We start from the raw sequence: 140,259 nt of genomic DNA on the forward strand, positions 1-140,259 counted from the left end.
GAATATTTTAAAGTTGTATTATATAAATATACCCAATATAGATTTTGGTATATTTTTAGTATTTTGTGGTATAATAATTTGGTATATTTTAAAATTAGTATCGCTCTGTTTCGCTTTCATTAAAAAATGGGAGGCAGGTATATTTTAGTGGGTATAGGATTTTGGTATATTTTTAGGATTTTTTGGTATATTAATTCAGTATATCGAGAGAGTCGAGAACACTTGACTGTAGCTTTCCGACTTATTATTATGTGTAAAAATTGTTTGTTTTTCAACTCCAATACGGGTTTAGTATTAAATTTGGTATTTTAATATTATTTGGTATATTTTGCACTCTGCGGTATATTTCATTGTAGTATTATATGTGGTATATTTTACTGTAGTATTATTTCAATATACCTAATATAGATTTTGGTAATTTTTTTTAGAGTTTTTGCGGTAAATTAATTTGGTATATTTCGGACTTAGTTTTTCCACTCCAAATTTTGACAATGAAAATGAGCTATTGTGACTAAGCCACGCTCTTGTGCTTATTATTATGATGAGAAATAGTTTATTTACGAATTGAATTTTTAGCCGTGGAAATGTACATTTAACTATTGTGATCACGCCACGCTCTGTCTGCTCAAATAGTATTTTATTTTTGGTGCTCATTTTTTAGTACACTTAGCACAGCTGTGCTTTTATTTATTTGCTTAAAATGTCTCGTTGCTAGGTCCAAAATAAATACGAGACTTAGTAACATATCGAATGATAATAGTATCATGTTCTTAAAATAGACTGTACTTGGTAAATAGTATTTAAAAATAAAAAGAAATTACAATAGGCGTTTCTTTAATAAATCTATTTTTAATCTGTTCATTTTTAGTAAACATATTCTGCAAATAAATTCCTCGCGGTTATTCTAATGATATCAAATCCCACTTGTTCTGCGTACTTATTGTTTTCAGCAACATGCCAAGTGGCATGCCTTTTGAGGAGTATCAGTGGCCAAAGTCAGCGGAAGCGGAAGCTGTAAACGATTGTTGTTGTTGCTGGCCAGATTTCTATACTGCCTGCACACACATACATATATACATATTGTGATATTGTTTTCCATTTGATTGAATCACAAACATTATTAGCATGTTCGCCAATATTCCACAGACACAGCTCGCAGTAACAAAGAGAGGCAGGACATACATACATCAATAACCCTATACTCGCATCTTGTAATGCACTTGTCGCACCAGCCGCGCGCTTGCTCAAGAGTCCTTCACACAAACACACACAGATACACAAAGAAAGAGAGAGAGAGAGAGAGAGAGAGAGAGATACACGGAGGCACTCGGATAACAAGACACAATGCCAGCTGGTACAATATGTTGACGCCAACTCTGCTGCTGAGTTGAGCTGAGATCTGAGAGCTGAGAGCATTGTTGTAGTTGGCATAATGTTGCCACAACATATTCGTAATATAATATTAGGTAGCTGAGGGCATTATTTGGTCTCCATGCTCATGGAACAACAACAACAGCAGCAGCCGTAAGTAGCGAGGTGCAGAAGCTAAGTCCCACATAAATCCCACTCACATGCCTGAATATCTTCTACTTACCGATGCCCAAACAACTGAAACGCATAATTATAATATTTGAAAGCCATCGAGTATGTCTTTCAGATGCTCCACTTACATCTACGTGTGTATTCTATTCCATTCTATTCGCATCGCATCGCATCGCATCGCATATTTGAATGGCTTTCAAGAGTGTCTGGCCGGAGGACGCGCAGCTCATCAACAATTTGTGTGCTAATGGTAATTTGATGCAACTAATTTGATAACAAATTCAATTTCAAAGTGCCAAAACTGTAAATGCTGGGCAAATGCATTTTCATTACCTGGCAGGACATGGTTACGGTTCAGGTTCTGGATTTGCACAGCAACAACGACAGCAGCTGCATCTCAGATTGGGTCACATTAGCACATACAAACATTAAGATATACTATACAGACTCCGGTAGTGAGCAACGACAACAACAACAACAACGAGTGCATCGTAAACAGGACAACGGCATCCTGTGGCAGGACTCATGTAATTTGCAAAAGTTCAAAGTTTAACAAACTACTATGGGAAATGCAAATGGCCATCCTGCTAAATATACTCAACTGCGCTGTTAGCAGTCTATCTCCCTTTTGCCCTCTCTCTCTCTGTCTCTTTCCCTACTGCCATCTCTTTCACTCTGTGCCAGGGGCATGGCCAGTCGCTTGAAACAAACAAAACGCAATTTAATTGACAGCAACAAGAACAACAGCAATCAAACGCGCTCTACACCTGCGATCCAATTTCGGCTTTCAATCAGCAGATTACGTATACGCAGCGTGCGCCATTGCAGCTCAAGTTACACTGAAAATAGCAATTAAGTCGGGCAAATCTTGAATTTGCCATATCAAAATACTGATTTAATTGTACATCAAACTCAACGCTGAGCTGAGTTGTCGGTAACATGTATCAATTATTTACTTTCCACAACTTTTTAATATGCTTTTTGGAAACGTCAGCTAAAGTAATATAAAAACGTTCGCTCAAGTGGCAAGTGGCAGATGCATGCGTAGAAACAATGTAATGACATTGCACTCGAAAATCGAGCAAAGCGAAGCCATCAACTTAATTTCCTGCTCAAGTCAATTCAACTTTTGTGCCATTTGCCTTGCAAAAAACTTGAGAACTTTGATTGCCATTGAGACAAATAAAACAAGTGCACACACGTATGTGTATGTATGTGTGTGTTCCCTCTCCCTGCACTTTGTGTTACGGATACCGAAACGGATTTCTTACAACGTTTTTTTTTTAGGGCCAAAAGCGTTACAGCCGACTCACAATAATAAACGTCTTGGCACCTATGCCAAAAGTTTTGGAGCCTTTGAAGCCTTTTGATGCATTTTATGGATTTCCTATTCACAGCAGCAATGCCTGCGCATAAGAAGCGTCAAACTGATGATGGAATTCGAAATACCCCTTAATTGAGAGTGTAACGTTGAAAGTGCTACGAACTCGTTTAGTTCAAGTTCCCTTTGTGCAACTCTTTAAGTGGGTATGCAAATAGTGAGCAAGTGAGTTTTGCACCTGCACTTCGTTTACATTTTGCTCTTTCTTGGCGTTTGCCCCGAGGGCCAAGTCTCCTCTTTCGGTTGAACGGCAAAGTGTATTTCATGCAGCTCTGCGTTTAATTGAATTTGCCAGCAATGGGATAGAGTTAGGAGCACTATAAGGAGAGCTGTCTGTCAGTCAGTCAGTCTGTCAGAATTACTCGTTTCGGCCACAGCAGGCGTTCGAAAAGACTTTTTGGAGACTGCTGGTCAAAGGCAAAAAGGTAAATGAAATACGATTTTTGATGGCAATTCTGATGGCATAGGAAAAATATGCGACTGCGAAGACAGGTGTCAAAAGCAGAGCCTTGCCAATAAACTTACACTCGCGCTGAGCTGCGCTGTCATCTTTTGTGATTGCATTCGTGGAAAGAACAAAAAAGGAAGGCCGAATGTGATGCAACCACGACAAAGCATGCTTCATCCACCTCTTTTTTTATTTACACCTGCGTGTGTGTGTGTGTGTACACCTTAATCAAATACGCATGCTCATTAAACTTTTTCAATTTGAAGCCTTTGGCTGCCAAGTTTTGTGGTCTCGTGCGACGACTCATTAAAGTTGCATGGCAACAAAGTTGCCCACAACTTTTACTTTTACTCGTTCTCATTCTCATTCCTATTCTCGTTTCTCGTCTTGTTGAGCACACACACACACTTGTAACTCACACCCGAATAAGTTGTCATAAATTCGTAGCCTCTGCATGAAAATGAAAACGAATTCTTGGCAACGACAATTTCATACTTATTTAATATGCAAATTAAATTATTGACTCACAGCAGCAATGGCAATGAATTAAAAGTTCAGCTACGTCTTTCATTGATTCACACACTCACGTTTCTCGGCGTAAAACATTTGCACACTTTTCTTAAGTAAATGCAATGCAATCCGCTCTTAAATAAGCTCAGCTGCAAACTTAACAAATTATGCTGTTAAATAAGATGGAAATCGAAAGTAAGACTAGCAAATACCTCAAAGTGAACTAGGCGTATACTTAATATGAGTTATAGATATTAAATTAATAAGAGTTTGTTTACTATGCGTATACTTAATATGCAGTAATACAAGCAAAACTTGTCTCAGCAAGTTGAGCATACTTTATACACCAAAAATGTAAAGTAAGTTTACTATGCGTATACTTAATATGCAGTTATATACACAAAACATGTCCAAACAAGTCGTATACACTCTGCACTGAAATTTCACTTTTACAGGGTATAAAAGTAGAGCAAATGATGGCGCACAAATCCGCTTGGCAGCGGCAGTTGTTCAGTCTGACATCTTGTCATCGCACTTGGGCATTTTAACCGTAATGAAAGCGCGCACATATGCTCGATGTGTGTGTCTGTGTGTATAAATAGGCGTGGTTGGGCGTTATAACCTGTCCCACACACACAGACACACACTCGCACACGTGCTGTTTGAGTTTGAGTTTCATCAGAGTTTTATGTGAGTTTGGGTCAGGTGCGAGAGCCGCAGTCAGAGCCGAAAACCAAGTCAAAACTATCACGCACATCCACATATTTAGGCCAGGTCGAGTGTGCTCGCTCTCATGTTGATGCTGGGGTTTGAGGTGGACAGCTGGATGGGATCCGGAGTCAGAGTCAGAGAGAGACTCATTTTGCCTGGCTGTGATAAGAAAGTGTCAACACAAACGTGACAAAGCTACAAATGTTTAATTTTTATAACTCTCCGCCTCGGTCTAGAGTGTGTGTGTGTGGGTGTTCGTTACTGCGGCGTGCCTTGCCACTTAACTTAACTTATTTGCGGTTTGGTGAAGGGTTCTTCTTCTCGTACGTCCTTGGCCAGGCCACATTTGGTCAGCATCAGAGCTCTGCTTTTTTGGGCGAAAATCACGTTTTTACCGTAAACATGTTGCAAAGTTCGCGGCCGTTTTATCTTTTGCCTTACTTGCGGCAGCCAGCAAAAACCAAACTGAAACCAAACCAAACAACAAAACGAGCAGGCCAAAAACGTCAAAGACGTGTCGCGTTGCCTCCCAGCACAACGCTTGCTAAAATATTTAAATCTAGTTCTTAAACAAAGTAAAATAAAATAAAATGAAATGAAATGAAACGAAACCAAAATAAACAAAACAACAAACACACAACAGTCATGCAACTTTGGTTTCTCTCGTTTAAATGTTAAACAAAAATATAAAAAAAAAGAAAATGACTCAAATTGAATAAACTCGACAGACAGATACGCTGACTGAAATAAATCAATTGTGACTGCAGTTTCTGCTTGCAAGCACTTCAACAGCAGAAAAACACTTTAATTAATTATTATATATTTTAATATTCTATAAAATTTGCAACTCCAAATGACTGGCAACAAAAATTTGCTTCTCTGCACTCTGACATAGATTTGCATGGGAGATAGAAATGTGTGTGGTCTTTGTTTTGGCTAGCAAATAATTTAAGTCAAATCCAAATAGGAAACGAATATATTTGAAAGTGATGGACCTTAAGATATTCCATGTTTCTTTTAATTCTTAATCAATTGGAGAATTATAAAATTGTAAAATAAAAATGAAATAACTTAATTTAAATCTAAATAGGAAATGAATATATTTGAAAGTGATAGACTAAAGGATATTTCACGTTTCTCTTAATTGTTAATCAATTAGAGAATGAATAGTAAAATAAAAATGATATAACGTAAGTCAAATCTTAATTGGAAATAAATGTATTTCAAAGCGATGGACTTTAGAATAATTCACGTTACTTTTGAATTCTTAACAAATAAGAAAATTATATAGTAAGTTTAAAGTTCACTAAATATCTCTATTGGGTATTATATTCCATAAAATAAGTAGAAAATAAATATATTCATTCCATTTTCTAATTCTAAAATTATGAACTAAGTTTTCAGTTAACTCAACAGCTCTGAACTCTTTTTCACTTACAATAAAAATGAAATAATTTCATATTATTTTTAAGAAAGTGTTTCCAAAGAGTTGTCTTACTCAATTTAATATACCCTTCGTTACTTTTCCAAGAGTATAATAAGCGTCAGCAGTCCAAATAGCTGCGAGACATGCGGAAAAACATTTCATTTCGTTTTCGAGCATTTTTCCTCTTGGCTAACTTAATTTCTATGCAAGTTTTTAGCTGTAAGGGGTGGAGGTGGCTTTATGTTTTCGGCTAAAATTTTAATGCACACACACACGCGCGTAGCTTGAGAGAGAGAGAGTGCAGACACACATGCAAACATACATAGAGAAAGAGAGAGTGAGAGAGGAAGAGAGAGAGAGGAACATACATTTGGGCATAATGAATGTGCAGCAACATTTTTGATGGTGCCCACTGACAACAATAAATTACTTTTGGCTTTAAACGAAAGCCATTAGCATAAAACTTGGCATCATCAGCGCAGCGCAGAGTTGAGAAAAGAAGAGAGAGAAGAGAGAGAAGTAGAGAAAAGAGAATCCTCTGCTAGATCCGTGCATCATCAGGAACAAAACAAACTACGCCTGTAGGCAGCAGTCAGTCAGTCAGTAGGCTTCCTTTTAACACAGACGCGTAGTGATGTTAGTGCTGTTACACTGGGCGTATGCGCAATATTTATCTGGCTCTAATTTTAGCCAACAATTTGCCAGCACTTACATGATTAAACTACGTCGAGCTGCTGTTGGGGGGCGTTAAAGTTGGCAAACTTTTCAAATATGTGAGCCTTTTAATTAACTTGCCAGCACTTTGAGAGAGCGCTCTTTTTTAATATACGCATCCTAGATGGCAGACAAACGCACACAAACACTCTCAAACACACACACACATACATATATTATGCGGATTTGCTTGCTCTTTGGACGGCTTTTTTATTAAGCGTTTCATAATTTCATACAATAAACTTGCTAATTGCAAGCGCGTTGGCCTTTTTGCTCTCCTCTTTTCTTGGCACTCGCTGCCGCCCTTTCACTTTGCGCCAAGTGGACAGCGGCAGCAAAGTCTTGAGCTTACCACAAAAGCTGCCAAAATGGCCAACACACAGAAAAAAAAGAGAGAAGAAAGCAAGACAGCAGCGCGCCAAGTGCCAGGGAATTAGTTGCCCCAAAGTGTTTTCCCGTTTTTAATATTTCCTAGAACTTGGGCAAAAAGTTTATGCTCGGCCACTTGGCCACTTGGCCAACCGGACACTCTCCACTTAGCCTCAGTTTCAGTTCCAGTTACACACTTCCAGTCTCATTCCAGCTTCAGCTGCAGACTCACTCTTCGCTTCGGTCACTTGCTCAATTTCCGCATTTTCCGTTTTTAATTAAATGAGCCATTAGATTGAGGCTGCAATGTATTGCAGAACCCAATGCATGCTTTCAACATTCACATGTGCTGCACTCTCAAGCACTGTGGGGAAAGGAGTAATTACTAATAATACTTATAAAGGAATACGATTTATTACGACACTATTTGTAATAAAATAAATAAACAATATATACAAAGAGACTAAATCACAGGCATATTTTTCATCTCTGTTGTTGGACCATTCTAAATATAATTGATGTTGATATTCCGAATAAAATGAAACAATATAGACATAGAATAAATAGCATAAATATTTATTTTAATAAGCAAAGAAATCATTTGAAATTGTAAGTCATTATTCACAGCATAGAAAACAACTTTTACATTAACTAAATTTTATAGCACAACTTATATTAAGGACTTATTTCAAAATAAATAAACAATACATGCAAAGAGTCTAAATCAAAGGAATATTTTTCATCTCAGTTGTGGGACCAATCTAAATATATTTGATGATGACATTTTGAATTAAATTAATTAACAACATAATCATAGAATCAATAGCATAAAGATTTATTTTAATAAACAAAGAAATCATTTGAAATTGTAAGTCATTATTCACAGCATAAATAACAACTTGTACATTAACTAATTTATATTGTAGAACTTATATTAAGGACTTATTCCATAGTGCACTATACTAAACCCTCACCCACTCCTCTCTCTGTCTCGCTCTTATATTTATTTGTTGCTGCTGTTCGTCTGCTAAATTGCGCGTAAAGCCGGCGGCAACCAGTTTTTAAAGTTTAAAATTAATTTTTAGCCTGCTTTTGCATGGCTGCTCAGTGTTTTAATAGCTGTTAATATTTATGAACCGAAACTGTGCAAAAGTGCCAACAAACAAACAAAACAAACAACGCCAGCTGACACACATACACTTAACACACACACAGTCGATGGCGGCCCAACAATTGGCACGTCGAGCTTTTGGCGCAATGACCAGCTGCCAATATTTAATAATCGATTTCGATGCTGGTCGTTGTGCTCAGCTCTCGTTGCTCGTGTTGTTCGTTGTTTGGGCCACGCGAGGCGTAAAGTGGCTTATAATTAATGCACGAGTGTGTGTGTGTAACAAATGCAGCAACAAAGCTGCCAAAACACCGCCAACTAATGTGGCGTATACGTAATATACAGACTGAGCTCAACCATGTGAGTTGAACAACTTATTTACAGCTAATTTGAAAAGAATAATATGGGGTTTTGTTCGTTTAAATATCTATCTTATTATTGACTTTCGCTGGCACCAGTAAATAATGCAATGACATGCAAACGAGCAGCAGGAAATCAATCACAAACGCCCCAATTACCAATGTTCTCTGAAATTTCTGTTCGCGTATTATTTCCAAATCTGTGAAGGAATAAAATGATCATTAAACATTGCTAAATAGATATTCTTTTACAAACTTACATAGAATACGCTTCTCGCTGAGAAGTTCTTGAATTTCGAGTAACTTTCTGGAATTCCATTGCATGGTCTTAACCAATTCAGAGTCCATGAGGGAAGCGAGTGCTGACTCCACATCCGACACAGGCGCAGCCTAAAAGATGCTCAATACATTCACTACATTCAATACAATTTCCATTCCAAAAAAACTCACCTGCATTGGACTTGAGAAATGCAACATCACGATCACAGCAAAAACCGTTGAGAACCTTAGCAATTCCATTTTAATTGTAGACTGGCTAAATAAAAAGCAACTACTAAATGAGAAACAGATGTGGCAACTGATTAAATATGCCAACATAGGTGCGCTTCTTTAATGAGTAACAAAGCGTATTTGTTTACAAATTACCCCTTAAGCAAACAGCTTAGTAGACTAGGAAATGGCGAAATTTTTATGAAAGAATGAAAGTTGGTTAAACAACGAATGCGACTGTCTGATCAAATCTGAAAGCAAACAAGTTTCTCTATTTGTTTGTACCCATTATATAGCACAATTACGGTGGGAAGACTGAAAATACTTTATTTGAACAACCTGCAGTAACATCTCGATGATATTTTGTATTGTTTTCTAGTTGTAGTTGTTTTTTATTCTAAATATAAATTTGACGCTCGCATCTTTACCTCTTTAATTGAATTCCCAAGCCAAGTGTTTGACTCGATTTTTCTTTACTGCAGCCGCAGGTTAATGAAATCTACACTGTACTTTTATTAAGCTGCACTCCAAGGGCAGAAGTCTGCATAAGTCTTTATGCCTCTTGAGCCATTGCTTTGGCTCTTTTTGCACAACAGGATATGCCCGATAGCTAGTACATTTGCTGCATTTTTCATGGCTAAATCCTTCCTGTTTGCAGGCTCTGCTTTGCCTTTGTTTTCCTTGGATTATCTTATTTAGTTAGCAGAAAAAAAAACTGTGAGAGTTTGCAAGAGGGCTTGTGATACAATTTTTCATTTATGAAGTATCACTTTAAAATATAGCTTAAAGGAGAAAAACTTGCTTATAGCTGTAATATGTTCATTTTACCTTAAACGTGATTCTAATTTACATTTACATTAAAAGAAAAGAATCTTTATTTAATTGAAGTTGTTTTAAATACTGTTAAAAGTTTCACTATTTACTTGAATACTTCACTTCAATCTAAATTTAATGAATATCAAATGAATATCAGCTAAAAGTATCTTCAAAGCATAAGTAAAGCTTTAATAGCAAATCAGAGTTGCTGTATTATACATCAGATGAAGATATTCTAAGTACTGGTGAATTTTGTCACATATCTTTGGATTTGTTATTATTATTTTACACTTTATTTAACTACTTATTGTTATTGTTATTATTTTTATTTAAATTTTGATTGAAAACCCTTTAATGAAATGTTTTAATTTTAAAATCTATCAAAGTTTTCGTATTTCACTCACAATAAATTTCTTTCAACTATTGCCAAAACATTTATCGCTTGTTCAATTTTGTAAACTATTTTGAAATTATTAACCTATTAGAGTTGTCGAATTCTTTTTAAAATGAAAATAATTTTAATGAAGTTAGATGCTTTCAATATTTATGAAGCTTTTTGGCCAATTTATGGTTATTTTTAGGAGTGCAAAGTAAACACACCCTTGAGCTATTTCAAATAAAGAAAATATTTATATTTTATATTATTTGTGGCATATTTTTCAACTAATTGTTTTATTAGTTTATTTTTTCATTTTATTTCTTTTCTTAGTATTCATTGAAACAGGTTCAAAGCACAGTTAAATTTTTATTAAACAAAGAAATCGCTTAGTCTAGTAATAATTGTATATAAATAATAATAAGTTTTGACAAATTTTCACATTTCATTGAACAGCTGAAAAACAGCTCAAAACATAAGCGTAAACTATTTTATTTACTTAAACTTAAAATACTCCAATCCACAGCGTTAATAACTCCCAAATGTTTATTTATATTTTAACAAATGTGTTGGCCTTGACTTCGCAATAACAATTCTCCTCGTGAGTTCCCTTTGCGTAGAAGTAAAGACAAATCAGAATGACAATATCCAAGACCAACATAATCCGCATCATGTTGAACTGCAGCAGCTCCATCAGCACAACTTTCACCTCTGCAGAGAGAAGAAATAATTATAAAATACACATGAGTATAAATTAAATACTCACCTGCTTCATCTAGCTTAGTTTGCAGCTGCTGCAGCTCCTCGCTATCGACCAAAGCATAACGAAAGCCAGGCAAACCTTTGGGCAATACAATGCGATCGATGCCTACAACAGATACATCTAAAGGTGCAGACTGAGTTCGTATTAGTTGCAGATTATTCAATACAAATCAATCTCACTTACCTGCAATTGGGTAACGCAGAGAGTTGTTAAAATTAATGCCAAGTTAAAGCAAGAGCTCATGATGCCTTTTGAAAGAATGGCAATAAACTGTTTTAGAATTTCATGATGAATATTCCCAGAGAGAATGACAACAGTTGGGTAAATATTTAAGCGCGATGTTAAGTCGCATTTTTGTTGGTTGCAGCCAAATAATTTACTCAAGTATAAACACATGTGTCGGAATTTGAGGTACTACGTTTAAAAGGTAAATTGATCTTCCCAGTTTATGGCAGCGATGTGCTCGAGGGCTTTGCTGCAACGCTGTTGATTACGCTTGATGATGATGTTGATGATGACACGGGCTTTGTTGTGGTTGTCTGCTTTGCAACCGGCTTCAATTGCAGCAAATTACTAGTTGAGGCAACCGTTGGCTTAGACGTCGTCGTCGTCGTCGTTGTCGTCGACGTCGTTGTTGTCTTCACATCATCATCGATGCTCATGAGATTATTCAGCCCCTGCGAATGTACATATTGTTCACTCTTATGTGCTGGCAAAAAAGGCTCGCTTCATATTACCTTTCGGAATTGTTGCCACAACTCATCCAAAGAGTCTGTTGCCTGCTCCAGCGATACTTCCAATTCATTGCTAACTGCTGGCTTCGTGGTTGTACTTGAATTGACAGGCTTTGTACTGCCTCCGCCTCCAAAGAATTGAGTCAGCTCTTCAAAGAATAGTCCATTTACGCTCTGGCCGATGAGACACAAGAGAAACGTCCACACAAACAGTTTCATCTTAAAGCTAATGCTAAACTCAGATGCTGCTACCACAAGTTAATTGCTGCAAATGTCTAATGCTTGTGCGACACGCTAGAGTTTTGTTCTATCCAAGTTAAATGGCAATGACACTAATTTCGAAACAGCTGTGCAATCACTTTGGCTAATCAGAGTGCACTTGAATTTGGATCTATGAAGGTGCCACAAACAGGTGACGCTTGGCCACATAATGAGTGTCATTTCAACTGAAGAGATAGAGAGAGAGTGAGTGAGAGAGAGGAGAGCGTATTTTCATTTAATTGAAACTGACCTTACGCAAAGCTAATGCTAATGTTAAGTGCAAAATATATTTATCTTTTTTTCTCATTATATCCGCTTATTATACAGGCAGAAGGAGGCAACTCTAACACTATAGTATATTTAGAATGTAGTACTATATCAATATATGTGTAGTATTTTGCGGTATATTATTTGATGAACATAGTTTAAGAATAATATTACTTTTATTAAAAATGGGTAGCGGGAACCTCTTCTTTAAATTGTTTAGTATTTTTGCAGTATATTATATGCTATATTTTTTTAAAAATAATACCGCACTGTTTCACTTGTATTAAAAATGGGAAGCGAGTATCTCTTTCTTTTTTGTTTGGTATTTTTGCGGTATGTTATTTGGTATATTTTTAGAATAATACAGTTCTGTTTTGCTTTTTTAATAAAAGGGCAGCGGGAATCTCTTTTTAACTTGTTTAGTATTTTTGCAATATATTGCATGGTATATTTTTAAAATAATACCGCACTGCTTTACTTTTATTAAAAATAGGAAGCGAGTATCTCTTTCTCATTTGTTTGCTATTTTTGCGGTATATTATTCGGTATATTTTTATAATAATACAGTTCTGTTTTGCTTTTATTCAATATGGGTAGCGGACATATCACAGGCAAGCACACTCGAATGCAGCATTCTTAGTCGTTTAGTATGTATGGGGTATATAATTTGGTATATTTTTAGTATAATACCCCACAGTTTAGCTTTTATTAGTATTTGTTTCTTACTTCTCTAGTATTTTTGCAGCATAATAATTTGGTATATTTCATTTAAAATGAATAGCGGGTATATTCTTCTTAATTGTTTACTATTTTTGCGGCATATTGATTTGGTATATTTAAAAATTAATACCGCACTATTTTCCTTTTATTTAAAATGTTAAGCAGGTATCACACAGTCGAGCACACGCGCTTTCTTACATGTTTAGCACTTATTAAAACATATTCTAAAATTAAAATGAAGCTAATCTCAAGCAGAGGTAATCTACAGCCAACTAATTGCCTTGACAGCGCATAATGGCTTTGATCTGGCGCAGACATATGCAAAAGATAATGCCAAATAACGACAGAGGGTGTTCAAAAGGGAGCTCGAGTGCATCGAATTGTGAGCATGAGAAAAGCATTCAGAAAGGCATTCATTAGAATGTGAGCGAGTGTGTGCAGCGAAACGTTTTAATTTAGTCAGAATACTCGTAAAGAGCGGCAAGTGGCAAGTGGCAAGTGGTAAATGGCAAGTGGCAAGTGTCCGTGGGGGGCGAGCGGAGTAATTGATGTGATGCTGGCTGCGATGCAGTGAAAACGCGGATTTCAAGTGCATGCCAACCCCTGAAACCTAAAGCTGATGTATGAGTGAGTTTCAATTAATATGCAATTGCATTTTGAGCATCTCAAGTGCAAACGTCAGCACTGCGAAGCTCTAACAAAAGAGAAGCTTGTGTGTGTGTATTTGAGTTACGTTTAATTAAATGATTAGAGCATAACACCAGTGTCGCATGTCTGTGACATTGTACATAACAATGAAGACAGCTTATTGAACCTGATAGCTTTTGATGGAATTTGCTGAAGCAAATCAACAGCTCATAAGCTGCTCGCAAATATCTAATAAAAGCCAATATAACAGGGCCATCATAGTGATATCATGATATGGCCCGCAGCTCAGCTCAGCTCGCTGATCTATGATGGTGCTGCAAGTGTCACATAAATTACAAGCGGAAGCATCAAAATGCTGTCAAGAGAGAGGAGACTCGACTCGACTCGACTCGACTCGAACTCGAACTAGACGAGAGACTCGTCTCGACTCGACTCTGAGTTGAGTTGAAAAGGATTTTCATTGCTGGCTGCTGCATTGTAGCAAAGTCAGGTCCCAGAGTGTCGGCTTGGCGTTTAGTTTTTCGCATTGGCACTTTGTCTTCATCAGCGTTGGAGTGAAGAAGGTGGTTGAAAAGGGGGGAAGGTATGGGAAAGAGGGGAAGGAGTCTCAACTTGGTGGTCGCAACAAGCTCATCATCGCCGTCGAAGGCGGGCATCAGCTAGCTCGTCGTTGTCATCATCGTACATTGCTATAAACATCAATTTAGCACCGAAAATTGGTTTTTTGATAGCTACACACACACACACAAAACACACACAAAGTCTTCACAGCTTCATAGCGGAGAGAAAAATTGTTTTTCACGTTAAGTGACAAGCGGCAAAAGCAAAAGCAAAACCAACAGCTTCGTCTTCTACACTTGGCTAGTAAATTCTGTCATGTTAAAGCATTCGTGTGGAAAATAATGACAGAGAAAAAGAAAAGGAATAAAGCACACAGCTAACTATCTAGGCACTTTATAAACCAGATAGGATTCATATTTATAAGCAATTAAATTTCTTTTTTTTGTGATTTTCAAATAAATAAATTGACCCTGATGCATGACGAATCGATTGAGGGAAGCGATGCTAAGACAACTTGACAGCTTTAATACCCAGTTGACTATCATCAAGTCGCATCCCTTCGGGCAGTCATCATCGTCATCCTCGTCATGTGGTGAGCACTAACCGCAAATAAAAGCCAGATATACACACAGAGAAAAAGCAAAGTTGTAAAAGCGAATGCAAAGAGTGGAAATTATTTAAATTTATGCACTCGACGAAATAAAAGCAAAGCAAAGCAAAGACGAATACTGCCAAAGTGCATACCTGCGGGCTCTCTGTATGTGTGTGTGTGTGTGTGTGTGTATGTGTGTCAAGTGAAATTCGCTCAAATTTAATGCAAACCCCCAGCAAATTGTCATTAAAAGCGGGCACACATAAACAAGCAAGCAAACATACACCTAGAGAGATGGGGAGAACAGGAATAGGGACTAAGCCATGAACAGCGACGCCATTTGCCCGGCCATATTTATGACGTGAACGACAAGACAAAATGGACTTCCGGGCGAGGACGCAGACGAGGCGAGGAGATGGTTGAAGGTTTTTGCATTTTAATAGACTGACCCAAACGCTGTTAAAACCGCATGCAAAACGCGAAAAATACTACAGCAAACGAGTCAAACTACCATATGAGTGTGTGTGTGTGTGTGTGCGAGTGTGTGTGTGTGTGGCATTTGCAATGCAAATTTTTCGCAAAGTTTAAAAATTTATGCCGCTTTTATGGCACCTAGCGGCAACTGGCGACCTGCAACCAGCAACCAGCGACCTGCGACGAGACCCCAAAGCAGACCTCGGACCAGACAAACAGCCAAAGCCAAAGCCAAAGCCAAAAGCAGAAGCAGAAGCAGCCACCGCAACGCCAACAGCAATAGAGAGAACGAACGCTGAGGAGACCAGGAAATTATATACTAAATAGCAAAATAATTTTTGGCATTTGCTATCCTCATTTTGGGGCCATTTCATTCTCAGCTCAGCATTAAATGCAAATTTATGCCTATTTGCAGTAAGCGAAACGAAACTGTAACGGAACTTGTTGTTGTTGTTGTTGCAATTGTTGTTTTGCCTGCTTGTTAAAATGGCATAAATTTTTCGGCCAAGCACTTTACTTCGTTGAATTCGTTGCCTTCTACTACTGACAGTAAACGGCGTTGACTCTTCGACAGCCTTATCAAAAGCAGGCCAGCGAGAGAGGAGGACAACAGGGCGCATGGGTAATGCCAAAAGTATTTCAAAACTATCGACTATTGCATTGTGTGTTCAGTGGAGCAAGTTGCAACTGCAAAGAACTTGCAACTTATTGTTGTTATCGCGCTTTGCACTTCTTTTGGCATTTCTTTTTGCTTCTTCGCTTTGGCAGACAGTGCACAAAAAGTTCAGCTAAGTTAAATTTATGACCGCATTTCTTTGCCAATTCGCAAAAGTGTAAAATGAAATGTCTCGTGGAATGCGCAGCAGCCTGTGCCTGTGCCATCGAAAAACGAAACTGAAACTCGCACAAATAATTAGGCAACAAACAAGAATTGGCCCATTGCCTACTCTCTAACTGACTCTGACTCTGACTGACTGTTCTGTGTCTCTCTCTTTCGACCACACGCTCAGCTGACACGCTCAATGAAACGATTTATGTGCCGGACCATAAAGTTTGAGTCGAAACTTTTGTTGCACAAAATTTGCTTTTTTTGTTGGCGCTTACCACTGCGTTTATTAGTTTGAGCAGTTTATTTGTACAACGTTGTCTTAAGTCGCAATTTGTGGTTTGTCGTTGGCGCACATAAATCCAGCAGCAGCAGCAGCCGCTGCTCTCGCTTTCCGGTTGCAAGTTTTGGTCACAAACTCGCAAACTGGCAAATAAACGGCTGAGCCATAAATCCTAGTCGGCAATATAATAAAACCATAAGTGCAACATAGCTAAACATGACGTGCAACATGCACATAGATTGCACAAAAACTCACTTCTAATGTGCCACAACCCAACCCGAAAAAGAACAAAAAAAAACTACTACGACAATTGCCATATCGGCGACGAGGCGACGTGACATGGGCGTCGAGATAGAGGCGTGGCTAATGCAAATCACGTCGGAAGCAGCTGTGCAAATGTTGCGGAAATTGCTTGGTCCGTGGCACACATCCCGCCCACCTCCTTCCTTTTTCCCCATTGCTTCTCCTCCTTCTACTCGTCCATCAATCCTTTGCAGCATTTGTTGACTCCCTCTTTCCCTCCCTCTGACAAGTTTTTGTGCACTTGGCCCATGCATATTTTATCATTTATTTGCGCTCATTATGACATTAACAGGCCACTGCAACAAATAAATGAATAATTGAAACGTTTTCGTCAGCGCAGCTAATGAAATTCACAAATTAAATTACAAAAAATTATTATTAAATCATTCAAAATCAAACGCTTTATTATTAAGCTTTTATGTGCTCATTCCAAATGAAGTAGAAGCTTTTATATAAGAATAAATATAACTATGGAGAAAGTAACTATGGAGCAAGTAAAGAAGTTAGTCAAATAATAGCTGGGTCATACTTCATGCTACAATCACTTTTTTCTTACAACAATTTTATTATTTTTTGCCTCTAACACAGCTAATCAGCTATACAATTTTAACATATACTTAACATTTTGATCGGCTACGCAATTTTAGAATATACTTAACATTTTAAGTAGTAGAAATCTATATATGAAAATATTCTTATTAATAAAAATGCGTTCAATCATCTTATAACGTCAATTAGAGACTAAACAATGCAAAGGAGCTGTTTTTTCTAATATCAACAACAAAGAATAAACACTCTGAAATGCTGAGTACTCTATGATATATTTTGAATACAGTAACATATATAATATACCAAATTAAGCCTTCAGTATTTACTTATATATTTAAATAAAATGGTTTTATTGGAGATAAGTAACAGGTATCTCACAGTCGAGTACACTCCACAGTATTTCTTTTACTAGTTATTAAAAACATTTAACAAAAATTAAAAAAAACTCAACAAACAAGTATTTATACATTAATAAATATGCATATATTTAAAAAGTCCAATTTGTCAATGGCAAGCAGAGTTTTCAATAAAGAACTACGTCTTATTATTTCTATGTAAATACAAACAACAAAAAACACAAATAAGTACAACAGAAAATTATTTATATCTTGCAATTTTTAATACCATAAATGTTTCATACATAAATACCAAGAGTTTTGTTTATTGTTATTATACAAACGAAATTATATACAAAATAAATAGAACAGCAACAAATTAACATATTTATATTATAAAATAATACATTATGTTAAATATACTTTCATTAAGTCGAATTTTTTAATAGCAAACAAAGTTTTGCATTGAGTTAATGTTTCTGGTTAATCTTGAGTATTCGTTTTCATTGCACGTTTGGATAAGTTTCGTGCAAACATCACAATTTCTGGGCTCGGGCTAATGTGTAATTGCTTTGTCATCGTTGAGTAAATCAGATTTAAAATCGACCAACGAGTCGTATGAGTAATTACACGGATTGTGAGTTATTTTTACTGCAGGTTGGCAGCAGGCAGCAGGCAACAGCCGCAAAAACTGAACGCTGCCATCAACCGTCAGCGTTCGATTTGTGGCATTTGTGACAATGTGTGTGTGTGCGGGCAGCCCTAAATGGGGCAAGCGTAAGCCGCAGACCCGAACTCTGCCGCCCCCTTCAGCCCCTCCCCTTCTCCCGCAGAAGCAGCAGCACATCATTGCGGGCGCAACTCGCTTGTCATGCGTGACAAAAATCGAACACCGATGTCGGCGACAGGCGCAATTTTGGTTCTGCAATTGTAATTGCGTTAGGCCACAACAGCTGTATGTGTGTGTGTTCGGGTGTGTGTGTGTGAGTTAATTGCTATGTTCGTTCACGTTCACGTTCACATCACGACCATGTCAAATTATGTAAAATGGCAAATGTCCAATGGCGAAGAAGTCGAAGCGTTTTCAACGCACAATGAACTTATCGCCGGCGTGGACTTAATCAAATTTTGTAGCATAAAATGGCAACGAGGCAGCTTCAGCTTCAACTTCAGCTTCAGCACGTTTTACAGAAATCGCAACATACTTTAGCGCACGCTTCATTTAGCCGAGCGCAGAGTTTGGAGTCAACGTTGACACACTTATTTAGTTCGAGGGAGGCGAATGTTGTGCGCTCTGGCTTGCCTTGGACTTGCCTTGGCTTGTTGCACGCTTCGCATAAATCAATGGCAACGATCTTTACGTGCTTGCAGCTGCAACTCTGCAACTGACCCTGGATGGCTGCTGTCAGTCCAGCCCACGCCTTGCAATCTTTATGGCGCATTGTGGCGTGTGTGTGTGTGTGGCATTAAAATGCATTTCGCTTTCAATTTGCCCGCACATTCGCGTAATAGTTTCATTAAGTGTTTTCCACTCTTTTTTGCAAACATTTCTCGACCACGTGCCACTTGCTTCGACCCTAATGCTTCGACTAATGCCGACAGACAGACACATTCGACTGCAAATTATTAATATTATATGAAATGGCTTTCTCTCTTGGCAGTTGATTGGGCCACAGCTTATACTCTATATACATACATATGTGTGCAACACAATTGCTAATTAATAAGCAATTAATTACGTATACGCAAGGTGGCAATGTTGTGGCACTTTCGGACACTAATTGGCCACACAAGCAAAAATTAGCAGAGCATATGAATTAATCGCAATGTTTGCAATATCTGCAATCAATTAACTAACATGCCACTTGACAAGCTCTCTTTCTCTCTCTCTTGCTTTGTCTTTAATTCTTTTGTGTCTTTGCTTAGTGGATTTGTCTTGTGTGATTCACTCGCATACATTGTGTGCAAATTGGAGTTGTTAGAAGAGTTCAACACCAAATCGATTCCAGTTTTTATGATAACTGTCAATAACGCCATAACGATGAGCGTTGAAAGAATGCAGAACGCAGTTGTCCATAAAAACTTTTGGAAAATCTTTGCTCATACGCACAAAATTCATTTATTTTATCGTTCTGTCCGCATCATATTAAGGATGCTTCAAAAAACAATCCACACACACACTATTACATACACACACATACACAAAGAGAAAGAGAAAGAGAAAGAGAGAAAGACACATCATGCACACACTCATCATGCAATGCGAACAAATTCATTAATTTCAACAATGGGCGAATGCCCCAAAACAATAAAAACAACAACAACAACAAGAAAAAACACGACAACAACGCGACCAACAACAAATCGGTGTTTCGGCGAATAAAAAACTGCAAAAACAAAAGCAACAGCAACAACAACAATAACAAATGCATTTACGAGTGTCATGCAAAGTATAAGATACAAAAAATTGCACACTACATGCAAATGACACTAGGACGATGGAATACTCTAACTTGCACTAGAAAAGCACTTAAAATACTTTTAGTGAAATATGAAATTAGTAAAATTAACAATGCAAATAGTATTGGTAAAGTGAAGAGTTGTTTGTTGTTGTGGAAATATTATCCAATAATATAAATTTCAAAAAATATACGCTTTATAGTTTTGAACTGCCAGTAAAATCTTGGCATTAACAAAATTAATTAAATTAAAAAATGAATATATCTTATCCATGCTTAATGTAATAGAAATATTATTCAAATTTCATTCCCAAATTAATTCGTTTTATTTTCCATTAAGACTTAATACTTAATACTTTAAGTGGTCATTACGCTCAGTTATTCCTAGTCATAAATATATCTAATCAAAAAAGTAAAATTAACAATACAAATGAATAGAAGTCAATTAATGATATGACAGAGTATAATCTGCAGCTAGTAATGTTAGCATTATAAATGAATAATTCTTGTTCAATTCTTGCTTTATTCTTCTTCATATGGTGGCTATATTATTCAAATATTATATCATTAATATGATTTGACTTCCAGTAAATTTTTCAACTAGTCTAAGATTAGTTAATGCAACACAAGTGCATATTTCTTGATTAAGAAAGTACTAACTTAAAGTGGTCATAATATGAGGAAATTTTACAATTTGAGTTGTACTTTATTAGGTTGAGTTATTGCCAGTAAAAGTTTTTAATAAAATTTGTCATTTCCAATTAAATTTATCATTCATTCATATTAAAATATTTATGTTATATCATGCCACATAAGGTTCTATGAGTTCTTGTAAGTTCTTAATGAAAATATCTGTCTTTAGCAATTCTAGCATAACTCTTGATAAAAGTCTCTTAACAGCAATTTCTTATTGAAAATATCTGCCTTTAACAATTCTAGCATAACTTTCGATAAAAATCTCGTAATAATAATATAAAGAAACGCATAAGATACTTATTGCCATGCTAAATGTCAGTCTCTTATTTCATTTACATATGCATGTAACAAAATTATTGCTTACAAGCCTTTGAATTGATTGCCAATTGAAGCATCTGCATTGACCTTCGGAAGTTAAAAAGTTTTTCAATTGCATCAACGCATTCTAACAGTCTGGACTTAGCCCTTCCACTCGCTGCAACTTATTGAAGTGTGCGCACAGTGCGCATACTTAATGGCTGGAGTATTATGCTCGTCAGAAGAGCATTACAAAATGGAGCGTGCATTTGTGTAGCAAGCACACACACACACACACACACACACATACGTACGTACGATTGCGACTACTCTCGTAGAGTTGGTTGTTTGCTGGTGGCAGCACCCAACGGAACCGAACCGAAACATGTGTATGGTTGACGCTTCGGGTGGCAAAAGCAAAGTGTCCCCCACTCCCCCATCCCTACTCCCGCACTCCACTTCAGCGTCAGCTTCAGCCTCATTCTCATGCCCAGGCTTTTTTCGCCCAACGAGCATGCAATGCAGCAAATGCGCTTGTCACTGCTGATCCTTTCAGCTGTTGAATTGCAAATTGTTTGTGTATGGCGTCAGTCATTTTGTTTTTGTTTTACGTTTTTTTTGGTTTTTTGCTTTTTTTGGTTTTTTGCGTTCATTTCCATTCTTTTGTTTTTCTTCATAGTTTCTAGCACTCACTCGCTCTCTCTCTCTGTCTCTTCTACACTCTCTTTCTCTCTCACTCACTGACAAAATGTCCACCCATCTGTCACTACAACAGCAGCTCCCAATTTGTTCCTCTTCATTTTGCAGTTACATGCAACAAATTTGTATGGTTTTTTATGTTTTTTTTTGTGTTTGTGTTTGTACTCCATGTTGTTCGTTTTGTTTTTTGTGTTCTTTTAAATTGTATTTGACATGTTCTACAAATTTGTGCAACGAATTCACACGTTGTGCAAATGGTAAATGAGCTGCATCATTTGCCAATACAAATCATTTAATGCAAATCTTATCGAGAACACAACACGAACTCTCTGAGGGATGACAGAAGAGATTTTTACAGCTGTGATGTTCCGGAGATGTAATTGGAATGGTTTTTTGATACTTTATAGATTGAGGAGGGAATTTATATGATTAAATATGTGAGAAGTGGAAGTTGTAGTATAAAAATAAGAATTTAAACACATTATTAGTTAGATAGTTTATTATAAAATAAATATTCACTACATAAAATGCCTGAAGATTATTGGTAAATATATTAAATTCTTTCTTCTTAATATATTTGTCATAAGCCAAGAATTTGTACCACATTAATATAGTTTTTCTGTATACAAACTTTGAGATAAGACTAAATTTTAGTTACATCCGAAATCACTTAAGAAGAGTGTATTATTTTTAGCTTTATTTCTTTGTCTCTTCTTTCCATCCGTTCTGAGTATTTTGTTGCTCTATAAACTAAGTAGTTGCTGGCATTTTTTTTGTAGCTAATTTTTGCACACCAAGCGAGACTATCGCTGGTCATTTGCATTTACATATGCGCATTGCCCGCAGCAGATTGCATTTAATTAAATTTGTGTGTAATGCCAAACTAGCCGGAAAATGCAGTTAGAAAGTAACTGAAGCAATATTTTAGATAGGAGGAGAGAGAGGAAATCGGGGGAAAAAGGGTCAAGTGAAATATGCAATTCATATAATTTGTATAAATTTTACGAAATTACTATCGTATGACAGACAGCGGCAAATAATGAAATGCAAAGCACATTAATTTATTGGCACGTTTATCTGTTGCAGCTGCTGCAACTGCAACTGCAACATTATAAAAATTGAAAATCTGCATAAATATTGTGCACTCACACAGACACTCAAACACACTCAATTGCAGTGGTGTTATGTGTCACGTATTCGAAGGGCAAAACTATGGCAAATACACGATAAGCGAGTGCCACTCTTGGCATTTGTTTTGAAACATTATTTTGTTGAAGGGTGCTGCAATAAAATCAAATTGCTAATATTCTCATTTGTTTATCTCCCGCTCGCATAATGAACGACAATCCCCGTTGTTTGCAAGGTGCAAATGCGAAAGTCTTTTGCGAAAGACTTGCTTTCCCTACAAAATGGCTGCATTAAAATTAATGCGCCGAAAAGTAGACTATTAAAAATGCAAAGCAAACTTTATTAGTGCACACAGCCGCACATTCCAAGTCGTGCTGTTAGTGTTTATGTGAGTTGATTTCATAAACAGCCAGCACTCGCTTTCTTCCTCTCCCTTCTCTCTCTCTCTCGGTCTTTCTTAACCTGCACAGAGACGTAGTTTGCAAAGGGAAAACATAGGCAAGTAAAAAAGTTACAGTCGAGTGTCGACTGGGAGATACTCGCTACCGATTCTCAATATAAGCAATACAATGCGGTATTATCATTTAAGCATACCAAAATAATATACTGAAAAAATACCAAAATATACTGAAATGAATTTTTTGGTATATTGTTTCAAGAAAACAATTAAATAAACTAAAATATTATACCGAAAATATACTAAAATGTATTTTTAGTATATTGATACAATCAAATAGTACTATCATTTAAAAATACCGAAATAATATACTGAAAAAATATAAAAATGTTTATCTGGTATATTGATATAGCAAAATACTATACCAAAAAACACCAAAATATACTGAAATGTATTTTAGATATAGTTTTACAGCAAAAAATTAAAGATACTAAAGTAATATACCGAAAATATACTGAAATACATTTTTAGTATATTGATACAACAAAAAATTAAAACAGTATTCTCTTTTAAGCATACCGAAATAGTATACTGAAAAAATACTAAAATGTATATTTAGTATATTGATACGGCTAAACCAAACAGTCAGGTAATAGTGATACTACATCATTTATATGACGAAATATACTAAAATAATATTCTGAAAATATACTGAACTGTATATCTGGTATATTTATACAAAAATTTAGTATATTGATATAACTAAACCAAACAGTCAGGTAATAATGATAATTCATTATTTCTATGAAGAAATATACTGAAATTATATTCCGAAAATATACTGAAATGTATATCTGGTATTTTGATACAAAAAACAAAAGCTAAACAGTATTAACATTTAAATTTAACAAAATAATATACCGAATATATACTGTAATATACTGAAATGTATTTCTGGTATATCGATACAAAAACTTTTAACTCTTACAGTCTATGAGATATAAGAGATCCTTCGGACAGACTATATCGTCTCGGCTGGAGTCAGAGATGCCTTCTTCTGCCTGTTACAAGCATTTTCTATAGGCACCAATACCCTTCCAACCTATGGGTACCGGGTATACAAAGTGTTTAGTAGCATCCCTTAATGTTGTTAAGGCGCCACTGACAAGGACAATTACTAATACACACACACACACACACACACACAGAGAAAGAGAGTGGAGTTACAGTTACAGATGCACGCTAAACTAACACATTAGATGGCATTTCCTTTGCCAAAGGACGCGGCATAAAAGTTGCTTGACTTCATTTTGGGTCGTTGACGTTGCCGACGACAACATCAACATCAACAACAACATTAACAACAACAACAACAACAAAACGAGCAAACGAACGAGCTAGCTGGCTAGCTAGCAAGTGAGCGAACGAACGAACAAACAAACAAACAAATAAACTGACAGACACTCGTTTCCGTTTTCAAACAAAACAGACGCCATATTTAAAATTCCAAACGGCACACAACAACAACAAGAAGAACAACAAGAAGAGCAACAACAACTATCACAACAAAATAAGCAAACGAAATAACAACGAATTTGCCGTTTGCAAAAAACAAACTTTTCACGCTACATTTTAGAATATCTCTTTCTCTTTCTCCCTCTTTTTGTCTGGCTGAGAATTGAATTTTGTTGGTCGCGCTTTGATTTTGGAGAAAAAGTTTTTGCAGCAGCCTCATTGAACGCGCTCGACTAATGCGAATCAATGTTGCGCCTCGCATGGCGGCTAATTGCTGAATTATGCCGAAAAACGAGAAGAAACAAGAAAAAATTCGTAGCATGCTTCACGGCGCACAACAATGAATACACACACACACACAGACAGAAATATAGAATGCCCCAAGCGACTGTTGAGCTGGAATGGTAATGGAAACAGCAGCAGCAGCCACAGCAATCGTCTCGCCCCTCGTCTAACACACACACAAAACTGAATCAACATTCGGCATCAGCAGTTGCCAGTTGGCCTTTAGCATTTGGCATTTGCCACCACACACACACCAACACACACGCAGCTAAATTTATAACGAATACGGTAGCAAAATTCAGCTGACCGAACGCCTGTGCCGTGATTTTCGTGAACCAGAAATGAAAGATTTATTTGAGATTTGCATGATGAGATACGAATGGAAGTCAGAAGTGGAGTTGGAGTTGCAGAAGTCAGTGTCTTGCCCCGTTCCGGGCTGAATCCACACAAAGGACGACACGTAGGCAAATAAAAGTGCCTCCGGTGTTTGTTTAGCTTTACAGTTTAGCTTGTATATTAAAATGATTTATATCTGCGAGTTCTCTGCTATCCACAGTCGGCGGCCCTAACACGGACTTAACCTTCCATAATTTCATCAAATATGCAATCCAAATATAAACTGTATAAATTAATAATGTATTTATCTAGATGCGCTTACATGCTTATTTATCCTATGAGTTTCAATCACTGAAGATTTCACATCAATCTCGCACGAAATAAAAATACTCTAAGAGTCTGAGTATTCTACTTTATTGACATAGATAAATACATAAAAAATTTCAATACGTTATAATATAATACTCTATTTATAATCACTGAAGATTTCTTATCAAACTTATACGAAGTAAAAATACTCTAAGAGTGTCAAGAAAAGTTTGAGTATCCTACTTTATTGACACATATAAAGAATTAAGCATACAAAATTACATTTCCTAAGATAATACCTTATTTATAATCACTGAAGATTTCTTATCAATCTTGCACGAAATAAAAATAATCTTAGAGAATATCAAGTTAGGTCAGAGTATATTACTTTATTGACATAGACATTAAATTAAACATAAGGAATAATATTTTAAATACTATTTAATACAACTTTAGTGTCAAAGACTTCTTTCTTATAAATATAAATATAATATATAAGACAAAATAGTGAGAAAATATTGAAGATAAATAATATAAGCTTTCCAAAATAAATCAATAAATGTAATATTATTTAAATCCAAATTAAAAGTGAAGAGAGTGTAAGAATTGTACCTTAACATTATTTATCAAACCACAATTTGAGTCGTAAAAAACTTACTTAAAAAATAAATAAAAATAAAGCATAAACACAGATCGTCAAGAGTTACAATAGCTGCACATAGTCGTGTGGCGAATTGGACTCGTAAGTTATCATATCGAAAGTGGAGGGGCGTTTAAAAAAATCTATAAAATAAATTGACCGACAGCGACGAACGGCAGCCACACCCACACTCACACACACATGCCAATAAAATATTTTATCAGACGTACGTGTTGCTATTAGACGTTAAAACATCGACACCAATTCCCTTACCTCGTCAACCTACCTTCGCATCCTCCTCTGCCCCTCTCTCGTTCTCTTTGCACCAGCACGTCACGCACGCATATCAAATGACGGCGTTGGAGTGTTGAAAGCTCTGACGAGTGCGATGTGCTAGCTATGTGTGTGTGTATGTGTGTGTTTGGCTATTGAGGAGCAGGAGTTGCTAACCCTTTTTTACGGCTGGTCAGCGCTGGTTCTGGTCTCTGATTATGCGTCGTGTGGCCATAAATTTATATTGAAAGACGTGCGCTGTTAATCAAATTAAAGTGTTTGATTAAATTTTAAATAAATAAAAAAAAACAAAAATACTCACGTTGACTGCTGTAAAAAGATGAAATTAATTTGCGCGTCGCCTCGCGTCGCACGTGGCGTATGCACAATATTCAATTAATTTATGCAAGCAACACTTGCTTGCAGCTTTCGCTGTGTTTTGCACTAGAAAATTTGGAAAACGTGTCGCAAAGTGCGTGGTTATTTAAGCCCAAAGCATGGCTCAAGTGTTGCACACTTTAAAGCGCTTAACGGCCAACTGAAGTTAAATAACAATTTCACTGCTCATTAACCCTAATTTGTATGTAAATTTTAAGGCAGCCCTAGTTGAGCCTCCCCTTTCGCTGCGTCGCTTTGCCTTCTTGCCCTAGGGGCTGCCTGGCTGAAAGTTGCGTCCCCGCCATTTTTAAAGGATTTGAGCAACCGTTTTGTTTTAGTATTTTATTTTCAACTAACAACGCACATGACAGCGGCCCTATGGGTCACATTTGGGCACAAGGTTCACAGGCTGGAGTTCAGTTAGTTGTCTTTAAATTGCGCTGCTCAACTGCAGCTAACAATCAGGGCGGGCTCTAAGTCGAATAATGACAGGCAGCTGATCCAACTGAAATGCTAATGATAACTAAAGGTAACTAGAAAGGAAGTAAAGAAGCTGCAATCGAACTCGACTATGAGTTACCCGCTAAAAGTTCTCAGTCAAAGCATAACTGCACGGAATTTGCTTTTAAATATACCAATTTAATGTACCTAAAATATACTTAAATATACCAAAGTGATTATTTGGTATATCTACATTCTGCTAGATTGAAAATATACCACTGTTAGGTATTATTAATAAGTATGTCAAATAAATATACCAAAAAATACTAAAATATACCAAAGTATATATTCGGTATATCGATATACTACTAAATTTAACATATTCTACAGTGCGGTATTATAATTATAAATATACCGAATTAATATACCTAAAAAATACTGCAATATACCGAGATGTATATTTGGTATATCGATACACTACTACATTGAAAATATACCACTGGTATTATAACTAATTATATCAAATAAATATACCAAAAAATACTAAAATATATCAAATACTAAAATATACCAAATTGGTATATCTATATACTCTTAAATTTAACATGTGTCATAGTGCGGTATTATAATTTTGAATATACCAAATAAATATAGCTAAAAAATATTGAAATATACTGAAATGAATATTTGGTACATCGATATACTACTCCATTCAGCATATACCACATTGCGGTAATAAATATACCAAATAAATATACCGCAGAGTACTAAAATATACCAAAAGTTATATTTGGTATATACCACACAGTGCAAAACATACCAGACTATCAACCCTTTTACCTTTATGGGTAGTAGGTATAAAAACTGCACATTTTCCTCTACCTATTCTAGTTGAAAAGTATTTAAATTAAAGCATGACTGACACGTGGAAGGAATATTCTAAGCAATGACAGACATGTGTGTCACATAAATGAAATACCAAAAAATACCAAAAATTCAACTACTCTCTACAACTAAAGTTGCACCTCAGCTTCAATTTGATCTGCCTTATGCTTGCTGGCTTCTTTTTAAGCGACCTCATTTGCTTGAAATACAACAGAAGTGAATACGATGTGTGTATGGCTGTCTGCGATATTTGTTTGCTGAATGTTGGGGTATTCTTCGTGCAACGGCAGCAGCAGCATCTTCCATTAATTCATCCGCCGACAAATAAACAAAAGGCCGCACAACGAAATGGACTTGCGGCAGTCATTATTGGGTTGTTATTGCTGTTGTTGCTGTTGCGCCCATGAAACAAAGAGCGAGCATTAAGCCAAACAATAACCAACAAACAGACAACGAGAACGAGAGCGAGAGATAGATAGAGAGAGAGAGAGAAAGAGAGAAAAAGAGTGGAAATGGCAACGTTCTTGGCGCGCCATGCAAATTCAATAAATTAAGGCAACGGCCATTAATTATATTTTAAATTACAATGCACACACACACACGCAACTTTCCTTTTTTTGTGTTGTTGTTGCCGCTGGCTGACAGAGAGAAAGTTGCACTCATTCAGCAGGCAAATTGTCGCAGTTTATCGCCATGCACCCAACCAACGCAGCAGCAACAACAGAGTAAACAACAAAGTGACAGCCCATTGTTGCCAGTGGAAACCACTTGGGCAGCAGCGTCAGCCAGCAAAACAATAAACAAAAACAAGAAGAAAAAAAAGGAGAATGTTGTAGGGAAAATAAATGAAAAATAAGAAAAACTTTAACAGCAACTTCAACTTCAGCTGCAGCTGCAGCTGCCACGCGTTGCAGTTGCAAGGACTCCCGAGCTGAGCTGAACTGGGCCCATTAGCGAGGCGTAAACAATGGCCCAGGCACTGTTGACAATGGGCCCGGGTTGTCATTAAGACTGACGTAGGCCGCTGACCGCTGACGTGTTAACTGCAACGAGTCAACTTTTTAATTGGTTTTAAGTCGCAACTTGATTTCCATAAGGCAAAAGACATAAGGCAGACAGCAAACTCGCCATTTATTTCACTCTCTCTCTCTTTACTTTTTGGGCTTGCCTCGCTTGCCGCGCTTTGGCTTCTTCTTGAACGGACCAAGGCCACGTCGCACCATCGTGCCACGCCACCAAGCTTGCAACTTGATGGCGCACTGAATGCGATGCAACTGCAGATCGAGCAACCGCTGTTCCTCCTCCTTCTTGGCGCGATACTCATTCACAAACACCACATGCTGAGCATTCTCCTCGCGATGCCTTGCCAGCGACTTGGTCAGCTCCAGTATGCGCAACTCCCACGCCTCGCTCTCCCGCTCCACTCTCCTCAGTTCGCTTGCATAACGCTGCTGCCAATCCGCAATGCGTTGCTCGAGATCAGCACGCTCTCGACTCCGAAAAGCACTCAGCTCCTGGCTGACTCGCTGCTCCCGGGAGAGACGCTGCTTAAAGTCGAGTATGTCCCGCAGATAAGCACGCTCCGCATTCTCGCCCCAGATCTCCGCTTGCCCCACACGCGCCGCCTCCCAACGTTCCACCAGACTGAACTCTAGATCGTTGACGCGCGACACGCAGCGCAAATTGTACTTGGCATCGGCGATACGTTCGTCGTAATCCTGCAACTTGGCCACGCCATCGATCTTCACCTGTTCGAGCTGCGCTTGAAGTTGCTTCAGATCCTCCTTCGATTGCAGCAGCTCCTTGGCTGCCACCGATTCCTCAGTGTTGTTGCCACTCAGAGCACCAATTGCCAGCTCTAAGCGACTTGGCTTCTCCCTTTGTCGCTCCTCTTTAGTCATATAAAGTTGCTGATTGGCTGCCTCGAAGAAGGCACGCAATGCATCCATATCACGCTCGTACTTTAAAGCATTCAACACGCATTCATCCAATTGATCCGCATCCTCTTCCGCCTCGCCCAGCAGCGATTGCAGTCGCGGCAGCTTCTTGCCTGTGAGCAAAATGCGCTCCGGCATTGCCTTTTGGCCTATGGAAGAGCTACGCAAGCGACGCAGTGAAGCAGGTAAAGGCGGCAGCGGTTTCTGCATGTTCAAGCGATGAGAACGCTGCTGCAAAGCGAGTCTATCGCTGGCCTCCTTGAAGGCAACGGCCAGCATCAAACGCTGCAGCTCAGAAGGTTCGTCATCATCATCAACTTGATTGGTAGCTTGATCTCCAGTCTGTTCTCCAGCTTCTTCTCCAGTCTGTTCTCTAGCTTCATCTTCAGGCTGTTCTCTAGCTTCATCTTCAGGCTGTGCTCCACTCTGATCTTCTGTCTGCTCGCCAGTGCAACCTGACACCGTGGACTCTGCCATTGCACTAAGCGTTAAGCGGCATGATTTGTATCTGCCTCAGTGAAATGTTTGATGTTGACACGGCAACTGTTCCCTTGGCACAGAAAAGGGTGTTGCACTCATTCGCTCTCTGTCTCTTTGCTCTCTTTGTCTCCGTCTCTGTCTTTATCGCTGTCTGTGCAGTTTGGCCAAGCGCCAATAAGTGTGCTACGCATTTGCTTTTGCCTTTTGTCCTCGTTTCTCAACGTTTACGTGCAAAAATGCCAAACTGCTGTTGCTGCTGTTGGCGTTGCTGTGGCGCCTTCGGGCGAGGACAGTAAGCAGCTGGAACTGGAGCTGGAGCTGAAGCTACTGGCGGAGCAGCAGGAGACGTCGCTGAATTTATTTGCCAGCTCCTTTATTGCATCCTTTGCTGCGGCTGCTTCTCGCCGGGTTCATTCACTTCTTGGCCAGCCAACTGGCAATGGAACACTCGCCTCTGACTGTGGCATGTGTGCGTCTCCTCTGTCTGCACTTACCACAATACATTCCCCTCCACTTTGACTCTCTCTCTCTCTCTCTCTCTCTCTCTCTCTCTCGCCCTTTAGGCCATCTTTCTTTTTCGCCTTTGGCTTATATGTTTAACCCAATAAATGCTGCGCTGATTGCAAGTTAAATTATTGGCACCCCAGACGCCAGACCCGCATTACAATTAAATTATCGCATTAACCACAAAAACCAGAGCACCGCTGAGCAGCTCTCAGTAGCCGGGCCAGTTCTTTCTTACTGCTTTTGTATAGTACTATAAGTGCATTCAGTACATGACTGCGTAATACTCTTTGAGTGGTAGAAAAGGTACCGAGACTTATACATTATAACTTAAAGATGTGAACATGGTTCACAAATTAAAAGAGAATACTTTTAAAGTCAAGTTACAATGGAGCATAATACAAACAACTTGAGTATGTATTGAAGTATTCCTTAAGACTAGTTAATACCTTATGAAATATGTAAAACTTCCTTTAATCTCAACAAATTATGAAGTTAAAACACAATGTGTAAATTGAAAAATAAATGATTAAAAACATAACAGCAAAATATATTTTCATTTATTGTTATGTATTTAATGTAAATGAAAGATGTATTTACCTTTGTTTTTAATAGAAATAATACAGTAGGATTATTTTAAGTGATTGTAAATATTAAAAAATGGTATCAGTTGAATGACAACAGCAAAGTTTTAGTAATGCAATCGGGTATTAGCTGCTTTGGCTGACAATCTGGTATATTTTCACCTCTATGGTGTATTTTAAATGTAGTATTATATAAATATACCAGCCTTTGGTATATTTTTAGTACTTGTGAGGTATATTAATTTGTTATTCTTTGAATAGAGTAATATTATATGTCATCTTACCATTTATATATCTTGGTATATTTTTAATAATTTTGCCGTTTATTAATTTGGTATATTTAAAAATAATTCTACACTGTTTTGCTCATTCTACGTTTTGTATATTTTTAGTATTTTTGTGGTATATTATTTAGTATTTTTTAAGAATAATACGGCACTGTTGATGACTGCAGCTTTCCTACTTCTATAGGAAAATTTAAATACAAAAAACTGAAATAAATAAATATTTTATTTAAATAGAAAATTATTTCAAATTAATTAATATTTTATTTAAAAAGAAAATTACTTGTATTTCATCTTAGAAATATTAATCGCTGGAGTGACTTAAAAATATATGGTAACTTTTGTCTGTTTTATAATATGTGTTTTTAGGTTATGAAAATAAAGTATTATATGTTAGACTGCCGCTTATTGAATACTCTATTATTCTGCACAGCCCATAAATCGAGCGTCAGTAGAGCGATGAGTGGTAAAAATAAACTGCCCAGCAGATAGAGTACAGTCTGCACTTCTTTGTGCGACACGAGAGCAATGTCTGCACACTTGAAATATTTTTCAACTATTTGCTTTACGACTTTTTATTTTGTAGTTGAAGTCAGTTATCAGCTTGGAGCAAAGGGTGTCCGCACTTTTACCCACAGGTCGAAGGCGACACAAAGGGACAAAGCGAGGCTGAGGTCTATGAATGGAGCGCTATGAGAAATTGCCCCAATAGCCCACACACACACACATCCATATATATTAATTTAATGCCCGACACACACACACACATACGAAGTAAGAGACTGCATGTGGCGCGTTTTCGCACTTGGCGAGTGGTTTCGCTGTCAGCGGCCATTATTTTTAATAGACTGCAAAGAAAAAGTTTTCAGTTTTCCACTTCATTGACTGCGAATCGGGGCAAGAAAAAGGCGCAGCAGCAGCAGTCGAAGAGTTCGCCACATTTTCCCCTCCCCTCCTCACTCGGTTCCACTTTTGGCAGCTGAAATTAAGTGCGCCAAAAAGTATGCTGTGCAGCGACTGATAAGCAGCACTCTCACACACATACACACACACTGACACACTCAGAGTGTGGCATAAAGTCATACACATAAATTCCCATTGACCAAAAATTTGCTGCAGCTTTTCGCTCTCTGTTCTCTGCTTGCAGAATTCGCGATGCAAATTTTTGTCGCTCTGCGCGACAAACTCATGAATTATCAAATTCAAAGCGCATTCAATGCATAGCAGCGTGCAAATAACTTTTCTATCCAACTGCTTTTATCGCAAATTATAAATAAATATTGCGCGACAAGCCAAAACTTTCCCTGATCACAGTTTGAGAGAGTTTTCCCTATGCTAGCATGGGACACTCGCTTTATAATCGACTAAAAATCAATCAGTCACTTGCCTGATATTCGCTTGCATATGAATATCTGACATTTGTCTACCGTTTTTATCGTTTGCCGTTGTCAGCGACATTTGGCCAAATCAAATATTCAGCTTTAGTATTTTGGCAGCTATTCGTGAGGCGCGTGGGTGTAGCGTGTGGCATGTGGCATGTGGCATGCTGTCTGTTGTTCGTTGTGTGCTGTCTTCTGTGCGCTGGGGCAGGTTCAGTTACTTCTGTTGCCCCGGCAACAGCTTCATTTCGCCAGCTGCTGACCTCAACAATCGCCAGGGAAGTTGTGCCAAAAAGGGGACACTGAACAAGCACAAATGTTGGCATGTGAAATTGCCTTCTGTTCTTTCTGCTCTTTCTTCAATTCTCCGAGTCGTTAGTTTCTTTAAAACTGTTTTCCCATATATTTTGAGAGCTAGACCTCTTCTGCACAGTATCTTTTTGTAGTTTATTTGCATATTTCTTTGCTACTCTCTTCTTGTTTTCTAGTCTTCCAAATAAAGTCTAATATTTAACATATTTAGTACCATTTACTTCCATTATCCTCTTTGCTTCTAGTGTACTTTTGTGATGTTATATTGCTCTACATTTTAGTCTAAGAATTTTCTTTACTTTCATCTAATTAGACACATAAATCATCTAATATACATTTCTTGAGGTTTGATAAACCAACTGAAGGTATTGCATAGTATTAAATTTTTATACTTTCTTTTAGAAATACTTTTGTATGGTGAAACACGCTTTATATTTTGCACTCTATGGTATATATTTATATACCGAAAAACATATTAACACAAAAATAACCTTTTGTATATTTCAGTATTTTTGAGTGATATTAATTCAGTATATTTTTGGAATAATACTGCACTCTTTTGCTTTTACTTGAAATGCATGTGGGTATCTCCCATTCAAGAACACTCGACTGTAGCTTTCTTTATTATTTAGTATTTTTGCGGTATATTATTTGGTATATTTTTAGAATAATACCGCACTGTTTTGAATTTATAAAAAAAAAATAGTTAGCGAGTATCTTTATCTTACGTTTTTAGTATTTTTTCAGTATATTATTTGGTATATTTTAGGATTAATACTGCAATGATTCTTCTCGCGCGTATCTCGCAGTGAAGCACATTCTATTGTAGCTTCCTTAAACTATTCTAGGTTCTACATCGACAATTTCCTCTCATTCAGCTGAATTTTTATTCTTTCTCTATTGTATTTCTATTTCTATTCTATATTCATTTTATCTAATTGCTGATAACAACGCATAATATCAGACTTACTTCAGTTAAATTCCCGTTGGGTACAATTTATTTTAATCACATTTTTTTTTGGCTTGCCTCTTTTTTTATTTATTACCAACACCTTTCAAATTGAACCTAATATATTCCAACACTTTACACTCAACCCTCTCTTTATGAGTTCTCACCTACCTTGGACGACATTTATCATAGACCTTTTTGTCTTTGCCTACAGGGTATATAAATAACATGTTTAGCGCTCTCCATAAATATCAGTTGTAAAAGCAAAAAACCCCCGCCAGTTGCGCCCATGCATCAAACACACTCACACACACACACCCAGACACCCTCACACACACACACTCAGAGTAACATTTTGCATATTTGGAACATAACCAGCCGCACTTATGTTGCATGCTTCACTTTGACCAGTGTAAATAACCAAAAATTTTATATTGCGACCCGTAACCACGACACCGTGACGACAGACGGCATCTGCCAAAGCAGCGACCAAAGAGCTGTGTAGAGAGGGGAGAGAGGGGAAACGAGAAGGTAGAAGGTAGAGGGAAGGCTGTGGCAAGCTATGTTAAGGGTAGGTGCCAAAAGCCTGGCAGCCTGGCAGAAGGACTCGGGTATCCACTAACCGACGATGTCGCGGCGCAGCGCATGATGTTGACGGCGTTGGTGACTGTGTCAGTGTGTAAGTGTGTGTAAGAGTATATGTGTGTGTGTGTGCGTGTGAATATGTCAGTGTGTTGTTGTCTGTGGCCGGCGAGTGATAGACGCTACCATTAATTCACATTCAGGTGCCGCACGCTTGGCTGCCCAACTTTGCTCCAGCAAAATATATACCTAAGGGTGAGTGTGTGTGTGTGTGTGTATATAGGTGTGTGTGTGTGGCAACGACATGTGTTCTCACACATAGCAAAGGCAAGGGAATGGAGAGGGAGAAGCTGCGGTCGCTCGTGCAGGCAAATCTCGTGCAATGCATGACAAATGTTGCCCCCTAAAAAAAAAAGGAAAAAAGAAGAAAGAACTTTTTTAAACAACGTCGACCCAGTTTGGCGATGGGGTCGTGTAATTAGTGTGGCTCCTTCTTGGACATGGATAATTCATGATGCGCAAAATCGAAAGTTAGTCGAGCACAGCTCGCAATGCCAACAACATTGTGAGTGGCCAAAAGCAAAATCAATAAAGGCAGGTCGCAAAGTTCGACTCTCGACTGTCGCCACGGGGCCAATGCCAAGCAACCACTAAATATCAAAAAACAGAGCTAAGAAATAAGGTAGCCATGACAACGCGACTCAATAAACAAATGGTAAATACACTCGCACACACGTGGTAACACACACAGACGCACACACACAGTCGCATTTAATGCGGCTATTCAAATAAAATTGCTTTAAAAATAGCTCACATTGTCGCATTCGCATTTATTGTATTCGGTGCTCGGCTGTTCGCTGGCACACGCAAACTGTGTCAATACAAAAGTACACCACCAACTGCAGTTGACTACTGACAGTTGCTGCACGAGCACCACACACAGGACAAACAGGAAAAAGGACTCTGCCTGCCTGCAGGACTAAACAAGGACTCACTGGAGAGAGTGTGTGTGCCATAAAAGTTGCCGCCACACTTGCAGAGATGTTTCCACAGGCCGAGCTGGAGAACTACAAGCTGCAGGTGGAGCTGCTGCAGGAGAAATTGCAACGCAGGTTAGTCCAATTATTCAGCTAATTAAACTGGGTAAATACTTAAATGAATTAGGAGCAGTGAACTTAGGCGACTAACAGTTACTCTTTAGTTAGGTAGAGTATTAGAAAATTTATTTAGAGTAGCCAAATTTTGCATTTAATGCTATAGTTAGTACAGTAAATATGTTGAATTTTTTTTAAATTACTTTTTTTTATAGACTAGCAGATACCCTGTACTTAGTTTAAGCATTGTAAACTCAAATACTATTTGATTTGTTCTTTCGTAAATATTTATTTAGTTTGTACAAAAGTAATTAGTATTAGTTCATTCAAATTTCTTGAAAATACTAAATAAATACTATAAGTAATATAATATGTATATATATTTTCTATGTATGATTTACTTTGTTGCTAAATAAATATTTATTTATTTGATACAAAAGTAACTAGTATTGTTCCATCCAAATTACCTGAAAATACTAAAATAATACTAAATAAATACCATAAGTAGTATATAATACTGTGCTTGCTATCATATTTTCTTAATATTATAAATATTTATTTATTTGGTAAAAGAGTAACTGGTATAGTTTCATTCACATTACATTAAAATACTAAAAAATTACTACAAAATACTTAAAATATCAAAAAATACTAAATTAATACTTAAATTAAAGTGTTTTACTGTGCTTTCTATCTTATTATGTTATATTATATTATTATTTTATATTATATGCCTTAACTATATTTAAATTTAGATTTGCTGTAATCTCAACCTTTATTGTATAACGCCTATTTATAGTAATTCCCTCTAAATGCAACCTTAAGTGCATGTACATAAATATTTGAATTAGGTAGTAAAATACTATTTGAATAATGCGGCAGCAAATTGAGTAATCACTATACTAGAGAAAGCTACTTACGTGGATGACAAATACTTCCGCATGCATGTAAATATAAATACACATTTATAAGCAAGCAATCAACCACGAAAAGGCCAATAATAGTCACTGTAATTGCCATCAATCGATTGAGTGGAGGTAAGAAACCCTCACCATGTAAAAGACTATTATAATATAGACTAAAGTAACTTGCATTAGAGGAACATTAGCGTAATAACATATAATAGAATAAAATGTTAAGGTTTGAGAAGTACAGACTGCGCTTTTGACTATTGCATAATTCAAAATGAAATGAATGACAATGTCTGGTATTATTTTAATAGTCTTTGCATTAATAATTAAAGTTTATAAGTGCACTTAAATATTATTAATTTTGAGTAAGTGTGCGGAAGGAAATTGCTCATCTTATTAAAGTGTCTTTTACCTGTCTGCGTTTTTCTTCTTATGGCACAATGTCTCTCTCTCACTCTCTCACTCTCTTTCTCTCCCTTCCCTCTTCTGAACAGCGAGGACAATCGCCAGCAGCTGGAGCACAAGCTGGATAAAGTCTTACAAAAGCGCAGCGAGTTGTAAGTAGCTTTTACTTTTGCGTAAGGCAAGCATTCATCTCTCCCAACTCTCTCACATCCATTGAACCATGCTTTTCATCCATCCATCTGGTATCCCTAAGTGATAAGTGCGTGCGGCAAAAGAGCAGACAGAAGTACCAAGAATTTCTGGAGGAGCAGGCGAAACGCAATGAGCGCAACAAAAAGCTAGTTCAGATGCTGGAGCGCATTGATGAGCAGACGGCAGCGATGTCGCAGCGCAGCGAGCGACTCAAAATGATGAAGGTGAGACGCAACTCAACCATCTTTAATCAATGTCGATGATGTCGAGCTCTTCTTTCTAGTTGCAATACCAAATGTACTTTGCTAAATTGGTGCAGCATCAAACGCTGCGCAGCATTCAACAGACAACAGCAGCAACAACAGCAATGCCAGTTATGTTGCAACCACAAGCAGCAGCAATATCGAATCCAACAGCAACAACTGCTGCTGGAGTTGCGACTTCAGCTGGTCAATTGCTAAATCCAAATCCAACGCAGCAGCAATGGGCGTATCCAGCACAGGCTGGCATGTTATTAGCGCCACAGTTTACGCCTCAGCCAATGTATATGCCGATGCCAGTGCCAGATCTTTATGGAGGCATGAGTTTGGGCGGTGGCCAGGCATTGGGCACATCCAATCTGTTCGATCTGCGCGCCACGTTGCGTGCCCTGGACAATGAGAATGCCGATTTGCCGGAGCGCATGACACGCTCAGCAGCAGCAGCAGCAGGTGAATATCAAGGAGACAGAGGAGCAACACCAGCAACATCCACAACGACGACGCCTTGTTCGCCGACAAGAGACAAAAGCGTCGCCAGAGAGCTGAGCAGCACATCGTCAACATCGCTGGCAACATCCTCGTTGACATTTGATAAATTGCCAAAGACGGCAACGCTGACTGAGTTGACTGAGACGCCAGCAGCAGCAGCAGCATCATCGGTAGTTGCAGATGTTGCCGATGACGTTGGGCGACCACAAATGGCAGGGCTACGCAGGGGCAGCCAACAACAACAGCAGCAGCAGCAACAGCAGCAAATGGAGCAACATCAGGATGCTTGGCCAAATTCACGCGTGACTAAAGTCGAGCATGAAAAATCGCCAAGTGTCGCTGGCCATAATGAGCCGGGCCAACAACAACAGCAGCAACACAATTTCGAAGCATACTTTGGTGAGCTGAAAATCGATGAGCCCTGGCAGCAGCTACCATCCACAACAACAACAGCAGCAACAACGAGACCGAGAGAAGACAAACTGGAGCTGAACGTGCGTGCAACTGGCAACGGAGGTGGCAATGGGAACGGTGTTGGTGTTGGCTTGGTTGGTGGCATCAGCAACGATTTGCTAGACGAAGTCAAAGCCAGCCGTGCAGCTCTGCAGAAGGCAGCGGCTGCGGTTGATGAGCAGCTCGCAAGAGGTAATCAATTGTCGCCAACGGCAACGAGTAACATCAGCAACATCAGCAACATCGGCAATGAGGCAGCCGCTAAGCCCAGAGTGTCGATTGAGAATATTGAAAATGCCATTTACGGGGAACGTTTGACAGGCTCAGCCACAGCCACAACAGCAGCAGCCACAGCAGCAGCAGCAACAGCAGCAGCGACAGCAGCAGCAACTTCGGCATCAGCAGCAGCAGTCGTGGCAACACCAACGCTGGGATTATTCGAGAATGCAGAGCAAGAGTTGGATGTGGACAACGCAACACACGATGCGGCTCAGATCGATTACGGACAGTATGATGCCATTAGTTATGGAGAGACAGGTGAGCCCAGCTACGCCAGCATCGAACAGCAGCAGCAGCAACAGTTGCCGTCGAGCGGAGCCGGAGAGCCGCTTTACAGTGAAATCGGAAATCCCACAGACTATCAGCCATATGCAGCGGATGCAGCGAACGGAGCAGCAACAACTCAGGAGTTGAGCCCAGCAGATGGAGCTGAAGGAGCAGCAGCAACTGCGGGAGGGGAAGCGGAGACGCAGCAGCAACAGGAGTACTCCAATATGGATTACAGCAACTACGATGCGGCGCAGTATGCAGCTGGCTATGATCCCAATGCCTATCCGGGCTACATATACGACGAGACAACCGGTCAGTATATAGCCGATCCCAATGCTGCGCAGTATGCCCCAGATGGCAGCTATGCCACACAGGACTATGATGCCGGCACAGCCAACTATGATTACTATGGCGAGCAGCCACAACAGGAGCAACAGGAACAACAGCAGCAGGAACAGCAACAACAACAACAGCAGCAGGAAGTCGCGTATCCAATGTCCGAGAATAACAGCGAGGCAGGCGAGTTGCTGTTGCCACAGGAAGTGGAGCAGGCAGCAGCAACCACCGCCACAGCAGCATCGTTGACCCCTGCTGATGGCGTTGATGCAAAAAGCGAAGCCACTCCCGCACCTTCAGCATCGAAACCTGTCAAACCCACATCGATTCTTGCGACGACAGACAAACAAGCGGCGCCTAATGATGCGCATCAGCAGCAGTCACAGCAGCAACCACAGCAACAGCAGCAGCCAAAGAAGAAGAAGCGCGTTAATTTCGTTGACAGCAGCGAAACGGATGACAGCTCAAGCGCGAAACCAGTCCAGCAGGAGACAACGACAACGACAAACTCCAACAGCAACAACAGCAACCATCCACAAGCTGCAACAACTTCTCATCCTCCGGGTGGCAGCGAGAGTGACTTCGATTTTTCAACGGGCAGCGAGGCGAAGAATTAGAACAAGCTGCAAAACACTTGAGCTCTAATTTGCTGCCATTTGAGTTAACCAAATCGTTTTCAACAATCCACTGACCATTCACTGTGACCGCATTCAATTTATGGCCACTGCATTTCCTTTCCCTAATTCAATGCGCAATTCGCAATTCGCCATTTTCAGTGTGTGTGCATAACATATTCAAGCGCAACTTATTAAATTGTCAACTGTTGAACTCGAATTGCGAAGTGAGAGACAGTTTTAGATATGTTACTAATAAAGCATAACTTGGTATTAAATAGAGTTTAAATTAGTCGCTTTGTTTAATGCACTTTAATTGCTACTAAAAAAATAATAAGTATTTCAAGTAAGCAAATGTTTCGTCAAATTTATTTAAAAACAAAGTGTAAGCTCTATCAGACACAACTTTAAGAATGTGTAATGAGATTGTAATGATTAACAAAGTTGAAAAATGGAAAATAAAAGTTATTAATTCTGTACAAATATTTGTTTTTCTAAATTTATTACAGATTCTTGAGAATTATTGATTATGAAATATAATTCTTCTATTATTCTTCTATACAGATTCAATAAAAAAAGGGTTAAGTATTGTTTTAAGTTAACTAGTCGCATATTTATTTACTTCCAACCTTTGCAAACCTTTTTAGCTTAGAATAAAATATTTCAACTATGAAAATATATTTGTCGAATTTAGATAGAAAGTTAAAGTTTAGAAGATAAATATTTAGTTAATAAAAGTTATCACGTATCTACGATTATTTATTATTACAATATTATTATTGTCATACGAATTCTTGAGAAGTACTCAGGATGCAATATCCTTATATACAGTATCAATATTAAGAAGCTATTTATAGTATGTTTCTTACCTAAACTCTCCTAGTGACTCCTTTTATCTGATGTTAAAATATTTCAAATAGGAAAATGAATTTCAGATATATGATTAGAAAGTTCAAATTAGATAAGTCAAATATTTGAAATGAGGAAAGTATGAAGGATAAATAGTTAGGTAATGGTTAATGAAAGTTATTTCTAATGTGCAAATATTTAGTTTAATAATTTTTATACACTCAAGAAGAGAAAAATTGATGGTGCAATAACTTAACTCTTCTTCTGAACAGCATCATTAACATATATAGCAAGTATTTATTGTACTTACCTAGTCTTATATTTATTTAAGTCATTGCTGCCCATTTTAGGTCCTCAAAATGTGCTATTTTTATTTTCCTAACTTTAATACTCTTCAGAAATATTGAACATGCCATAATATTATACTATATTAATGTATTTCTATAAAGAAGCATTATAAAATGAAAGTACTTTGATAAGCTTTCCTATTTATTGAACTCTTTTGCGACTCCTTTATATGGAATAAAAGCTACTTGCCAGCTTCAATAGCAACTTGATATTTGCAATGTTCCATTATTTGCCATCTCAGAGAAAAACAAGCACTTGTCTGCGCATAAAATGGAAAGTTGAAATGTTTTCATTTCGAATCGTTCGCCATGCTTCGATTACAATCAAAAATTACAATTTGCAGTGCCAACATGTAATATTGTTAATACTTGACTTTAACAATTGGCCGCTCACTCTCTCAGGAATATAATATATGCATATATACTTACATACATATTTATCGTATGTGCACAACGTATTGAATTTTCTGGCTCAATAATAAGGTTTTGCCAGCTGGCAGGCTGTAAATTGTCAAAAGTGCAATTGTCAGTAAAATGGGTTGATTGTCTGTCACACACAGAAAGTCGACTCGTTGACCAACATTTTCCCGCTGGCAATGATGCTAATTAAGTCCGGCGGTTGCTCCACATACTCCTCATATATATACCATATATAATATATAGTACGTATCTGTGTCTCTGATAGATCCGCTGCTGGACTGCGACTGTTGCCATTGCCGTTTGCCGTTGGCCAATACAGTTGGCCAGGTAAGGTCAACAAAAGCCAACTTAATTGAAATTTTCGCTACTATTAACAATTAAGAATGTGCGTGATGGGATTTCACATAGCACAAGATTATGTATATAAATGGGATTTATGCACATGTGGAATATTTCATTATGATATTAAAGCTAGGAATTTTTCTTAGAAATAAATTAACTTATCAACTCTTTAATATAAATTGAAATTACAAAAATGTTCGCTGCCAAGATTGTAATTAGTTTCACATTGAAATTGCTGCAATTGAAATTTTCTTTTTAGTCAGCCAACACTGTAGTTAAGTGCAGAAAAAGAATATGGAACAATGCATCGACGCTACCCGTTATTATTATTTTCACTTTTCGATTAACTTGGGCAACTGTTGCTGACATTTTTGCCATCAATTTAAATGCGGATGAAAAATTGACATTGTTCATGATGAATCATCATCATCATCAGTAGCAGGAACAAACAGCAACAACAAATTTCAGCTCATCATTAAAGTTGCGTTGAATGTTTTGCTTGTGCTGTGTGAGTATATTTATTTATTTTAAATTGAACGCAGTTCTCTGTGTGTGTTATGGTTTGTTTTTAATTACTCTTGAAGTGCAATTTAAATGCACTCTGCATCCATTTGCTAATTTATATTAATTTTTATGCGAACGATCAAAATATAATTAGCATACCCAATTATTCTCAGCCTCAATGTCAGTGTTCGCTGACATTTCATTAGCGGCATCAAATGTCCATCAATTCTCGTGGTTTCGCACATCAAATATTCAAATGCCAATAATATCCATTAATAAAAGACATTAAAAAGGCAAATAACGACAGACAATCCTTCTGCAAATCAAATGTATATTCAATTTTAATTTATTTGTATACGTTATGGGAATTTCCTTTTTTTCCCTGCTATCTATGGAAACATCTTCAACGGTTGCTGTTGTAATAGGATCAATTAAATTCACAAGTCCAATAATTTCCGACTGCGACGTCGGGTGAATAAACTGAACTCAACTTTATCATCATTTCGCTTCTTAATGAGCTAAACATTTGAGACCATACAAGAGGATGGAGAAAAAAAAAACGGAAAAAGAACACGGTTCGAGGGCAACTTTTTGGAACAGAAATTTTCAATTAAATGTTACACCAGAAACCTCAAAGGCAAATTGCGAAATAAAAATGAAATGGGCCACAATTAAATGGCCTCAGTCAAACGCAAACGCACAAAATGCAGACAAATTCTCAGCGTCGTTTCACATCAAATGAAATGAATTTCCATCGAGCCCTCAAACTCGAAACTTTTTACCGATTGCCATACTTCGTGATGAGATGGAGACTGAGGACAGGGGCCAAAGGTTTGTAATTCAAGCTAAAGACAACAACAAAAGAAATTTTTTGGTTTATTTTGCGCTCAATTTACAGCAATAAGTATCGCATCAGACACTTTTTGAAGTTTAATCCGAATCCGAGCTTGAGAGTAGAAATTGATGCGCGACAAATATTAGCACAAACATAAAGCTTATAAGGCGTTTATCAAAGTCCATATGTTGTGCCTAGTTGCTGATGTGTTTCGGCAATAAATTGCAAAAGCCAAATCAAATCGGCACGTCGCAGGTTGTCGTAGAAGGATAAAGGATTACGAGTATATAGCTTCAGCCACAACACGAATAATTGAGTGCCGCTTTGCTTATTTATTCACCCCGGGCAAAGCAAATGAAAGATACTCTCGAGAAACAGAGAGAGAGAAGGAAAAGAGAGAAGGAAAAGAGAGAATCGAATACAGCAATGTGAATACCCACGGGAATGAATACATATTCGTACTCGCACTCACGAATATATATACATAATCAGTGCTGAAATTCAATTTTGAAATAGAACGCAAATCGAGTAGCGAAATTTCACTTCACTTTTTTCCGCCAGCACGTGCAAAGGGACAAAAATTGGAATGGAAGAAAGAGAGGGGGAGAGGAAGAGAGAAGTACACCTCTCTCTACTCTCTACATTGTATATGGCGTCGTATGTTTTTGGTGTACTTTGTTACACGGAGACTTTAGGCAGACAAAGTCAACAACATTGTGGTACACGCGGCGTATGATTGACATTTATGCAAATGACTCTTTGGAGGGAAGAGCGAGAGTGCGCGTAGTTCGAGTATGACAATATTTATAAAGCAGCAACTGCATAAATACATACAACCCTTTATACATTCCATTACCCATTTACATACATAAAATACCAAAATAGCTGAAATCTATTCCCAACACCAACTTCACTTTAAGCCGCTTCACTTCAATTATGCCATTTTCTTGGTCGTTTAAATTGAGGGTTTCTTTTCGCACAAAACTTTCGCATGCCTTTTGGCTTTCTCTGTATTTATTTTGCTGACTTCAAGCTTCTTGGAATTCTATTTCTGTCATCTTGAATTCACTTGAATTTTCTTATTTATTTCAATTGCTTAAACATACTTTTCCTTTAATATATTTCGTTGTAAAATATCTCATTAAGTTAATCGTTATTTGTGACCAGTTTCAAGTTGATTTAATTGTTCTATGTTCATTCTACCCCTTATGTTTGCTTCAAGCATATTGTTTTACCACCTCTCCGAACCCAAATCGATAGCTATCGATCGGATCCAATAATTATCTGTCTGAGCCGCCCCCGAAGTTCATATACAATTTCAATTTAGTCCCAACTTGTACGAGTTGCCGTGACATTAACGCTAATTGAAAAGATGAAATGCGATATATCGCATAGCAGCAGCATAGACAAACATCCCTTGTACTTCTACTACACACATGTCACACTCGGCGTATACGTATTCCAGCCAGTCTACGATTAGTGCACGTTCAGTTCAGTTCAGTTCCCACTCCAATTTTGTGCCATTTTCATGGTGAAAAGATAACAAAAGTTTTCGCCATTTTGCCGCGCGACAACACAAGAGTTTTCCTGCGTTTTTCCGCCAACTTATTATTGTTTAAATATTTACACTACAAATGGTTGAGTGAGGGGCAAGTGGAGACCCAGAAGAGGGGCAGAGAGGGAAGTTTGGAGGTAGTATATAGAACAACACCGTTGTGTCTTGCTGTCTTGGCAACATATGCGCGACAAGTTTCAGTGCAAAGGGAGAGAGGGGAGAACAAAAGTTAACGTGGCACTCCTTGGGCTTGGCATTGTCACGTAGTTGTTGCCTGGGCACTCGGGTGACTTTAAGTGCTGCTGCCAGGGATATGCATATGAATGCGAAAGCGGTTCACAGCCAACAACACAACACAACGACAGCTGCTGTCGCCGACGACGTCGCTTTTGCTTTTGCTTTCGCTTCTGCTGTTGTCAAACGCACACACAACTCCGATCTGAAGCTTATTGCTTAGTTTGCTATTAGTCCATTTGCCTTTTGCCTTTCACCAGCTTTCCCCCACTCTCTCTCTCTCTCTCTCTCTCTCTCTCTCTCTCACTCTCAAAATTATGTTGATGATGTCGATGGATGCTGTATGAGTATTCGACATAAACATCACGTCTGTCACGTTTCGCGTTTGTCCGCTGCACCAAGCACAGCACAGCTTTATACCCTAGCACTCATAAAATTCCCATAAAGGGTATGCAGCGAGTGTCTTCTGGATGCCTGCTTGGCACTTGAGTCACACTCTATTTAGCATATTTTATTTGATTGTCCCCGCATCAAGTTTATCGACTCGAATCTATGCGAAAATTGCACTAAGCATGGTTTAATAAACACAGCAATTGCTGAAGAAATTATGAGAGGTAGAAAAAAAGAGTGACAGAAAGAGAAAGAGAATAGAAATAAATAATAGAAGCAAATAAGACAACTTTTCAGATTAAAGGAATTGAAGACATTAAGCATTAAGTTCAATTAATTACTGTTTATATACAACTATATAATAAAACAATAAGGTTAATAATAATAATAGTATACATTTAGGATGTTTGATTTAAAATGAATAGAATTATGAATTTATGATTTAAAATTAATAGTATTATGAAGGTATGACGTATGATATTTAAAAACATTATGGAAATTGATCGTATGACTAATAAACTAATAAAAAAAAGTAATTTAACTTAAATTTAACTAACGCTGATTCCCAACGGAGAATTAACTTTAACTTAAGCTTAAACAAATCACATTTGTAGCGAGCACAAAATTGGGAACTGTTCTTTTCATTTTTCGAGTTATGAACAAAATTGAATAAATAAAATGAGTAGTTAAAACTACAACTAGAAAGGTATCTTCGGCAGATCGAAACGCGAATAGGATTGAAAGGCATTTTCTTAAAGCATATACTATTAAAAAGCTTTTCACAACAAACATCTTTTCATAAGTATCGAGTCGTATACGTAATTAGTTAGTATGTAAGATTGTTGTTTAATTTAAATACAAAGATTTGCAATACTTATTCAATTTAGTGCAAAATATATGAACAGAAGCGAAACAGAAATTTAAAAAATATTTAAACAAATTAGGAAAAATACATAAAAGTGTCAAAATTTGATTGGATTAAGTATTAGTTCATTTTGTTAGCCAAGTTGCAGAGAAGTTGACTAATGATTGGTTAGTTTGCACTTCGAGTAGGAAATTCGTAGCCTTTCTCATTCTTTTGATTTATATGCCCTTTAAAACCTTTTTTTAACATTTCACTTTGAAGATATTATTATACTATAGTTGATGATAAAATGAAGATATTTTGAACTAAATTTTGAACTTTCTAGGCACTCCTTCCGCGACACAATTATAGACCACTTATTTGTTATAAAATATTCATAAATCCTTTATATATTTATCACAGTAACTTCCAGGTCAACCTGTTAGTCAATCACTTGCAACTCTTCAACTGTTGCTTGTTTAACTTTTAGTTGTTTTTTTTTTTTGTTTAACTGCCACAAATGTTGGCAACTGCAGGCGGAACACGTATGACAGTTTTACTACGGCAGCAAACATGGCTAATAATAATGATCACATTCGAGTACGAATACGAATACGAATACGAGTTCGCATTCACATTCGCAATGTTGCTGGTGCAAATATTTGGCAAGACCATTAACATAAATCAGTTGCAGCTTAAAAGCAACAGCAGCAGAGAAGAGGAACATTTACTGCCAGCTGCATACGTTTGTGACAATCAGACGAAACTAATTTTGCTAATAAGCCGCAGGGCAGAGAAAGTGCACTAGATACAACAAGGATAATCACTAACTCATTCCAAACACACACAAACAGAGAGAACAAACAAAACAAAGTATAAAATACTGTTGTGCAGCTGCCACTTGAAGAGAGAGAGAGGAAAGGAAATTGATTTCGATTTGGGATTTCCAAATCAATACTCGAAACGTATGTTTCGACTGACAGGCAACATATTCATATTCATATGCAGAACGTGCTTGTCTTCTTCTTCTGCTGTGCCACTTGAAAATCCCCTGAACCATTGTTGAAATGGGTGCTGCTGCCTTGGCATCGAACTCGCTCTCGAACTCGGAACTCGAACTCGAGCCTAACTGAATCTTGTTATTCATTTAAATCAAAGCCAAAGTGGTTGGACAGAAAGAAGGAAAGACAGACAGAGAGAGAGAGACATTGTGCTGAGCCCAATCTAAGGCAGCTAATCTGCATTGTCTTGTTGTAACATTGAAGAGAGACACATGTCGCATTGTCTTGAGCCTGCCAACCGCAAATGTAACTCGTCCATCTAAGGACAGGGACAGGGACAAGGACAAGGACAGACAACTTGGGTTTGGGGCTCTGCTATTGATAATATGCTTAACCACATCATGCGAAGAGTACGTCTGGGCTTTTGCGGAATTTTCACTTTTTATTGTTTAAGCTTTCAGCACAGATTGTACGGCGCATTATTGAAATCCTTTTTCGTGCGCCTTAAGGATAACCAGCGAACACACATCTATACAATTACTCCACCACACACTCCACACTCCACACTCTTCACTTAAGCTGCCATTGTTTTGCTTCCTCGGCTTGGGATTGAGATTGCCATGCTGCGGTGGCGTTTTCCGCACTTGAATTGTACAAAACAAAAGCCGTGTCGAGTATTGCAAAGTTATTTGAAAGCATTGATTACATATCGATGCCGCGCAGCTGAAATGTCTAGCCAGACGCTCAGCTCTCAACTCTCAACTCAACTCTCGCTAATACCACACACACACACATAGCAAACGTTGGTTGCCAGCATGACAATTGATATTTCCTACAATTTTCAAGGAAAATTCTGCCGGTATGTTGTAACATAGGCAGCAGCTTTTCCCGCGATAACGCAATGTTTATGGATTTCTTTTTCGATTTCTTTTCGGCTTTTCGCTTTGCCTTCTTTCCATTTCCGCTGCTTATCTGATGCTGTTGGCAACAACAATTTGTTACACTTATCAATTAGAGGTGCAGGACCTACTCTATTTTACTCAATTTCGATTTGCCAAGGATTACAATTAAATTAAGTATACGCACTGGATGCAAAGCAAAGCAAAGCGAGACAGATCTGAAGTTACGATAATGTTGGTGATTTTATTTGTGAACATAAAAGCGAGATAACCAAACAAAGCTGCCAGTTGAATCGAATGATGATGAGTTGACAAAGCATGTGACTATGAGGGAAAAAGCATATTAAGTATACGCATGGCAACGTCGCAAATTCAAAGGAGTGATTGAAGTGCGACTTTGAATGGAGTTTAAAAATGTAAATCAATTGTGTTCTTTCGCGACTATTTCGTGCAGTGTATGAAACGAATTTCAACGTGACAAAGCATGTGACTATGAGGAAAAAAGCATATTAAGTATACGCATGGCAACGTCGCAAATTCAAAGGAGTGACTGAAGTGCAACTTTGAATGGAGTTTAAAAATGTAAATCAATTGTGTTCTTTCCCGACTATTTCGTGCAGTGTATGAAATGAATTTCAACGTGAAATTCATTTACCATTCACAGCTCATTGGGTCAAGTCTTTAAGCAGATTTTGCAGCTCAGAGATTCAGCTCAGCGTGTCAGAATGAAAAATCGTGGAAATTTCATTAAGCTACGCGTAATTTTCGTTAATTTGTGCGTTAATTTAATAACATGTGAGTGCAACAGCAGCCGCCGCCCTTTTGGCATATGTAGACGCAGCAATGCATATTAAAGTCGCCCATAAGCAGAAAGGATGCAGAGATAGGAGAGCGAAAGAGAGAGGTGCAAGTAAGCGGAAGGAGAGCGGGATGCATTGCAATTTAACGCGCAATGTCCACGGATATCCGTTTAATGGCCATGAATACATAAATAATAAAAATGTATTTGTTTATTACACGCACACAAACTCAGCCTGAAGTCAGCTTACATGCCTTTATGCGAATTTATTTACCTTTGCAAATAAAATATATTGGCTATTTTTCTGGTGTTGTTCCATTCTTTTTTTCCTTTTTTTGTGTTGTACAGAATGCAATTTAAACAATACCCAAGTGTATTTATAATAAGCACAACAAAAGGCCATTAAAAAAACTATCAGCACGCGATGTGAAGCCATCGGCTTTTGTGTCAGCTTTGTCTCCTCCCGTTTCCCCTTTCTCTCTATCTCTCTTTTTTGGTCTGCGTGCACTTCCGTTTTCCTGTGGCTTGTTAAAAATTATTTAATTTTATTATATTTCAATAATTGTTTGCTGAATGAGAGCAGAGCACAATGCAGACCTGATTCTCTTGCAATCTCATTCCCTTTCCCCTTTTCAAAGTCTAATCTCGAGTTTGGTAAATTAAAAATGCCATCGGGTTAGAGTTGGAGTTGGGGCTGTTAACAAGTGACATCTGCATGTGCTCCATTTACACAAAGTGCTTAATCAAGCTGAAAAGAAAAGGACTTGAAAGCGAACATCATCATGGCTGCCTCGTTCGTTCGTTCGTTCGTTGGAGTGGACTTAGAGCAAGACTAAAGTGAAGTAGTTTAAAATTAAAAAGGACACATGATCCTGCCGATGGGCTGCCGGATGTCCGCGTATGTCCGAGTGCACTCGAGATTAGCAAGCGGCGGAGTATGCACTGGAAAAAAGACCAATTTCTGAAATCAAGAACATCCGATTCAAAAATTGTGTTCTTCAAAGAAATATGACTTTAATAACAATTTCTTATAACTAAGAACATTAGCCTGAAAAATGGCAAATTGACAAAATAGCACCAAAAAACTAGATTTAGATTAAAAAATTCTGTATTGAATAAAATTCCTTTAAAGATTTAGTCAAGCTTTGAGTGTTTTAGTTCATAGACCAGTTAGTCGAGCTGTTGCGAACCATTCTTTATCTTAGTCTAAGAAAGGAGGTACCGCATTTAAAAGCTGCGCAAATCGATGATAAGTATTTCGTAAGTAAATAAATAGTAGCAAGAAATAGTATAATGTAATACTTTTTTCATCTTATAATAAGATTTTTGGTCTTAAAACTATGAGATTTTGTTCTCTTACTAATAATCACTTGAGTTTTATATTCAATGTTCTTAAAATGATGATTTGTTTTCTATCATTAAGATTTTCATGTTCTTGAACCATTATCTTGATTTTATCACTTTTCTTTCAGTGTAGGAGGGACAGGAGAGTGTTTTCATTTGATTTGGCTTGTCCAAGTTCTCATGCATGCAGCAAACACTCACACACACATACATACACCTACAAGTGCTGTCTGCTGTCTATGTTGCCATTGCACAAACGACTAAATGAAGAAAGGAAGTGGAATAATTGCTATGCAGAAACGAGTGCAGCAGCAGCAGAAGCAGCAGCACATTAATGGAAACCGAACAGAAACCAATTGCCAGCGATGAACATTTTCTATGCGCTGCAATTGTTACAATATGACAATTGGCCATACAGAAAAGTTAAGCATCTTTTTATACGCTCAACTGAGCTGAGTATCTAAACAATTAATCGCACAGAACTATGCGGTCAGGTGGCGTATACGTAATATACGTTCTATTGATTGGCTCAGTCTCGCCATGGAGGGTCAACTGCTGGCAACATCGCGTCCCTATCTGCAGCTCTTCGCGCTGCTCACGTTGACACCGCCGCCCAGCAGCTTTGGCATGAGTTCACGGAGCTGGCAACGGAAGTTCTTGCTGTCGATCTTCTCACTTTACAGCTGCTGCATTCTGCTGCTCTCAGTCTGGGTTACATTCATCAATGTGGTTATACTTGCGATTGAGGTGCAAACCTTGGAGGTGACGGACTTTACAAACGCTTTGGGTTTGGTGCAGAAACTCTTTTACACGCTGCTGATGGCCACCAACTATGTTTATATGTTCATCCACTACGGCAGATTGGGAGACATCTACAGAGAAATAGCAGCACTCGAGAAAGACATCGATGGCACCTTTCAATCCTTTGGCAGTAAGTGCAAGCAGCCCAATTTCCGCATCTATATGTTTAAACGCATCGGACTGTGGGCCATATTTATTGTGCTCGTCTTACCACGTCTCACAATTCCTGTGCTCACGGACTTTATGAGTTGGCGCGATAGAATTCTCACCGAGTTCATCATAATTGTGCTGGAATTCAAGAGTATTGAGTACACGTTGTATGTGTTCTTAATAAGGGAATTGCTTCGCAGACTGCGGCATAAATTGCTGCAACTTCAACGGGAGCTGAGCAACTGCGAACAGCGTGCTTTGCTCCAGGCGCTGTGCCTGGCCATGAGACGCAACAAGCAGCTGTTGGGACGCATCTGGCTGCTTGTGGGACAACTCGAGGGTTACTTTCTACTCCCTATGCTGCTGATCTTTCTTTATAATGGAGTTTGCGTGCTGCACATTGTCAACTGGGCCTACATACAGGCGCTCAATCCCAACGATTGCTGTCGCTTCTGTAAGTGAAGAGTAACTCATTAATGATATATTAAGCACGCTAGCCATAGGTTACAACTTTGTGCCTCCAAGAAGTGTGTGTAACAGGCAAAAGGAGACTTTTCTGCTGTCTGTCCGTATGCAACACTGGATCTCTGATCGTCTACTGCAGATCGGGCTTCAGTTGCTTTGGCTAATATATTTTGCACTCTATGGTATATTTTGAAGTAGTGATATATCAAAATACCAAAGATAGCATTCGGCATATTTTAAATATTTTTATATATTTTGAATGTAGTACTATATTAATATACCATAGATAGCATTCGGTATATTTTCAGTATTCATATATCAATATACCAAAGATAGCATGTAGTACTAAATTAATATACCAAAGATAGCATTCGGTATAATTTTAGTATTTATATATTAATATACCAAATATAGCTTTCAGTATTTTTCAGTATTTATATATATTAAATCGAGTACTATATCAACACATCAAAGATACCGTTCGGTATATTTTTAGTATTTATATATCAATATACCCATGATAGCATTTCGGTATAATTTTAGTATTTTTGTGGTATATCATTTTCCTATATTTCAAAATTAATACCCCACTGTTTTGCTTTTATTCACAATATATATCAATATACCAAATAACGCAATTGGTATATTTTTAGTATTTTGTGGTATATTAATTCGAGTTGTCTTCAAATTAATACCGCACTGTTTTACTCTTATTCACAATATATATCAATATACTAAATATATCATTCGGTATATTTGTGGTATATTTTTTGGTATATTTTGAAATTAAGATCCCACTGTTTTGCTTTTATTCACAATATATATCAATATAACAAATATAGCATTCAGTATATTTGTGGTATAATTATTTGGTATATTTTGAAATGATAACCCCACTATTTTGCTTTTATTCTAAATGGGCAGCGGGTATCTCACAGTCGAGCTCACTCAACTTTACCATTTTTACTTGTATTAATCGTGAATTTATTGTAGATCGCGTTTTCTACTTGTTGATACTGCTGACGAATCTGCTGATACCCTGCTATGTCAGCCACAACTGCATCAGCTTGGCAAGTCACAGTTTATTTTACATACTGAACTCGCATTCTAATTGCAATTTGCACACAGTATAATAGTTTCGGTCGCATTCTGCATAATATACGCTGTGGTTGCGGTCGCATTACGCCGCAAGAGCTCAGCATGGTGGTCATGGAATATGCGCTGCAGCTGGAGCATTTAAAATTGCGCTTCACCTGCGGCGGTTTCTTCGACATCAATCTAAAATACTTTGGCGGCGTAAGTTTAATATGTGATTAATTAAAGGCACACTCTTCGAGTCTCATCGACTTTCGCTTCCAGATGGTTGTCACCATCATCAGTTTCACCATCATTTTAATACAGTTCAAGCTGCAAGCGTTGCTCGACACCAAACAGGCGGCTACGCAACGTAACGGCTAAAGCTTAGAGCTGAGAAAGCTTTAAGCTCTGCACTTAACATTACGGTTAACAGTTGCTGTTAAGAATAAATTTCTGTGGTTTTAAATTTCGTATTAAATTAGTTTATTCAAACATTTAAACTATTATTGTTTCAATGCTATTCAATGTCAGTTTCAACGATCAATTGTCATAGAGCTAAGTGCTTAACCTAATCATTTATATTAGACTTATTAAACATTTCATGTTTTTGTTGCGGTTGCATTACATTTGCGGTTGCAATTGCGGTCAGTTGTACTCATAATTAGTGAAGTGTACTTATTTGTTTGTTTGTAATTGCGACGTTCGGCTTATTGCTAAGTGCTCGATGCTTAGATGCTAAAATATTGCTTATCGCCTACTGCTAAATGTCTGCCTACCCAAAACCCACATCAGTGTTTTAATAGCTCTTTAGCTCGCTTACAACAACTAATCAAAATTTAGTACATGCTTTTTAATTGAAATGTTGAGTTTCGTACTTTTTTGTTTTGGATTTGAAGTTCTTCATTCAATTGATAATCACAGACTGAATAACTGGAATAACTTATGCTTACGTATATGTTGTATATATATTTAACTAGTTCAAAAATTAGCTATTTAAAAGTTTGCAAACAAACAAACGAACAAACCAACTGAGCATTTTCATAGTTGGAATCTCAACTGTTTTAACTGTGTGGAAGTTATAACCGCATTGTATAAAGTTTACAGTATAATTATATAAAGATACATGTTAATGCCGTTGGCAGTTAGATTTACAATTAGTTTAAGGCTTCATACACTGATTGGTTGGTTGCTTGATTGGTTGATGGATTACACGCAGAGATTGCACAGCGATAGGTGTGAGTACGGGTATAAGATTATATATTCAAATAGTGGTATAAAAATAATAACATACTCGTATTTTGGAAGGACACTGGTGGTCTTACACATAGTACATGGTACATGGTACATACAAGGTCTTACAGTCTACCGATTACCGTTTTACAGATTATCGATTCTCGATTACGGATTTCACTTGTCAAAACAGGTGCATTTGCTCGCCGATATAGCTGAGCAGATAGTACAAATAGATACATAGACACACTGTAGGCAGGAGATAATTCAGCAGTAGGTTAACTATTATCCCGTCCCATGCTTTCCGTTCTCGAACAGGCCTTTCTTGAAAAAAGACGACAGCTGTACGAGGGAGGCACGCGTCAGGCCCGGCCCACCGGGTCCCTCATAGATCGGACACTGCGGTATCTTCGAGCAGACGACGAAGAGCCGACGCAGATACAGCTCGAGCAAACGGCGACGATGCTTGGCCACCGGCTCGCTGTTCGAGGCGAAGAGTTCGCGACGTGGAAATGGTAAAGCAGAGATCTGCAAGGAAAAGAAGGCAAAGATTACAATTGAGAAATTATTGAAGTATTAAAGCAGACTTACCTTGGCCCCATAGCAGTGCTTCATGCAGAGATGCAGCTCACGAAAGCGACTGTAGCGACGCAGAATGTTGAGCTTACCATCTGGCAGCGCAATGCGCACCTCATACTCATAATGCGTCTGCTTGCCAGCTCCACGCATCACAAATGTGGGTATGGTAATAAAGTGTTCGCCCTCAGCTGTAAGAAAAGAATGAACTAAATGAGTTAAACTTCACTAACAAGCATCTAAGTATTGACTTACTGCACTCCCTTAACATGGACGGACACGATCTGGTCATGCTTGGCGAGTAGCCTTGCGAGTTGGAATCCTCCATGCTGGTGGGGCTCATCACACTCGAGCGCATTATTGAGCTGGCCATGTGACCGGCACGCTCCTCCGCACAGCATAAAGCATGCGCTTCTAGATCTTGCACAGACTGCAGCAGCTCCTGCTCCAATTGTATGTAGCTACGCTGCAAATCCTGCAAATCGGCAATCTGCTCATCCAACTCCGTCTTGTTCACATCCGATTCGAGGTTCTTCATAATCAACGCCTTTTGGGCCGCAATCTTGCGACGCTTCGCATGCAGCGGACAATAAGCTCTTGTTAGTCCCGGATAGCGTCCGATTTCGCAGGACGAACACGAACCAGTCTCCTCATCACTGGTGCGCATTTGATGTCGATGATTGGCTGCGACGCCATTCTGCAACAGAGCCTGATTACGACTATCCAAGCAGACGCCACTGTCGCTCATGACGGCCTGCGAGCTGGGCGCACTTCCGCTGCTTGGACCCGCCGTGCAGGTGCGTGAAGTGTCCTCGCTGCTGCCGGAGAAGTCGTCCTTGCGCGTATCCTCCGCCTCATCACCTGCATCGCAGGAGCAATTGCTCAGTGGCGACTGCTGACCCTCGGTGATAGTGGGCGAGAAGTCCGAGGGGAAAGTATCACATGTTTTATACGTGTCCGACTTGGACACATCGTCCATCTCATTGGAGCTCTGCACTTGCAGTTGCATGCTCTGCTTCTTGGTCTTGATGCTCTGCGCTTCCTTCTCCCCCTCAATGCGCTCCAGTCGCAAGCGATCCAATTGCGCCTGAATCTCCAGCATAGTTTCGTCTACTTTAGCTATTTTGCTGGTGCTGGCATTGAGTATGCGCTCCTTTTCAGCTATCTGTTCGTCCAATCGTCGTATTTCCTCGTTCTGTAAGTTATTTAGAGTGAGTAAAGAAAGTCTGTCTTTCATATGTTGAACAAACTTACATTTCTTCGCACTGTGTCCTTGATAAACTGCGCGGCAAACAAGTCCAGCGAGTCGGACACTTGCAACAACAACTCATCGTTGAGCGGCGTTCCCTCCTCGATCTTCATGCCCATCTGCAAAGTGGTTGCAATTGTTAGAAAACCAAACATTGAAGTAGCTTAGCAAGCATTAAACGAAATGTATTTAAAAATATAAGAATGTGTAATTAAATAAAAAGGAACGGCGCACAAACCTCGTCAAGTTTGCCACAATCATGCAGTTCCTGCAATTCTTTGGCTACATACTCAGAGAAATCGCGTTTCTTAGAGTCGAGCTGTGTTTGAAACGCAGTAATTTGTCTACACACAATGTCGATCTAAAACGAAAATGAAACGAACAAAAATAAACGCATAAGGAAACGAAAGGCCAAGACATACAAATTAAATCATAATTTAAGCACTCGAAAACAAGCTTAACAATTTCAAATTGAATTCATGCCGTAGAATAATTGGAAGGCTAAACGCACCTGAACCTTCTCGTTGTTCTTCTCCCATAGGAGCATGTCCTTGCGAGCAAGCAGCTCCTGTTCACGGCAATTCAACAGCTGCATGCCATCCATTTTCTCCAGTTCCAAACGCTTCAGCTCTGCTGTCAGTTTGTGCACCTTTGTCTTGTACTGATCGTGCATCTGAACACGTTCCTGAAAGTGATGAAAATGTGATTAAATGAGAACTTTTGATACTTTCAGTTTACTTACCACATTCAGCTGCTTGAGCGCATTCTCAATGGTGTCTAAAATCTTGCGATTCTCGTCCTGCAGCTCGGGATCATCGCGTGACATTGGACGCTGTGGATAATACTGGCGATCAGAGCGTTTGTAAGGCGATGAAGTGCTGCCCGTCATCGAGTCCTCATCCAAATTCACGCTGCAAGACAGCAAATTCTCCCTCGAAGAGGTTATCAACGATAAACGCGACATGTCCAGCTGCGAACGATTCAAATCCTTGCGCAGTTTCTCCGCCTCACTGGGATTATTGAAGCGAAAGATGTTGGTGCGCCCGAGCAGTATAATGTCGCCCTGCGATATCTGCTTGGGCTCGTCAATAAGATGCGCATTCACCCAGCACTGCGCTTGCGGACATGGATGCAATGTGGCCACGCCTCCTTTCAACACAATGCTGCAGTGCTGCGGTCTTATGCCATCGCCCACAAGTTCAATGTGCGGCGCCAGCTCGGCATCCTCGGTGCCAATGCATGTCTCGCCTTCTTTCAGGCTGTAAAGCGTCACTCCGGTTGTCACATCATTGTGTATGCCAATCAAATGGGGAATCTCCGAGTCGAGTACAACTCCCACGCCTGATTTACGCAAGCCAAGACTCTTCTGCTCCTGCAATATGGATTGTGCCACCTTCCACTTCTCCGTCCATTCCTCGGTGAGCACTTTCTCCTGCGCCTCCTTCTTTTGCAGATCAGCCAACACCTTAAGCGAAGGCTGCAGCGAGTGCTAAAAGAGAAAAGCAACAAATTAATAAGGAACTAAGTAATTCAATTTTAATTTACTTACAATATCTCCTGTCAGCATCGACTTGAGCTTGTTGATCTCCTCTCTGAGCTCGCGTATCAGCTTCACATTGGCATCTTCGTTTACAGTTGGCTTGTTGATGATGTTCTTGGCTCGATTTGCATAGCGCAACGTGCTCAACGTTTCGCTGTAATTGCAATCCGCTGGCGACAAAGCAGCTATCATAATGGTCTTGCTGTTGCCACCCAAACTGTCCTTGAGCAACCAAGTGAGAATGGAGTCGCGATAGGGAATGTATAGCACACGCTTTGTGCCACTGTTTGGCGTCGTTGCCAGCGAGGTAGAGTTGTGCATGTGAGCGGCGCTCGTCTGTTCCGCCAGCGCCGAGATGACGCTGCCCAGCGTCACCAGAGATTTGTTAATGTGGGCGCCCTCCTTCAGTCGCTGTCCCGTCGCTCCCGTGGCATTGGCGCGCTCACTAGAAGAAAGTAAAATGTATAAGTTAGTGATTGAACTTATAATCAGAGCTGTCAATTCTAGCTTCAAATTTAATCTGGTATTTTATGTTGATCGATTGCAGGATAACAACTGTGGACTACAAAGACGGTAATGTTGTTGACATAAATACAAATTGCGTCGCTAACTTTCATTTCTTAATCTGAACATATTTAACGGATTCATAATTAATATCACTCTTTTACAAATGGAACGATTTCGATTAAACAAATACATTTTGCTGTTGCTAATCGTGTTAAAGTAAAAGTGTTGCACAAATTGAAGTGTAAGCGTTTTAAATAATGCAATTTCTACTCAAATTTAATGAAGAAATACGTCTTGCTGTAGCCATTCAAATCTGGTTAGCATTAAAGTAAAAGCATTGCGCAAATTGCGGGTAAAGAATGATTTTCTCACTCTACACGAATTCAACAAAATTATCGTTTAAATTCATCAATTCAGTTATATAATTAATACACAAATTAAACGAAATTTTTGCCTATCTTGCTGTTAGTGTTTAAGTGTCGTTATCATTGATTCCTACTCTAAACGTGTTTAACAAAATTGTCATTTGAATTTATAAATTCATTAATCTAATTTCTACACGAATTGTACAAACTTATTGCCTAATTAAATGCAACATTCGCAGCTATTTAAATCCTATATTACACTACTTTTTTGTTGTCTACTTTTTGTAAATTGTTGAACTTTTTGTTAGCCCATCGCAAACATATAGTTTTGTCTTTTCAAAAGTTGCCAAAGTTACTCCCCGCTCTTCGTAACAATGGCAATAATTTCATGCTCCGCTTACGCACCTGCCAGCCAAGTCGACCAAATGGATCTTGGAGACTGTCTCGCTTGGCATGTCATTCATGAAGACGGCCTGCACAAATGTGATCGTGAAGATGGCGTGACTGCGACTGCTCGTATCATTCATATTCGTGCTCGCCGTGGTGCGATGTGCATTGCCCCTCGCAATGCATTCCTAATGCCAAAGAAGGAATTTCAATTAATAAACGAAATAAATTGTTACAAATTTCCATTTACTTCACTCACCTGTATCTCCTCAAAGTCGGACACTGCGTGCTGCGACAGATTCTCAACATAAGGCCCCAGGCTGCGATGTTCACGCACTCGCAACGCATGTCCTGTGCTCTGTGCTGCGAGCAGATCCTTGACACGCTCGTTGTAGATCTCCAGGTAACTTGCGTGTGTGCGATATCCGGTTCCCGACTCCTGGCCCACTTTCATGCGTGCAAAGAGCTCCTCGCAGATGCGCGGTATCAATCCAGGATTATTCGGGGTGCCCATCATGGTGAACGTCTTGCCAGAACCTGTTTGGCCATAGGCAAACACACAGGCATTGTAACCTGTCGAGGAAAACACAAATCACAAAAGGTCAGAGGTGGCATATCTAATGTTAATGTGAGGCAGTCATTGCATGCAACACGCTTGCAACAGATGGTGTGGTAGTTTAATTTTATGAGCCTAGGATTTAAGCTCGTTTTGCACGTAATTATTTCTCTCCGACGAGCAGTCGCAAATTTCAAAGGACAAGGTTAGACTGTCTGTCTCATAAAAGCAAAGATTGCAAGCGAGCTATCGAATTGTGCTCGAGGGCGCTCGAAAAGTCTTTAAAGTATTTTAATTATTTTTAAATTGAGTTGTGCAAATGCTTGAGTAAAAAGCAATTCCCCAGACAAAGTAAATGCTCTCCAATTACTGCAGCAAATTAACTAAGCGAAGAGAGTTGAATTAAGACCCCAAAATGCGTCTGTTCACAATAACAATAATTGCAGTTATTTTTTGGGGAAAACATTTTCAAGTCTAGACAAATTATTTTGCCATTTACTTGCATAATGAATGCGCATTTCTAAAATAAACCTCAGCAAAATATATGTCAAGATAACAAAATAGAAATCTGTCTGTCAAACTGAACAATAGAATTTCTTAAAGAGGTAATAAAGTTGAACTAATAAGCATGTCAAAACAATTGTAAAAAATGCGCTTTACATGAATAGAAAATGTACGGAAAATATTTCATTTAAAAACACGTAAAAATCCCTTGTTATTCATATTTAAATCTATGATTAATGTATTCTAAATATATTGAAAAACTATTTAACTATGGGATGACAAATAATGAAACGAAATTAAGCATTATTTATATGTTTGTGGTTGACAAATAATGCAATCTATATATATTTATTATATGAAAATAAAATATTCTCTTACATAATTATGTTTAATGAATGATTGGAATATAATTCTATCATTATATAGTTATATATTTAATAAATTTTAAGGAACTTTCTTATAAATTATTGAGGAATATTTCAATCTATATATAGTTGAATATATTTAAGGAAATATTTCTTTTTATACATATGGTAACGTACATACTTAATAAGTGGATGATAGAAACTCTTTCTATACTTATTTAATCTTATTCAAATTCATGGTTGAGAGAGAATCAATCATCTTCAAAATTCATTATTAACATTACTCTGCAGACAAAATCAATTAATTTTCTTCATTTCTCATGCTCAAGTTGCATTTTTTTTTATCAAAACTCAATGCCAAATCAAAGTTGGAGTGTTTAATCACACTCCTAGCTAATTGCGAACATAAAGATTTGACGTTAGCACAATGTATATACGTTCTTTAATTCCTATTTCAATATGACGTAGTGATTACGCAATTTTACGGATCGATTGTAAAACCTCTAATATGGTTATATTGAGAACAAACGTATAAAGAAATTAGCTAAATGTTGACTCACAACGTTAAGCGCATGATGAATTGTTGGTTTAAAGAGAGGCAGGTGTTGAATGTGATGATGAGGATGAATGCTGTGAGATGACGCGACGTTGCAAATAAAAACAATGTAAGAAAACTACAGTCGAGTGTGCTCGACTGTGAGATACCCGAGATGTGGTATTATTCTTAAAATATACCAAATAATATACTGCAAAAATACTAAACAAGTTAGAAAGAGATATCAGCTACCCATGTTTAATCAAAGCAAAACAGCGCATTATTCATTTTAAAATATACCAAAATAATATACCGCAAAAATACTTGAAATATACCAGATGCTATATATTGTACATACTGTGAATAAAAGCAAAACAGAGCGGTAATAAGTTAAAAATATACCAAATTAATATATCACAAAAATACTTCAAATATACCAAAGGCTACATGAAAACAAAATAGTGCGGTATTAATTTTAAGTTATGTCAAAAGCAATATACCACAAAATACTAAAAATATACCGAATACTATATTTGGTATATTGAATAGTACTACATGGAAAATATAACAGAGTACAAAATATACCAGAATGCCAGTCAAAGCTACTAACATTGATTTTAATCATCTCATCATCATCTCGGTTGATGGCTCTGATCAAGAATATATAGTATATCTTTTATAGGGTTGGAGTTGTGTACTTTTTCCTGTTACATACATTTCCTTGGGGCACGATGTTATGATACCCTGCTACCCTATGGGTAGAGGGTATAAACACTTTTACTGTAATTGCAGCTCAAGTGTCAGACTGCAGACAGTCAGATAGACAGTCCAAGAGACAGATGAGATGAGTCGCAACCAATGGGCGTTTAAGCACCTCAACAGCTTGCTTATTGTGCAGGGGACGACTCAGAGATTGCCTCTCGGGCCAAAACAACGTCATCCGAGACCGCACAAGTGGCGCAACAACAACAACAACAACAGCCAGCAGCATCAACGGCAGCGACAGCTACAATTGCTTAGCCAAGTTACTGCCGCATTTGGCCAGTCAGCAGCATGGCTCGAAAATGTGTGTGTGTGTGTGTGTGTGTGTGTGTGTGTGTGTGTGTGTGTGTGTGGACATCACTTGCAGTTTTGTTTTGTTTTCGTTGTGTTGTGTTGTCATTCCCACTCGACCAATCTTGGCTCGGGTAATTTGATATTGAAAGCGTGCCAACAACAACAACAACAAAAACAAAAAACAGCTGTTCCATTTCGCTTGGCATTTTATTCAGTCGTAGGCGAAAGTTAGTTTTGGTTTTTCGGCATAGTTTTTCGCCAGCAACAGCAATAGCAACAACAATAATAGAAATTCAGCTGTTACAGTTTACAGTTTTCTGCTGGTGGATTTTCCTCTCGAGGCACGAGTGAAAGCGCATAAAATATTACGCACTAGTGGAAATCTTCGCCAGGCACGTGACAGTCGTCAGTCGTGTCGACAATCAATCAACGCTAATCTCCTCTATTCCAACTCCAACTACAGCTGATAGTAAAACAGCCACAACTACATAGACTTTGCCCATATTACGTAGCCGCAGTGTTAGGCGGAAATTTGCATGATTATTGAGGCATAGACGAGCACGCCAAAAACGAGCAGCGTGTTTTTGCTCTTTATACCCGCTACTTCTAGGGTAGAAGGCTATTCTAATTTGTGCCCCATTTGGTATATTTGGTATAATCTAAATGAATATACTAATAATAACAATATAATATACTATATGAATATACTAAATATGGCCTTTGGTATATATTTAGTATTTTTGGCTAATATTAATTTAGTAGAACGCCAAAAGCGAGCAGCAAGTAGCGCTTTTTTTCTTGTTATACTCGCTATCCAAAGAGTAGAAGGGTATTATAACTTTGTGCCTCCTTTGGTATATTTTGCATTCTCTGGTATATTTTTAATGTAGTCGTATATGAATATACTAAATATAGTCTTTGGTATATATTTAGTATTTTTGTGATACATTGATTTGGTATATTTTAACATTAATACCACACTGAGCACGTCAAAAGCTAGCAGCGTATACTGTTTTTTTCTTGGTATATTTTGCACTCTATGGTATATTATTATATGTGGTCCTATATGAATATACTAAATAAGTATATTTGTATACTAAATTAATAGTAAGTAGCACAACAAAAGCGTTTTGCGTGTAGTCTTTTTTCTTGGTAAATTTCGAATAAAATACTATATCCATATACCAAATAAAGCCTTTGGTATATTTTCAGTATTTTACGGTACTTTATGAATATATGAAATACATCATTCTGTATATTTCTAGTATTTTTGGTATTTTGAATATTCGAAATTTGGTATATTTTCAGTATTTTTGATGTTTATTAATTTGGTATATTTTGAAATCAATAGAAATATATCATTCTGTATATTTGTAGGATTTTTGGTATTTCAAATTTTCGTAATTTGGTATATTTTTAGTATTTTTGATGTGTATTCATTTAGTATATTTTAAATTCAATACCACATTATTTAGCATTTATTCACAATGAATATCGGGTATCTCAGAGTCAAGCACACTCAACTCTATCTTTCTTTCTTGTTATTTTTAGACACGCAGCGAAAATTCGGGAAACATCAAAGAGCGCAAAAGCAAAAAGCAAAAGAAATGTAAACAAAACAGCGACTGACTGACTGACTGATTGTTCGACCGACTTGTCTCTTGTCTTGTCAATCTGTCAAAGTCAGGGGCAAATTGTTTGGGCTGAGTCATCTCAGTTGAGTTGAGTTGAACTCACCTTCGTAGGCACAATCGACGACATCGTTGCCCAGATCGCTGTACACTTGCTCTTGGGTGGCAAAGTGTGAATCCTCCGCATCGAATGACCAATACGAATAGTCAAATGTGAAGTCATGATGCGCTTCTCTTCCAGCATCGCGAATGGATTGCAAACGAGGCTTCACTAGTCGCGTCTTCTTGTTCTCCATCTCCACAATAAGCTGGGCGTCCATGTCATTTTCACTGCAAGAAATAGAAGAGAGAGAGAGGATGATTTGAGAGTGACATTAAAATACCCTGTAAACGACCTTGGACCCAAAAAATTAACAAGCAAAAAAGGAGAAGTATGGGAGAAACCAGCTTGTTGTCGTTTGTTAGCTAGCGTTCTCTAGGGCCCCATTAACTTGGCTCGCAACGACCTGGCCATAATAAATAGCGCTATTTATAAGCATTTTGCATGATCTGGAAAAATGCTAAATGACGCGCGATGTCGAGAATCCATAGGAGGTAGCAAATAACAACACAACAGAGAGAAAAAAAAAAAAGCTTTTCACGCGGTCACATGACTTTTCCAGGCAGCACACACAACAAAAGAAATTCCGGTTTTTGCTCAGCAAATCGTTAAATGAAAAACTTGATTGCTAGCACATAAAAGAAAATAGAGAGAAAAACAAGCAAAGGCAAATACGAGAGACTTTTCTGGTTGCCTCTGCGGTCAGCTAGAATATGTTTTATATTTTAGGGGAACCGGTCGGTATACTTGTACGACTTTTTTTGATATTGAGTTCATCGTGCAACACCCACCGCACGGTTGCATGTGCCACGCGGTTGCATGTGCCACCCAATTCGAGACAAACTTGCCGCCAGTTTGACTCTGTCAATGGCCCCCGAACACAACAACAACAACTCAGTATCATTTTATTACTAATTCTTGGCATTTCTACTTTTTATCTGCCTTCTGCGCTTCTTGCCCCCATTTGTGGCAACAATTTTAGGTCATTCCTCTTGCTGCTTGCTGCTCATAGACTGAATGCGCATCGCAGAGCATCGCATCGCATCGTCAGCTCAAACACACTCGTCGTATTCTCTCCACTCATTGCCTGCGAGTGGTTTTAATTTTTAATCTGTTTGTTTGCTTTGGCTTTGCTTTGACTCAGTTTATTGCGCACATTTCCCTCCCCTCCCCTCCCCTCGCTTTAGTTTGTTATCTCAATCTGTGGCGCTGATTTGTGCCTTCATTCCAACAAACCTCACACCACGAAACCCCAAACTATAAACACACACCAAACAGCGCCTTCAATTATGACCAAATTTGTGAGTCAGCAGCAAATGAATGAATCGCTTGCTGGCAAAACTTCACAATGAATATGGAAGTTGCTTGCAAATTGTTATTCGCGTGCATAAAATACTCATAATACACAGCTTACAATAATATATTTTTATACTACATCTTTTCCATATTCGCGTATGTGTAGAAATCGCAGCGAAAATTCGAGTTGAACTCTACATACTGCGCATCCGTATATTCAATTGTAATTATACTTATTTTGCTACGATTTTTTGCGAGCAACGTGCGCTCTTCCATGACTACACTGGGAGAAAAGAAGTGGCACAGTTTGGAAAGACATACTTTTTATGCAACATATGTGAATATATAATTTTAAGAGTGGTTTAAGATTGAGCTTTAAGTAAGATTTATACAACTATTTGTAAACTTCAATTGTAGGTGATAGGACTTTCCTTTATTATTTTTATAGTTCAATTCTTGTATAAAAATAATTCCTGAATCGGGAATACAAACTATAGTTTTAGATAGTTACTATTTTAAAATAAATTCTCTTTTAAGTTTTAGAAAAAAATCCCATTTTTAATTAAAATTACCATTGAATTGTAAAAAAAATACTTAAGGTACTTAAGGTATACTGGCATCAAATAAAAAATACCAACATATATGCTTTCTCTTAAAAATACTATTTCATAGTTAAGGTATTCTGGCATGAAATAAATAATACCAACATTTATGCCTTTACTTATGGAAATATATTTCAAAACTCGAGCTATTCGTAGTATACATCTTAATGTTTAATTATTCAAAATATTCAAAATTGTATCAAAATATTCCAGTGATAGATGTAAAGATATTTTATACACATTTTAGTATACATTCTAACCTGCAGTATTTTAATATCAAAATATACCTCACATAATTTTACTAAACTTTAGCATATCAAATAAAAATATCAATATATCTTAATGATATATGTCAAGATATTTTACACACATTTTAGTATACATTCTAACCTGCAGTATTTTAATATCAAAATATACCTCACATAATTTTACTAAACTTTAGCATATCAAATAAAAATATCAATATATCTTAATGATATATGTAAAGATATTTTATACACATTTTAGTATACATTCCAACCTGCAGTATTTTAATATCCAAATATACCTCACATAATTTTCCTAAACTTTAGCATATCAAATAAAAATCTCGCAGTGTATTTTATGTGTGACTTTGCGTTTGTAAAATCGATTAGATAGTAAGTGCTATCAGAGGCAACTACTCGAATATTTGAACCATACATCATAGAAACAAAAAAACACAATTAGCTATTAAAAACTATGCAAGCAATATTTAAAAAGCTTTTATTATTTCCTGTTTCCCGACAGACAACACAAGAGATAAAGTATTTTCTTGCAGTGCACAGCCTTTGCAAACAAAACAGCAAAAATGCTTAATAATATGTATTTGCATACAAGCATGGCTTCGTTAAGCATACGAGTGTGTGTGTGTGTGTGAGTCTGTTTGCATGTGTGTGTGTGCAGTACTAAGCTGAGCCACATTTGTGAACTGCTTTACATAGCAGCAAGCAGATGACCGATGACGTCATCAGCACTGCATGCACATTAGAGAACGTACGCAAATTGGGAGGAAGTGTGCGAGAGGGAGATAGATAGAGAGAGTGATATTCGCACCTGTAATCACAATTAACACAAAATGAGAGGCCATTAAAAGAAGCTAAATTTGTGTGTATATTGAATGTCGTTTTTTTTTTGTGTTTGCCACAATCGAATGAGATGAATGACATCATAAGAGAAGTGCTTCATCTTTTGTTGCCTTTGTTCGCCTGCTTTGTATGCGGGTTTAAGCCAAACAACAGCAGAAAAAAAAGAGCTGAAAAGTAACTGTGCCAAAAGCAACGACATGATAAACATACAAAAAAAAAGCGCTTGCTAGACGAGCGTCATAAACAACCGTAAGATTTTTCGGTTTAATGCGGCTTTCAAAGAGGGGCCAAAAACCAAAAAAAAAAAAAAACACACGCTGACTGCTTGCTCAACAAATTGTTGGCCAACAAAAATACAAGAAACAAGAACTTGGCAACGTCAGCAGCGTAACTGATTTTTTGGTGAATGGCCGCAGACTTTTTAATTTTGATTTTTTTATTTTATATTTTTCTGGGTATTTTACATTTGCGTAGTGTGTACTTTTTTTTAATTGGAAATGCGCAACAGTTGCTTACGAGGGGCGTTTTTTTTGCCGCCTTATCTAAGTGGAAACACTCGCCGCCCAATCCCAATTGGACTGTATATTGAAATTCTAATTCCTATACAAGCAGTTCACTCACCGTGAGTTAAAGGGGCGAACCCTCACAGCAACCTTGAGCGACGACATTTTGGGTGGTTGTTTGGCTCTGCTTCTAGTTGGTGTCGCTGTTGTTGTTGTTGTTGTTTGGCTCTGCTTCTTCCACTGCTTCTATTTCGTGTTGTTGATATTCCTTTTTCTGCAGCGCTATGTGGATTGTGGATAGGATGAGGGGGTGGGAGGCAGACGGTGTGTACAGTACGGCGACGTAATTTTGGTTTTTGTTTTTGTTATTTGCACACAACACAACACAGAAAACACACCTCGTTACGATATTTCTCGTTTTCTTGCTTTTTGTTTCTATGTATCTTGTATGCAGTATTTGCGCGTTATTATTTTTGTTGTTGTTGCTGTTGCTGTTGGCCTTGTTATTAGTTTGTTTTTCTTTTCGTTGTCTTGTGCATCGTTGTTTCATCGTCCGTCACACTTAGAGCAACAGCAACGAGCCAAGCACATAATAATAATAATAATGATTGTACACAATTTGATTCACTTGCACCTTTCATTGTTTATTGTTGCCCACAACAGCAACAGCAGCAGCAGCCACAGCTGCAGTCGACGTCGCTGCCAACGTCGCAGTCAAGCAGAGTCCAGCACTCACAAACACACACACACACACACACGAGCCCTCGAGATGTGAGTTCTGTGTGTGTCCCGCATATGTGTTTGTGTATTGATGTCAATTAAGATGTAATTTGCCTTTTGTATGTAATGTGTATTATAAAAAACCACTATAACTCAAAAGAAAGGGCCACTTAATTAGCACAATTGCGCCAGTTTGCGCATTACGAACGAATTTTGAAATTTTATGCACAATTTTTTACTGCATTTTGTGCGCGTTCCGATATACCTCATCACAAAATCTTCTTCTTACTGCTCAAAGTCCAGCGTGACCGCAAGACAGAATTTCAGTATGGGCTATTTTACACACAACCAAATGGTCACACTGACTAAGAAAACAGTGCTGCAAAATGAGCTCAAATAAGCAAAAACTGTTATACTAGAAAATGATTGTGATATTATTAGCATACAAAAATATAAATTTTTAGTAAACAAAATATTAATAATTTATTGAATAACATTTTTTAAATAAATATGCCACACCTTATTTCCTAATTAACGGCAACAATTCAAATACATGTATTTAACGTGAAGTGTAATGAACAGAAAAGGTTCAACGTAGCAGTTTACCGCTTGCACTGCTTCCCGACCGTTACACTGCTTGCTGGGTGCGCCTTCTAAATTTTAAATTATTATCCAACATATTTTGAGTAACAATTAGAACATCGAAAATAAATCGATCTCTAATATAAGAATGGTGTTATTGCATTAAAATTTTTATTTGTTTTTATTATATATTCTTCGAACTTTATAAATCAGTCTAAGTCTAGTCGGAATATCGAAAAGTATTCCAAATATAATACAAAAAAAGTTCCGTTTGAATCTTGAATGAAATTTGTTTCGTTTCTAACATTTTGTAGACTTTGCTTCCCGTTAGCTTCCTCTAATTAAGTTCAACTTCTATCCAAATAACTGCTGAGAAGTGCAACGCAAATATTTTCTAAATCAATTAGACTTAATTATTTATTAAACTGTTTTTCTTTTACTCACAACGCTGTTCGTTGACCGCACGCACACACTTAAGCAACTCCTACCATAAAGATGCAAGTGAGTAGACTCAAGCGTATACCCTGTAAAAGCGGCATGTGTAAAAGAGGTGTAATTAAAGCACAGATTAATTGTTTATTTCAACTGTTGAGCCTAACATTTCCGATTGCTGTCTGCAAATAATTAAATTTGTGATTTAAAATAATTCTGTGACATTGAATTGAAACTGAAAACTAAAAAAAAGAAGCAATTTCCTTGATGAAACGTGATTAAATTCACATGTCCGCTTTTTGTGTGTTCTAACAATCGGATAATAAACACGCTATATATTTAAGTATAGGTTGGATTGAAAGAGCTGTTGAGATAGAGAGATAAAACGATGTAGATACAAATGTATCTTATAGATACACTGTTTTATAGGGTATCTGCTAGTTGATCTGTGTCTACTTTTGCTTTGTGTGCGCAACAAAAGGCCGGAAATTTTCAATTCTGTCGCATGCGTAGCAAATACACAAAAAACAACGACAACAAATCTGAAATCTTGTGTAAAGCGTGTAAAACGACGAAGCTCAAAACCGGCTCAGTCGCTTTTCAACAACAACAAATCGTATAAAAAAATAAATAGTGAGCTTCATTGAGTCAGTTTGTCAAATTCTCATTTAAAGCCGATTTCGTTTTCGCTTTCAATTTTCAGTTTCAGTTTTCAGTTGCATTTCAAACCGTGCTCAGAGCAGTCGACGCCTTTGAACAGAACTCGATCAAAATGTGAGTAACTTTTGCAGTTTAGTTTAGTTTTCATCGAGATTTGTGCTAAGCCAACTTTCTATATGTAAATTCCGTGAGATCTTTATTGATCGGCTGATTGAATCGCATTTCAAATCCAACTCACGATCCCACTCAATTCAATTCAACTTCCTGACTGCGTGGCTCTTTATTGCTAAAAAGTGTGTAAATTGAGCTTCTGCTCAGAGTTCAACTACAAATCATTTTAATCTTTAACTAAACGCACATGTGCTGCATAATAATTGCGATCAGTTTCGTTATTTACCGACTGTTTAATGTAATTGAGTAATTCTCTTTGTTTACAATGGATATTCTAGAGAATTAAACACTCTTTACTTACAGTGAATACTCCCAAAAGAGAATTGAATACGAGAAGAACTTTTGTTTAATTAGTCAACTAATATTTTGTCACTCTGCAAAGCTCAATTTTCTTCTTTAAATTTGTTGAAATTTCTAAAAATCAGTTGACTTTACTGAATGCTAATTTATATTTTACTTACTTATAAAATAACATAATATGCCAACAATTTTGTGCGCATTCATTAAAGTTATGCAAAAAAAATAATTGAATTAAATTTTAAAAAGCAAACTTAATATTTATATTATTTTATAACATATCCAACATATTTCATTATTATTTAAGTAATTACTTATTAAACAAACATAAAAGTATATCAAAAAGCATTCGTAAAAATCATAAGAAAAGAATTCAGTGTAGTTTTTTTGAGCAGACTTTTTCATTTATATTATTAATGTTTTCATAAGTATATCTAATAATTTTCATTATGCAATTAAGTAAATGAATAAGCAAACCTATTTATTTATGTTATTCAATTAATATGCTGGCTTATTAAAATTTGATTGAATTCTATTCTGTTTGTCATTTTGTGTCATAGTTAAAAGTTTTGTGTGCATTTATAACAAATTGCTAGAAATTTAATTCAATGAATAATTGAATAATATATTTAAAAATTGCAGTATTTATTTATGAAATAACATAGCAAATAACAAAAGCAAATCCAACCACAAATTGTTTTTGACTACTTTGAATAAAAGATTCAATTGATCTTTACCATTTCATAGATTCGTTTTGCTTAAACTTTATTAAAAAAGTTGCTAATACTATTCATATTTACTATGCAAATGCACAATAAAGACACACCTTTAATAAGAAGTGTATTTCTATAGCCTTCAAAAAACCAAAAATAAATATATTTTATGACACTATTTGCACATACTTGCAAAATAAAAACAAACATTAGCAATAACAAATTTTGTAGACAGCAAACAGTCAAGAGAACTACAAATCGCACATATTCATAGTATATACCATATATACTATAATATACTATATATACATGACATATCTATAAGCATAGATACTATAGATACACAAATTTAGCTTCGTTTTGTTTTGAATGCAATTTGCACTGAAAGCGTCTGTCTATCTATAAAAAGATGATTGATCACTTGTCAGCGAATAATTGTGCTGACAACGATCTCAGTTTGCATGAGAGATCTATGAGGTAAAGTTTAGAAAGAAAAACGAGTAAGTGTGAGACAATGTTGCGGGATAATTAGAAGAGGGCAGATAATTAATGAGCAGATCAATGAGGCAAAAAAGAAATGAGAAATTTAAAATATTTAATTGAGAAGGAAAATAATTAAGGAGCAGATCAAAAAGGTTAAAATTAGATGAGAGATTTCAAATATTTAATAGGAACTTATAGAAATGTAGCATACACAATTATGCTTCTAAATTAATATAGATATTCAAATTATCCTTTCGAGAAATAAAAAATTCTTTTATGGATTCTAGAAAGAAAGTAATCATTAAATAAATAAGAAATGGAATATCTTTACGACTTGAAATATATAATTAAACGTATATGAAATATTTGTATGTCTTCTATAAAAAAACTATAAAGTAATAGAAAATATTTGTATGCCTTCTATAATATAATTATAAAGTAAGAGATAACATTTTATTGTCTTTTATAAAACAATAAGTATTCTATATCTTTTTCTTTTGAATAATTTTATAATAAACTTAAAGATTTTAATACTTACTTGTGTAATAAAAAAACAAACAAACCTATCTGCAGGTTGATCAAAAAACTTCTCTGCTTTAATTACCATAAAATATCGATTGTTCTTCAATCATACAAAATTTCGTGTTTCTTAAACTTTTTTTAAAAAAAGTTGCTTATATTGTTCATTTTTACTATGCAAATGACTATTATAAAATAATATTAAAAATTTTGAAAATATATATGTTGTTTTGAAATATGTTGAACAGATTTATCTCACACTAATGTAAATCTCAGAGATGCATCTATAATTGAGTATCTTTTTAGCGTCCAACGTTTTATTTTTCAATTACCTACCCAAAATCTGAGACTCGAACTTGACCTTGATCAGTCATTAGCACTTCCCATACTTCCATACTTCCAAATCTTCCCATTGTACTCGAAGCCCAAATCGGCTTTAGGGAAGTACGAAAACATGACTTGCACAGTTATGTTGACTGTATCTGAGCATTTGCTTTCGATATTTGCACAGCGTCAACAGCTGATGAACGCATCTAACAAATAAACAGCAAGTGAATAGAGTACAGTGAAGACACGCTAAGCGAATCAGAACTTTACTCTTGACAACGTCACGGATGCGTCCAATTGAAGAGACAATTCACAATTGCCATCGCTTTAGTATAGCTATAGATATAGATAGTTATAAATATAGATAATTGTATGCCACACGCATACGAAACTGCCAAAGAAATCGGTTAGCTTGATTAGTCAGCGATCTCAGAGCTAGTCTTATATGTAGACGAGTATCTACTTTGAGTGTCGAGTCTTTTCAGTCTCCATTCAGTTGCGAGTCGCTCGAGTTGTGTTTTGTAATCGCGTTGAAGCCAAAAGTGAAGTAAGATACAAAGTAAATTGTAAGCTACACTTTTATAGTGTTTGCTGCTGCGCAATTTGCAGCCAAAGATCGCCAAAAAGTTCAACTAGACTTTAGACTCTCGCGAGATGCGCTGAGTATCTTTGAGATACTTTGCCTGCCGTTCACATTGCAATTTGGTTACACAAAAACAAAAACTGAGTCAAGGCCGATCTTTCGCTTGAACCGGTTTTCTTAATTTTAAGCGGTTTTAAAGTGTTTTTGTTTGTTTTATGTAATTTTGAATTTATTGCAGCTAAAAAATGAGGAACTTTACTGCACTGTTGTTGATTGGCGCCGCGCTGCTGAGCTTGGCTCAGGCAACAGATGTCAAGCCGTGCCCCAAATGTAAGTTGACACTATATAGTACATTAAATAGTATTTAGTATATACTATATAACTGTATTTGGTATATGGTATATGTATGTATGGTATATAGTCACCATATAGTATATTGCATAGTATTTTGTATATACTATATAGTATATTATGTAGTATTTAGTATATAGTATATTGAATAGTATTTAATATATACTATATAACTGTATTTGGTATCTAGTACTATAGTCCACAGTCACAGTATAGTATATTGTATAATATTTATTATATACTATATACCGTATGTGGTATCTGGTATATGTATAGTGAGTGTATAGTCAGTATATAGTATATTGTATAGTATTTAGTTTTTACTATTTAGTAAAGTAGAATATAGTATATAGTATATCAATATACTAACACCTTATTGTGTACTATATATATACTATGTACTAAATATGGTATATTAATATACTAACTCCTTTCATCATTCGATTTTCCAGTATAGCTTAGTATATACTACATTATATGCTACATATGGTACATTAATATACCAACTACTTTCTCGTCTCGCTCTCTCAACTATTGTATAGTATAGTTACTCTCTAATATACTATATACTATATATGGTATATTAATATACTAACTCCTTTCTCCTATCAATCTCTCAGCTTTAGTATAGTGTAGAATATACTACACTACTATATACTACATATGGTATGTCAATATACTAATTCCTTTCTCCTATATTTCTCAGCTTTTGTATAGTATACTATATAATATATAGACGTACTATATACTATACTATGTACTTTTTATGGTTTATTAGTATACTAACTAGCCGACTATATACTATAAATTACACTATATACCATATATGGTACATTAATATACCAACTCCTTTCTCGTCTCGCACTCTCAACTATAGTATAGTATAGTTACTCTCTAATATACTATATACTATATATGGTATATTAATAAACTTACTCCTTTCTCCTAGTTAGTATACTACATAATATATAAATATACTATATACTTTGTACTATATATGGTATATTAATATACTAACTCCATTCTCCTTTCACTCTCCCAGGTACACTATAGTATGCTATTTATTCCTTATATGGTATATTAATATACTAACTCCTTTCACCTCTCGCTTTCCCAGCTATACATAGTATAGTATAGTATAGTATAGTATAGTATAGTATAGTATAGTATAGAATAGTATAGTATAGTATAGTATAGTATAGTATATACTACGGCATATACTATATATGGTATATTAATATACTAACTCATTTCTGGTCTTGCTGTCCCAGCTATAGTATAGTATACTTACTCTCTAATAACACCTTTCTCCTATATCTCTCTTCTATAGTATAGTATACTATATAATATATAGATATATACTATACTATATACTTTTGGTATTTTAATATACTTACTCCCTTTTCCTTTCGCTCTCCCAGCTAAATCACGCGCTCTGACTGCTGAGGAGGTGACCATCTCGAACTGCCCGAAGAACAAGTGCATACTGAAGCGCAACTCGGAGGCGAGCATCACAATGAAGCTGCGACCCGAACGCGACTTTACCGAACTCAACTCGGATATACAGGGTATCATCTTGGACGTTCCTTTGCCCTTCCCTGGCTACTATGGCACGAGTGCTTGTCCGCACATTTACGATGCGGCGGGCGAGAAGAAAGTCGGTTGTCCTCTGAAGGCAGGCGAAACTTATACGTACAAGAATAGCTTTAAGATACTGCCCGTGTATCCGACCGTGAGTCTGGAGATACATTGGGGACTTGGGGATAAGCAGGGCGATGCTGCCTGCTTCCAGATACCCGCCAAAATCAAGGCTTAGAATTCTTTTTGGATTTGCGAGTCGAGTCAAGTTATAAGAATTTTATTAGAGTAACGCTTTTTTAGAGTTTAAGTTAAAGAGTGAAAAAATGTTCAATATTGCGGCATCCAGCCAATGACGCAATATTGTATGTGAATAATGTGTGTTTTTTTTTGTTTTTTGTTTCTTTGTTTTACACAATTGAACATTAAACATTAAATACAATATATGTATATGCATAATTAAAGAATAAGTGAGAAAAGAATAAAGAAAAAATGTATAAGAAACGAAAGCCAAGTGTAACTACTTATTTAAAATTTATTTGGTATACTCGTATATATGGTATATTTTTTGCAGTATGCAAATTTTAATTTTTAGTTGCATCGTTTGCCAAAGCCAAAAAAACAACGTTGCGTATGCGCAACTTTTGTGCTTCTCATTTAATGGGGGCCACAGTGCAGATCACTCGCATGATGGCATAAATATCGTTTAATTGTTCGCGTTTCGTTGTGTGCGTGTATATGGTGTAAGTGTGTGTGTGTATTGATGTGTGTTTGCGTGTCTGTTTAACATTTGCCGGTCAAAGTTCACTTCGCGAGTTCAAAGAAATCGCCAATTGGCAGCTGCTCAAGTTGTCGTTGTTGTTGTTGTTGCTGCTGCTGCTGTTGTTGTTGTTGTTGTTGCTCTGCCTCGGCCATCGCTTGTTGCAACTTGCGCCAACTCTCAGCCGCATCTGCAGCATCGAATTGTCGCTGCAGCTGCCGCAGTTTGTATCGATGCTGACGCAGCAGCTGCGTCCATTTGCCATCGTTCACAACGTCACGCAACGCATTCCCCTCAACTGCTCCCTCGCCCACTGCCACGCCCCGCTCGCTGGGCAGTGACAAGGCCGATGCAGTCAGCGGCAAATCGTTCAGCTTATTATTGTTCACATTGTTGTTATTATTGTTGCTCTCATCATCATTGCTGCTCATCAATTGCTCAGCCAAGTTGTCGGCATAGGGAGGAGCCTAAAGTTTGAAAGTAGAACAAACAAATTGATCAGCAAAGATAACAAATTAAAGAGAAAGTTATGAGGAAGGAATGCTAAAGATATCTAAAAAGAATAAATTCATCATCCAAGATAACTAATTGAAGAAAATTTGATTGATAACCAATCGTAGGGAAATTCATAGTGAAGGAATGTTAAAGATATTTTGAAATTGATCATAGGTATTTTGAGATAATCAAGATGTGGGAAGGAAATGCTAAAGATACTTGAAAGAATTTGTTGATCATCCAAGATAACTAATTGTAGGGAAATTACGGAGAGGGAATTCTGAATATATTTTAATGCATTAAATTGATCAGCAAATTGTAGAGAAAGATAAGCAAGAAGATATTTTGATACAACAAATCAGCAAAGATAACTAAATTCATATTTATGAATGAGAACAAAATGCTGAAGATGTTTTGAAACTCTCAAAAAGAAACTATTAAAAACCATGTGCTAAATTGATTTCCAATATTTTCAAACAAACTTTACGCTGCAAAACTATTTTTAGATGGATTAGGCCTGGATTAGTAATGAAGATGAATTATAAATAAATTACGTTGTGGATAAAAATAAATTCAGTAGACATTCGCAAATTAAATCCATTCTATCTATATCCCTCTAAGAAATTAAAATTTTTGCTGACTAAGAATTTGTTATTTAATAAAAATTCAAAAAAGAAAATAAATATTTTTTTAAAATAATTTATTTAAGTGAAACTTGTTATTTAAATTCAAATTATATTATTATACAAATTTGGGTTGAAACTTAAATTCCTATCCAGAAATCTAAAAAAGGTTAATAAACCTGATTGTCTTAATGCAAGTCACATAAAGACAACTGAGTTATGGGCATTGTGAGTCTTGTTGCTCAACGAGCAACATTTAGTTAACAAATATTAAGCACATTATTGGCCCGGAAATGTGGCATTTAAATGCATTATTAAGATTAGCACAACTGGGCAATAAACGCTTCCTTAAACATTTGCTTAGTCAGCAGCATAAATTATACACACACACGGCGAAAACGGCGCAATTTCATTTAATTTGGTTAAACCATTGATTTAGTTGTACACACAGAAATATTCATTCGAATACGCTCTTGGATAAGATTAGCTTAATCGTAATGATTTATGCTGGGGATCGATGATATTTGTGTAATTGATTACTCACCTGCTTAATTGCAATTGGCGGTCTGTTGCCCGAACGTTTGCCATGTGCTGCAAAAGTGGGGAAATTTGGAAGGTAAAACAATTAAGAAAGGTACAGTCGAGTGTGCTCGACTGTGAGATACCCGCTAACCATTTTTAATGAAATCCAAGCAGTATTATACATAAAGTAGTATTATACTTAAAATATACTACAATATTGTACCTCAAAAAAACTAAAAATATACCAAAGGCTATATTTGGTATATTGATATACTACATTTAAGCAAGTAAGAAAGCTACAGTCGAGTGTGCTCGACTACGAGATACCCGCCTCACATTTTGAGTAAAAGTATAAAAATATCAAAATAATATACCGCAAAAGTACTAAAAATATACCAAAGGCTATATTTGGCATATTCACAAAGTACTAAACTTAAGCAACTGTGAGATACCCGCTGCCCATTGGGAGGAAAAGTATAAATATACCAAAATAATATACCGCAAAAATACTAAAAATATACCAAAGAATATATTTGGTATATTAACATAGTACTACGTTTAAGCAACTCTGAGTTACCCGCTACCCATTGTGAATATAACCGTGTCAGTTATTTTTAAATGTACCCAATTAATATACCGCAAAAATACTAAAAATATTCCAAATGCTATTTTTTGTATATTGATTTAGTACTACGTTTAAGCAACATTGTGCGGAATTAATTTTAAAATATACCATATTAATATACCACAAAATACTAAAAATATACCAAAGGCTATATATGGTATATTGATTAGGTACTACATATATATTATACCATGGTATTTCATTGGTATATTTATATAGTACTACATTGAAAATATACCATAGGCTATATTTGGTATATTTATATACACATACATGTAAAATTTACTATTGTATATTAAAATATACCATTTCTGGCTTCCAAAATACGCTCGTTACTCGATTTATATCTTTTTTGGGGGTGAAAGTGGGCGTGGCAAAATTTTGATACAAAATTGATTAAGTCTCTATCTCATAAAGTCTCTGAGATGGAGTTTTTCACATGAACTGACAGACAGACAGATGGACAGACGGACATGGCGAAATTGTCTCGTATGTTGACGCTGATCAAAATATATATACTTTATGGGATGCGAGATGCCTCCTTCTGCCTGTAGAATGCCCTTTAACTCTATGAGTAGCGGGTATAATTAGCTGCAAAAAAAAAAAAATACAGATAAAGTCAAACTTACCACCCCAGCAAGAATGTCCATATTCCAAGCAGGAGCCTGCAAAATAGATTATATATAATTTAGCATAAATCATCATCAAATTTATGATCGTTAAATAGCTGAGGAATGGGAATTTATGTGGCAAGCAATGAGCCACATGCTGAGCTGCAGCGAAAGGGGCGAAAAAGGGCTTAAAAAGTCAAAGCAGCGGGGCAAATGTCTTGGCTTCAAAAGTTAAAGGTTGCCGCTGTTGGCTGTTGTTATATTGTTATTATTTGCTGTTGCTGTTGCTGTTGTTGCTGTTGTGTCGTCACCTTTGATATATGGCGAACATTACAGAGATTCGTATAGAGGTATAATAATAATGTGTGTTGAAAGCAGCACTCAGCACTCAGAACTCAGCTGCGTGAGGATAAGAGAGAGAGAGAGCAGCTATTATGCAATGTCCTTGATGCAGCATCGCATTGTGCGGCCAGAGAAACTAATCGTCCAAATGGACGTCAACACAAAAGGCTTTTGCATGGCTCACATGTCAGAGCGAGGCGTCAAAAAAGTCACCATAAGAGCAGCTGGGGACATTCGTTGAACGCTTTACGCAACTCTCATCTCCTAAGCAACAAAAAAAAAGCGGAGGAGAGACCAAAGACCAGCAGCTGCTGCACTAGAGACAAACAGAGAGAGAGAGAGAGAGAGACCTTTGCATAAGCCCATAAATAAAAATAAATGTTCTATCACGTTGACTCTATCTATGACTCCTCTTCAACTATTGTTGTTGTTGTTGTTGCTAGCCATATGTGTTGAACGTGTAATCATTTGTCAATTACTTAAACCGTGGATTAATTGCGTTGACTGGCAGCCCAGACCAAACAGAGACGCCCATTCGAACCATCAGCGATAACCGCATTCGATAGAATCAACTGCGGTTCGCTTTGCTGTCATTAAAATGGCGAGCAAAGGAGCCAAAGGACTTTCTCTCGAGAGCCTCTAATTAACATGCTCATCCAGTTTAATGGGCCACAGTCCAGACCCGTGTCGTTGTGTGCTCCATTTGTGTGTTGGCGTTGACCCTCTTCTTCTTCTTTTGTTGTCTTGTGTTGACTTTACTTTTTTTTAATGGCTTGTCAAAGTTGAAACTGTTGCGCCATCGGGCTATAAACCGATTTTTAATTGTCTCTAAAAATATCTCAGCTTGAATCCGACGTTGATTTAACATTTATTTTCTTTTTGGGGAAATCACACTTGAAAGTGATTCAACAACTTTAATATTTTATTTTAACCAATTCGCATTCTCTCATTGTTAACATAAAGAGCATCTGTCTTTAAACTTTTCATGCTTGTGAAACTTAATTTTTAATTAGATGGCTTAATAAAAAAACGCGATTCTAGATAATTAGTGAAGCATGTGCATAATTAATCTACACATTTTAAACTAGCTTCTCACATTAACTTTTAAGAATCTAACAAACAACTATATGAGAAAATTGAGTTAGTTAGTACAAACTTTGAAGCTATAATAATAAGTTAATATTATAATTAATATCAAATTTATTCTCTTGATTTAGCACCCAAGAAAATATTAAAATATAAGCTAATAAACCCAGTTTAAGTATTTTTTTTTTTAAACTGCAATCATTTTTTTAATAATAAATAAAATTATTTAAAATACTATAGAAGAAAGTATATATTGTAGATTAATTATTTAATATTTATGAAGCAAAACAAATATATAAAATAAATATATATTTGCATTGTATTGAACGATGTTCAAAATAATGTTTCTGATATAAAAGATGAAATTATTAAATAATAAATATTTAATAATATAAAAAAAATAAATTAATTAAAAAAATAAAAATAAAATAAATTAAAAATATATTCCTAAACTAAAGAAAAAATAATAAATATTATTAAAAGTGTAATTTAAAAGTTCGCAATGTTTTTTCAATATTAATAACATTATTATAAAAATTTATATAATTTAAATTTAAGGTGTTGTCTAATAAATAATAATAATAATTCCTAAATTGATTTTTTTAATATTAATGAAGCTTAAAAAAAAGAATGAAAGTCAAATGATATTGTGATGTTGCCTAATGTAAAAAGAATATATTTCGGTATTTAAATTTAAATCAATATTTAATTAGTTAACTTGTTTTATCTTTCTATTTATTTAAATTGAAATTTAAACCAATATTTAATTAGTTAACTTATTTTTAAATATGAAATTAGACTTTCTGAACAATTTCTATAAGCCTACTATTCATAGTTAGTTAGTTAGCTAACTTATTTTCTTCTATTTATTTAAATTTAAATTTAAACCAATATTTAATTAGATAACTTTTTTTCTCTTTCGACTTTCATATACTATATTGAGTATTATTCATCCACTCCCTCCCCAGCCCCCCCTCTGTTGCTTATCTGTTCGACAACCTGAACCTAACCCAACCGAGCGATCTATGACTTATCAACAATGCGCTTCAAAGGCAAACGCCGCCAATAATTACAATCTTAACTGGAACAATAGGTTGTGCTCGTTGCCTCCTGCTATCGCCTAATACCATGAGTATCGCTGTTGTTAGTTGCTGGTTGTTGGTTGTCGGCTGTTGGTTGTCGAGGATAAGCATAACCCGAACTAAGCCTCAACCACAAAACCCGCCCACAACACGAGTTGAACAAGCGCAATTGCAGCGGTGTCGATTTGACGCCTGCAGGCGGCACAGCTTGAGTTTTTCACACGTTTTTCCGCTGTGTCACCAAATGCTCTTATTGTTGTTGTTTTAGTTGTTGCTGTTGGCAAAGTCCCTTTAGTTGTTGTTGTTGCTTGGCACGCAGTTTGGATTAATTTACGACTGCAATTAAAATCATTGGGGCATTTGCAAGCATTTTCGTCTGACAATCGAGCCAGGTGACAACACGTAACGTAACCAAATTAGGCGGGCGCGAAGGCGGACGTGGGCGTGGCACAACTTATTAGGTGGGCGAGACCAAAGAGCAACAGGAAAATGTGCATAAAATAGATAATGCGCATTACAATTTGTAATAACAATACATATTATTAAGGTAGTTGGCCAGTTTATGGCCTACATTGATACGGCAAACGGGATACGGATACGTGGCCGATATCGCGGGGAATTCTAAGCAGGAATTTCAATGACGCATACAAAAATTCGCAATTTACACAAAATATTGCAGCATACTTTTAGGCAGCGTATGGAAATATTCCCCAAGCGGGAAGACTTGGGGATCGCTGCTTATAACTTAATATCTGTGAGTTTATACAAATTGTTCAGAAACAAAAAATATATTTTTTAAATTTTAAAATATATATGTTGTAAATTTAATATTTTAGATTGAAAACAACAAAATACAATTAATAAGAATATCTTGTCATTCTATAATATTTTATGCAGCATACTTTTAGGGCGTGGGCAGAAATAGTTTGCATATAAGAAAATTTTTCGATCGCTGATTATAACTATGAATTGTAAGTTTATAGAAATTGTTCAGAAAGTCTAATTTCATATTTAAAATAAAAAATAACTTACTTGCCATATTATTTTTCCATGTTGTATTAAAAATACAAATAAAAAGTTTATGCAGTCATTGTGTAAAATTTAATGTTGCATACTTTTCGGCTGACTAATAAATTTGCCTTGGCTCTCAGTTTAACTTCCATTCAAATTTTTAAATTATATAATATTTAGAGTAATTAACTTGTCAACAAGGTTTTTATATTTTCCTAGAAGGAAGTCACAATTCTTAAAAAATGAACTCACTGTGACTCACGCATTGAATACTGAATGAATCGAATAAAAAACGCAGCGCAAAGCAAAGCTTGCTTAATTAAATTAGCGAATTGAATCTCAAGTTTCATTCATTGAATTTTTCACACCATGTTTAATTTAGAAATTAATACAATTTTTCTACAAATTACCTGTCACTAGAGTGAAGAGCACCAGAAATACCAAAATAGTCCAGTTGAATTTGTTGTACCACATTTTGAACAAGATCTTTTCGACTTTACTACTTTCGACGGCGATGCACACACACAAAACTTTTGACACAATTTTCGACTATCCCAATTGAATCTGATAGGTTTTCTTTTTAAACGGAGTTTGCAACTTTCTCTAATGCACTTGCCGAAGTAAGAAAAGTTTCGTGTGTTGTGTTTTGTTCGTTGGTATCAACTACTGCGTATGGGTTAGAAACACTTTTCGAATTGCCAACAAAGTGCGGTAGACTAGCGGCTTTTATAGCTAGACACCAGAGGCAGCAGTGTGTTACCGTTACCGTTTGAACTAGAGATAACGACAACCAATGCGAACGCAAACGAAGAACGATACGAGGACGCCAACGCACGAAGCAAGAGCCGCCAATGAGAGTTGCGAATGTGGCAGCAACAGGCTGACGTATGAAAATGGGAGGCAGAGAGTGGGTGGAGAGAATGTTGGAATGTTATCAGCAATTGCTAACAACTTGTTGCAACTGCCACACATGCTGCATGCCGCATGTTGCAAGTCAACAAAAACACCTCTTCAATTCATGCTTTCAAACGCAAAAGGGAACAATTGTTTATTATTCGTGTACTTAATAACTAAATGTTTATAATTGTATTGAATATTGTAATATTGGAATTGTCGCCGTTTCGTGTTTAGCTACCAAATACAACATTTCATCAATCATTTAGTTTCGAACGCAGCTGTCTTTTTAACCTCTTTTGTGTGTAGTTGTGGAGATGCATTTAGATTCTTTTCTCTTGTGTCTAGCTGTGTTTAGTGTATGGCGGCCTCAAACTCGAATATCGCTTGACAAACTTTTACTCTAGCTTTGCCAGAATATCTCCCTCGCGGAACAAGACGTATTCACGCTTGTCATCCATGTCCACCTTGGTGCCTCCGTATTTGGGCAGGAGAACGCGATCTCCCTCCTTCACGGCCACTGGGAGATGACCAGCTCCGGCTGGATTGCGAGCACCGGGTCCCACGGCAACAACCACGCCCTCCATCTCCTTGGGAACGGACTCCTCTGGAAGAAGAATGCCACCCGCTGTGGTTGTCTTCACCTCAGCGCGCATGATCAGAATGCGATCCAGCATCGGAATAACTTTCTTAATAACGCTTGACATGGCTGCACAATAAAGTTTATAAAGGACAGTAAAAATAATAAACAATAAAACAAAACAAATGTAGAAAATTAAATATAAACAAACTTTAAATTTGCAAAAAATTTAAAAAAAAAATTCTTTGTAAAAATCGAAAAGTATAGAATAGAAAGTTAAATTTAGAAAAGCAAAAAAAATTTGGTTGCTCTATTGAATAATACAAAAAAAATTAAAATAAAAATTTAAAAGGCAAAATAAAAAATGTGACTTTAATATTGGACCTAAATGAAATAATTGTATTTTAAATATTAAGCAACAAACAACAAAAAACTAAAAGAAATCATCAAAAAAATTAAAAAATCGAAAACAACGAGGCAAAACTATCTTAGAAAATTTAATATAAAAAAAAATTAAATGCAAAATATGTAAAATTGACAAAAATTTACAGAATAAATGTTTAAAAATCTGGCAAAATTTTTTAAATAAAAAGAAAAAAATAATAAAATAAAGTATAGAATGGAATTTCCATTCAACTTAGAATAGCTAAGACTTTTGCTTAATTGAATATTATTGCACAGTATTTGTTTGACATTGATTTTTCTATTATCTCTTTCTTCCTTTTCGAATACACAAATTTGCAATTGAAAAGTACAAGTTTAATAAAATAAATAAAAAAAATGAACAAGGAGGAAAATAATCCGTATGGAAACTTCGTGTAAAATTGATCACAAAAAAGCTTGGAAGTTAAATAAAGTAATATTTTCTAAATAAATCAAAAATATTGTAAAAATCGACACAAATCTACATATTAAACAATTTAAAATCGTTCAATTTTTCAAATATAAAATTTGTATAAATCGACAACAATTTAAGTATTGAAAAAACTAAAACAATTCTTATTTTATGATCACTTTTAAAGCACTTAAAAAAAAAACATAAAAAAAAACTCAGAAAAGTAGATTCCTCACTTTTTGCTTACTTTAAAAAAATCTTTCACTCACCAAATTATTTTTGATTTTCTTATTTTTAGTTTTTTTTTTAATTTTAGGACCTTTCAGCTCTAACACCCAAAGCAGAATGAGCGTAAAAGCTTCTGTTGTTTAGTAAATTACAAATTTGCTGGCCTACTTGATTTACAACATTTTGATTTACTTTTTTATTCATATTTCATCAACTCCAAAGTCAACTGTGATTTGGGTTCACTCTAAAGTTGTCATGCCAAACAAAGTGTTTACATTCTTGTGGCAATTGCGTTTAAAGCAGCTTATTAAAAATGAATTTGTGTAAGTGGGAGTTTGTGTGTGTGTGTGTATGTGTGTGTGTGTTTGTGAGAGTGGGTGTGTGTGTGTGTGTGTAGCTTTGAGCGTGTTAGAAATAAGTTACTTGGCATTTACGCTTCTGTTCTGCTGAAATTCCCACGCTGCAAACGTCAGCGCCACCTGTTGGCACTACCGCGTACTAACTACTGTATGCGTGTGTCTGCGGTTTCATATAAGCATGTGTGCGTGTGTGTGTGTGTTTCCTGTTTGGCTTCTTGCAGGCAGAGTTAATTCCCTCGCAATTTTTTCGCCCGCATTTTTTTTTTGCTTGCCATTTTTGTTGTTTATTTATTCTGTTATTGCTGCTGCTGCTTTGCTGGTTGTTTCTTTTGCTGTGTTGCTATTTCCCGACTCGCTCGTAAATCAAAATATTTCACACTTTCTACGTCATTTTGCGGGCGGCTTCTCTGTCAGTGGGTGTGTCTGTATGACAGTCTCTCACTCTCTCAGAGTGTGTGCTTGTGTGTGTTAGTGGATCATTTCATTTTGCTTCTTTTTTGTGTATTATTCCATTGGCTTTTTGGTTTTTGTCCGTTGTACATTGTACGTGACGTACATGGAAACTTTTTATATACCCTAAGCGTAGCGTATATAATTACGATACCCTGTAAAAGTAAAGGTCACAACTACTGTCTACAACTTAACTTTACTTACCATCAAGGCTGAGCATTTTGTAGCTGCTAAAGCCTTTTTCTCTCTTTACTAGCTTTGAAAAAAGTTTCTTCTTTTTCTCTCTCTTTTTTCTATCATTTTCCAAAAACAAACTCTTATCACATCAATAGCAGACGTAATACATTTATGATTGAATTCGACGAATCAACAGAAACGTGCTCAAACACAGCAAAGCAATCACAGCGTTTGTTTCTCAATTCACACTAAAACGTTGCATACTTTCAGGGGCAAGTATAACCAGTTGTCATATTACGTATACGCACTGAGTGTTGGCAACTTGATAATGTTTCGCAATAAAATACAAATTTGAAACTCCATTTTATTATAATTAGTTAGTTTTTTACCATGAAATATAAAAATATACATAATATAAATATTTAAATTCCTTTCTCCAGGGTATTTTGTAGCCTCTAATTCGCTTTAAACGCTGCCACATCTGCTTGGTACCAGTTTTTTGGACTTTATGGTGTTTATGGCATGCTGCGCTTTGGATTCCACATATCAAAATGACGCATTTTGTGTTGAATTTATGAGCACAGCGAGGAAGTACGCAAACACTCACACGCAGACGTAGCAAACGCTGTGAAAAAGGGATGCAGTAGCTGAGGGTGTGAACCCAATCACACTTGCAAAACAAAACAACAACAAATAAAAAGGGTAAGCGTGTGGACTTTGTCTTGGGCAATCAGTCCATTTGTTTGATTGCATTTTCATACCAAATGCACTGCTTGGCACACATTACTCATACGTCGCGTTGGCAGTCCTTGGGCGATGATCAGGCACAATGATTAGACGTCTGGGGAGCAGCAGAAGGAGGCGTGAACCGTGTGCATCATTATCATATTATTTATGCATGCAGTTGGCACTCACAGTTCCACAAATGCAAATCGATAAAAAAGATTGTTTTTGTTTATGCGCATTTCTTTGAATTCAAATCCGAATTTGCACTTTAATTGCGCTGACATCTTAAAGAGCCAAAAATAGTCAACTTGCCTTTGAAGCCTTAGCAATGCAATAACCAAATTACATTCTCTATTTATACAAGAATTTTATTTTGTTGTTCTTTTATTTGTTTACAAACATTTGACTTTACAGCAGACAGAAGCACTTTAAGCGACCCGCTCCAACTTTTTCTTAGCCAGAGTCAGTTTTAGCTTTCCGCTCAATTTCCAACATCAATCAATCAATCATTTCTCTACTTTGTTTGTCGAACAAACTTGAAAGCTAAACTTGGTTAAAGCTATTTTAAAACTACAATAATTATTATTGTTACAGTTTGTTCAAAGTGTTATACTTATGTTATTTTAAAAGAGAGCATAAAATGAAATCACAGTTCTGATTAACACATGTTTCAATTATCGAGTGGCTACTGTAAATGGAAACTGTGCGAAAATAATTCAAAGTGGAACCTGTCAATTATTTAGATAAATATAATTATCTAGATAGCTTTAATTGAATGCCTTCAGTAATTAATTATATTAGTTAAAAAATATTTCATATTTTAATTTAAGAAATACACCGTAAAATAATTATACTGAGATGCGATAGACTAGCTCAAAAGAATTCAATACGGAACGGAGGGAAAATTATGAATATTAAATGCTTGATAATTGCAGTGCCTCAAATAAGTATAAATAATAATATATGTAAACGCTTTGGTAGCAGCAAACAACAAAACAAATAATAACAACAAAAGTCAACAACAAGAACTAAGTGGAAAACAATGCGGCTAATGTGTGTTATAAACAAATGATAAATTAAAATAAATTAACACTAGGAAGCAGAAAACTGCACAAATACGATTCATAAATATCGATACGACGAGAGTTGCTCGCAAAATATAAATCAACTGCAATTAGTTTGCAATTGTTCAAATTACGAAACTAGTTGTGACTTGGCTTGAAGCAGCCGTTCGTTGAGAGCCGTCTACAAAAAGAGAGAGAATGAGTGAGTGAATGGAATATTACTCATACGCCGGGTGTCTGGCACTTACCTGCATGATCGTCGGCTTCGACTCGCTGGATTCACGTTGCGTATGCGTGGATGAATTAAGCGTAGCTGTGCGACGCAAGCGTCGCGATTCAAGTTGTCGCGAGTTCAGCGAGCCCTTCGAATACTTTTTGCCCAGCAGCACAGCCTAGAAATAAAAGAGAGAGAATGGGAATGAAAGTGAAATAAACAGAGAAAAGTTCTAACTCACCTTGAAGGCCTCGCGAAACTTGTTGCTCATCAGGTTGTAGAGCAGCGGATTGATGCAGGTGGAGAGATAGTAGAGCACACCAGAGACATATGTCATCACCGTGTAGAGGAATTCATGCTGATCATGCAGCTGGGCGCCACGGGCGGGCGCATAAATGGCAATCAGTCGCTGGGCGTGGAAGGGGGCCCAGCACAAAAAGAAGCAGATGACAACGGCAACTGTCAAATACACACAGAAAACACAAAACAATTGCAAATACTCTCATGAACTCAATGCGATGTCTGTCTGTCTGTCTTTTATTTCGGCACACACGCGCCTCATATATAAATGATACGACGAGGCGATAAATTGGCCAGTGAATGGCTGATTAAACGTGTCTGCTGCGGCCACTTGCTGTGCCCGCAGATAAATGCGGACACTTTGGGACACAGCCGGGTGGCCATTTGGCACATTTATGCATAATTTGTAAGCCTTTTTGTACCCGCTACCCAATAGGGTAGAAGGGTATTATAGCTTTGTGCAGTATTTATGATTCATGAAAATTTGGATGCGATCCGACTAAAGTTGGCGGAGTTATTCAAGAAATTCTTCTGGTGTTATTTTCTTTGTATGACAATCCAGTATATTTTGCACTCTACATCAATATACCAAACATATCCATTATTATAATTTTAGTATTGTTGCGGTATAATAATTTGGTATATTTTGTAAGCTCTGGTATGTTTTGAATGTAGTACTATATCCATATGGCAAAAATATTCTTTGGTATATTTTTAGTATTTGGGGTATAATAATTTGGTATATTTTGCACGCTTTGTTATGTTTTCAATGTAGTACGTTATCAATATACCAAATATCTTCTTTGGTATATTTGTAGTATTTTTGCAATATACTAATTCGGTATATTTTATACCCTATGGTATATTTTAAATGAAGTACTATATCCAAATACCAAATATAGCTTTCGGTATATTTTTGGTATTGTATGGTATATTAATTTAGTATAATTGTTGTATTTTGTGGTATATTTTATACGTTATGGTATATTTTGAATAAAGTACTATATCCAAATACCAAATACATCTTTCGGTATACTTTTAGTATTTTTGTGATATATCAATTTAGTATAATTTTGGTATGTTGTGGTATATTTTATACGTTATGGTATATTTTGAATAAAGTACGATATCCAAATACCAAATATAGTTTTCGGTATATTTTTAGTATTTTTATGGTATATTAATTTAGTACAATTGTGGTATTTTGTGGTATTTTTATACGCTATGGTATATTTTAAGTGAAGTACTATGTCAAAATACCAAATATAGCCTTCGGTATATTTTTAGTATTTTTTGGTAATTTAGTATTATTTTGGTATTTTGTAGTATATTAAATTGGTATATTTTAAGAAGTATGTCATACTGAATTTCTGTATGTTTTAAGTATTTTTGTGGTATATACTGGTATATATTGGTATATTTTAACAAATATACCACACTGTATTGCTTTTACTCAAAATAGCTAGCGGGTATCCCATAGTCGAGCACATTTGACTGTTGCTTGGTTTGATAACTCACCCAGCATCCTCAGCACTCGACGCGTGCCATAATGATTGAGGCGTCCACGCACCGAGCTCAACTGCGGCCCAGTTCCCGAGTAACGATAGAGTATGGTATCACTTTGCACCGCTTTAAGTGGCTGGGGACGTCGCTGAGTGCCAACTGCGCCTCCGCCGCCAATGACATTCGAGCGATAGAGATGCAAACCGATGAACAGATACAGCACCAAGATAATTGACATCGGAGCAAAGAAGAAGATGAAGGTGGACAGCTGAAAGGAGTGTTGGATGATCACACGCACCACGACACACTTGTCCACACCCGCGTAATTGTTGATGCCAAATTGTGCAGCCTGAGGAATGGCCGTGAGCACGGCCAGCAGCCAGATGAGCACAATGATGCGAATGGCGCGACTTAGTTTGCTCATTGCCTGACCGAGAAACGGATGACAGATGGCCATGTAACGCTCCACGGTGAAGGCGGTGATGGTGAGCACTGTGGCATTCGCTGAGGTCTCGGCGAGAAGTCCACGGCCGATGCAAAAGTATTCCCCAAAGACATACGGATACTTGGACCAGATGAAGTACATCTCTTGGGGCACACCGGAGAGTAGGAGCATGAAATCAGAGATGGCCAGCGAGAAGAGATAATAATTGGTTGCTGTGTGCATGGAGCGATTCTTTTTGATGACAATGCAGGTGCTGATGTTGCCGACGACGCCGGTGAAGAAGATCAGGCAATAGACAACGGTCACGGGTATCACAATGCCAAGCGAATCACGTTGGGGGCCAAGCAGCTGGGCGATGGCAGCGTCGCTGAGATTGCTCGCAGATGGCGTCGTCGGAGGAGGAGGCGGAGGCGGCATGTTGACTGTCTGTTTGGAATTTCTCGTTTAGCGCTTTGTTTATATTTTTTCAAAATTTCCACTTGCTAGAATTCCGATATTGGATTTTGATTTGCCGTTTAAAACGTTGGGCAATGTCTCCACTGCCTCCTCTATGCTAATTATTATAATTTGATGTCACGACCGACGAAAAATAAAACAGCAGCGATAGCGATAGCAGTGGCGCATTCCCAGAGACCGTTTCGCGTCTCTCCACACGCAACATATATCTCCAACCGTACCGTACACGGAGTAGAACCCCGCTCCAGACAGACTAACGAACTAACTGTCTGCTGTGTGGTTTCACTTGATTACGAGTATAACCGCAAAAACTCAACACGTATTCAACATGTTCAAGATGGAAAGTTGAAAAGTTCAGGTAACCGCGAGTGTGTGTTTTTTTGTCCCGTGTTTATATATATGTAGGTTATAAATCTTATATCCGTACCGCAATCCGAACCGTACGCCAGCTCGCTCTGAACCTGTCTGATAAGCAGCGCGCGACAATTCCATTCAGATTTCTATCTCTGCTGCTGTTGCTGTCGCTGCTGCTGCCTCAGCTGGCGTCGCTGCTGGTTGACATGTGCATGCTCATAAGTATTTCGCTCTCAGCTTGATTTTGTTAGTGACATTTTCATTTTTTCTGTTTTTGTTGCTTTGGCAGCCCCCCAGCCAAGAAAAACAACGGCAAGTAGCGAACGACGAACAGAAACCCCAAAAAAATTGAGGAAAATTAAACGGCGAAATAAGTTTTGGCGAATGCGTTTTCACATTTCCACATTTCCACTTCCTCTCTCGTGACAGTTTTGTGGCTGATGAGTGACATTTTCCCTTGCCCCCGTCATATATTCATTCATTTATTTTATTTCGTTTAGCGCCACACACACACACACACACACACACACACACACACACACACACACACACACACACACACACACTAACTAACTAGCTCCTCAGTGTCTTTTCCAACTACCTTCTCCTCTTCTCAATTGCTGTTGTCAAAGTGCGTGCGTTGCCTTCGAAATAGTCAAACACACACATGAACACACACCCACACACTCACACCCATTTGGTGTGTGTTCTTCCCCGTTTGAAAAGCTTTGAACTAACTTTGGCAAAGTGCTTGCACGCGTGCTTTTTTATAAAGCTCTGTTTAACTAAGTGCAACCGGGCCTCTTTTTTTCATCTTAGTTGCTTAGTTGCCTTCTCAGATTTATAAAACGCAACTTGAAATATCTTGAATGCTCTACAGCTCTCAGGTAGCTAAGGCGACACTTATATTTGTGTGGACACACACTTCGTTCATGCGATGAAATACGTGCTGACATTGTAAGTGAATTGCACTCTAAGCATTTCAAATGCCTTTACAGTACTTAGCTTAAGAAAGCGGTTGCAATCGTGTGCAGTCAGTTTATGGAATGAAATTAACGATAATGAGAACTAAGTGAATTAATTAACTTGATTTAAGGCAACCAGATACCTACGTAAATTATTACTAAGCTTGGTTGATAAAGCAGTGCATGATAAGTAATAGAGTTATAACACTAAGATTCCATTTGAGTTGTGTGTTTATAGTGCTAAAGAATTCATGGATCATGTTAAATAGCATATAAAATATCTAGCTTATCCTTTTCGTATTGCTTTTTGATTCATAAAGTTTCAAAATTCGACAGGTTTAGAGATCTATGAATGTTAAACACAATGATATATAGTATTTGTATTTGTATTTATATTCTAATACTCAATTCAAAAAAAAAATACTATTGAAATAATTCTTAAGCTGATCAATTTTACTAGTATCTCAATCGAAGAAAGCTTATGCTAAGAAATCAAATACTACTAATCGGTATGAGAATTGTGTTTCCCATTGTAAAGAAATTATGGATCTTATTAAATGTCATGTAACATAATTCATAAAGTTATCAAATTCTACAGATCTTACTAAAAGCTAATGATTAAAGATCTACCAATGCTTAACCGTTCAAATATTTATATTGTAGTGAATAAATAACTATATTTAATTCAAATTCTCGATTACTAATATAAAATACTATTCAATAAATAAAAAGCTAATCAATTTACTAAATTGAAACAAATTTTTAGTGATGAAATATAATATATTATTAAATTTATCTTTCATTCTCCAACTGCAAATGCTACTATTCCATTTGCTTTTATAATGTCAAAGCATATACAGATCTGATATGAAAATACTATCGAATAGTTAAAAAGCTGAACAACTCTTCCACTCTGTAAATTTGAAAAAATTGATGCTATGAAATATCCAATTAAGTCAATTCCTTCTCAACCGCTTTTAAATAAAATACAGATTTTTTGTGCGACATAAATTTTATTATATTGTATACTATATTATATTAGTTGTATATCATATTAGTTGGTAAAACCATTTGTAGGATTAAGGACAACTTAGAACAGATAAAATCATCTTTTTTAACACATGTAAAAACATATTGCAAAGACTACAATTTGAATATATACGTGTATACATTATTTTTTATATATAACTTGGTAAAATTAAGTAAATATATATCATTAAAACACTGGACACGTATTCAACCAGCTATCCCCGGTGACTGAAACCGGAACTTATCATTTTATGGATTCATTCTTACCAAAGTTGAAAATATTTCCATTTAATTTTGGTAAAGATCAATAATATAATATTAGAGAAATCTCCAACGCTCTACAGTATTAATTAGATACGCTATTACAATACTTATTAATGAATATCTGTGTGTGCCTTATATGTAAATACTTTGTTGTAATGAGATTATGCAATATAAAAATAAAGAAAATGAGATTCTTATCCTACCAGCCTCCTTCGGAAATCAAATTTGATTCGATTTATAAACCTCTTTCTGTAGATTAAGTTAGATTAATGATTATATTGATTAAACAGGCGTGATTTCCCAATCCGACGCACATTTTATATTGGCATACTTTTTGGCGCAGTTTCAGAGTGTTTGTGGAATTGAGAATCGACCTTTTATATGTAAATATTATAGCCAAAACTTGGGCAATTACAATACGGAAATGTGTAATATGGCATTGTATATAACTATTTCTAGATTGATATCTGTTTCTTCTCAGCTTTCATCGACAGATCTTGAGTAAACTCGTATAGACATTGAACACTCAATTAGTTTAGCAATGGCCGGCAATATAGTGATGATATCTGTTATATATCTGAGTATGTATATATGTTATATAATCGTATATTGTATGTGTAAATACTTGTAAGTGTTTCAGAGTAGCTATCAAATGTCTATTTTAAAACGTTTCAAACTCACAAAGTCTTAGTCAAGCTCGTTAAGTTGTCTAGTGTTTTCTTTTTTTCTATTTCAGATTCTACGTTAATCACATTAAAAGAGATTATCAATTGTAAATCTATTCGATATTAAGTAAATACTCGTAATGCATAGCTGCTTGGTGTTTTTGTTAAGGAATCTCTGAATAGGTTGCTTGAAATATGTTTAGTTCCATTTTGAATTAGGAGGTAATTGAAGTACATTTCATTTTTTTTTTAGCTTGTATTTTGTATTATTGTTTAAGTTGAAAACCTTAAGTCGACTTAACATAGTTACAAATTATAGTTACATTAGGTCTAAAAATAATTCTATGATTTTTCACCTCGTTATAACAAGAGTTTCTCTCACATTTTGAACTTTTATAGCAATAAATAAAACATAGTTAACACAAATAATACGCTAGATGTATGGCTACGCTTCGTTAAATTATAAATAGATTCAATCATATTGCACTGCTCCTGCTCCTTCTTTTGATCCTGCACCTGATCTGGCATCCGTTCGATAACTTTTCCTTCTTTCTTTATGTTCCTTAGGTATCTTCTTTCTCTGTCCAATATCTTTCCCATTTTTCCAAATGCTTCTTAGGCTTCTTCTTCATCCCTCCAATAACTTTTCCTTCTTTCTAGAAGCTACTCCTCATTTTCTCTTTATGTATTCCTTCTTACTTTTTCGCTCTTTACATTAATAATTTCATTCTGTTCCTCTGATCTCGATCCTCCTTATTTTGATCCTCTGACGATGCTTCACTTTCTTTTCTTCCTTACTTGCTTTTTTTCCTTACCAATTCATATTTTACTTCTTCATCTCCTTGCTTCACTTTCCTTACTTCCTTCTTTCCTTACTAATTCATCTTTTACTCAACTCAGCTCAACTTCTTAGCTTCAACCTTCTCATTTTCATCCTCCACTTTTGGCGCTTTTCTTCTTGTTTAATTCTTCGCTGCTTTTCATGTATCACTTTCAACTTCTCTTCTAGCTTCTCTCATTGAATTAAGTTCACCTTCTTCTTTAATTATTGGCTGCTTTTCTCGAATCGTTCTCAACTTCTTTTCTCTTCTAGCTTCTCACATTCAATTCCCTTCACATTCTTATTTAATTCTTAGCTGTTTTATCGAGTCGTCTTCAACTTCTCTTCTAGCTTCTCTTATTCATTTCCCTTCTCCCTCTTCTCCTATTCCTTCTGCTCCTTGAACATCTTGCCACTCATACCACAACCTCTATAATCTCCGGTTCGTCCTCGTCGTCGGTGCCCCAGCCTGCGTGCGGATTGTTGTCGTCTAGTCAGTGGACAAGCCTCTCCTGCTATAGCATCACCTGCTTCAGTTCTGGCAGCTCCTTGGCGAGCATCTTCTGCGCTGCCTCGTGATCCAGGCCATCGATGCTGCACGCCACCAAATCCCGCAGATTGCGCGCCTCCTTGGCGATGTGCTGGAATGCGCGAAGCGTCAACAACGAACAATTGCTTATGTTGAGAATTCGCAGACGCTTTAGATTGCTGACAGCCAGATGCACAGCTTCATCATCGAGCAACGAGCAGCTGGCCAAGGAAATCATTTGCAATGCAGGACAATTGACGCTGACTGCAGCAATTCCTTTCGTCTCCAGCCGATTGCAATAATCTAGAGTGAGGCTGAGCATCTCGGGCATTTGCAGAGCCTTCTTCAGCATGCGATCCGTGATGTTGCGACAACCGCGAATGCTCAACTTCCGCAAGCCACGAAGTCTAGAAATGGGATACGGTTGCTTGCCAAAGCCAATGAAGCCATTGTCGGTGATCTTGACGCAATAATCAATTCGCAGCACACGCAGCAGCGTTTGATGTTGGAAGATGGTGGCCAAAGTTTGATCGGTGGTTGCCTGTCGACAGTTGTCCAGGCTAAGCTTGCGCAAATTGGGCAACCGCTTGAGCATGGTGCACATGGAAGCCTCGTCGATGAAGCACACATCCTCCAGATACAGTTCCTGAAGCATATAATTCGTTTGCGACGTCAATCCTTCCACCAATCCCCGTCCAGTCAGCGCACGACAATAAGCCATAGTCAACGATTGCAGGCAGCCGCTGAGTTGCCTCAAAGCTTGAACGCAACGCACGTCGAGTTGCACGCAGAACATGAGATCGAGGGAACGAAGAGTATTGTGCCATTTGCTGGCCACACGCAAAAGCATTTCGTTGGTCAGCGAGAGCATGCCAGTGAGATCGAGTTGCTGCAACTGCGCCGTCTCTGGAATGGAATCGAGTATATCATCGAGCAGCACCAGGTGACAATTGCCCGAAAGCTTTAACGTGCGCAGTCGATTCATCTGCTCAAAGGCGAGGCACCAATCGGTGGTATCTATGCCCGGCGAGCAGCTGAAGAAGATGTCAACGCACTCCAAGGTGGCAGCATGATCGTACAACACTTGCAGCAAAGCGCTCTCGTTATTCCGTCGATACTCGAACTGCAGATGACGCAGTCGCACTTTGTTCTCCATGCGACGCAGCTGCATCAGCATCAGCAGCTTGAGCGAAGAGTCGAGACTAACGCCATCACATTCGAAGCCATTGAGATGCAAGAACTGCTTCATATTGATGCCATCGATGCTGACACTCGTGTCCTCCAAGAAACTCGTTGTGGCAATGCGAAGTATTTTCAGGTTGGGCAACTTTCCATCCATATTGCGAAAAACCGGCGAATGTCGCACTTGCATGTCCTTCACCTCTGGTCCCACCATGCGAAGGAATTGCTCCAAGTCTTTACTCTGACTCAAGTTGCGCAACTCGAGATACTCGAAACTCAGATAGGAAATTCCGCGCTCCACATGCGACTTCATTTCCTTCAGATTCTCTTTCGTTACAATCACTTTCGCTTTGTTGAGAAAGTAACGACGATTGACCAAATCGCGACAGCGCCAAGAAACCAAACGCAACTGCTGCAGATCCAAGTAGGATAAGTAAGACATGATCTCGATCCACAGATCATTCGGCAACTGTTCGATGTGTGTGCCAGTCACTTCGGTTTCCCCTTCGCCCGCAGCTGCAGCTGTCGACGCCATCTCAAGCTCCCCTTTTGAAGCCTGCAATTAAAGAAAACTATTTAGTTGATGTGGCAGGGAACTAGAATGATGTGATAACAAACTATTTGCGATCCCTGAGATCTCTTGGGGGAAATGGAAGATGGGACGTGTGCTGACGTTCTACTAACTTATGCAAAACCACAAGGTTGATTTAAAGGAAAGGGTAGTTTAAGGCAATTTAACAGGTCACTGTTTGTCAGCTTCTCATGCTGTAAATCTGGGTATAAGAAATGAAACGAGTCGGGAGTTAAGGAAACACTTGAGCATCTTCTCCATCTTTTCTCTATTTAGCGTTACCCGACTCCGGCTGAAATACCTTAAATCGCTGTGTCTAAACGATATTCGTGACGTTTCACAGCTACCTCCTAGGATGCTCATGACTTTAGCCAAAGATGCATCCATCCTGTGCGGCTTCTGAGAGGAAGCCAACATATACCGGTATAGCTACGCACCTTTATTGGCTTTATTGTCGGTTATACCTAAACCCAAACCTAGCCTATTTGAGCCAATCCCATAAAAAGCTGAGACACTTATAAATTGCCTTTTTGCCATTAAAAATTAAATCGTATCAAGACAAGTTATTGATTAGGTGTCAACCGAGCTGCAATGATTGCATTTCAAATCAACTGCACTTGTCGTTTTAGACACACATTTAGACAGTTTCCCTCTGCCTCTTGCTCCCTTCCCTAGACAACCGCCCTCAAACATATGTATTTATGTGTGTGCGGTCTAAAATTAGACACCGAGACACAGCTGCCACAGTTCAGGGAATTCGGTTGCCAGGCAGCAGCATTAATAGAGTCCGGAATTTCCTGCAACTACCACGCAATACGAAGTGAGTGGAGTGCTCTAAAATGCAATTTAACCCACGCAACTCCCACTCGAGTGGGTGCACTTAGTAATTCATCCTGCCAGACGTGTTAGAGAGCTGCCCACATAAAACCCACTTAGCTATTAAGCCATAGGGAGCTCTTCAAACAGAATTAGAATATGTAAGTATGTAGAGTCATACTTATTTACAGAAAACTTTTCATGGAAGGAACTCTTAATGAGAAGTGTAATTGAAAAAATTATATTATTCGTTATTCAGAAACAGTTTTACTTCATGGAAGGAAAAACTCTTTATGAGAAGTGTAATTAAGGAAAAATATATTCTTCGTTATTCAAAAATAGTTTCACTTTGTAGAGGTCTGCTTATGAAATTTCATAAAAGTGTGAAAGAGAAGCACCTGTCTTTTAAAATCAGGGAAATACCGAATACTGAATAGTTTTTATTGAATTGTTATTTATTTATATGAAATGAAGTGATCTATTAAAATCAGAAATAATGTCAAATACTTCCTAATGAAGTTTAATACACTTGATGTAAGTTTGATAAAGAATTTTCGTTTGAATGTTGTGAAATGCACTATTAAAAGCTAAACTAATATTGAATACTCTTCAATAAAGTTTAGGACTATTTATAAAAATTGGAACATAAAATACTAAAATAAGTTTCATAGAAGAAATTAAAGTTTGCTTATATAATTCAATAAAAATTAATAATGTGAAATACTAAACACAAATCTAAGTGAAATATCCAATATCTTCAATAGAGTTGAATACACTTTAACATAAAATCAGCTTTAGTTTGTATAACTTTGCTATTCAAATTTAATAAAATTCGAAGAAAATACCGAAAATATTTCCTTCAGTATCAAATATTGTAAACTAATAGTATAGAATTTAATGTTGTCTCAGATTGTTCTTAAATTATATAAGATATCTTTTATTATAGCAAATTGATTGCAGAGCCAAAGTATTTCAGCCAACTCAAGGAGGTTCAGTTAAAGAAAATGTTGTCAGGTAGCTATTACCTGATATCATTCGTCCTACACAAAACACTATTGGTTAATGGCCAATTAATGTTAGGGTGTTTTCGACCACTGAGCACCGCAAAAGGGTTAAATGTCAGGCGGCTGCCGCTGTTACCCGAAATACAGGTGATAAAAAGCTGCAGCACTTGGGCAGCAATGCAAACGACGGCAACGCTCACGCAGACGCCGAGTCAGGTTTTGTTTACTACTCTGCACTCTTACACGTAGAACACATATTCATGCACTTTGACCCGCACAACACCCACACAGATGCAATGTTAGATGAGAGCTCGCTCGCTCACATGTAGTTGTTGATTGCCATCAGACCGTGTCAATGAGATTTTCACTTACCTGGGACTCGATGCTCCTGTCAAAGAATACGATTCTGCCCCGGTCGATCCGTACAATTCCGTTTGTCGTTAAATTATTTCCCATGCAGACAATCAAACGCGTCTCATTTGTCGATTAATGCATGAATTTCGTTTATCTAATTTGCAGCACCCTCAAAATGCGCACTTTTCGTCCGCTTTTCCGCACAATTTCCTCCGATTTATTGCGCGTTATTAACTCGCTCGATAACGTTTCTTGAATTTCACAAATATTTGTTTGGTTTTCAGTTATGATTTAATTCTAATTCGACAGCAACCTGCTCGCAGCTCGAGTTTCAATTTCCAAATAACAATGACACGGCCACGCACAGGGCACCAGACAGCAGCAACACACAACACACAGCTAACACAGCTGTGTATCTAATAATGAAAATCAAACTGTCAGATACATTTGTGCAACTCCTCAGATAAATGCTTCCCTAGCAACGCATGCTCTCTTCTCTCTCTGTCACTCATGCGTTTCTTACGCTCTCGAAACGCGCGCTCTCTCGCCCGTTGCGCTCTCTCCCTCGCCCTATCCCGCTCTCGCTCGTACACACACAATACGCGCTCTCTCGCTTTGTTTATGTTTTGTTGTTGGCTTGACCCACTTCCCAAATTCTGTTGCCGGCAGTGACCTTAACGTTGTTGTTGCTGCGTTGCGTAGGAAGTGCTCACGGTGCAAACCTTTTGCAGCCCTCGTTCAATGCGTGAAGGGCTGGCAAACATCAAATACAACTGCGTAAATGCGTTTGTGAGTGTGTATGTTCGCATTCGTTTTGATGTGGCAATGAATTCGATTATGTTACGCACAATTAGTTGAGTAAAAGCTGCCTTATCTTTGTTGCCATTGCCGAAATACGCCATAAATTGTTAAGATATTGCTTCTCATTTGAAATCACAAAGTAAACAGTGTACTTCAACTATGATTACACATTCGTCAATTGTAATTGACTGAATATGTATGTATATATATTTATATCACACTCACTTTATTTGTTGCTATATTTATTTCCATTCAGCTGAATTAATTATTTCACAAATGTTTGCTTTTTGATGGCGCATTTTCGTTAGACTGCTCTGCAAGTAACGGTTAATGTGCTAGAGGTGGTTGAAAATCGATTGCACATATCGATAACATACAATCAAGTTGCAGAGGGTTGCCAGATTGTTCGAATCAGCAGTTGCGTTGCTAACATTAAGGGCATGCCGCTAATCTTTTGAATTTGATTGCCTGAAATTTGAAGTAACTAAAAGGGAGTCACCGTATTATTGTAATAAAACACATTTCAATTTTGCAGTTCCGTTCAGCCATGCATTTATTAAAGATATGTACTCGAAATGTAGATATTTAAGTGTAATCATAATTATTGTTAATGAGCATTTGTCTAATTGTGCCGCCCCTCTACTTATGTACGTACTCCTAGCCTAATCTTTTACAAACTATACCTGAGCAACTCGAGCAGAGTTGGCGCTGCCGCCTCTAAGGATGCGTCTGTTTGCCCAGACGCAGCGAGGGGCGCCGCAAGCCGGTGGCAGCCACTGCCGTGGACAGACGTGGCAGTCGCGCATTGACTGGCGGACCCATTAGGCGATCTGGTCCCTCGGCAATCACATGCTCGGCATGGCCCTCGATGGCTGGCAAAGGCGAGGCTGGCGACCATTCCGAGCTGGAGCTAGAACCAGGTGAGTCCGAACTGCAAAATTTTGTGTGTGTGTGGAGAGTTGAGGTTGATAAGCTGTCTTGGGATATGCGGGGGATTCGGGGTAGCTAACCTACCCGGCTGTGTAGATGGGCGGCAGCTTCTTGTCGTAGTTGCTGGTGCTGGGCGTGACAACCCCAGCGTGTATCTCTTGCTGGTAGAGGCCGTAGAGTTCACGCAGCTCATCCGGCAGCTCCACGTTGCCCTCTTCGATGAGGCGTCGTTGTGAGCTGATAATGTCCTCACACAAGCGACGCTGTCTTTCCGCTCTCAGCAACTGCAGATCGCGTCGTCGCAACTCCGCTTGGCGCGCCAATCTTTCCGCCTGCAGCGAGACTTTGTCCGCTTCCAGCTCGTGCACGCGGCAAAGCAGGGCGAGCAGCTCACGCTCCTCATCGCTGGTGATGCGTTCCGGAAGCTCCTGTAAAGAGGAAAGAATGTTTAGAATGCTCTTAGTAGTATGGGAATCTGAATCCTACATCTTCTAGCTTAACACCCTTTTGGCGGCACAGCTCCAGCTCGTGCTCGGTGTTCTCGCGTATCTCCTTGTAGCGTCGCGTCTCCTTCTCAATGGCCGCTAGCTCGCCCCAGGCGTTCTTTAGTGCCACAGAACCTTCCGACTCTAGATCTGCAAGGTATTAATAGTGTTTTTTATCGAAGATTCAATTCAGTTCGGAAGGTTTGAACCAAGATCGTGAACTCAAAGACTGTTCACCAAACCGAACCTCACCATAGACATGAACCGGTTTTCATATTCGACATCCTAACCTCACAGGTCAATGTACTTACCATCATCTCCTGGAGCATCGTATAGCTTGCCAATGCGTCCCTGCCAATGCGAGATGATCATGTGCTGTCGCTCCGCATCCAGTTCCAAGCCTAGGAGATGACTCTCTGCCTCCAGCAACTTCCTGCGTAGCTTCATCTGCTGTTTGAAGGTCAAGACAATCTGTTCCCGAAGATACCGCAGCTCCGTCTTACGCTGCTCATTCAACTCCTCACTAGGCGGTTGTTGCGTAGTCTGTGCTGCTGCAGCTGCGGCGGCAGCTGCTCCGCTGCGAGGACGTTCGGTGAGCATCTTGGTGCGCAATCGCGTCACTTCGTCGCGCAGCTCGGAGACCAGACTCTGATAGTGCTTGGTGGGAAAGTTCTTAAACTCATCGATGTAGACAGAACTCTGCAGCTTGGTCGTGATGCTGTTGGCACGATCCGCATAGACCAGCGTGTTCTTGGTCTCATCGCGATGCTTGCTCTCCGGTGCCACGTGGGCAATCATCACGGTCTTGCAGCGTCCACTAAGAGCTTCCTTAAGTAGCCTAGTCAGTTTTGAATCTCGATAGTTGACATAGCGAGCTCCTCCGGACAAGGCATTGATGCAATTGCCCAGTGCCAAAAGACTTCGATTGATGTGCGCGCCTTCCTGCAAACGCTTGCCGCGATTCTTGGTCTTCTTGGCGCGCTCCGAACCAGCCAGATCGGTGAGGAAGAGTCTGCCCTGCTTGGTGCCCAGCGGTGTGCGCATTTGTACCGTGATGCTGAGCAGCGCGTGACTGCGCGAAGAAGTTTGATTAGCGGCTGTGGGTTCCATAGTGCGCGCCTTGTTGCCCTTGAGCAGCAGACTGACGACTTCCTTGCGACTGGACGTTGTGATCTCGGAGAGTCCTGCCACAGTGATGCGCTGTCCACGATGATCCTCGCGCAGCTCCAACGGACCGCCAGGATTGAGAAGATCCCTGATGAGTTCGTTGTAGATCTCCAAGTAGGAGATGGACACTTTGCAAGCACTCTCCGGTCCAGCTGCCTCAATATAACCGAAGATATCCTCGATGGCACGCACCATCAGACCGATGTCCTGGCTATTCACATCGGGTTCGTGTCCCGGAGCTGTGGCAATGCCGCGATCCGCTGTCGAGGGTTTCTTGCGAGGCACAGGACCCAACATGGTGTGCGTCTTGCCAGAACCAGTTGCACCATAAGCAAAGACCGCAGCATTGTAGCCATTAAGCACATCTCGGACAAGTGGAGCTGTTGTTGTGCGGTAGACTTGTTCCTGGGTGTCGTTCTCCTTGAAGACATGATCGTAGGAGTATTTGCGTGGTCGACTCTTGCCACCATCGTCGTAGAGCAGCGAACCACCCGAGATGACCTCGATGCAGCGTTCAGTGGCCTCTAGGCTGGGACGCACACGCACTGCCACCTATAAATAAAGTAAATCCTTGAACAGATATTCTTGTAATGTGTTTAGTTTCCCGCCTTACCACTAGACGCTCCTCCTGGGCGGGCTGGGCGGTGGCCAGTTGGCGTCCTTGCGAGGATGTGCTGCCACCGCTGCTGCCTGACCAGCTGCTGGCCCCGGCGCTGGCTGCCATCGTTCTCTGTTCGCTCTGTGTTTGGTTGTCCACGTGCCTTGCTGATAACCTACGACGACGACAACGACGACAACAACAAATGATTACAAATGGTGTCAATTTGTTGTCAACAATCGTAAAAATGTCATTAACTCGGGCGTCCCGCCTTCGTCACCCTTTTTGGTCTGGGTGGGTCACAATGGAAAACCCCGTCTTAATGGATTGTAAACTTTGAGCGCCAAGGTCTACGTTGGCATTAACATGACTTGGCTAATCGATGTTGTTGGCCACTAATGCGATGTCGAAGTCCTGTGGGTCCTTTGTTTACGAGCTGCCTGCCCCCAAAGAGTTGGCGTGTGCCATAACTCAAGCCGTGAACTTGAACACTACATCGACTACGACGTGGCTTACTGCGTGTCTTGGCATGCAAATCAATGAGAACTGTGAGAAACTCTGACTCCAGAGTTCGATGCCAGGTCAAAGAACAACTCATGACTAACCTAATCCAAGCAGGAACTGAGTCAACTGCCAAACACAAGCGAAGACCTTGAAAAGTGAGTCTTTAAATGAATGGGTTTTGCAACCCTATCTTAATCTGCTTGTACTGCGAGTAAAGCGGCTTTGCTCACCACTTCCGTTTTGCACTTTCACTTCCTCTGCAATTTGTATAGCATACTTTTTTGGGCAGCAAAGCGTTGATTATTTTTGGAGCGTGCTTTACACTAATTTAGGTGCAATTGTTAGGGAAATGAAGTCTGGAATTAACTTTTAAGACGTCTCCATGAGAGGTCCACAAAATTAGTCGGTTTACACAGTATTCTGAGGCTATTATTGTATACTAAATTTGATGGTAAGAAGTTGTACAACATGAAATAATAATACTTGATGTTGACATTGTTTAAATTGTCAAATGCTAAAGCACTGTAAAATGTATCTTAAAAATTACAAAAGTCTTATAGAGTATATCTATAAATTCCCTAAAATAGTTGTTGGTATGCAATTGAATTTTTTTCGTTCGAAGTTTTTAATAAAGATTTACAAGAAGAACTTAAATTCATATCACAAGTGCATTTGTGTTTAGATAAACTTATATATAATATTTTGAAGTAATTTAAATTTGACAGTTAGAAAAGTACTGCGAAAAGTATTTTGAAAATTATGATTGAGTTCTCAGAAATCGTTTTAATAAACTTCCTAAAATAAATGTTAAATTAAAAAGTTCTTTTGATTTATTCTCGCTTACTAAATGTCATTAAAATTGAAGATTGAAAATTATATTCAGATCACAGCTTAATATATATATTCTTCTAGTATTCGTCAAATTTATCAAAGAAATTTCTTTTTGAAATCTTTAAATTTATGAATCGAAATCAATCAAATTTAATGCAGTTCATTTATATTCATTTTAATTGCTTTTCAGATATTTGCATGTGACACGTTGTTCTGCAGTTAACAATGAGCGTTGCCTTTTTTAAATTAAATTCGTGGAACCCAGCACAGCTGCTGACCTTAGTGTCAGTCAGTCCGTCAATCGGTCAGTCGAGCAGTCAGCACTTTACACCTGAACACAACAAACCTACAATTTCGCTTTCTGTAATTAGTTAATTTCCTTAAAAGCGCATCAATTATAAAGCGTGAGGGCGGCATAAGTGAGTGAGCTTGTTGTGGCAACAAGCGACAGTAAAAGCGATGAATAATTTATTTGTTTTAGCCTCGATATCATAAATATGTCAAACGCATACGTGACAGAAATTACAACAAGGCGAAAAAACACACATACGACTAGTTGTACTTCAAATTACAGGCCTTCAGTGTCAATGGAACTAATCGAGGAGCAGGCCTCCAAAGTGTTTTAGCTTTGTTCCGAGAGTACAGTCAACAGGGGCATTCCCCTATTATTCGATAGGCACACTCACAGTAGGCGGCTTTAACAAATTTGATATTAAAATCGATTGGCGACGAGCTGAGCGCCTAAAATGCGGCAACACTTTTTCCAACCTTTTGTCGTCTCGCCGGCTTTTTTCTATCCACATTTTGTTTGTTTTCTCTACTACAATACTCGACTAGTATGTTTGTTTTGTCCTGCATTCCAGCACTTCCTCTTGCCCCCCTCTGTGACTTATTGAATTTGTGTAAATTGCCCACAGACACGACACGAGTTCGTTGGAGTCCAGCCAAATGTCCAGCTCTCTCTGTGTGTCTTTTGCTTTGGCTCGTTGTTAATGCTTCAATACTGTGGAATGCCGCACTTTGATTTGCTTTCACTGCACCCTCCTCCTACTCTCCCTCCTCTAGATTCCACCCCCTCGATAGCCGCGATGAGGCAGCCACAGATTATGTGGTTAGGGTTTTACTTTATGGTTTATGGTTTCGTAGTTGGTGGGCTAATTAGTAGCCTTCTAAGTAATGGTGTGTTGGGGCGTTGTTGCTCTGCTCCCAATGAGCTTTGGCCACAATGATAATAAAGCCACATTTTTCATTTTCCCATTTTCATTAGGGGCCACGCCTCCTTTTACGAGACACGTGTTGACAAATACTATCTGAGCATTCAGTTTACATTTGCATGAGCTTTGTGTCAATTTTATTTGCTGCGATTTGTCGCACAAAAACAAATGGAATTGAGTAAACAACATTTATTTATAGAAAAACTAATCTAGCAGATTTGTTTTCGGACCTAACTCTTAGCTTAAAAGGCACCTTAAATTGCGTATTTATTAATAGTAGACTCAAGGCCAGAGTTTCTTTTGGATAAACGGTTGAATGCCCCTCGATTAAATATTTTGCCTGTTTGGAAGCCATTAAATCGAAAGCTAAGAAACTTCAACGTCTACAAAACTATGTGTATTTATGATCAATCTGATTATTCCGTTCGACAAATCTGTTGGCAAGTAAAAGCGAATGTTGCCAGTGAATATTGAATATTTGATTGAATTAAATCCAATTATCTGATATTACACTGAAAGCTAAGTAATAGAAGCGGCTTATCGCTTAATGCATCTGTGGCTAAAAATAGATTTCAATTCCATTAATCGAGTAAATAAAGTTGAGTTTTAACTTTGAATTAAATTGTAGTTTCCCTCTGGCAAACTATTAAATTAATAATTTATAAAGTTTAAAGGTATTTATGGACTAGATGATGATCATTCGAGTCGAGTCGTTAAATCCTCCAGCTCTGCATAATAATTATATCCTGCCGCAAAGTGAGCTTGACTCGTGATTGATGGTCAACGGCAGTTGCGCTGAACAGTTAATTACTCGAAAGGGAAGTCGGCAACTTCGTCTGCGAGCTATTTATGGAAAACACATCAAATGAAATGAGTTGGCGTACGCATACTTATTGCACTCAGTGTGTGTGTTTGTGATCCTTATAAAGAGGAATTTCCACTTCGAACTGACGTCACTTTTGTGCTGTTTTGCAACCTTCAAAGTTGGTGTTGATGTTTGGCAGCAATTAGCGAATGGCCGCAATTAAAAACTCCGGAAAACTAAACAAAAGAGCTGTGTGTGTGTGTGTGTGTGTGTGCGTGTGAGCTGCAATCTCAAGAACTTGGCCCGCACTTTAAGTGGGCCAACTTCTCCGCATTGTTTACATTAGCTACCAAAGTTTTCGCATATTTCGCACATTTCACAACAAAATGGCGTCGCTGGCACCAATCTTAACACGAAATCAAAACGATTTGGTGTGAATTCAATTTTTTATACCCTCTAATAAAACAAGTATTTATATTGTAAAGAATATACTTTTAGAAGTTGAGAGCAGCTTTATGAATTGGGTTTAATTATGACTAATTATAATTATATTATGACTATTCAAAGTCTAACTTTAAATACAACACTTGGACAAAGCTTTTCTTTGTTTTTGGCATATTTTCTTTGTATTAAATATTTTATTTATCTCTTATTAATTTCCTATATTTCATATTCTAAAGAGGTGTTACTAATGAAACTATATTATTGATTATTGCTTATATTAAATAAATTTATACGTCTATCAGCTTTCAATAAAAATTAACTTCATACTGTACACAGAGAGAACAAAATGTAGATTGAAAAATAGATGGCAAATCTTAATTTATGATTTCTTCCATTGTAAAAAAAGCAATCTTGAAAAAAGATTTTTAAGTTGAACAAATCTTAAATCAAGATTATTTCATTCTGCGTAGTTAACTGAACAGACTGCAATACCTTCGTTTTGTATAAGATATAGGCAAGTATCTTTGGAATGTAGCTTTCAAAGGATCTATTAGATTATGAGAAAGTTAGTTATTTAATTAATAGTTGATTTTAAATGAACATTTACTATGATGAACTGACTATATTTTCTGTCTAACATGTTGTTTAATCTTTGAAGTATCATAGAAAATTTTCCTAGAGCTGTGGAACTGCATTGTAGTTAATCTCTGACAAAAAAGTTGATCAGTCTTTAATGAGTTGAAGAATGTTTAAGAGTCATTTATCTTACTCTTGTTTTTAGTGAGGTTCTGTCTAGCATTTTTCTTATACTTGGTGAGTTAAAAAGTTGCATTATAACTATTAAAAATCTTAGTTTTTTATTCTAAAATTTCCTTTATACAATATGTAGTTAGTTTCTCATCAACTTTGAACTCACTCGTCTAGCCGCAGTTACCCTTTGCAATATATATGCAATAGAGGGTATAATAATGTAATATTTTACAGTGAAGCACAAAGTAAATCCAATGCGGACCCGAGATGAGCGCCACGATAAGCCTACCAAGTAGGTCAATTATATGCGGAACCCACAAAGAACTGAACCCGTCGTCAACAGCGCTTAGCACAGTTAATACTCATAAATAGTACTCGTAAATACAACAAACACCAAACACGGAAAATGTGGCCCAAAACTTATCATCGATTACTTAATATATATAAAAAAGAGCAAAACTTTTGGCCTTTGTGTTTGTGATAAGTAAAGTTTTGTTGTCAGCACCTCTGCAAAATTCCTCACTTCGGATTGGAATTCGATTCGATTTGGTTTCAGTATTCGACGCGAAATACTTTCGAAAGGATACAAGAGAGTAGGGAAAAGGGGGAAAAACAAAACAGCACTCGATGTGCGATGTTTGACTCGCGATGCCGGCGAGAACCGTTCGCGTGGACTGACAGAACAAAACTGAAAGGCCGTATTGGACATTCTGGTCAGAAGCGAGGCACAAACGAAATTATAGGCACAACCAACGAGGGACTGAGAGTTGGTGGTCTAAATGGGTGGCCAACTAGTGTTGTGGCTCAATCAATTTCTTAGTTCTGTGTTTTTTTTTTGTTGTTGTTGTGTTCTGCCCCCCTTTGCATTCCGAATTGTTGAAATGCTAATGCGCCATTTTGCATACATTTCTTTGGTGTTGGCCAGTTTGAGCCAAGTTCTTTGTGGTAGTAGTGTGTTAGTACAGTTCTTGGCCAACAATGCGAGGATATCAATAAGAGGCAACTTTACCATTTGCCACTAGGGCCACTTGAATATTCAAATTGCTTTATGTCTATTAGTTGGCCATCTAATGTCTTGTTAAATACTATAGAAGTTCCACAACATTTAGTTTACTTGAATGAATGTGCCGACATCAAACTCGTTCAATCGCCCCTCGCCAGACATGTTAACACTTTTTTTATGCAAATCATTTTGCCATGACACAGTGGGAAAGAAAATTGTTTGATAATACATGTTGCCAACTAACAGAGAAAAAACAAGAAAGCTTCAGTCGAGTGTGCTCGACTGTGAGATACCCGATAATAATAAAAGTGGACAGCTTTGCTATTAATCAAAATCGGTATTATTCTTAAAATAGGCCAAATTAATATACCATAAAATAGTAAAATATACCGATGGTTATATTTGGTATATTGTAATATACTGGACTCTGAGGTATTTTTTAAATGTAGTACTATGTGGTACCATATACCAAATGCAATACTATTTAAAATATACCATAGAATTCAAAATATACCAATTGTCAGGTAAAGTAACTTCTAATAAGTAGTAGTTTTTCCGTATAAAAGTATTTCTTAAATACCTCCTACAATTTTTATCTGATCACAGTCAAATTTTAAAGCCTAATAAAAACTATAATCAAAAAAAAAAAAAAAAATCTGTCTTCACAATTATGTTTCTTTTTCGATTTTGATTTGCCGGGGCGGAAGTGGGCGTGGCAAAATTTGAAACAAACTTGATCTGCGTACAAACATAGCAAGTTCTGTCGAAAAAGAATGATATATCTAACTTTTATAGTCTCTGAGATTTAGGTGTTCATACGGACGGACAGACAGACAGACGGACAGACAGACAGACGGACATGACAGATCAAGAATTTTATATACTTCATGAGATCGGCTTCTTCTGCCTGTTAAATACATACCCTTCTACCCTTTGGGTACCAGGTATAAAACTGCCACACATATCAGCACGAAAGCATTAATTTCCTTATGCCGAGTCCTTGCCACATGCAACATGCAGCGGGAAGTGTTCAACATCGAGGGGGGTATTCAACTTTAAGCCGTGTCGCGACATTGAATTGCAATATGCTTATTTTATGAGTTCACAATTCAATTTTTTGTTGGTGATTGATTGATAGATTTGGGCGCAAGTCCGTTGAGTGTTGTTGGCATTTGTAAATATTTCATTTTCCTTGTGGGGCACCCACTTGAGGCATGCGTCACTCACATCATCATCATCATCATCATCGTCAAACATCACTGTTGTGCTGTGCATGCCAAGGACTTGGATTTGCATTCACGACTCGACGCGCGACGTGTCAAAATTTAAATAAAAGATTCGACGTCCGGCGGCGTTAGAACACGAAAAGGTCACTCGATGGCCAAATAATATGGTCTTGGGACTCCTTGCGAGAATTCGTAATTCGTAATTGAAATTGCAAATTTTTTATTAGCTATGTAGACCATATAATGCATTTTTCTTGTGTGTGTATAAATATGTATATACGTTATTGTTGTAATATATATATTTAATAAATTTGATTTGTTGTTTTTGTGGTAATTTCATTTTAACTAAATATTTAGTATGCATATTGTTAAGAGTGTAATTATTTATTATAAAAAAACACAATACCAACTGGCCAATACTTAAGGCTAACTCAAATTCGTATAACCTACGACATGGCGAGGAGCGGGGCGGGGCGGGGCGAGAGAGGGTGAAGGTTGGTAGCGGGGGAGGCAAGCGCAGTATAAACAAAACTGGCAAATATTTAAACACGTCTTCTTTGGAGCGTGGGAGAGCGAGCGAGGAAAGAGTACGGACCGAATTCGTCTATGTCAGCTTACGATGTAGGTCATAATTCTAGGTTCTCTTTACTTTTGTTTTTTTGGGCTATTTCAGCTATTAGGTTTACGAGTTATTTAGTTTAGATGTATATAGGTAGAAAATCGCAAAGTGCTCAAATATAAATGCATCGATTGATCAGTCAGTCAATCATTTGCTGGAGTGTGTGTTTAGGACCATGTGTTGTTTTGTTGTTTTTTGATTCAACTATATATATATGCTATTTTTTTTTATATATGGAATACTTTCTCGAGCGTGGCTGTGGCTTTTAGTTTATCAATATGCTCAAATTGCGTTGTTTGCTTTTGCATTTGCTTTTCATCGTCGTCGTCGTCGTCGTCTTATTGTTTAATATTTATTCCATTTGCTTAGACGCAGGGCTCCACATAGTTGCCGGGGAAAAGCCCAGTGACGCCATCCATGACGCCCTCCCACCAGCCATCGTCGTTCTTCTTGAGCACATAGAGCACCGAGCTCTCCTGGAAGCTCAGCTCATCGTCCTTATCGGCATAGTAGTCATAAATGGCCACCACTAAAATGGTAAATGAATTATTCAAGTATTTCTATTTCAAAACGTATTTGTTTAACTTGCCCTTTTCGATGTAGTTCTTGGGCACCCAGCCAGGCAAGTTCTGATCCTCGGGCACAATCGGCGCCAGCTGCGGTCCAGTTGAAGTTCGAGGACGTCCAAAGTCCTGGTGCTCATCCTCTGGCGGCGGCGGTGGTGGCAGCGGTGGCGATTGCGAACCAGGACGTGCAAAGTTCAAGCTGAAATGATTTCTAAAGAAGGTTTGGAATTAGATTACAGAAAAGTGAAAAGTTATAAGCAATATTTGAAGCACAAGCAATTTACCTATTGGGATTCCTGAGTGCAAGCATAATAGGAACATAGATTTGGTCAGTTATATACAAAATGGGGAGTTTAGGGATCGTGATTCGACTTACCTGTTGATGTTACGTCCCAGCGTGTGCATGCCAATGTGACTCTGCTCCGTCATCTCGTGCTGCGACACTGTCAGCGGCGAGGGAGGCGCTGCTAAAAAGTACAATTCATTATTAGTTTTTATAGCTCAATCTTTGTTACGAATGCCTGTAACTCACGTGGCATGCTGCTCCTGTCGTCGTAAGTTGTGGGCGGTGGCGGTGGCAGCGATTGCATCATTCCAGCCGACGGCAGATTCACATGCGTCGCAATCTGCTGACTCGGTGGCATCGGCAATGCACTATAACCGGCTGCACGCTCATTGCCCGCTGCTCCGCCACCAGTTGTCGTGGTTGTGGTGGTCGATGAAGCCGTCGACATGCGCTTGGGATGCCCAATGGGATAGTTGGGCGCATAGTGCGAAGGCACTTGCGGTGGATTCACCACCGGTGGCGTGCGATACTCGCGCGAACTCTTGCCCAGTGTGCCCGTATTGCTGACTGATTTGCCCAGTGTGCCCGTGTTGCCGGCACGCGACATTTGCGGCGGCGTTGGCGGCTTCGTGGTGGGAGGCGGACCCACCGATGACGGCACCAGCGATTGCACTGAACCGTGACTCGAGCCACGATGCTTTTGACGCACATGTTGATTGGATTGAGCCGAGTTGATGCCATGTCCGATCTCGTCCAGTATGGAATAGTCGATGGGTTTGCGCACATACTTGATGGGCTTCTCGGGATTGATGGGCGCCACAATCTTGAACTGACGCGAGCTCACCTTGTTGGCAGTCAGCACGCCAATCTCACTGGAAGAGAAGAAATGATGTGGGAAATTAGTTTTTGTCTTTACAATCGATCGTATTAAATGGTACTCTTATGACTAAGAATGTTACTCTTCAGCTAAGAATATGTCCAGTTCAATTGTTTAAAACTTTAAAAACTTGTTATATCATATACACTTTTTACATTATAATCATATAGGAATATGTTTGATAATAAAAACTGGAGGAAATACATTCTATGGTTTGTGTCTTGTCTTAAACTTAACGAAGAAATCTATATTAAGATCTGGGTGCTTTTAAATTGAATTCATAATGTTAATATGGAATCGAATTCATTATTACAGATAAATAATAATTATTTATAGTCTTATCTCTCTTTGGACTGCGTCTTTGTTGTAGTTAATAAGTCATATGAAAGATATACCACCTAAACAATAATTTGTTTCTCTTCTTTCTCTATAGGACACTCACCGCCTGGCCACCTTCTCCTTGTGTATGTGCACCGTCTGCGCAATGTGATTCATCTGGGATTCCATCTCGCTGAGCTGCTGCGCCTGCAAATCCAACAGCTGCATGTAGCTATAGGCGAGAGTATTGATCTGATACGCTACGCTGGCCAAGGATTGCGTCGTGTAGTTCTTGGTCGCCTCGAGGGCCGCCTTCTTGTTGTCCGCCCGATAATAGGTGTCCTCGCAGTAGTCCGCGACACGCTCCAAGTTCGTATAGCTATCGCGCAGACTTTGGCGGCCATCGGGAATTTCGGTGCGTATCAATGATGCTAGTTCGTCCATGATTTTGTCACTGGCCATTGGGGCTTCGGTTAACATGGGTAAAGATGCTGCAAGCCATCAAACAAAAAAAAAATACATATATATATGATTTCACTGCTTTCCAAAACGGAAGTAAACATTCACTGCGATTGTGTGTGTGTTTTTGTTGTAGGGCGGAGTCAAGCGCTGCTGGCAGCGACGCTGACGTCGGCAGCGCTGCGTGCTGATTAACAATTAGAGCGTTCAAAAAGAGCTTCAGCTTTGCTCGCAACTATGCGAACATGCTGTAACGTGCACTCACTTGATTTACTATCCGCTTGCACTTGAAATAGTTATTAATAATGGTTTGCGTCGCGTTAAATGCAATAAAAATGCAATTACTGTTTTACATTGTACAGACGTAGTGAAAAGAACGCAGCACAGTGTTGAAAAGCAATTTTGAGCAGCTGCACTAGAGGTGCAGAAACATCGATATTATCGATGTTTGCCAATCATCAAACCATCGATGGTTTGTGGGCCGCCATCGATGTTTTTTCACACAACTTTGGGCTTGGTGGCAGCAAACAAATAAATTGTAATTAACTAAATATTTAATTCAATGTAGGGTTTCTAGTCGTGGTGCTGGTTAATGTAGATAGATGCAGGATGGACAACTACCTGAAAAGTAAGTTTTTAATCATTGCAGTGCAAGCTGCAAATTTAGTTACACACATGAATTTTTAAATTTGGCGCAAAATTAAGTCATGTCGCAACCAATTGGCGCCAAGACCTTGTTTTATTAGGTTATTGATAAAATATTCGGAATAACATATAATGTACTAACATACTTTATTTATTTGTTTAATAGGAGTTTCCAGAAGCTGTGGACAAGCTTTTATTTATAAATAAAAATTCACATTTCAATAATACTATCATATTGTTAAATTCCAGTTGCTTTATTTTTGAAAGATCGATGTTTTTTTTTAAACATCGAAAACATCGATTGACGCACACATCAATGTTTCTGCACCTCTACTACGAGTTGGTCACATTGCCGAGCAACAGCGCTGCCACATTGCGCAGCGTTTGCCTGCAAAACGTAAACAATGCTACGAGCGCTGCCAATGTGCTAAAAATAGAAAGCTGTGGCAGCACCGCTGTGAGTAATACACTTTTTTGTTCGCCGATTAAGAAGAGATTTTTTAGTATAAAGCGTTAAATTTCTTTTTGTTTAGTTAACTATGTCGCATCAAACAGGCATCAAGGGTAAGCTAAGCTAAGCGGATTACAAAACGTAATAATAGCATTACACTCTCTTGCTACACAGCCAACGAGCAATTGGCGAAAGTATTCGGCAAGGCCAAAAATGGAAAAATACGTGTGATAAAAGTATCAATTGAAAATGGTGAGTGAAAGACCTACACATACATACACATACGCACGCACACATATTAAGTATACTCATTACTTCCGGTGAGCACAGAACAGTTAAGCTGCAGCGCTACAGCTGATGTGAAAAAGGATTGGGAACGCGATTATGACAAATTACTGGGACCGCTCTTCGAGGAGAATGTGCCATGTTATCTGCTCTATCGCCTGGACACCAAGATTCCCCTGGGACACGGATGGCTGCTCATTAGCTGGACACCGGACACGGCGAGCATACGCCAGAAGATGGTCTATGCCTCGACTAAGGCAACTCTGAAGACGGAATTCGGCACCGCGTACATCACAGAGGAGTTGCATGCCACCACTATGGAGGAGACGACACTGGAGGGTTATAAGAAGCATAAACGTGAATTTGCGGCGCCTGCGCCGTTGACCACACGCGAGGAGGAGATCCAGGAGCTGCGTAAGACCGAAGTGCGCACCGACATCTCCACGGATACGCGTCACCAGACGCTGGGAGGCGTCTCTTGCCCCTTGAGTGATGCAACGCGTGCGGCAGTTGAGGATTTGCTGCGTGGAAACTACGATTACTTGCAGTTTCGCATTAGCTTGGAGGAGGAGCGCATACATGTATCAAATGCAGCCAAGGTGCCGCTGAGTGAGCTGCCCAAACAGGTGCCCGAGGATCATGCACGCTATCATTTGTTCTTGTTCAAGCACACGCACGAGGGCGATTATCTGGAGTCGTTTGTGTTCATCTATTCAATGCCTGGATACGCATGCTCGGTCCGAGAGCGCATGATGTACTCCAGCTGCAAGGCTCCGTTCCTCGATCAGCTGGCAGCACTTGGAGTGGATGTCACGAAGAAGGTAAGTAGAGAAAGCTTAAAAAGATCTCTTTATGAAATACTTTTGCCTTTTTGCAGTTGGAAATCGACAGTGGCAACGAACTCACCGAGGAGTTTCTGCAGGACGAGCTGCATCCCAAGAAGATATTGCATCGTCCAGCATTTGCCAAGCCAAAAGGTCCGCCAAATCGTGGCGCAAAACGCTTGACGCGTCCCACCAACGATGACGAAGTCTAAAGTCTGAGCAACCCAACGATGAGTGAAACTTCTACATTTTAACTACTATTCATTTACAAAAAGCAAAAGCATTTAATTTATTATACGCAAAATCTAGTGCTCCATTTTCATGTCCTACTTTTCTATATCCTTCTTGTATCCTTTAGTTGCACTAAGCAGAACAACTGATGAAACGAAAGCATAGCAAGCAAGCAGCCAACTTGGGGCTTCCTCAATATTGTACTCAAATTGTCTATAATTACTTTCCGCATGGACATTATTGCAATTTATTATTTAATTAAAAATCAACTAAATTTACAGTTTTTAAACTTAAACAGCGTCTCGAACTTATTTTACAGTTTTTCAACGTTCAACATAGAATTCAAAATAGGGATTGAGTTTAGATGTTTGTGTTTACTTCACGGGATCCAAGCTGATCTTGTCGCCTACTCGAGTGTCATGAGCTGTGAACAGTTCTGGTGCATCCTTCTGTGCCTGATTCCTGAAAGCTTGATTAATCGTCTCATCGCGTTGCACACGCCATTTGTATTGCCAGTAACGCACTTCCTCCATCGAGGTGCCGGATGCCTTCATTAGCAGCAGCGAAGCAACGCCTGCTACGCCACCCATGAAGCCTCCAATGATGCCGCCAGCTGCCATGCCACGCAGTCCCAAGTTGAGCTTATAGATAGCTCCGGTGAGGGAGCCAGCTGCCAGGTATTCATAGATGCTTGATTTGCCGCGATATACTGAGATGCAGGTAATGATGCCACTGTGGAGGAATTCAAATAGTTAGCAGCAGACTTAACTTGCTGATTCTTGGAGTACTTACACATAGGAAGTGGTGAAGAGTCCCACACGCCAGCCCCACTTGAAGCCACCTTTGGCAAAGTTGACTGTGAACTGATCCTGCAGCTTTTTCTGTGAGGAGAAAGTATGGGTTAGCTAGAAATCAATGTGTATAAGAAGTTTATGCTTACCTTGGCATCCAGATGTGACTTAAAAGCCGTTGCCTGATTGTTCTCCATGAAGTTCATGTAGCTAACGCGGGATTGTGTAATACCACCATAGCAAGCTCCAACAAGGAAGCCTAGAAAGCCCGCTTGGTATATGGAGTTCAGCTCTGGGGATATGGTGCCGAATTCACTGCAGAAAAGAGTCGGTTAATCCTTCTTTTATTCAGAATGAGTAACTTACTCAATGGTGAAGATATGCTTCAAACGCTCCATGCCCGATCCTTCGGGCTGTTTGCCTTGGAGAAAGGCTTTGTATGTTGGCGTTTCCTTACCGATAACGTCATTTTCACTATGGTCAATAGCCGGTATAATGCCGGCTAATAAAAACCGTCGACCGTTCGAAAAGAATTTCATTGTTGAATAACAAACACTTCCAAAAAAGAAGAGCAAAACATGCAGCAAGCAAACAGCTGTTTTGATGCCGCTTTCGATACTAATCTGATTAACTGTTATCGATTATTGGCTAATTTGAATAATTTATATTATAATATAGGATTGATAATGCGTAAAAATTTAAGTGAAATTCTTACAAAAAAAAGCAAAATAACTGAAGCGTAGTCAAGTGCACTCAAAACTCGTTCAAGCTTCATAGTGTCTTGTTCATGGTGGCCAGCAGACCTTGAAATTATTCAATTAATTATTCGCATTGCATTATTTTGTACACCATTGCATTGTAATCGCTCTCATGCAAAAACTGCTGTAGTTAATTTCTGGTTTATTTACATTTTTATCAATTTGTTTTGTTGCCGGCCGAATCTGCTATCGATATCAATAATACATATCGTTAGCACACGCTCTTATCGATATATTGTTTGGATGTTTGTTATTGCACATCACCAACGAAAACGCCGCAACGTTTTGGTGCGGAATTTTTTTGTGTGGCAATTTCATAAGTTTTGTATTTATATTAATAATTATACGAGAAAGTTTATTGTTGTTGAACGCACAAAGTGCACTTGCAGCTACTAAAGCAACATGATGTACGACAATGAGGAAGGTAAGAGCAACCACAACAAAAAGTTGCAACGCACGCTGTTTGCCAAAAAAATGAACATGGCGGCGGAGCGCTAGAAACAACAAAAATGTAACAAATTCCCATTGCAGAGATGTACGAGGAGGAGAATGCGGAGGAAATCTCGCACGAGTTGTGGCAGGAAGCCTGTTGGATTGTGATTAACGCATACTTCGACGAGAAGGGTTTGGTGCGTCAGCAGCTCGACAGTTTCGACGAGTTCATCCAAATGTCTGTGCAACGCATTGTGGAGGATTCCCCAGCCATTGAGCTACAGGCTGAGGCACAGCACACATCGGGCGAGGTGGAGACGCCGCCGCGTTTCTCGCTGAAATTCGAACAGATTTACCTCTCGAAGCCAACGCATTGGGAAAAGGATGGTTCACCAAGTCCCATGATGCCAAACGAGGCGCGTTTGAGGAATTTAACTTATTCGGCTCCGCTTTATGTGGACATTACAAAGACAAAGAATGTGGAAGGCCAGGATCCCGTGGAGACGCAACATCAAAAAACCTTCATTGGCAAAATCCCAATTATGTTGCGATCCACTTATTGTCTGCTTTCCCAATTGACAGATCGTGATTTGACTGAGTTAAACGAGTGTCCACTTGACCCAGGTGGCTATTTCATTATTAACGGCTCAGAGAAAGTGCTTATCGCTCAGGAAAAGATGGCAACGAACACAGTGTATGTGTTTAGCATGAAGGATGGCAAATATGCCTTTAAAACAGAGATCCGTTCGTGTTTGGAGCACAGTTCGCGTCCCACCTCGACGCTCTGGGTAAACATGATGGCACGTGGCTCGCAGAACATCAAGAAGTCAGCAATTGGTCAACGCATCATTGCCATTCTGCCTTACATCAAACAGGAGATACCCATCATGATTGTTTTTCGTGCTTTGGGTTTCGTGGCCGATCGCGATATTCTGGAACACATTATCTACGATTTTGACGATCCAGAGATGATGGAGATGGTGAAGCCTTCACTCGATGAGGCTTTCGTTGTGCAAGAACAGAATGTAGCCCTCAATTTCATTGGCGCTCGCGGTGCACGTCCTGGCGTCACCAAGGACAAGCGTATCAAGTATGCCAAGGAAATTTTACAGAAGGAAATGTTACCCCACGTTGGCGTCTCTGATTTCTGTGAGACCAAGAAAGCCTATTTCCTGGGCTACATGGTGCATCGTCTGCTGCTGGCTTCACTCGGTCGTCGAGAACTTGACGATCGTGATCACTACGGCAACAAGCGTCTGGATCTCGCTGGACCGCTGTTGGCTTTCCTCTTCCGTGGTCTCTTCAAGAACCTGATGAAGGAGGTGCGCATGTACACACAAAAGTTCATTGATCGCGGCAAGGACTTTAATCTGGAGCTGGCCATCAAGACAAACATCATTACTGATGGTTTGCGTTACTCTTTGGCCACAGGCAACTGGGGTGATCAGAAGAAGGCGCATCAGGCGCGTGCTGGCGTCTCTCAGGTGTTGAATCGTCTCACTTTCGCCTCGACTTTGTCACATTTGCGTCGCGTCAACTCGCCCATTGGACGCGATGGTAAACTGGCCAAACCTCGTCAGTTGCACAACACTTTGTGGGGCATGTTGTGTCCCGCTGAGACTCCCGAGGGCGCTGCTGTCGGCTTGGTCAAGAATCTGGCTCTGATGGCTTACATTTCTGTGGGTTCGCAGCCGTCGCCCATTCTAGAGTTCTTGGAGGAGTGGTCCATGGAGAATCTGGAGGAGATTGCACCCTCTGCCATTGCGGATGCCACCAAGATCTTTGTTAACGGCTGCTGGGTAGGCATTCATCGTGACCCGGAGCAGCTGATGGCCACATTGCGTAAACTGCGTCGCCAGATGGATATCATTGTGTCGGAGGTGTCGATGATTCGCGATATTCGTGATCGTGAGATCAGAATTTACACAGATGCAGGACGTATTTGCAGACCTCTGCTCATCGTGGAGAATGGCACGCTGCTGCTGAAGAAAACCCATGTGGAGATGTTAAAGGAGCGCGACTACAACAACTACAGCTGGCAAGTGCTGGTTGCGTCAGGTGTCGTAGAGTACATCGATACGCTGGAGGAGGAGACGGTTATGATTGCCATGTCGCCTTACGATCTTAAACAAGACAAGGACTATGCTTATTGTACCACTTACACGCATTGCGAGATTCATCCGGCCATGATATTGGGCGTCTGTGCATCCATTATACCTTTCCCCGATCACAATCAGAGTCCGCGTAACACCTATCAAAGTGCAATGGGTAAGAAATTCCTTCTATTCACTTTCGATGAATGGGAAAAGTGTCTCTCACAGTAGTTTTCTTACTTATTCATTCATTCATTTGTTTCTCTCTTCACCAGGTAAACAAGCTATGGGTGTCTACATCACCAACTTCCATGTGCGGATGGACACCTTGGCCCACGTGTTGTACTATCCCATGAAACCACTCGTCACCACACGCTCCATGGAGTATCTGCGTTTCAGAGAGTTGCCCGCTGGCATTAATTCGATTGTGGCCATTTTGTGTTACACTGGCTACAACCAGGAGGATTCTGTTATTCTGAATGCTTCGGCTGTGGAGCGTGGCTTCTTCCGTTCGGTGTTCTACCGTTCGTATAAGGATTCGGAGAACAAGCGTATTGGCGATCAGGAGGAGAACTTTGAGAAGCCGCATCGTGGCACTTGCCAAGGCATGCGAAATGCTCACTACGACAAACTGGACGACGATGGCATCATTGCACCCGGCATTCGTGTCTCTGGCGATGATGTCGTTATTGGCAAGACAATTACGTTGCCCGAGAACGAGGATGAACTTGACAGCAACACAAAGCGCTTTGCCAAGCGAGATGCTTCAACATTCTTGCGTAACTCCGAAACTGGTATTGTGGATCAAGTGATGCTGACGCTCAACAGCGAGGGCTACAAGTTCTGCAAGATTCGTGTGCGCTCTGTGCGCATCCCACAGATTGGCGACAAGTTTGCCTCGCGTCACGGACAGAAGGGAACATGTGGTATTCAGTATCGACAGGAGGACATGGCATTCACCTGCGAGGGTTTGGCACCCGATATTATCATCAATCCTCACGCTATTCCATCTCGTATGACAATTGGCCATTTAATTGAGTGTCTGCAGGGCAAGCTGGGCTCTAATAAGGGCGAAATTGGTGATGCCACGCCCTTCAACGATGCTGTGAACGTGCAGAAGATCTCCACGTTCTTGCAGGAGTACGGCTACCATTTGCGTGGCAATGAGGTCATGTACAACGGCCACACAGGACGCAAAATCAATGCTCAGGTGGGTAGAGAATCAACTTTTAACTTAAAGCAATCAATTTCAATAAGTAAACTGTTTATTGCAGGTGTTCCTTGGCCCCACTTACTATCAGCGTCTCAAGCACATGGTGGACGACAAGATCCATTCGCGTGCCCGTGGTCCTGTGCAGATTCTTGTGCGTCAGCCTATGGAGGGCAGAGCTCGTGATGGCGGTCTGCGTTTCGGTGAGATGGAACGTGATTGCCAAATCTCTCACGGTGCTGCACAGTTTCTGCGTGAACGTCTCTTCGAGGTGTCGGATCCGTATCGTGTGCACATTTGCAACTTTTGTGGTCTGATTGCCATTGCCAATTTGCGGAATAATACGTTTGAGTGCAAGGGCTGCAAGAATAAGACACAAATATCGCAGGTTCGTCTGCCGTATGCGGCCAAATTGCTGTTCCAGGAGCTCATGTCGATGAACATTGCACCACGACTGATGGTCAACTAAATCTTATTACTTATCACCTACATTGTAAGCATCAATTTTGGGCGCTGACTGTGCTGTCCTATTTACCAAGTAATTAATTAAATTTACATAATTGTGACAACCTCATTGCGGCATCTCTACTTCATAAAGCCCTTTGTGCGACGTCTTCATTGTCTTCTAAGCTCCCCCGTGGCTCAAAGTGGAGCAAATGCCTGTGCGGAATTTTAAATGGCAATCCGAAAAATGTGGGCGAAAGTCGACTCTCGGTCTGCAGTGGATGCTTTTGTGTGATTTTTCAGAAAGCCGCAGTGACGCAGTGATTGCAAAAATATATAACAAATTCCCCAGATTTTCTGCGCTTAACCCGATTCCAGAGAAGATTTATTAAAAATTAACCCATTAGACATCTCAATGAGGTGAATCACTGATAGAAATATTGATGTAAAGTCCCCTTGGGGTATATTTTTGTGTTTAAATATGTAATTAAAGTAAAGCACATACGCCACGCTCATGTTATTAGTGTATTCACGCATCGGCTTTTGCAGACATCTTTCTTGCCATTCATGTTCTTTTGTTTCTTGTTGCGGCTTTCTATGATTTTTTCTTTTTTGACGTAATGTTTGGCCCGCGGTCTGTGACGCCCAGTGACAAAAGGGATTAGTTCTTTGTTGTTATGGAGCGCTGAAGCTGGAGCTGAAGCTGAAGCTGGAGCTTTGGCGAGGCTTTAGTTGTAGCTACCAATTGACTGACAGTTATTAATTGCCGCTTGACGTGAACCCGTCGCAAAATGCGTAAAGTTGAAGTTGGTGAAGTGAGGAGACTGAGAGAGAGATGTTTGGCGCTGATTCTGGCGCTGACGTTGACGCCCATCTTTCAACGAAATTGACGGCGGGGCGGCTGCCTTTTGTTATGCATAATTGAAATGGCATGTAAATTGTCGTTGTTCTGATAACGAGCCTGTGTCTCGTGTGTGTGATTAACAGTAATAAACGCAGCTTGCACTTAAAACAACTCTTGAGGTATTTATTTATAGCGTCTTACACTTAAAGAACTTAAAACAACTTTGTTGCATCGTAAAAATGCAATCGATTCTCGCTGCAGCTTCCTCTTCCTCAGCTTCCTCCCTTCTCACTTCTCATCATTGCGAAACACGCTGATGGCATAGAACTCCGGCAGTCGATACACCTTGAGACGCTCGTGACTGAATTGTCCATTGGTTCGTGCTTTCACAAAGAAGATGTCCTTAATGCTCAACTCCTTGCGACGTTGCTCCTTCTTCTCGACCAGACGCTGTAGCTTGGGTCGATAGCTATTGGATTTATCCTTCAGCAACTTCACAAAGATAATGTCGCGCTCTTCATCGCCATCCAGTGTGCGTGCTTGGTAGTAGACTTCTCTTGTCTCGGGATAAATCAGGAGAGGTTCAATGGGTAAAACTTCGCTGGGTGAAGTGGGATATGCAATGAGATTGTCTTCATAGCGTGCTGCTGGAGCTGCGACTGCTGAGCGAACTTTGTAGCTGAGGCAGAGACAGAGACCGAGGAATGCCAGAGGCTGGAATTAAGAAAATGAATACGAGGATCACAAATTATAGTCCAACATTGAGCTGCTCTCGATGCTCCAATTTTTAGCTTAAACTCCTTTTTGTGTATATGATTTTATTTATAAATTGTGTTCACTTGTGTTCCCGTTGCGTAATTACCGTTTTGAATTTGGCCAGTGACATTTTGATAGATAAATCGCAAAGCAAATGGGATTCTATAAGTTAAGCCGCTTTGCTAGCACGCCAGTTAACGCTTTCAACCAAAAATATAACAGCCACGAATGTCAACTAAGACTGTCGATCAAGATTGTGCCGAAGTGCGAATGCGAATGCGAGTCGGAGGCAGCTGCGTTGGCTATCAAGCGCAGACTGGCGCGCGACAAGGCCAGGTAACTTCCATTTACCAAGTCCAAAGCGCGACTCAAAGCCAGCAGCAGAGAGCAGCCGGTAAAAACAGCGACGTCAACGTCAATTTTGCTGTCAATGAATTGTAAATTGAAGGTAAATAAACGGTTTGTTTTCTGGGCTTGGGGTTGGGGTTGGGCTCTCTCGGTTAAGAAGTCTTCGGTCGGCAAGTTCAAAAAACAATAATATTATTATTATGATAAGGCATTAATAAACGGCATTAGATATTGGCATTATTATTGCAATTAATTGTTCACTAGGTCGTTTAGTTTTTTTTTTTTTTTTTGCTGCTCATCATCAGCAGCAGCAGGGTCAATGCTGTCGAGAATTTATCAGTCAGGTTCGGAGCAGCTGTGTAGCTGGCTTACATCTATAAATAACAATAACAACAAGTAATATCTTTATGCTCTTACGCGCAATGATGTCAAATTTATTATTAACAAACTACAAGCGAGTAAATAATGCGAAGAAAAAGCAAGGTGAAAAAGCATCAACAACAAAAAAAATGAAAGACAAAGGTAGAAATGTTTAATTAGCAAATATTTGCAAAGTGCTGAAGAGATTTGCTTGCGTCCGTTTGTCTATTGTTTTCTGAGTATATTTTATATAGTATTATGATAACATTTCTATGTTTTTAACGTGTGTGTATTATTAAGTCCCCAGTGAATTGGCTACTGTCAATGACGCTGAAGAGTTTTGCTAATTACAATTGAAGCCAAAAGCCAAAGCAGAACTTGCTGTGCATAAATAATTGTTAAATACAATATAGTATGTGTTTTCAGGTTATTCAAAACAAATAAAAATTCACTACTATACTCGTCTTGGCTTTGATAACTACGAGCTGAATGCGTCACATTAGTCATACGCACCGTAGTGCACGCTGTTGAGTACTTTCTATGAATAGTGCAAATTATTTATGCATTATTCAATGACATGACAACTGACAACTGACAGCATAAATAAGCAGTGATATTGTGTCTACATTTGATATGCAGTCTCTATGCTTGTTACATTAATCATACGCACTGTTAACTACTTACTTTCCAGCAACAGTATCGAGCGTAAACAAGAGGAAAACAAAGACTTAAGTCATCTGTAATGATGTTTATCGAGAGCTATAGGAAACCTTTCATCGTCAACAACAGCAGCAGCCACGTAAAAAGCATAATACAGAAAGAAAAAAAAGGTAATTGAAGTGGCAAGTGAAGACAAAAGGCAAACAGCTTGCAAAAGCAGCACGCAAGGCCACAAGCGAAATTTAATCGCTTTAAATGTGAAATTATTTGGAAATAAATAAATAAACTCAATTGGCAGCACACATCACATAATCATAATCAGTTGTCGCAATTTGATTTCCACTTTCGAGGCGAGTCGAGTCGAGTAGTAAATCGTGTTTGATTAATTGCAGCGCATCTCTCTCGCTCTCTTTCTATCTCGCTCACACCTGGAGGGGCTTTTTGATTATTTTGTGGGTGCTTTTGTCTTTGCTTTCGTTTCGTTTCGAGTTCGATTTCGTTCTATACTGTGTTGTTGTTTGTTATTCGTTCTTCGATTCAGAAACAGAAACAGAAGCAGACGCACTTAATGAGCTCATTCGTATGCGTTCGGGGAATCGTGTGAAAGGTGAATACTTATCATATATATGATATTGCTGGTCTCTGGCTTTGGCTACTGTTTTCGCAAAGTGGCACGAAAAGTGAAAGCCTTTCATTTGAAAGCATCTGTGGCGCCAGCATTAGTGAAGCATATTGTGTGGTTTATGTGTCTCGCCGCGCGATAAGCTCCCGGAGTTAACCGACAAATTTGTAAGCCGATTGCGTAGCTTTGAGCCACACACACTCACACACACATTTACACACCTACAAATTATTCTATGGCATCGCCATATCTTTTCATTTTTAATTAAATGAATGCTTTTGCCATTGATTATGCAACCACAAATATTTATTGCTTAAATACACTATATTAAATGGGGTGCTTTGATTGTTTTAGATAATTAAAAGTTCCCTTTTCTTATCATAATCTATATCTTAAATAATTGCAGTTTGTTCTTGTCCTTGCCACAAGTGTAAGGAGCAACAGTTTTTCCCCAGCTCATTTGCATTTTTAATTGCAAAAAACGAGCTCACAAAATGTTTATGCAATTTATGCATGGAAATTTTTGTGACTTTGCAACTTGGCTCGCAAGTATGCCGTAATAGCTTGTATGTGTTTGCTTACAATGTGATTAAAAAAAAATTCTTTGAAATTTATGTGACAAGCCGAAGTGGGAATACTCTAGTGAGTAAACTAAAATTCCAAAATTTGCTACGCTTTCTCATTCATTTTTTCCATCTTAAGCTAGTTTGAATATTTACAATGTTTCTAGGAACTATAAAATACATATATAAAATATTTAAATAAGTAAGTTTTGCTATGAATAAGTTAATAAGAATTTCTTGTTGCCGCCTAGAAGTATGCTATTTATTTTAAAGTGTATAGCGGAATAAACCTTTACTAATCTGCATATATGAATGTAATTATATAATACTTCATGAGGTCGGACGTGCCTATCCTGGTTTTACAACACTATTATTATACATATTATACACTTGGCAAGATGTTGCGCGGAAGTTAAAGTCGCAAAAGGTGCTTTCAGCTATGAAATACAAGATGGCAAAGACAAGTCAAGCGACCAAAGTGGCGCCAGTGTGTTTTTAATTACCATAATTACATAACTGCACACACACACACACGCACAACTCACAAACACACACACACGCAATAGCATTTGCACTCATACTCCTCCATACTCGCAGATAGCATAGTCTCACACACGCACACAAAGATAATATTGCGGTTGCCTATAAGTATGCAGCACTTTCTCACAGAACAAAGTGTGTGCTATGCACCGTGGGGCAAATACATAATTTTCAGAAATGTATGACAAATATTTAAAGATTTTTAAAGATGTTAATTGTTTGTATAAAATTTGTATTTTTATTTCTTGCATTTTTAAATCTGTTTACAACATTTCTTACTATTCCATTAAAATCTAAATTCACGCCACTGTGCTGTGTCGTGGCAGATGTGCTGTGGTTGCTTTACAGTTAGCATAATTCAGAGGAGGGGGCGTTGGGGAGGTGGCACAGCAAGTGCCACCCTGTTGCTGTGCTTTTATTGTCCTTATCGTATAAACTTAAATAGTTTTTACCAGCCACTTTGCGGCTTTTAAGTTATTTTGCGTGCACCACTCTCAAGTCAGCGGGTGTTCCATTCCATTCCCCCCCTCTCTTTCTTCTTCTATCTCTTTGTCACTGCTTGCCTTGTTGTTATCTTCGCCTTTTGTTTGCCTGCCTGTTGCCAGGGCGAAATTAAAGCGGACTTTTTGTATTGTGGTTCAACTAACAAAGTAGCCACAGTTGTGCCAGGAAGTTCGAATAGTTAACCGGTTATCAACCTAATTAAATGGCAAGTCCAGGCCTGAGATTCACCCATCGCTTGCCCGTTGCAATTTATTTAAAAACTAAACTTTTAATTATTTCACATTAGATGGGGTCCGACAGCACCGACCTCTTTGCTGCATAATTTGCATGCCGCACAGACAGCCGGACTTTATGCTTCCTGCTTGGAGCTTGCTTGGAGCTTGCCACCTGCCACCTGCCACTTGGCACTTTCAACTTGCCACTTGCCACTTTACCACTTACGGCAAGGCACACAAACTTGGGCTAAATGTTTTGCAATTAATTTTCGTGCCATGTCGGTTATTAACCTGCCAAGAACTCTGGACTCCACCGAACACATTCACTTCACTTACATTCATCCATAGTTGAACTCATTAAAATCCTGAAATCCTGAACGGACGGACTACGGGGCGTGGCCGTTGGGGCGTGTCGGGCATAATAAATCAAAGCTGTATGCTATTTTTATGCACACCCTTTTTTTCTACATTCGTAATTAAAAATTAATAGGTTATCAGCTTGAAGTCGTTAAAGGCAAATTCATTTTGCTGCATAATTGAAAACAGATTAAACCAAGTTGTGGCTGAAATGGATGATATTAAAGTTAGAATATTTCCTTTGAAGTGCAGCTTAAATTCATAACAAATGCACTTCAATTGCAAAACGACTCTTTCAAGAGAAATATTTTAATTTATTCATCACCACAGCACGAAAATAAATGCACAAATAGCTTTTGTATGGGAGTATTTTTGTTTTTATACTTGGTACTCATAGGATAGAAGGTTATTATAAGTTAGTGATTCTAGGAAATGTGTGTAACAAGCAGAAGAAGGCATCTCAAGCCCCATGAAGTACCATATACATATATATTCTTGTTCAGGGTCAAGAGCTCAGACGATATAGCTATGCCAGTCTGTCCTTCTGTCCGTCTGTCCGTATGAACACATAGATCTCAGAGACTATAAGAGATAAGAGAGCTATATGAAGTCCAACATACTATACGATGTATATATTGTATTAATATACCACATATACATTTTAGTATATTTTAGTATTTTTTGGTATATTCCTTTGGAATATTTTATAACACCGCATTGTTTTGCTTATGTTTTGTTGTATCAATATACCAAAAATATGTTTTAGTATATGTCAGTATTTTTTCGGTACATTAATTTGGTATATTTTAAAATTAATACCGCACATATGAAGTCCAACGTACTATACTATGTATATATTGTATCAATATACCAGATATACATTTTAGTATATTTTAGTATTTTTTGGTATATTCCTTGGAACATTTTAGTGATAGCACCGCATTGTTTCGCTTATGTTTTGTTGTATCAATATACCAAAAATATGTTTTAGTATATGTCAGTATTTTTTCGGTACACTAATTTGGTATATTTTAAAATTAATACCGCACATATGAAGTCCAAAATACTATACTATGTATATATTGTATCAATATACTAGATATACATTTTAGTATATTTTAGTAGTTTTTGGTATATTCCTTTGGAATATTTTAGTGATAGCACCACATTGCTTCGCTTATGTTTTGCTGTATCAACATACCAAAAATATGTTTTAGTATAAGTCAGTATTTTTGCGGTACATTAATTTGGTATATTTTAAAATTAATACCGCACTCTTTTTATACTTTTATTAAAAATGGGTAGCTGGTATATCACAGTCGTTCACACTCGACTGTAGCTTTCTTATAGTACTTGTTTTTATTGTTTACAATACTTAGCAACATTTTAAAATTTAAATATTTGCAATTTATTGAATTGCATTGAAATACAATAGTTAAAACTGTTGAATAATTTAAGCTCAATACATAACAGTTTTTGTATGTTAGCAAATGAAGAGAGAAATCTTTGAGTTGATGTGCGGAAACATACGCTAGAAAAATGTTTATAAAAAAGCATGAATTAAATACATGATTAATGAATTAAAGTATATAAAAAGAAGTACATTTTTTGATATACTTAAAGTATGTAGAATAAAAATCATTCTATTCAAGGCGTCTCTTTATTTGTGTATACCCATTCAACTTCACTTTTTTGTGTACAATTTTAAATTGCTGCCATTCAGTCAAGTCTTTTGTGTTGACTTTAAAGCTGAATAATTGTTAATTTCCAACACATTTCAATGGCAATTGTTCGACATGTGAAAAATAAGAGATGTAGAAGTTGAGTGTAAATAGAATAATTGTTTGTGCTTTAGCCAGAATGGAGACATGTCCCCTGATTTATTTATTTAGTTAACAAACTGCAATATTCGGACTTGAATATTAACTTTATTGACCTAAGCTCAGCCCCTTAGCCCTTCCCTTTCCCGTTGCCAACTGAGTCAAATGGCCAAGTTACACGTGCGTGCCTATAAAATTGGCTTTGCTGGCAATTTCAATTTGATGCTGGCCACATCATCGTTGGGTCTATTGTCGAGCAGCCCAAATGCATTTGGCTTTCATAAATAAATAAGTCTGTTAAATTGTCCACGCTCCGCAGACTCTGACCAATTCAGAAGGCACATCCTTGGCTTTGACTTTAGCTTGTTTGTCACTTTCTGGCATTGGATTTGAATGTGCTTCTCATGCGCATCACGTGCTCTTTTCCCAGTCCCAATCCGAGTTCGTGTTCTCTCTCCCCTTCCCCCATAGTCTAAAATATTTGTCAGATGTTTGCTGGCTGTTGTTATCCTCGCGGATTAAGCGGACATTTAAGCAGCTTACGACCAAAAATGAAAAGCGATTGAAATTTTCATGAAATCCATTTGAGAATAAGCGTCAACTTTACAATATACATTAACAGAAAGCATCCTTAGCAGTCTCTTCAATTAGTGAAGAGAGAGAAAGCGAGTTCAAGTCGAGTTTTCAACTGTTTCTAACTTGTATGTAATTGATTTTCGCAACAATTTTGATTTTCAATTTACTGGCGTAAAGGCAAATGGCGGAAGTTTTTCAGTCTTTGTGCGAGCGCAAAAAAAAAAAACGAACTATCTCAACTTTGATTGCAAATTTGTTTGCCTCAACCAAAGCAATTTTTTCTCGTTCCAATTCTCTGACTCTCGCTCTGTATTTTTTCTGTGCCACAGTTTGTTGCATTTGCAGTTATTTTTCTGCCCACTTTTTGCTGCCATTTTATCTCGCTTTTCTGTTTTTTTTTTTCGGTTTTACCACTGTTTCTATTTTTTTTTTTTTTTTTTGCAGCTGCATCTTTGCTTGACAAACAAGGAACGGAAACGGGTAAACGTGTTGCTTGCAAATGTTTACAGTTTAGTTGGCCGGCAGAGTAGATGCTTGATTCTCCGGGTATAAAACAATTTGATGGAAAAATCAACAATTCAGCCGACTCTTGGAATCTCTCTCTGTTTTTGGAGTCTCACAAATTGAAACTGACATATTTCAAGTACGAGGCAATATCGAAGGCAACAAACAAAATATGTTGAAAGCGTTCGTTTAATTGATTGACGGCACAGAGTAAATAAAATGTCCGATGCCTTTTGTTGCCAATTTCCTTTTACAAAGAAGCATGCTTTCCGGTTTAGTTTAGAAGTCATTTAAGATTGCAATCCGAACTTTTGAGAACTTTGGTACAACATTCACTTTCACATTCACATAATTCCCCACTTTAGTTTGTTCTCCTCCATTTTGTTGTCTTCGCTGTCAACTTTAATTAAGGGCAGCCCCGGCGCTTTTCATAATAATCTTCTAATTACATTTTTAGCATGGCAAAAGGTCGCCAAAAAGTCATTAGCAGGACTCCCAAAAGCAAAAAAAAGTAAAGTAAAGAACAATCCCATTTTTGCGCCTGCATTTCACACACAACCTTTGTGACATATGTCGGCATTTTTTCTTCGTTTTTTTACACCCACAAATTGCGAAACATATTTTTATGCAGTGTTTGCGAAAATACATATACAAAAAAAAAGAAGAAATATTTACAATTGTTGTTTTCTGTTCTGCGCTGGTCAAAAGCAATGCTAACAATGTCATAACGTAATCTCTTTCGAGTGTTGTTTTTTTTTGTTTGACTTCCGCAACGCGGGCAAATTCTGCTTGTTCAACAACAGTCAGACAGTTGTTGTTCTCGTTGTTGTTATGGTCATTGTTGTTGTTGTTGTGGTATTATTGTTGTTGCCGCGTAGCATGTGCGACATTTTGCGGCACTGAGTTGAGTGAGTCTCTGACTCTTATGCATTTAATCATTGCATAACTGAGTAACAAGCTTAGCTTTTTTTCATTAAAAGATTTGTTTAATGGAACTGCAAGACTAAGCCAGAAGAGAATACTTTATAAATTTGCTTTATGTTTAACAAAAAAGAAGTAAGAAGGCTACAGTTGAGCGTGCTCGACTGTGAAATACCTGCTAATCATTTTGAATAAAAGCAAAACAGCGCAACCTATATTCAAAACTATACCAAATTAATATACTGCAAAAATACTAAAAATATACTGAACTGTATGATATTGTTATTAAAATATACCAAATAATATTTCACAAATATGCTTAAAATGTACCGAGTGCCTTATATGGTATATCGGGGAAGTATTGCATTCGAAATATACCAAGAGGTATTAAAATATACCAAACATTATACCGAACTAATACTAAATATGTACCGAATGCCATATTTGATAAATCGAAGAAGTATTATATTTAAAATATACCAGGAGGTCTTAAAATATACCGATTATCATACCAAAAAATACCAAAAATGCACCGAAGGTCACATTTGGTATATAGATATTCAAAAAATACCAAGAGGTCTAAAAATATACCGATCATTATGCCGAAAAAATACCAAAAATGTGCCGAATGTTATATTTGGTATATCGTATATACTAAAACTTCAAAATATACCAGATTGCAATATGCGTAATTTGCCATACAGAAGTATTTCTTTGGGTATCGGCTAGAAAAAAACTTGAAAATGCTTTTACTAGTCTCTAACGATTTCCGCAATTTTGATGATGCTTGAACAAGAGCACTCCAAAAAGATTTATCAAAAGCTAAAGAATGCTTCAGTTGCTCTGCTTTTAATTTTTGTCATGCAGTTTTTAATTAAATTAAAATGATAAGTGTTAATAATAATACGGACAAATCTGTTATGCAACACACTATTAAAAATACAATTTTAAATATGGCAAAATGTAGCCAAACGTTTTTCCACATCAGTAAGTCAAGGAGAGAGGAAAGGTTGTGGACACACGTGTTGACAGGAAGTCAGGAGTCAATGTTGCTGGCACTTAAATGCTAGAAAAACTACTGACAAGCAAACAACAGTGAAGCAGAGAGAGAGAGAGAGAGAGGGAGTCAGGGACTGAGGTCAGTGTGGAGTGAACCACCAAATAAAAAGTTCGTAGACAGCCAAAAAGTTGTCGCACGTCATGGCGTGTGAGCAGATAAGAGATGAGCACGCTGAGTTTTATTGATGGCCAGCTCCAAAATACAGCTTAGTATAAAAGTGGGTGGTTGCCATATATCGATAACTACAACGCAGTATGTTCTGTGTGTGTGTGTGTGTCAACTGTCAGGCGACTGTCAATTGTTAATTAAAGCTAAAAAGTTGAGCGGCCAGCAGCTGTCAACTAAGACCATTTGATTGGCCTGATCCTAGACTAGAGAAGCTGCTGCTTAGATTGCGGTTTCTTTATGTTAATATTGTAATTACTTTGACGTTTTTATTGCCGTCGACTAATAACATAATTGACACATTTCAACGCAAGTGTGAGAGTGTGATTTATGTGTGTGTTTGGCCACTAATTAAATGCCTGTGTAATGCAATAAGCAAACATTCGATAAAATGCGCAAAATTTTTAACATGTAATCCATTTATTTACTCTCCTGTGATGCCCAGAATGTTTAACACGTCCAAGAAAATGTTTGAAATATCATAATACAGATTGCTTATGGCGAAAATGTATTCCTCCTGACTAATGATATACTTACATACATTGCCGCCCATCATCAACTGCGTGTCGTAGATCAAGTTGAAGGAGGCGAAAAAGGCGCAAAGCGATGAATAGCTCAGAGATGATAACTTGCCACCAAAGAAGATGGAGAACAGGTTAAAGATGAGTTTGGCATATATCACAATTTTTCCCGACACTGTCAAATCCCATTTAGTTTGCATGGCAAAGAGCGTGAGTGACAAGCAGATGGCAACTGTAGTCCCGATGGCCAAAAGCACCTTGTTGTCAGCATAATAACTGGTTGCGACGCCCAGAAAAAAGGATCTAGCGAAGGTGAAAATGCCCAAGCATATATTTTTTGGCGTCTGTCGTTGCACATTCTCGATCCAGCAGGCCACCATTGTCACCACCATGATGATCCCAGACAGCCATAAGATCCAAATATTGCGGTCGACAAAATCCTTCACTTCGGGGGAAAAGAAGAAGATTGCCACAGCTCCCAAAGTTGCCAACAACTGACACATCAATATAAAATACACCTTGCGTATAAATTCATGACGAATGCTTTGATTGTGCACGTGGTATTCTGGATTAATTTTAGTCATGGCCATTTTAAAAGCTGAAAACTTTTTCTTCAACTGCTATTATTGAAATAATATTTAGAAAGTTGAAATTGTCAGCTAGAAATATGTTAGAAATACTCACAAATAAAACGACAGTCCTATTTGGAGAACCGAATAAGACTGACTATTTCGTCAGTGAGAATTTATTACAAAATCTCAATCAATCTCCTTGGTTGGCTGGAGGAAATCACTGAGAATTCAAACGATTCAGTATTGGCACACATAGATGGTAAATTGACCACGATGCAGAAGGAGCTGCTATTTACTCCTCAGCAGCAGCAGCCGGAAAGCACAATTGTATACGCCCTGACTGGAAGCGAAGAAAACATTAAAAATATGCTGCATGCGGCAGAAATGTACGGAGTTAAATCTTTCTTTGTACACAAATATTAAACACAGAAATATTATTACAGAATTCTGTAATATGTTAGAAATACTCACAAATAAAACGACAGTCCTATTTCGAGAACAGAATAAGACCGACTATTTCGTCAGTGAGAATTTATTACAAAAGGCATGTATGTGTGTGTATGTCAGAATCTATGTATGAGTTTATTATCGTCAGAGTTGCATAGAGTAGGCTTGGAGTTTCCGGAACTGCATTATTACATGTGGCCGGAGAGAGGGGCATGTTAACTCCTCCCCCCCCTCAGGCCGAAGAGAAGGCCATACAGTCAACCATAGGGGGGAATGGCCGGATCGGAGAAGGATGGCTCGGTGACGTGTTGTTGGTGTATGCCACGAACTCCGACGATATTTTGAATATTACAATTTTTGTGTTGTGTTATAAAGTGTGTTCTTAATGTATTAGTTTGTCGGTGTTAGGGTTTCCAGGATGTTTACTCAGACTTCTAGAAAAGTTTAGTTCAAGCTGTCCGTACTCGTACGCTTTCTCGATAGTCTCTGGCCTTTGGTTTCTAATGGCTGACCTAAGTGGGTCCTTTAATCCAACTAGGAATATATTTAGGCAGAATCTGTCATATTGGTCACGTTTGGACGCGAGGGAGTGTCCACTAGGATCTGCTTCTCTGGCCAGTGACATCAATTCACTTCTTATTCTCGTGGCTGTGAAATATAATCTTCCCATACTAAGTCCATCCAGAAGATTATGTAGCTCTCTAACAAGCATTTCTTCTGTTTTTTTGCTGGAGTCGTTTAAGATTTGATTTGATGTCATCCCAACTGAGGATGATAGGAAGAAAGGAGTATCGATTGAGAAGGAAGTCGATAGAATAGACTTAGAATATACCCTTCGGTGACGACGACGAAAAAAAGCAAGACGTGCTAACGAAGACCGCGACGAATATATTAAAATAATTTAATTAATCAATAAACTAAATATAATAATAATTAAGGATTAAACTTCTGAAATAATAAATAAACATTAACATAAAATCAATTCCACATGTATATTGAGAGAAAAGATTAGTGTATTATAAATACGTGATTTTTATTTGAATTACTAAAAATTATTGTCAGAGTTCTATAAAAATAAAAATGTGTGGAGCATTTCTTAATTAAAATATCCTAAGTATTTAAAGAAACATTTTATGAATTGACTTTGACTTCATTTTAACTCAAATTACTAAGAATTATTTTCGGTGTTCTATAAAAGAAAACTTACATTTGTAGAACGTTTCTTATATTGTTAAATTTTGTATACTAAGTACTAAATTATATTTAATTATATTTAATTGTTCAGAATTACGTTAATATTTATGTTATATGTTATTATTTATATTATTGAAAACTTGAAATTGAAAGAATTGAACTAAAGCTTTACAACATTGTTTTATTTTACATATTTGTAAGCTCTTCAGTTTTGTTAACTATTTTTGTAATATTTGTTGTTTATCATTATTTTTGTTGTATTAAATGTGTATTATTTTATTTCACTTCTATACTACTTGTTTTTATTAAATTTTTAATATTTTATTTTATATTTTCTTTTGAAACTTTCCAACAAGAATGAAAAGAACGCTTAGAAAATTTCCCTCGTATAATGAGTCAGTGTATTGTTTATGTTTAACTGTGATTTCCATTCCATTAACTTTGTTATTATGGCGGGATCTTTTTGGGCGATAACTGATAAGAAACAGGAAAACAACAACAGGTGTGCGTTTTCCTCATGTGATTCTATTTACGAGTAGCTTTGACTTTTCTCTCACCAACTCTCTTGTCTCTTGTCGAACTCTTTCTCTCACCTCGTGTCTCATACTCTCGAAGTTTGCTTCTGCGCATTGCGGTAATTCAGCAAAAGTTTAATTCGTGAGCTTTTTTTTTGTTGGTTTTGTGAAATAATTTTCAGTATTTTCAGCGCCTTTGTCGGTTTGAGTGGACGAAGGACTTGAAAATTGGCAGAACCAAGCGGGGACTGCATTTGGCACATTTCTGATTGCCTGGCCAACAGCAAATTGACGTATTTTTCATCAAGATTCATTTAATAATGCAAACTTAAATTCGGCATACCTCACAATTTGGAAGTGAGGTCTTCGTTTCCAAGTAAACCACAGGCGCTTTTATCTTTTTATTTTAGTTTGCATTGAAGACATTCCAAGCGACATTAAGTTGACAATAAATATATTATAAAAATAATATATAACTTGGCAATGACAAATAAAGGAAAGGAAAATAGAATATAAACAATGTAAGAGGGCAAGTTATGCTGCCACCAAATGGCAACTGCCAACTGGCAATTGACAGTCTTTTGTTTTTGCCAGAGACAATTTTGTGGCACACATCAATCAAAATGCCATTTGGACTGGCATGCAACACGAGAGGTTCGGTCCTGGTCCTAACTTTGTTAGGATCAGACCGAAAGAGACCCGAAACTAGTTCCATTCCATGGCATGGCACGTGTTGCGTTTTCAACTTGGCTTTAAGCCCAAATTGCCATCAACAAGTTCTCTTTTTTTTTGCTTACATTTTTATATACAAAATCCGGCTAAGAAATACTCTGCAGAAAAAGCTTTGATAACTGATAAGTTTTTCACTGAATCAGTTACAGTGGCTGCCAAAAGGCAATGACAGGGTAGCCAAGCAAAAAAACTGCGTCACGTGTTACTCTAATCCCCATGGCTGACACAACAAAAGCCATCTACCGAATTTGTTTCAGGGCATTGCTGCCAGTCATCCATCCATCTATCCACCCAACCCCAAGCTAACCAGTCAGCTAGTCAGTCAGTCAGTCAGTCAGTCAGTGAGTCAGTCAGCCAGTTAGGCATCTATCAACAAAAAACTACACTTTAAAACTTTAAATGAGTTTTTGTGTGGCGCAAAGTTTGTGCCGAAAAATCAACTGAAACCAAAAGGAGACAAGAGAGGTGGCCACATAGCAAAGATAAGCAGAGTAAAAGAAGCTCACGAAGATGTTGGAGAAGATGTAGACAAAGATGATGGTTAAGAGAAATAGCAGCGACAACAAATCGTTGACATTTTATCGACCAAATTGAAGGTGAGGCGCTGACAGACGGCACAAAATTGAATAGACTGTGTGTTGGCCCCTGAAATGGTCGCAAATCTTGACCAAAGCCAAAACAAATACAAATTTAAGTACATACTTGAGTGTAGTACTAGAAAGTGTAAGCTAGAAAATACTCTGTAGAGTTTGTTATTAAGTTAAAGAATAAAATGATTTGTATCAATTAATCAATATAATAATTAATAGTACGTTATTTATATTACTTTAATTTGCAGGAAAAAGCTGCAATCTGTTGATACGAAATTGTAGCAGACAAATATATCGATAGGTTTATAGAAGTCGCATCACCAAATAACACCAAGTACTATCACTAGCAACACTCGACATATCAAAATTATTCGTAGTTATTAATAAGAGAAACGTGTCGCCTATATATAATTTGTCTACTACTAAGAATAAACTGAATACTGAATAAGAATAAATAAATTAGTTCGAATGTTACATTCATTTTAAACTTGACAGACTCATATATCGATTGGTATCGATATAAGTACCATCACTAAACATATTAAGATTGTGACATCACTAGCAACACTCGACTTATTAAATTTATCCTTAGTGATCAACAGAAGTAACGTGTCGCGCATATATAATGTGTCTATTATTTAACATGCAAAAAAAGAATAAATAAATGAGTTCGAATCTTATTCATTATAAACTTAGCAGACTCATATATCGATAAAAGTACAATCACTAAATATATAAGTATCATCACTAGCACGATGTTAAAGATTGTGACATCACTAGCAACACTCGACTTATTAAATTTATCCTTAGTGATTAATAGAAGAAACGTGTTGCGCATAAATAATTTATCTATTATTTAACATACGTATAAGCTACTTAAAAGTAGAGTATGCCGTTGCTTATTTTAATGCTTATAGGGTATTTAAGTATATGTATCTGTGCTAGAAATAGACTACGAAGCGGCTTAACAAGCACTAAAAACAAAGTCGCAAAAAGAAGCAGAAACAGCAACATCGACAAGCAACAACCAACCAACGAGCGAACAGCAGCAACATCATCCAAAAACCAACAACAACCACAACTTGGGAGCCAAGAACAACAGCAACAATGGCCACATCATTATGGTTGACCAAAAACAAAAATCCATTGCAGTTTAATCTATGCAAATCCAGAGCAAAAACTCATTTTGTGGATTTCAACTTAATAAAAGTGCGATGCAGCCGTTCAACAACAACAACAACAACTATAACCATGGAGAATTGCGCGGAGGAAAGTGCCAAGCAAAATGTTGACAGTTGACTCGGTGTGCACTCGGTGTGTAAATTGTAAATTTGTTGACAAGTGGGCACAAGTGTGTTGGACTGCCACGCCCACACTTTTATGCCCTCTCAGAGTATATTACAAAATTACGACGAAAACAAATTAACGATGACAATTGCAAAAAGTAAAGAGTAAGTATTTTTTACACTTTCTTGAATACTTTTTTTGAGAAGTTGAATAAGTCATCTTAGCAGTTCATAGGTTATTTAAGGCGTTGCTGATATTAAAAAAGATTAAAAAGAATTCTTCATTAAATATTAATTATTGAATACGTAAGCTCCTAGAATTCTACTCCGAGTGTCTTCAACTTCAACTTCAACTCAAGTCTTCATTATCGTTTCTTCATCGTGGTTTCTACGGGATTCTCCTCTTCACGTTATCGATATCCCATGCGCTATCGGTCTATCGTGTCATCAGTATATCTATATATCATTAATGTGTTGACAAATTTCTGAATTTGAAAAATTCAATTGTTAATTTATAATTTGCTTTAACTAAAATATTCTTTAAAGTTGTTCTTTATTATCTAAGTTTAAATTCAATAAGTTATTTTTCATGTCGACAGCTCATAAAAGATACATCGATGGATAAAATCTAATCTTCAGATTGCTTATCTAACAAAAAAAATGAAGCAATTCATCATATATGCATACTCATAGTAATTTAGCCAAAGGTCACATCTGTTGTTTTGAGAGTTTGTCTTTTGGTTATTACCTCCTCCAAGTGTGTTTAATGTTCGGCGTGCCAACGTGAACTTTTCCCTTTTATTGTTATGTTTTATCATGGTATACATATTTTATGCGCTCTTATTGTTCGTCTTATAGGCGTCTTGGCTTCATTCTTCCTCACTTTTTCGGCCCGCTTGTTGATTTTGGCCGTGTTCATTGTTGTTTTCGTAGGCAGTCAAGTACAGACAGCATCAGCTTTAGCTCTCAACTTCGATTCCTGTTCCAGCTGCTGTTCTTCGGGCTAAAGTCATTAAAATTTACAACGAAACACGGAGCAGAAAGTTCAATAACAACACATTCAGCAGCCAGTGTACCACAAGTTTTTCAGTCATTTTGGCTTGAACTATTGTTGTTTGGCGCGCTCATTAAATGTTTTTGCTCTAGTTAAATGCACTTTCCCACTGCCATTAAAATATATATTATTACTGCCGAGATTATGATATTTATGACTGAGGTAATTAGGTCGAGTCTCTTATTTCTTAATAGCAAAATAGCTTCGTCATCTTTCATGCAATTCTAGATTGATAAAGTACATTTCTGGTTCGATATTAAGCTGCTTAACTTATTTTAAATATATACTCTAGCTTGCTGATTATATTCTAAACAATATTAGCTGTGCTTCTGTGTTGCATGTTGCTCGAGAAACACATTGGCCAACTCAATTTGTGTGCAAATCGTAAACTTAATGCCCTTTCGGTTCATTGCCTCGAAGTATGCAAACGTTTATAGACAGTCTGTTGATAATTTGCTGCTGCATTTTGCCCAGAGGGTCAAGAGACATGAGCATGGCCCAGAGTCAGTATGCATTTCAAATTTCAAAGCAACGTTCGAGACTGTTGCTATTGCTGTGGCTGTAGTGCAAATATTTTTCAAGCAAGTAAAAACATTTGTCAGAATGCTAAGATAACCACAAGAGGGTGAGAGAGAGAGTGAGAGGGGAGACAACGTTGACCACTTGCTGTCCATAAAGTTCTTGGCCATTGACACAAAATTCTCTCGCAATCAGTCAATGACTTTTCCTTTAAATTTATAAAAATGTTCAACTATAATTTAAACTCTACTTATGTACTACTTTGTAAAGACTGTCATTGAAAGCAGAGATTCAATATTCAACACCGGAATTTATTGTCTTCCGTTCGACCGTGTCTATAGCATTTCCATGAAAATTCAGATGTGCAAAGAGTAAACTTTGTTTAATTGAATTTCATGTGCTGCTCAACCATGTAAATATCTTTTGCTCTCTCTCTCTCCATCTCTCTCTCTCTCTTTGGGTTGTCTCTGTCGTTGCATGACCCACTTGTGTGTGTCCTTTTGCGGACACTTTTATGTTTCCCATTTGGTGTATTTGTGGTAAACGCAAAAAAAAGGTCAGAAAAAACGTAAACAAACAAAAAAAAACAGAAAACAACAGCAAAAGCGTTTTCGAAATTAATTGAAATTGTCTTGTGGTTCTTTCTCAAAATATTGAGTCTGACTTTAAAGCACAAAAGCAACAACAACTTAAATCGCTTTAATAATCGTTTAGCAATTCGAATAAATAATATTTTAATTGGTATGCCATAAATGTTTTTCGTTTACAAAATAACATTTGCAAAATTCGCTGCAGTCGCTTTGTTTTGATATGAAAACTATTGTTTTTGGTAGACGTTGACAATATAAATATGTGACATAAATGTTGATGAATTTGGCTTTATAATACCCTGTAAAAAAGGAATTTGAACTGTTTACAAGTATCGAATAATTCTCATGATGATTAACTAGTATTTATTTAGTTTAAATGCAATTTATAATAAAAGACTGCACAAAAAAGTTGTATTTTCTTTTTATAATTAGTTTT

The 140,259-nt window shown here is 37.9% G+C and overlaps 18 protein-coding genes across 24 annotated transcripts; 5 read left to right on the top strand and 13 right to left on the bottom strand.

The window, feature by feature from the left end:
- Positions 1-8,310: 8,310 nt before the first annotated feature.
- Positions 8,311-9,125, bottom strand: LOC117575212 (uncharacterized). The gene is made up of 3 exons (XM_034259336.2): positions 9,022-9,125; positions 8,832-8,961; positions 8,311-8,771 (listed from the first exon to the last, which is right to left on the bottom strand). The coding sequence occupies exons 1-3, from the start codon at positions 9,088-9,090 to the stop codon at positions 8,632-8,634; spliced, it is 339 nt and encodes a 112-aa protein (XP_034115227.1). The 5' UTR covers positions 9,091-9,125; the 3' UTR covers positions 8,311-8,631.
- Positions 9,126-10,607: 1,482 nt separating this feature from the next.
- Positions 10,608-12,083, bottom strand: LOC117574709 (uncharacterized). 2 transcript variants are annotated; one of them, XM_034258623.2, is made up of 4 exons: positions 11,753-12,068; positions 11,199-11,692; positions 11,019-11,148; positions 10,608-10,963 (listed from the first exon to the last, which is right to left on the bottom strand). In XM_034258623.2, exons 2-4 carry the CDS (start codon positions 11,409-11,411, stop codon positions 10,803-10,805), a joined length of 504 nt encoding a protein of 167 aa, XP_034114514.1. In that variant the 5' UTR covers positions 11,412-11,692; positions 11,753-12,068; the 3' UTR covers positions 10,608-10,802. The 2 variants fall into 2 exon arrangements, with proteins under 2 accessions (XP_034114514.1, XP_051862724.1); XM_052006764.1 differs by lacking the exons at positions 10,608-10,963; positions 11,019-11,148 and having other exon boundaries at positions 11,342-11,692; positions 11,753-12,083.
- Positions 12,084-29,457: 17,374 nt separating this feature from the next.
- LOC117574454 (dynein regulatory complex protein 9) lies at positions 29,458-30,857 on the bottom strand. The gene has a single exon (XM_034258291.2). The coding sequence runs from the start codon at positions 30,718-30,720 to the stop codon at positions 29,458-29,460; it is 1,263 nt and encodes a 420-aa protein (XP_034114182.1). The 5' UTR covers positions 30,721-30,857.
- Positions 30,858-36,141: 5,284 nt separating this feature from the next.
- LOC117576261 (probable serine/threonine-protein kinase yakA) lies at positions 36,142-40,623 on the top strand. Its single transcript, XM_052006913.1, has 5 exons — positions 36,142-36,429; positions 37,817-37,879; positions 37,981-38,143; positions 38,203-39,466; positions 39,527-40,623. Exons 1-5 carry the CDS (start codon positions 36,359-36,361, stop codon positions 40,621-40,623), a joined length of 2,658 nt encoding a protein of 885 aa, XP_051862873.1. The 5' UTR covers positions 36,142-36,358.
- Positions 40,624-47,526: 6,903 nt separating this feature from the next.
- LOC117574455 (putative gustatory receptor 98b) lies at positions 47,527-53,949 on the top strand. The gene is made up of 5 exons (XM_052006914.1): positions 47,527-47,685; positions 51,464-52,388; positions 53,393-53,445; positions 53,528-53,695; positions 53,759-53,949. The coding sequence occupies exons 1-5, from the start codon at positions 47,527-47,529 to the stop codon at positions 53,855-53,857; spliced, it is 1,404 nt and encodes a 467-aa protein (XP_051862874.1). The 3' UTR covers positions 53,858-53,949.
- On the bottom strand, positions 53,936-68,590 carry LOC117573649 (kinesin-like protein Klp98A). Its single transcript, XM_034256969.2, has 12 exons — positions 67,703-68,590; positions 64,084-64,307; positions 59,590-59,903; positions 59,349-59,518; positions 58,081-58,516; positions 57,274-58,020; positions 57,043-57,216; positions 56,770-56,892; positions 56,537-56,650; positions 55,538-56,477; positions 55,298-55,473; positions 53,936-55,234 (listed from the first exon to the last, which is right to left on the bottom strand). The coding sequence occupies exons 1-12, from the start codon at positions 67,747-67,749 to the stop codon at positions 54,992-54,994; spliced, it is 3,708 nt and encodes a 1,235-aa protein (XP_034112860.1). The 5' UTR covers positions 67,750-68,590; the 3' UTR covers positions 53,936-54,991.
- A 1,405-nt stretch (positions 68,591-69,995) lies between these two features.
- Positions 69,996-75,491, top strand: LOC117573650 (ecdysteroid-regulated 16 kDa protein). 2 transcript variants are annotated; one of them, XM_034256971.2, is made up of 3 exons: positions 69,996-70,092; positions 73,310-73,401; positions 74,844-75,489. In XM_034256971.2, exons 2-3 carry the CDS (start codon positions 73,317-73,319, stop codon positions 75,236-75,238), a joined length of 480 nt encoding a protein of 159 aa, XP_034112862.1. In that variant the 5' UTR covers positions 69,996-70,092; positions 73,310-73,316; the 3' UTR covers positions 75,239-75,489. The 2 variants fall into 2 exon arrangements, with proteins under 2 accessions (XP_034112862.1, XP_034112863.1); XM_034256972.2 differs by lacking the exon at positions 69,996-70,092 and adding an exon at positions 72,938-73,035 and having other exon boundaries at positions 74,844-75,491.
- Positions 75,260-82,796, bottom strand: LOC117573651 (neuropeptide CCHamide-1). The gene is made up of 4 exons (XM_034256974.2): positions 82,568-82,796; positions 78,655-78,690; positions 77,423-77,469; positions 75,260-76,227 (listed from the first exon to the last, which is right to left on the bottom strand). The coding sequence occupies exons 1-4, from the start codon at positions 82,629-82,631 to the stop codon at positions 75,805-75,807; spliced, it is 570 nt and encodes a 189-aa protein (XP_034112865.1). The 5' UTR covers positions 82,632-82,796; the 3' UTR covers positions 75,260-75,804.
- A 376-nt stretch (positions 82,797-83,172) lies between these two features.
- On the bottom strand, positions 83,173-84,873 carry LOC117574311 (10 kDa heat shock protein, mitochondrial). The gene is made up of 2 exons (XM_034258120.2): positions 84,736-84,873; positions 83,173-83,760 (listed from the first exon to the last, which is right to left on the bottom strand). Exon 2 carries the CDS (start codon positions 83,756-83,758, stop codon positions 83,450-83,452), a length of 309 nt encoding a protein of 102 aa, XP_034114011.1. The 5' UTR covers positions 83,759-83,760; positions 84,736-84,873; the 3' UTR covers positions 83,173-83,449.
- A 2,533-nt stretch (positions 84,874-87,406) lies between these two features.
- On the bottom strand, positions 87,407-90,738 carry LOC117575675 (pyrokinin-1 receptor). Its single transcript, XM_034259963.2, has 4 exons — positions 89,503-90,738; positions 87,926-88,143; positions 87,719-87,862; positions 87,407-87,651 (listed from the first exon to the last, which is right to left on the bottom strand). Exons 1-4 carry the CDS (start codon positions 90,347-90,349, stop codon positions 87,601-87,603), a joined length of 1,260 nt encoding a protein of 419 aa, XP_034115854.1. The 5' UTR covers positions 90,350-90,738; the 3' UTR covers positions 87,407-87,600.
- Positions 90,739-94,782: 4,044 nt separating this feature from the next.
- Positions 94,783-99,316, bottom strand: LOC117575674 (dynein regulatory complex subunit 6). Its single transcript, XM_034259962.2, has 2 exons — positions 98,960-99,316; positions 94,783-96,752 (listed from the first exon to the last, which is right to left on the bottom strand). Exons 1-2 carry the CDS (start codon positions 99,041-99,043, stop codon positions 95,001-95,003), a joined length of 1,836 nt encoding a protein of 611 aa, XP_034115853.1. The 5' UTR covers positions 99,044-99,316; the 3' UTR covers positions 94,783-95,000.
- A 1,001-nt stretch (positions 99,317-100,317) lies between these two features.
- LOC117576308 (kinesin-like protein KIF19) lies at positions 100,318-108,591 on the bottom strand. Its single transcript, XM_034260963.2, has 6 exons — positions 107,976-108,591; positions 102,938-103,097; positions 101,469-102,876; positions 101,159-101,307; positions 100,757-101,100; positions 100,318-100,673 (listed from the first exon to the last, which is right to left on the bottom strand). Exons 2-6 carry the CDS (start codon positions 103,046-103,048, stop codon positions 100,460-100,462), a joined length of 2,226 nt encoding a protein of 741 aa, XP_034116854.1. The 5' UTR covers positions 103,049-103,097; positions 107,976-108,591; the 3' UTR covers positions 100,318-100,459.
- Positions 108,592-109,902: 1,311 nt separating this feature from the next.
- Positions 109,903-113,231, bottom strand: LOC117576673 (abl interactor 2). 4 transcript variants are annotated; one of them, XM_034261666.2, is made up of 7 exons: positions 113,090-113,231; positions 112,490-112,856; positions 111,417-112,042; positions 111,261-111,348; positions 111,169-111,180; positions 110,908-111,095; positions 109,903-110,847 (listed from the first exon to the last, which is right to left on the bottom strand). In XM_034261666.2, the coding sequence occupies exons 2-7, from the start codon at positions 112,843-112,845 to the stop codon at positions 110,684-110,686; spliced, it is 1,434 nt and encodes a 477-aa protein (XP_034117557.1). In that variant the 5' UTR covers positions 112,846-112,856; positions 113,090-113,231; the 3' UTR covers positions 109,903-110,683. The 4 variants fall into 4 exon arrangements, with proteins under 4 accessions (XP_034117557.1, XP_034117556.1, XP_034117559.1 ...); XM_034261665.2 differs by having other exon boundaries at positions 111,261-111,351; positions 113,090-113,230; XM_034261668.2 differs by lacking the exon at positions 111,169-111,180.
- A 585-nt stretch (positions 113,232-113,816) lies between these two features.
- Positions 113,817-115,541, top strand: LOC117576674 (twinfilin). The gene is made up of 5 exons (XM_034261669.2): positions 113,817-113,926; positions 114,003-114,033; positions 114,095-114,172; positions 114,251-115,026; positions 115,083-115,541. Exons 2-5 carry the CDS (start codon positions 114,009-114,011, stop codon positions 115,239-115,241), a joined length of 1,038 nt encoding a protein of 345 aa, XP_034117560.1. The 5' UTR covers positions 113,817-113,926; positions 114,003-114,008; the 3' UTR covers positions 115,242-115,541.
- On the bottom strand, positions 115,480-116,634 carry LOC117576675 (RPII140-upstream gene protein). Its single transcript, XM_034261670.2, has 4 exons — positions 116,418-116,634; positions 116,201-116,366; positions 116,053-116,141; positions 115,480-115,992 (listed from the first exon to the last, which is right to left on the bottom strand). Exons 1-4 carry the CDS (start codon positions 116,588-116,590, stop codon positions 115,635-115,637), a joined length of 786 nt encoding a protein of 261 aa, XP_034117561.1. The 5' UTR covers positions 116,591-116,634; the 3' UTR covers positions 115,480-115,634.
- Positions 116,635-117,061: 427 nt separating this feature from the next.
- Positions 117,062-121,505, top strand: LOC117576672 (DNA-directed RNA polymerase II subunit RPB2). 2 transcript variants are annotated; one of them, XM_034261664.2, is made up of 5 exons: positions 117,062-117,233; positions 117,341-119,509; positions 119,610-120,544; positions 120,609-121,037; positions 121,143-121,505. In XM_034261664.2, the coding sequence occupies exons 1-4, from the start codon at positions 117,212-117,214 to the stop codon at positions 121,011-121,013; spliced, it is 3,531 nt and encodes a 1,176-aa protein (XP_034117555.1). In that variant the 5' UTR covers positions 117,062-117,211; the 3' UTR covers positions 121,014-121,037; positions 121,143-121,505. The 2 variants fall into 2 exon arrangements, with proteins under 2 accessions (XP_034117555.1, XP_034117554.1); XM_034261663.2 differs by lacking the exon at positions 121,143-121,505 and having other exon boundaries at positions 120,609-121,118.
- Positions 121,506-121,719: 214 nt separating this feature from the next.
- On the bottom strand, positions 121,720-122,997 carry LOC117576677 (uncharacterized). The gene is made up of 2 exons (XM_034261671.2): positions 122,695-122,997; positions 121,720-122,546 (listed from the first exon to the last, which is right to left on the bottom strand). Exons 1-2 carry the CDS (start codon positions 122,716-122,718, stop codon positions 122,121-122,123), a joined length of 450 nt encoding a protein of 149 aa, XP_034117562.1. The 5' UTR covers positions 122,719-122,997; the 3' UTR covers positions 121,720-122,120.
- A 9,189-nt stretch (positions 122,998-132,186) lies between these two features.
- Positions 132,187-133,430, bottom strand: LOC117574713 (protein lifeguard 1-like). Its single transcript, XM_034258635.2, has 3 exons — positions 133,368-133,430; positions 133,009-133,236; positions 132,187-132,941 (listed from the first exon to the last, which is right to left on the bottom strand). Exon 3 carries the CDS (start codon positions 132,912-132,914, stop codon positions 132,228-132,230), a length of 687 nt encoding a protein of 228 aa, XP_034114526.1. The 5' UTR covers positions 132,915-132,941; positions 133,009-133,236; positions 133,368-133,430; the 3' UTR covers positions 132,187-132,227.
- Between the last annotated feature and the right edge of the window lie 6,829 nt (positions 133,431-140,259).

Source organism: Drosophila albomicans, chromosome 2R (assembly GCF_009650485.2).
Source record: "Drosophila albomicans strain 15112-1751.03 chromosome 2R, ASM965048v2, whole genome shotgun sequence".
NCBI lineage: Eukaryota > Metazoa > Arthropoda > Insecta > Diptera > Drosophilidae > Drosophila > Drosophila albomicans.

Excerpts from the sequence above, each read along its gene's own strand:
- LOC117574455 (XM_052006914.1), top strand. The coding sequence starts at position 47,527 with ATGATCACATTCGAGTACGAATACGAATACGAATACGAGTTCGCATTC. Across the intron at positions 53,446-53,527 it reads ATCTGCTGATACCCTGCTAT|TATAATAGTTTCGGTCGCAT; the intron begins GTCAGCCACAAC and ends ATTTGCACACAG. Across the intron at positions 53,696-53,758 it reads ATCTAAAATACTTTGGCGGC|ATGGTTGTCACCATCATCAG; the intron begins GTAAGTTTAATA and ends TTTCGCTTCCAG.
- LOC117573649 (XM_034256969.2), bottom strand. The coding sequence starts at position 67,749 with ATGTCGTCGCTCAAGGTTGCTGTGAGGGTTCGCCCCTTTAACTCACG. Across the intron at positions 57,217-57,273 it reads CGCTCAAGCAGCTGAATGTG|GAACGTGTTCAGATGCACGA; the intron begins GTAAGTAAACTG and ends CATCACTTTCAG. Across the intron at positions 56,893-57,042 it reads AGAACAACGAGAAGGTTCAG|ATCGACATTGTGTGTAGACA; the intron begins GTGCGTTTAGCC and ends TTTTCGTTTTAG.
- LOC117575212 (XM_034259336.2), bottom strand. The coding sequence starts at position 9,090 with ATGGAATTGCTAAGGTTCTCAACGGTTTTTGCTGTGATCGTGATGTTG. Across the intron at positions 8,962-9,021 it reads ATTTCTCAAGTCCAATGCAG|GCTGCGCCTGTGTCGGATGT; the intron begins GTGAGTTTTTTT and ends AGCATCTTTTAG. Across the intron at positions 8,772-8,831 it reads CAGCGAGAAGCGTATTCTAT|ATTTGGAAATAATACGCGAA; the intron begins GTAAGTTTGTAA and ends ATTCCTTCACAG.
- LOC117574454 (XM_034258291.2), bottom strand. The coding sequence starts at position 30,720 with ATGGCAGAGTCCACGGTGTCAGGTTGCACTGGCGAGCAGACAGAAGAT.
- LOC117573650 (XM_034256971.2), top strand. The coding sequence starts at position 73,317 with ATGAGGAACTTTACTGCACTGTTGTTGATTGGCGCCGCGCTGCTGAGC. Across the intron at positions 73,402-74,843 it reads TGTCAAGCCGTGCCCCAAAT|CTAAATCACGCGCTCTGACT; the intron begins GTAAGTTGACAC and ends TCGCTCTCCCAG.
- LOC117575674 (XM_034259962.2), bottom strand. The coding sequence starts at position 99,043 with ATGGGAAATAATTTAACGACAAACGGAATTGTACGGATCGACCGGGGC. Across the intron at positions 96,753-98,959 it reads ACAGGAGCATCGAGTCCCAG|GCTTCAAAAGGGGAGCTTGA; the intron begins GTAAGTGAAAAT and ends CTTTAATTGCAG.
- LOC117574709 (XM_034258623.2), bottom strand. The coding sequence starts at position 11,411 with ATGTGTTTATACTTGAGTAAATTATTTGGCTGCAACCAACAAAAATGC. Across the intron at positions 11,149-11,198 it reads TCTGCGTTACCCAATTGCAG|TCTGCACCTTTAGATGTATC; the intron begins GTAAGTGAGATT and ends ATACGAACTCAG. Across the intron at positions 10,964-11,018 it reads AACTAAGCTAGATGAAGCAG|AGGTGAAAGTTGTGCTGATG; the intron begins GTGAGTATTTAA and ends TTCTCTCTGCAG.
- LOC117576308 (XM_034260963.2), bottom strand. The coding sequence starts at position 103,048 with ATGGCAGCCAGCGCCGGGGCCAGCAGCTGGTCAGGCAGCAGCGGTGGC. Across the intron at positions 102,877-102,937 it reads CCCAGGAGGAGCGTCTAGTG|GTGGCAGTGCGTGTGCGTCC; the intron begins GTAAGGCGGGAA and ends CTTTATTTATAG. Across the intron at positions 100,674-100,756 it reads CCGCCCATCTACACAGCCGG|TTCGGACTCACCTGGTTCTA; the intron begins GTAGGTTAGCTA and ends AAAATTTTGCAG.
- LOC117573651 (XM_034256974.2), bottom strand. The coding sequence starts at position 82,631 with ATGTGGTACAACAAATTCAACTGGACTATTTTGGTATTTCTGGTGCTC. Across the intron at positions 78,691-82,567 it reads GCTCTTCACTCTAGTGACAG|GCTCCTGCTTGGAATATGGA; the intron begins GTAATTTGTAGA and ends TCTATTTTGCAG. Across the intron at positions 77,470-78,654 it reads TGGACATTCTTGCTGGGGTG|CACATGGCAAACGTTCGGGC; the intron begins GTAAGTTTGACT and ends CCACTTTTGCAG.
- LOC117575675 (XM_034259963.2), bottom strand. The coding sequence starts at position 90,349 with ATGCCGCCTCCGCCTCCTCCTCCGACGACGCCATCTGCGAGCAATCTC. Across the intron at positions 88,144-89,502 it reads TCGAGTGCTGAGGATGCTGG|TTGCCGTTGTCATCTGCTTC; the intron begins GTGAGTTATCAA and ends TGTATTTGACAG. Across the intron at positions 87,863-87,925 it reads AGTTTCGCGAGGCCTTCAAG|GCTGTGCTGCTGGGCAAAAA; the intron begins GTGAGTTAGAAC and ends TTTTATTTCTAG.
- LOC117576674 (XM_034261669.2), top strand. The coding sequence starts at position 114,009 with ATGTCGCATCAAACAGGCATCAAGG. Across the intron at positions 114,034-114,094 it reads GCATCAAACAGGCATCAAGG|CCAACGAGCAATTGGCGAAA; the intron begins GTAAGCTAAGCT and ends CTTGCTACACAG. Across the intron at positions 114,173-114,250 it reads AAAAGTATCAATTGAAAATG|AACAGTTAAGCTGCAGCGCT; the intron begins GTGAGTGAAAGA and ends CGGTGAGCACAG.
- LOC117576677 (XM_034261671.2), bottom strand. The coding sequence starts at position 122,718 with ATGTCACTGGCCAAATTCAAAACG. Across the intron at positions 122,547-122,694 it reads CACTGGCCAAATTCAAAACG|CCTCTGGCATTCCTCGGTCT; the intron begins GTAATTACGCAA and ends TCTTAATTCCAG.
- LOC117574311 (XM_034258120.2), bottom strand. The coding sequence starts at position 83,758 with ATGTCAAGCGTTATTAAGAAAGTTATTCCGATGCTGGATCGCATTCTG.
- LOC117574713 (XM_034258635.2), bottom strand. The coding sequence starts at position 132,914 with ATGGCCATGACTAAAATTAATCCAGAATACCACGTGCACAATCAAAGC.
- LOC117576673 (XM_034261665.2), bottom strand. The coding sequence starts at position 112,845 with ATGTTAACCGAAGCCCCAATGGCCAGTGACAAAATCATGGACGAACTA. Across the intron at positions 112,043-112,489 it reads AAGGAGAAGGTGGCCAGGCG|TGAGATTGGCGTGCTGACTG; the intron begins GTGAGTGTCCTA and ends CTTCTCTTCCAG. Across the intron at positions 111,352-111,416 it reads CGACAGGAGCAGCATGCCAC|CAGCGCCTCCCTCGCCGCTG; the intron begins GTGAGTTACAGG and ends TGTACTTTTTAG.
- LOC117576672 (XM_034261664.2), top strand. The coding sequence starts at position 117,212 with ATGATGTACGACAATGAGGAAG. Across the intron at positions 117,234-117,340 it reads GATGTACGACAATGAGGAAG|AGATGTACGAGGAGGAGAAT; the intron begins GTAAGAGCAACC and ends TTCCCATTGCAG. Across the intron at positions 119,510-119,609 it reads CACCTATCAAAGTGCAATGG|GTAAACAAGCTATGGGTGTC; the intron begins GTAAGAAATTCC and ends TCTCTTCACCAG.
- LOC117576675 (XM_034261670.2), bottom strand. The coding sequence starts at position 116,590 with ATGAAATTCTTTTCGAACGGTCGACGGTTTTTATTAGCCGGCATTATA. Across the intron at positions 116,367-116,417 it reads AAGCATATCTTCACCATTGA|TGAATTCGGCACCATATCCC; the intron begins GTAAGTTACTCA and ends TCTTTTCTGCAG. Across the intron at positions 115,993-116,052 it reads CTCTTCACCACTTCCTATGT|TGGCATCATTACCTGCATCT; the intron begins GTAAGTACTCCA and ends ATTCCTCCACAG.
- LOC117576261 (XM_052006913.1), top strand. The coding sequence starts at position 36,359 with ATGTTTCCACAGGCCGAGCTGGAGAACTACAAGCTGCAGGTGGAGCTG. Across the intron at positions 36,430-37,816 it reads CAGGAGAAATTGCAACGCAG|CGAGGACAATCGCCAGCAGC; the intron begins GTTAGTCCAATT and ends TCTTCTGAACAG. Across the intron at positions 39,467-39,526 it reads AGCCACAGCCACAACAGCAG|CAGCAGTCGTGGCAACACCA; the intron begins CAGCCACAGCAG and ends CGGCATCAGCAG.